General features: G+C 47.4%; 11 protein-coding genes across 15 annotated transcripts; all 11 read right to left on the minus strand.

The window, feature by feature from the left end:
• Window positions 1-14976: 14976 nt before the first annotated feature.
• Window positions 14977-16637, minus strand: HOXA1 (homeobox A1; the record flags this gene model as incomplete). Its single annotated transcript, XM_082290628.1, has 2 exons — window positions 14977-15587; window positions 16019-16637. The coding sequence occupies 2 exons, from the start codon at window positions 16635-16637 to the stop codon at window positions 15232-15234; spliced, it is 975 nt and encodes a 324-aa protein (XP_082146754.1). The 3' UTR covers window positions 14977-15231.
• Window positions 16638-21471: 4834 nt separating this feature from the next.
• HOXA2 (homeobox A2) lies at window positions 21472-23295 on the minus strand (the record flags this gene model as incomplete). Its single annotated transcript, XM_082290595.1, has 2 exons — window positions 22899-23295; window positions 21472-22226 (listed from the first exon to the last, which is right to left on the minus strand). Exons 1-2 carry the CDS (start codon window positions 23278-23280, stop codon window positions 21472-21474), a joined length of 1137 nt encoding a protein of 378 aa, XP_082146721.1. The 5' UTR covers window positions 23281-23295.
• A 4557-nt stretch (window positions 23296-27852) lies between these two features.
• HOXA3 (homeobox A3) lies at window positions 27853-42640 on the minus strand. The gene is made up of 3 exons (XM_082279224.1): window positions 42565-42640; window positions 30754-31342; window positions 27853-29280 (listed from the first exon to the last, which is right to left on the minus strand). The coding sequence occupies exons 2-3, from the start codon at window positions 31223-31225 to the stop codon at window positions 28511-28513; spliced, it is 1242 nt and encodes a 413-aa protein (XP_082135350.1). The 5' UTR covers window positions 31226-31342; window positions 42565-42640; the 3' UTR covers window positions 27853-28510.
• On the minus strand, window positions 42603-64270 carry HOXA5 (homeobox A5). Of its 4 annotated transcripts, XR_014226313.1 has the most exons (5): window positions 63519-64270; window positions 62329-62538; window positions 60446-60550; window positions 46439-46623; window positions 42603-42646 (listed from the first exon to the last, which is right to left on the minus strand). XR_014226313.1 is itself a non-coding variant. In XM_082279237.1 (4 exons), exons 1-4 carry the CDS (start codon window positions 64078-64080, stop codon window positions 59467-59469), a joined length of 948 nt encoding a protein of 315 aa, XP_082135363.1. In that variant the 5' UTR covers window positions 64081-64270; the 3' UTR covers window positions 50643-59466. The 4 variants fall into 4 exon arrangements, 2 of the variants coding, with proteins under 2 accessions (XP_082135363.1, XP_082135364.1); XM_082279237.1 differs by lacking the exons at window positions 42603-42646; window positions 46439-46623 and adding an exon at window positions 50643-59537; XR_014226314.1 differs by lacking the exons at window positions 42603-42646; window positions 46439-46623 and having other exon boundaries at window positions 62233-62538; window positions 63519-64213.
• HOXA4 (homeobox A4) lies at window positions 48094-50506 on the minus strand. The gene is made up of 2 exons (XM_082294554.1): window positions 49850-50506; window positions 48094-49304 (listed from the first exon to the last, which is right to left on the minus strand). Exons 1-2 carry the CDS (start codon window positions 50430-50432, stop codon window positions 48976-48978), a joined length of 912 nt encoding a protein of 303 aa, XP_082150680.1. The 5' UTR covers window positions 50433-50506; the 3' UTR covers window positions 48094-48975.
• Window positions 64271-64348: 78 nt separating the features above from the next.
• HOXA6 (homeobox A6) lies at window positions 64349-73594 on the minus strand. 2 transcript variants are annotated; one of them, XM_082279269.1, is made up of 3 exons: window positions 72402-73594; window positions 67774-68031; window positions 64349-66443 (listed from the first exon to the last, which is right to left on the minus strand). In XM_082279269.1, the coding sequence occupies exons 1-3, from the start codon at window positions 72592-72594 to the stop codon at window positions 66184-66186; spliced, it is 711 nt and encodes a 236-aa protein (XP_082135395.1). In that variant the 5' UTR covers window positions 72595-73594; the 3' UTR covers window positions 64349-66183. The 2 variants fall into 2 exon arrangements, with proteins under 2 accessions (XP_082135395.1, XP_082135394.1); XM_082279268.1 differs by lacking the exon at window positions 72402-73594 and having other exon boundaries at window positions 64354-66443; window positions 67774-68458.
• Window positions 73595-73664: 70 nt separating this feature from the next.
• Window positions 73665-77343, minus strand: HOXA7 (homeobox A7). The gene is made up of 2 exons (XM_082279291.1): window positions 76516-77343; window positions 73665-75480 (listed from the first exon to the last, which is right to left on the minus strand). The coding sequence occupies exons 1-2, from the start codon at window positions 76889-76891 to the stop codon at window positions 75197-75199; spliced, it is 660 nt and encodes a 219-aa protein (XP_082135417.1). The 5' UTR covers window positions 76892-77343; the 3' UTR covers window positions 73665-75196.
• Window positions 77344-83036: 5693 nt separating this feature from the next.
• HOXA9 (homeobox A9) lies at window positions 83037-86137 on the minus strand. The gene is made up of 2 exons (XM_082276899.1): window positions 85376-86137; window positions 83037-84251 (listed from the first exon to the last, which is right to left on the minus strand). Exons 1-2 carry the CDS (start codon window positions 85920-85922, stop codon window positions 84013-84015), a joined length of 786 nt encoding a protein of 261 aa, XP_082133025.1. The 5' UTR covers window positions 85923-86137; the 3' UTR covers window positions 83037-84012.
• Window positions 86138-91318: 5181 nt separating this feature from the next.
• Window positions 91319-95037, minus strand: HOXA10 (homeobox A10; the record flags this gene model as incomplete). Its single annotated transcript, XM_082290319.1, has 2 exons — window positions 91319-92802; window positions 94218-95037. 2 exons carry the CDS (start codon window positions 95035-95037, stop codon window positions 92528-92530), a joined length of 1095 nt encoding a protein of 364 aa, XP_082146445.1. The 3' UTR covers window positions 91319-92527.
• Window positions 95038-105016: 9979 nt separating this feature from the next.
• HOXA11 (homeobox A11) lies at window positions 105017-107433 on the minus strand (the record flags this gene model as incomplete). Its single annotated transcript, XM_082295030.1, has 2 exons — window positions 106745-107433; window positions 105017-105249 (listed from the first exon to the last, which is right to left on the minus strand). The coding sequence occupies exons 1-2, from the start codon at window positions 107406-107408 to the stop codon at window positions 105017-105019; spliced, it is 897 nt and encodes a 298-aa protein (XP_082151156.1). The 5' UTR covers window positions 107409-107433.
• A 14740-nt stretch (window positions 107434-122173) lies between these two features.
• HOXA13 (homeobox A13) lies at window positions 122174-123691 on the minus strand (the record flags this gene model as incomplete). The annotated part of the gene is made up of 2 exons (XM_082286212.1): window positions 122174-122418; window positions 123019-123691. 2 exons carry the CDS (start codon window positions 123689-123691, stop codon window positions 122174-122176), a joined length of 918 nt encoding a protein of 305 aa, XP_082142338.1.
• Between the last annotated feature and the right edge of the window lie 16365 nt (window positions 123692-140056).

Genomic DNA, 140056 nt, shown 5'->3' on the forward strand with positions numbered 1-140056 from the left:
GAGCAAAAATTCAGTTGCAAGTCCATCAGATCTGGCCTCTGCAGTATAATACCATAATACATGGTAACATATCTGAGTCAATACTGTTCTAAACCACATCACCTTTCTAATTTTCACATGATACGTAAGAGCATAATCAAGTCAGAAATTCTGTTGCAGTAGGGAGTACTCACTTTCTCTCACTGTCATGTGTAGTGTGGACAGGCTTACAAAAAATGCCTGTAATTGGAGCCGTGAACACCTGAACTTCAACAGAGGGCACTTGTCAAAATACTGTGAGTTCATCTCCAGATCAAATATCCTCAATGGTTCCTTTGCACAGTAAAATACCTTTGTTTAGGCATTAGAGTGCACAAGTCTTCCTAGAAGGATCTTGGTTAAGATAAGCTGATGTCCTGTCTTTTAATCTTTTAAGACCCTGACTTTGTACATTGTTATTTACTGTCAACTCCAGAATTCTGCAGTATTGCAACCTCATCCTAGTGTCTAACATTAGATGGGAGATGTGCTTTGCCTCCCTTTGCACTGTAATGCTCTTCCTGAGGACAAAAGGTGTCCTCTGTCAGTGGAGGACATCGCCAAGTTTTCTGACAAATCAGACTGACTAAAGATTTTTTTCTTTTTTTAAATTAAAGTAATAGTAATAAAGTTAATTAAAACCATTTGAATAGTGTGATAGATAAATTATCTGAGAAACCACAACATACAGAAAAGATTCAGGACCCAGAGTCTGGCAATTTCTTTAAAATTTCACGCAAGTCGAGATGACAAACAGATGGCATGGTTAGGAAAATCCAGAAGGCAAAATATAGCCCCCATGTCACTTTAATGATGCCTCTGCTTATCACAGCCTATATTTTAAATCAACTCACAAAGTATTTTTCTAAATCATAAAACTCTCTTGAGCTCTATTTTCTAAAGACAAACTGGTCTGTAAAGATGCATCAGTCAAGCAGAAGATTAATTCCTGTTGTACCAAGTTGTTGTTTTTGGCACAGAAGTCAATATTTATAAGACAGAAAGCAGCTGCAGCTCGCAAGTTAGCATAGTGCATAAATCTTTGCAGCAGGTTATAGCAAGATGATGATACTATCCACAGGTAACACGATGGAAGCACTGCCACAACAGAGCCTTCCTAATGGTGGTCATCCATTTAGCAGTGTGAGCCACGCTAATGAGGTCACACTGATTCACTTCATGTCATTTCCCCTTTGGAAGCAATCAGCACAAATATAAACCAGTAATACATTAGAAGAGGTCACCCAGCGCAGTAGCTCTGTAAAGAGTGAGCTGTTTGTATAGGACTCTGAGCCAGATCCAAGCCTGCCTGGAGCAATAGGACGTGTGGCTACTGACAACAGGGCCTGGGAAGCAGATTAACCCCCCGTCCCCATGAAAGCTGGCTGAGGTAAAGCGCTGCTCTCAGCTTTGCCTGTGGTGCAGCTCTTCATCCCCCCTCTCTCATCACCCCTCCACATCGGTGGTGGGGGTCGCAGGAAGGGCAGGGGGTTAACTCTCAATTTTCCTTCTGCTGATTGAAGCTTTTGCCTCCTGCCTGGTGATGCTGGATGGCAGCTTTGGGGCAGCACAGGGACAGGGGCACAGCACTGCCAGGAGTTGTGGCAGATGTGGTCCTACCTCCCTCGCAGGGGGACAAGAGTCTTGTCATTTGACAGACGTACTGACCTCCTTCCCCATCACTCCGCCTCTCTTGCTTGACACACTAGCAATGAGATACCACTCTCCCTTTCCTCCACAACAGAGACCTGGTGTGGTCAGCAACAGGGTCAGGGCACATTGGATAATGCCTGATCAACCAACCAGGCAAGCCCCAGCAATCCCCAGCCTTGCCTTCCATATCTTCAGCCCAACAATCATTCCCTTCCACGGCACATGATGAGCTCTGCAGTGGAGAGGCTAGTAGAGCTGATCTAATTCTTTATGTGCAAGGTTATACGGGTTCTCCATATCTCTGTCAGCCCTTTTCCCAGTGCTGAAATTGAGGATATCAGATCCCTTGTCACAGTATTATCTCTGAAACTAGAAGTGAAGGAAGTTCAGCCTATCAGTCTGCTTGGTTATTTTTCCCCCTTCTTGAGAAGGCTGCCATGCCAAAATTTTGGGTTCCTGGCACTTTTCACAGGAGTGCAGCTACTCCCTTACAAGGCAGCATGCAGTTTCAAGCCCATGGCTCTCTCTCTAGCTACTGCTGCACTAGGTCAGACATTTCCAATCTCACTTGACCAAATTATATGTGGTTGTAGGCAGACGTTTGAAGTTTAATGTTGAATAGATGCAGATTGAGCCCACATGGGAAGGAAATACAGTAGATATGTGGAACCCCATTATAACAATTTATCAGTGTACATTCTGCATGCTTTATAAATTTCACTAGCGTGATCATCTATTTCATTCCTAGAAGAGAAAAAGCTGTATTAATTTCTTGAAATAGGCAGCAGAAAGAGATTGACTTGAAATAAACAAAATAGTTGAAATTAAATTTTCTTGGCAAGATTTGCTTGTGTTGTTCGTCAAATAAATGTACGTTATGTCTTGCACTGTTACTCAGCTGTGATCCTGTAATGTGTTCCCTGCATCCTGTCAGACATATGATCCTTTGTCCCATAATAGACCCAACTATCTCACAACCAGCTGAGCTCAGGGTCATCCCAGGGTCAGGCTGGTTAAAGATGGCTGTCAGTTCTCTGCCTGACTCACAGACGAACTTTAAATCACCTTTATCTTACTTGTGCTGATGCTTTCCAGCCATCACTGTAGCAGGAGCTGTATCATCTATGTACAATGTAGGGAAATGTCTTACAGCATCCCTGAAAATTTCTCTGTGGATCTGCAATGTGCAGTGCACTCAATATAAAGAAAGTGCAGCTCGATGCATAATGTGAAATGGGAGCTACTTCAAATACCTTTATGCAAGGTAGTTAACAATATGGTTCTCATCCATCTTGCAAATGAAAACAATAATTCAGGGGGTGAAATATCACCCTTCAGATCAGAAATATAATTATTACTTAGCCTGAAATTTCCAGCAAAAAGAGTATTTGCATAGGAAGGACAGATAATCTGGGAAATGCATCACCTAATGTTTTTATTGTGATAAATACCTCTCTTCAGCTTCTGCAGCTATACAACTTCTTAATGTTTGTCACTAGTCTCCAAGGTATAGAAGAAAGACAGGCCTTAATTGTAAATTTACACATGCTTTATTACCAGTGCAATGGCATAAACACATTTAACAGGATTGTCATTCCAGTTAATTATTCTGATTCTGACATGTACCTATCTCATCTAAAATTGATAGTGTCTTTTGACCACTTAGTAGCATCACAATGTGTTTTGTCTTTCTAAGGCTAAGCATGTTAGGGGCCAGAGAATGGCAGGAGAAAAGAGTCCCTGCATATTAAGTAAACACCAACACATCAACAGCCAAACCTCCCTTTAAGAAAACTGTAAATAGCTGAACCCCGGCACATGTTCTGCATTTCTATGTCTGTTCCAGCCACAGCACACCTGCCCCAGGCAAAGACAATAATCTCCATTATGCCTAATAGTAAACAACACTGTTCCAGCCCCTCAGAAACTCTTGGCCTTGCTCATAATGTGTAGTACCCAGCACCCAAGCAGATGGTAACACTTATTAAAGATATTAAAGCAGAAGAAAAGACAGCAGAAAAGGAGGCAACTATTACAGAACACATTGTGACAAGGGAAAAAACAATTTCCATGTTTTCCCTGCAGCAGAAGTCTGAGTCTGTGAATTCCAGACTGAAGAAATTGGGGCAAGACATGAAATCAGCAAACAACAAACAAGCATCCAATGACAATAAAACACCACCCTTACCCTCAGCAGAGTTATCAATGTTCAGATCAAAGCCTCACTTTCAAACCTCACACTGAGAAGGAAACTGTACAGACTCTTTTCCTTCCCACACACCCCAGTATAAACCTGGCAGGGCACTCCAGAAAGGAGATGGAAGTACATATATCTTATAGTCACACCTGGGTGACAAGGGAAATATAAGGAGGGAGGGAAGGAGGGAGGGAAGGAGGGAGGGAGGGAGGGAGGGAGGGAGGGAGGGAAGGAAGGAAGGAAGGAAGGAAGGAAGGAAGGAAGGAAGGAAGGAAGGAAGGAAGGAAGGAAGGAAGGAAGGAAGGAAGGAAGGAAGGAAGGAAGGAAGGAAGGAAGGAAGGAAGGAAGGAAGGAAGGAAGGAAGGAAGGAAGGAAGGAAGGAAGGAAGGAAGGAAGGAAGGAAGGAATCTTCTGTGAAAAATGTCTTAAAAAAATCTTTAAGTCATTCATTTTCTATCATGATATCCACACGCCTTTTAAAGAAAAGCAAGCTTTTATGCTCCTTCAAAAGCATAAAACCATGGGTGGTGGTAGCTGAGCTAAAGAGTGCAAAAACCTGGAAGAAAAAACCTTGAGGAATTAAAAATGCATTAAAGAATAGCAATCCTGTTGATGGTCACGTAAAGTGTAACTTGAAATGCCTCTCTATGTAATATAGAATTTCACACTGCTTGGGAAAGGATGAGGTATCACCACTGAGGACTCTCCTCTCCATGTTCTGCACCTACTCCTGCCCCTACTCCTGGGCAACAGTCTCTCCTTTCAGCTACCCCACTGCTCTGTAGCCAATATTCTTGGGGACAGTGGCAGCCGTGTCCAGCAGAGCCCCTACACAGTTGTCCATCTTCCTTCCTCACACACGCTTTGCCCTTTTGACCACCTTCATCCTAACCTAGATTGTAGAAATGGAAGAACTGTGCCAAAGGCTGGAGAACGTAAGCTCATGAAGTCTGGAAAACTGGAAAGGCTTGGATCACCAGTGAAGAGATGCTGAAGAGCTTGTCTCATAGCTGTGGATAAGAACCTAGGAAACATCTAGATAAAGCTTTATTCTTAATATTCTTTTAAGTAGGAGAGTACAATGGATGCAAGGAAGAATTCATTTCCTCCATTTTCCTAAAAAGAAATTTTGCAGCTCCTCAGCTTATGAGAGCATCTAGAATTCATTTTGCTGGACAAGAAAAAGCAGTATTTTTCAGTAGTGGCATTCTGGCTAACCACACATACTCCTGCTCACAATTAAAGGGATGTTCTCACATGACAGCTCAAGGAATGTCCTTCAGATCCAGCTGACAGGATCTCTGGAGCAGAGCACAGTGCCTGCCTTTGGACAAACTCACATTAAGCAGGTAAGTCCCAAGACAGTGCTGCTGATGGACTTCGTTCCTTTCTCCCCCTTCTTTCGAGCTCAGATAGTGTTCACCTCACGAGTAGTGTGATTTCTGGGGCTACTTCCACAGCCCTTTTTCTGAGAAACTCCCCATTGAAACTACTAGGCGTTTTTATATAGCACAAATACAGCAGGAGTTAAGCTTTTGTGATTAAAGGAAATCTCTTTGATGCCTGCTGGCATTTTTTTACTCTAAATATTTTACAACAATAAAAAAAAAAAAGTGTCCTACCCTCTGAGATGTGAACAATGCATCTTAGATTATTTAATCTTCACTTAAATGTAGATTGTTTTTTCCAAAGGCTGATATCTATTCCTTGCCCTGGAGAATATTTACAGACAAACAAACCTAATTTTAAGGCTCAGGCTGGACTCCATCACTTTTAGTGCTGCTGCTCCAAACTAATATGGAATTGCACTAAACAAAATACCTGCTCTAAGAATTAAAAACATGAAATAACGTGCCTCATTCTCATGAATCCTAAAGGACGCACCCGTGCACCCTCAGATCGGTCTTCTCCTTCAACATGGACACTTCAGACATGTCAGCAGACGGGGCAGCTCTCAAAGGTGCTTCACCAAGGAAAATGGCTATTGGAATTTCCTACAGTAGTAAGAGCACCCTTCCCACCCTGAGGTTACATGCTGAGTGCAGACACCAGGGGTGCAGGTGACCCTCTACAGCTGCCTGGGGATTGCTGTCCCACGTGGCTGAACATGCGTCCTGCCCTCAAGGAAGGGGGCCAGGTTCATCTCAGCCAACACACACCTGAATGCAGTTAATATTGCTCAGCTCCTCCATTCATCTCCTGGCCAGTTTTTCGGTCTCTAAGAGGAAAGGAATTTTATGAAATGAAGATCTAAGGGCTGAAAATGTGCGTGCAAAGGAGGGGGGGTGGGGAGCGTGACAAACCTTCTAGCCCATGTGAAAGGTTTGTTTCTAGACCAAAGGGGAGGAGGCCTGATCCTGCTCCCATGCGAGATAAGCAGATATCCTGCAGGCAAGCAAAGCTGGCAACAGGCTGAAATCGTGGTGAGAGTTGAAAAGCTTGTTTTTCTATATGCACAACAAACCAGAAACGTTGACAGAAAAGTAAAAGAACATCTGCTCATGCTGATCTATGAATGCTTTTCCTGGAACCATTAACCTTCCTTCTTTGTCTGTCTCTCTTTTTTTCCTAAACTGAAAATTATCATTTTAAATATTCAAGGCTTTAATTTTTCTATTAATCAAATTAAATCTCCTTAGCTACTGTTAAAATACTCTGTGAGGTCCTTCAACCAAAGATTATCTGCCTCACAATTAGAACTCATTTTTAATACAGCAGGCGGGAAATAGAGAACCACAGCTTTAGAATCAATATAACTATAAATTACATGGCAAAGGAAACGGTAGCATCCTAGCTTGAAACAACAGATTTATTATCAAAGAGGATGGTATTTTATCGACAGAGTACATAAGTTTTATAAAGAAAGAGAGAAGGAGACACAGAGAGAGAAATCAATGTTAACATGGGCTCACCGTTGCTTTAAATGCTGCATTTGTGGTAACTAATTTTCATTTCTTATTTTAATTTGTAAAATGTCACATTGAAAAATGTTTAGTGGCTAAAAAGTCCTGTCTGGAGTATTTTCTAAGGCAAAACTCCACTGATTTTAATGAAAAAATCTGTAGAAGAAGGTCCCACTATGTATTCTCTATTTTATCCTGGTTAAGACTGGTTACTAAAGGACCTCCTCCATTCCCATGTTTTGAACAATATCATAGTTCAGGTTGCAGCTAAGATTTGTATTTAAACTTCAAAGATTAGCATTTATTTTGATTCCCCCCTGCAGGACAGGGTGACAAAATTTTTTCTTTCTGATAGAAGCAAATATTTTAAATGCATCATCTTCCCCTTCTGCAATCAGAATTCATCTGTGGCTGCTTACATACAGGATACAAAAAAACCCCCTGATCTGTGATCAGATTTCTTGCTAGATTTTCACTGCTTTCAGTGCACAGTCTGCCCTGTTGTCTTCTCAGTGAAAAGCAAAGGGGGAATTTTTGCCCATTGTTGAATATGGAGTTTGCAGTTAGGGCCTGATCTAAAGCCCAAGGTAATAGCTATGTCTTCTTTTCTTTCAGCTCCAATAAAAGTGGGAGTCACCCTGTATGGTTGACAAGGCTCAAAATACATCATGATGTTCAAAAAGGGGATTACATAGAGATTTTCTGGATTTCTAGAGTCTCTCATCTGATTTGCAATAAAACTGTCTTGTTAGAGGGTCCTCAGCAGAATTTTCAGTGGGTTTGGCTGTGCTCCTTATATACTTCACAGTATAAATGCCATTCAAACCCTGGGGTGAGAAAGATGTGATCTGAAGAGAGAAAACTTATCTTTACTGGTGGATTACCAGGCTCAATGAGGCTAATTTTTGGATTTGCAGACTTGTGCGTCTCAGGTGAGCTGAGTCTCCCTGAGCAATGAGCCACAGTAGGTTCCACTCAAAGCCAAGATATGTATCAGGTACAAGCCTCTGCTAACATTTGAATCTTTCTGCTTGTGAGCTGACTTGAAAGAAGCTTGGGTAATGCCTTTTTATGTAAATCTAAGTTCTTGGGGACATACATGTTCCTATGGATATAGAAAAACACTGCATGTTTCCTGTGCAGTGGGATCTGAGCTGTGTCATTGAAGACAGGTCTTCTCAGACCCTTTTTGCCTCACCTTCTATTTCCATGATCACTGCCTTGCCTCATAGCAGTCATGTCAGAAATACAGAAAATAAAATATACAGAGAGATGTAATGAACTGCAAAGCCCCATGGGGTCCTGCCTGTCTGCAATACCCACTTCTGTGTCTAAACATATTGTTCATGTTAATACTGTTTGCTGGTAGGAGTGTTCCTCCAAGATAACATTTTTGTGCAGTGAAATATGCATGGCTCTCAGATGGCTCAGCTCAGATGGGATCACCTTTCAGTTTCTAGACAGTGTTATTTTTTTTACCCTTCTTTTTTTCCCATCACAGCATGAAGAACACAACACTACCCCACCAATGCCTTTTGTTTTATGACACATCTGTCCACAGAACTATGCAGGGATGTTAAATCCACTGATAGTGCAGAGCAGTGCTGCAGCGATTTTATTTCTTTCAAAATAGACTAATCTGGTCCAAGTGTCTCCTTTGCTAGGTGCTAGTGGGAATATTTTACTACTATGCTAAGAAAATAAATTGTGGTTTGGATGACATTTCCACTGCAACTGATGCTTTGTACAAGGGTTATTTGAGATAATAGACCAGTTGCAAAAGTAAAGAAAAATCTTGATTTTATTGGAACAGAAGAGTTTCAATTAAAACTGTGTAGAAATTCCCACTTCTGTGACTTAGCCCCTTCCGTGACCTTCACCTTCCTATGAAGGCAGTAGGACGTTTGAACAAGCAGTTTTTCTCCAAGACTTCTCCAGTATGCCCCCACTGCTCCCAGAAGGGGTCTGTGATTTATACAGGTGTGCTTTGCACCTGAGGGCTCACTGGTGTGCAGAGGAGGAGGCCCCCTATTTCCACCACCAGCCTCATCCTCACCCCCATCTCTTTTCATTACTTAACAAAGCTGGTCTCCTGTGTTTTCTCTGCTCTTTATTGCTTGTCACCGAGGCTGAGTGACTGCTGAAGATGAGAAGGGATGAGGAGTGTGAAGCGGGAAGCTTCTGCCTTTGGTCTGAGCCTGACGGGGAATGATGAAAAACACATGGGCTATGAAAAAGTCCAGTCCAACTTTCTGTTTACCGAGCTCCCTAGAAACGTCAACATCTGTCACCAAGTTACCCCTAAGAGGGGCACCCCCTTGCTACAGGACCCCGATGGCAGGTCCCATCCCTCTTCCCCCAGCACTGGTTGAAGCGGAGGGGTGTTGACAGAGGGAAAGGAAGGTTATCCGGGATTTGGTGATGGCTGTATTAATAGACAAAGGACATCAGAAGCGATATCCCCGGCTCAGCGCTGCGGTGCCACCTCAGGCTCGGCCAGCCGGCCCGCAGCCTCCTTCCCGCAGAGACGGGGCGGGCGCCGGGGCATCTCTCGGGTTAGCCTGACTTTTGCCGTTCCCGCAGGCGAGTCCCGAGGGAGAGACCGGCTGAGCTGGGTGCGGAGGAGCGCGGCAGCCGGGTACCGCTCCCCCGCCGCCCCCGGGCCGGGCGCCGAGCAGAGCGGCCCGGCGGTCGTAGCCCGCTCTGTTGTTATTACAATTCACACAACGAATTGTCCTCGTATCAGTAATTTCTCGAAGATCAAGTACGAGTACAGCTGCAAATGAAATCGATCCCTACAAAATGCCTTAGCGAAGTGTTCAGTCAAAATAGGTATTTCCTTGGGGGGGGGGGGGGGGGTGTTTTTTGTTTTTGTTTTTTTAATTTATAATAGTCGATAGCATATAGCTATTTTTTTATTTTCCTTTTCTTTTCTTTTTTTTTTTTCCTGGCGAAGAGTTACAGCCCCGCATGGGGTAGAATTAGAAACTGCATAAGTACCTTGGCAAAGCCGAGCTTATCGGATGCAAACAAGAACCGCTGCGCAGCGCCGAGACGCCAGGCGGGCATCGAGACAGGCACCGGGGCAAACACCGGGGCAGGGCGCGCACGTACCCTGGCTCTCGACCTCTCGGACACTACCTATGACTCTGGTGAGCAAAACGCTCCATGAGTCCCCGCATATTCCTAATCCCTCCGCCTCCCGCTGGCTGCACCACATCTGAGACCGATGTGAACACAGGCACGAGAGTTTGTGACTGAGATTGGCTTCGTACCTCCCGCTGTCTCTCTTGTATCTGGGGTTACTTGGTTTTTTTTTTCTTTTTGCTACTTTTACTTACTTGAGCAGGAGAAATTTTGCAATACGCTGAGTTTGTATTTATAAACTGGGCACTCGGAAAAGTCATCAACTGGCTATCGGTTTCGTCATAGTCGAGGCTGATCATTATTCGACCACATTTTTATCAGAATCAGTAGTCCCGATTTAATTTTGTGAGATATATACTTTCAAGGAAAATAGATTGGAAAGCCAAAATAACTGTAAAAGTAATAGTTGAAACATTTTCCATGTGGAATAAAGGTTTAAAATGTGTAACTGCCCTATAAAAAGTAGCAAAGAAGCATTCTCCGGACCCATTCCTGCTCGTAATAGTGAAATGCGTAATCCGTTTGAAGTTATATGGCAAAGAGAACTCCTTGCACGACCAAAATCAACACAGTTTGCTCCCAAATGCCTAGGCACAAGAGAAGACTTCTCTTCCCCAGAGCGCCCATTGATTTCATTGGTCTTTTCCGAGCTTGAAACAGAAGTAACTGTGACCTGTAATATTTTATGACACATAAACCATAAAAGAATAATGTTAACAATGAAAGTCGGCCAAGTAGTGTGCCTGGGGGACAAGAGGAATGTTTGTCTTGGAAAAGGAGAAAGGGAAAAGGGAAAGAGAAAGAGGGAGAGAAAGAGAGAAAAAGTTAGCAAGGCAGACCGAAAGAAAAAAGATGGAAAGAGGGAAAAGAGGAAGGAAGGAAGGAAGGAAGGAAGGAAGGAAGGAAGGAAGGAAGGAAGGAAGGAAGGAAGGAAGGAAGGAAGGAAGGAAGGAAGGAAGGAAGGAAGGAAGGAAGGAAGGAAGGAAGGAAGGAAGGAAGGAAGGAAGGAAGGAAGGAAGGAAGGAAGGAAGGAAGGAAGGAAGGAAGGAAGGAAGGAAGGAAGGAAGGAAGGAAGGAAGGAAGGAAGGAAGGAAGGAAGGATTCTCAAAAAACGTTACATATCTGTTTATTCATATATTATTAATCTCATTATTTATGTAATCCTTTTTTGTGGTTACAAATTTTCTGTGATCACACAGAGCTAATTACTAAAAAAAAAAAACGAATAGGAGATCTTGCTCCTAAGCTTACGCGGAAAACATTCCTAAACTACCCTTTCCCCCCTCATAAAAAATGACAGCCCCGTGTTCCCGCCGGGCGCAGGGCCCGCCCGGGCCGCGGGCGGGAGCGGCCTCCCCGGGGCCATCCCCTGCCTGGCGCTGCCGCCCGGGCTCTCCCGCGGGCGGCCCCGAGCTCTGGCCCCGTTCGGAGCATCCCCGGGGCCTGGCCGGGGGGTCATCGCCTTCCGTGCCCAGGGTCCCCCGGCAATTCCTGGGTAGGACGGGGCATCGCTCCTGAAAGGCAGTTTGCCGGTAAAAAGCCGCTGGAGTCTATAGCCCAAACGTGAGCTGCCATTAGAGAGTTACTAATAAATCCCTATTAAGCATGCATTTATGCAATGATTATGTGAACTTTGGCCTTTGAAGAGTCCCAGCAATTAAAGGCGACGTCTATCGCGTTTTGCCCAGATTTCTACTCTTTTCCCATACAGGATGGAGAGGGGAGCACGGCTCCACCAGCGCCTCCAGCTGCCGGGTGCCTCTCCAGCCGTCCCTTTCCACCCACCATCACTGCTGAGGAGAAAGCCCCAAGCACCCCTCTCTTTGCCTCCGGACCCCCGCTTGAAAATGCCCGGTCGTTTGAGGGATGTTTTTTTTTTTTTTTTTCCCGCACTCCGGTACCTCTCGCCGGGGATACCCGCCTGAGTGTCAGATGCGGCGCGGGGGAGATGCCGAGTTTTTGCTGTCTCCACAAAACAGCGGAAAGCGGTTAAAATTTAGTAAAAATGTGCTGGGCAAAAATGAGAGGAAAGTTGCTGCTGTCGGGGAGACAGCGAGAGAGAGAGGGAGAGGGATGACTCTGTAATTGTTGCCTTTATCAAGGCTGTGAGATTAACTACTGGGATTTATTCTGAAGTGACCCATCACGGAATTCATTTCTGCTTGAACTTTCGGTGAACCTGAGATTAAAGAGGGGAGAGCAGCTAAGCAGTTTGTTGTTAGCTGCCTTTTCAACAGCCCTTTCAGACTGAGTAAATATTGATCGGTTTCAATCTGATTGCCCCAGAGGAAAACACCAAAGCATCTCAATAGCCTCCAAAAGTAAACTTTAAAGGTGAACAGCAGAAATGGCCTTAAGTATGATAGGAAGATACTAAACTCCGTTTGACATTTGAATGCTATTTGTGTTGACGGGTTTTGATGAGACGGGTTTTGGTTGTTTTTTTTTCCTCATTCTTCCCCCTGAGACGCTAGGGAGAATTTTTTTAAAAAATTCTAAAAGGTGTAAAAAAAAAAAAATCCTTACAAGCTGCAGGGTAAATTAGTGTCTTCATTGAACGCACTCTGTGGCGGGGTTTTAGCGATATTTCTGTGGTAGAAACTATAAGATAGAGATTTTCATTTCTCTTCCCCGCACCCCTGACCCCAAAGGCTGATGGTATCGAAATAGTATTAACGCTAGCAAAATGAGACAGGATCAGGAGGTTTGGAGCGTCTTTGCTTGAAATACATTATGATTGAGGGGGAAAAAAAAATATATATATATATGCGTATATACATATACATATGGATGTGTGTGTATGTGTGTGTGTATATATGTGTATATATATATATATGTATGTGTGTATATATATATATAAGCGGGGTTTCGGCTTGGAAGGAGATGGGATTCTTTGCCCTCGAATCGCTCATTGACGCACTGCCAAGAGTCTCGTCTCTCGTATTTAGGCTGTAATTTATGGCCGCTCTTTCTAACACATTAAGTCAACACCGGTGGAATCGAGTTGTAGATCCGGATTTCAGCAATGTTTAGATCCAGATTTCGATATTGAAATGCCCTCATTGGCATGTAAATGCCACTTTAACACATCCAAGACTCTGGAAGAAGGCCATCTGTTTTGCTTTGTGACTTTACACTAATAAACAAAAGGTAAAGTATATGGCAGGCGGGGAAATGAAAGAAATAGAGGCATCGGCGGGAACCTTTGGAGACAGCCGTGCTCCCTTGCAGATAGCTCGGCTCTTGATATGGCCGCCGCGCCTTGCAAATCAGGGTTTGTGTCTTTTGACACTGAAGTGAAGAAAATTTCGTTGACTCTCTGCCGATCCCGCAAAGCAAAGCCTGCGTGGGCAGCCCAGCCCCAGGAGAAGCCCGGTAGCATTCCCCGCAGCTGGGCCGGCTGAAGGAGATGTTAGGCGTGTTTGCGTTGTAATTCAAGTGGCATCAGTGCCTTGAGACACCCCCTGTCCAGCTGAGCATGCCTCTGCTCTGTCCTGCCACCCAGGTTCTCCCCACAGAGGCTCCTCTCCCTTCCCGACCTGCTGCTCACTTGACATTTTTTGGAATACTTACTATATTTACCTGCGAGAGCTTGCTGTTGTACACGGGGGAAAAAATAAGTAAATTAATAAAAAGAGGGGGAGGGATGGGGGAACGGGCTGGGATTAACGCCAAAAGCACAGTGGGACAAAATCTCCCACCTTGGCACCCCATCAAGCGCTGGGGATAGCAGCCTGGGATGGGAGAGAGAAGACGGACAAGCTTAGTGCCCAGGCTAACTAAATGTTGAGTCCTTGGAGAGGGGCCTGCAGTGTGAGGAAAGACTGGCTGAAGAGAGCTTCTGCTTTTGAAGGGTGCTCTGTTTATTTAAGTGTCAGCATCCATCCCGAGGTGAAAAGGTTAGCACTTGACCCAGGAAGTTCTCCTGTTTGTGCTTCAGAAATAGATTGGGATCATAAATTCCTCCCAGTTACAGAGAATGGAGAGAAGGGCCTTATATTTTCTAAAAATAATATTATTTTAGCATAGGAGAGGAAGAAGTTTCGTGTAAGAACTCAGATTGGGCGGCCAGAGCTCTTACCCTGACAAAACAACACAGGAGGAGTAAGGTTGTGAGACTCTCACTCCCTTTCCCCCTTGGAAAAACCCCAGTAGAAGAAAGTAAGGGAAACAAAACTGCTGAGCCCAGCCTGTGACTCAGCGCTGACGTCACGCAGAGGTAGGCAGACGAGGGCTACCTGAAAGTGGAATATATTTATTACAGACATTATAAGGACCCGTAAATCCTGCCCTGGACTCCACCACTAGTGGAATCACAGTGCCTTTCATGATTGTACAGAAAAATCAGGAGGACATTTTGCTCACACACGACAACTGATAGAACTCAGTGTACCCGCAGTACAGCAAAGCACGGTGCATCATGCAAAGGTCTGGACACCAACCACAGAAATTATACATTCATTTGGCCATTTGTCACATTCACGAGTAGTTTGAAAAGACATCGAGTCTAAAGGAAGGTTAATATGAAAATAGGAAGAGGCAAGGTCTTTTGGATGGTTGCACCCTTTAGCTGAGCATAATCCAACACAGCTTTCGGGGCAGGGGGAAAAGGAGAGGGAGCAAGCACACCGGGTAAGGTTTAAAAAACCTAGTGCAATTGAAGCCTTGTTTGTCACATTTAAAGAAATAGCGCTACTTTTTTTGAGGTATCTGCTTGAGCTTAAGACATTTACTTGATACGGTCGTCTGCTTTACCAATATAAAAATGGATCCAGTTTGGCGAATGCACTCACCCTGCTTAACCTGATAATCGAAACATCATTCTAGAAAAATCTGTAAAAAGATAAATCTCTCGGACAAAGTATTTACAAGCAACGAACTCATTGACACGAACAAAGAATACATTAAATTAAGGGGATGAAAGTCCTATAAGTCGTGTAAACACTTGCAATAGTGCATCTCTTTGTGAGGTTATGTACCCTAAATAACCTGTCTTTCACTCAGGGAAGCTCGATAGAACGTCCTTACAGTGGAGGAGGGAGACGCGTGTGCCAACACAGCTCCTCCAGCAGGAAAGGAAGAGGGGGCCCGGGAAGAAAATCCCCTGGCACCAAGGCGCCGGGACCCGGCGGAGCCGGAACCCCCGGGGCCGGGCGGCGGCGGGGGCGGCGGAGGTAGCAGGGGAGCGAGCGGCAGCTCGCCGGAACCTCTCGGCGATACCGACCGACCGAGGGACCGACACAGCGGCGGTGACGGACGCGTGCCGCGCTGGCGGGGGCGTCTCGCCGGGCGGCCGTCGGGGCGCGGCCGGTCTCAGTTGGAGGCAGCGAGAGTGTCCGAGGCGGAGGAGGCGGGTGAGGCGCTGCAGGGCGAGGAGCAGGACTTCTCCGATGACTCCTCCGCCTTCTCCTCGCAGCCCGTGGGGGTGGGGGGGGAGATGGGCAGCAGCCCCTCTTTCTCCCGTTTCTTTTGCTTCATCCGCCGGTTCTGGAACCAGATCTTCACCTGCGTCTCGTTGAGCTGGAGGGAGGCCGCGATCTCCACCCGCCTGGCCCTGGTCAGGTATTTGTTGAAATGAAACTCCTTCTCCAGCTCGGTGAGCTGCTTGGTGGTGAAGTTAGTTCTGACGGTATTGGGCTGCCCCACGAAGCCGTACTCGCCAGCCTTGCCTGCGAGGGGACATGCAGCGGTAAGTAAGTGAGCGCAAATGATTTATAGGCGATGTAATCAATATGTCCACACCGGCTAAGCGATAGGGAGCAAGAACTTCTTGGGATAAGAGGGAAACCCCGGCAGGGTGAGTGATGGAGTGCGAGGTGCTAAACCGGAGTCAGCCTCTAGTGTCAGAGGAAACTTGATAAGTGGTTTATGAATTACGAGAAATATGACCACGGAGAGGAGGAGAAGGGGGAGTCAGGAATAAGTGAGGAATAAGCGGCGCTGACTTTCAGCTCCGCGGGCAGAGAGCCGGGACTGCTCCCAGAGGTGCGGGCCGCCCTACCTGCTCAGCGCCCCGCGGGACACCGCGCCTCTTTCCCCGCACCCACGGCAGAGAGAGAGAGGAGCGGCCCCCACCCCGGCCCTCCCGCCGGCCACTGACCTGTTTTGGGTGGGTTTCTTTTCACTTTCATCCAGTCGAAGGTTTGCGCCGGCGGCGAGGTCTCGGTGGAGGGGGAACGGGAGTTTTCCCGGTGGCCAGCGTGGAGGGGAGACAGGGCATGGTTGTAGGTGCCCAGGGGCAGGCTCTGCTGCTCCTGCCCGTAAGGGGGAGGCACGTACTGAGCGGGGGCTCCCGCGTAGCCCTGGTGCGGGAGCGGGTGCTGCGCAGCGGCGGAGGAGGAGATGCTCCCCGAGTACACGGCGGGGGCACAGGGAGGGAAGCCGCCGCCCAGCTCCGCGTCCTGCCCCAGGGGGTAGGGGCCGTACGCCGGTCCGAAGCCCTGCGCGCTGTAGGTCGGGCCGCAGCCGGGGTGCGCGTAGGACACCCCAAGCCCGCCGTGATGCTGGTAGGTGGCGGGCTGGGCCGGGGTGTGGTGGTGGTGGCGGTGGGGGCTGATAGGCACCCCGCGGCCCGCCAGGAAGCGGTCCTCTCCGCTGCAGCTGCCGGCGCTGACGGCGCAGGGCTGGAAAGTTGTAATCCCGTGGTCGGGGTGGTAGGCGCGGGCGGCGCAGCCCCCCGCCTCGCCGCCAAGGACGGGGTACTCGAGGAAGGAGCTCATCCTCGCCGCGTCCCTCTGTCACGCCGCCACCGGGTCTTCAGCGTCCGGCGGGGCCGCGCCAACTTTCCCACTTCCTCCATGGGGCCGGCAGGAAAATGACACGAAGGCGCCGGCAGCGGGCAGGCACGTGGGGGGCGGCAGCCAATGGCTGCGGCGCCCGCGGGGCTTCCCCGGCTCCTGTCGCTGATACAGCGCCGCGTCGGGGGCATTTAAACGCCGAGCGCTCCGACGGCGCGGCACCGCGGGGCAGGGAGGCGGTGGCAGTGGCCCCCGGGGGGTGGAGGGGCGGGCCGGGCCGGGCTGGGCTGTACACACGCACACACACACACGCCCGCCGCCGCAGCCCCTTGGGTCTCGTCCGCCAGCTGAGAGAGGAAGGCAGGAGAGACCCGGAGGCTGCGCCCGGCCCGCGGAGCCCACCGCTGTCCCCTCCAGGGTGAGTGCTGCTGCCAGGGTGCCCCAGCATCACCCCTGCTGTCGGCGCTGTCAGGCTTGCACGGGGCACCTCTGCCGCCCACCAACCCCCGGCCGGGGCAGCAGCGGGGGGGGTGGGGGTGGGGGGGCGTGTGGGGTGGGGAGGCGACTGGATCCACAGCACGGGGCGAGGGATGCGGCGGAGAGAGGCAGGGACAGTGCTGAGAGCATCAGCCCTTGGAACGGGAACGAGAATGGGACCGTGGATGCGGCTGGGGACTTCTGTGGGGATGGGAATGGAGATAGGGACAGGAATGAAGGTAAGGGTAAGGTGGAGAATAGGCATGGGACCGAGGATATGGATGTGGATGGGATGCGGGTAAAGATGGAGACGGTAACAGTGCCAGTGCCGAGGGATCTCGCCGGTCCTGCCTCGCCGCAGTGCCAGCGCGACGCCACGCCAAGAGTTAAAGGGGTTTGTCCAGCCGCATCACCAGGCGGCCGCGGACATTAGCATGGAAATGAGGCGCTTTTGGGACTGACGGCCATTGTGCTCTCCCAGGCTCACCGGCCACCCTCTGGCCCTCATCCCTGCTCCCCCCGCACTTCCACTGGGCTCACCCTCGCCAGCCCAGGGTTGGGGTAGGGAAGGAGGAGCCGGGGGCAGGAGGACGAATGATTGGACGGGGGCCCGGGGGCTCCGCAGCCCATCTGCTGTGGTCCCGCGGCGCCGCTGCCGCCCGCCCGCCCTGGGACAGAGTGGGGGGACGGCTGTCCGGGGTGCCGCGGGTCGCAGCCCGAGGAGGCGACCCGGGACAGGGGCAGAGGAGCAGCAGGACTCGCAGGGCCCGCCGCCCCGGCCCCTTTGTCCCTGCGCTCCGCCACCCGGGTCGGCGGTGGGGAGGGGTGGCAGATGGCCAGTGGCAGAGGCGGCCCCAGGACCCTTGGGAACCGCGCTGAGCATCGACTCCAACACACCCCTCCCCAACCCCGTGGGGAGCTGGGTCAAAAAAGTGGGTCCGTGGCCAGAGAAGGAGGGATGGCGGTGAGATGTGGGTTACGACCTCATATTCGGTTTACGTATGCGGAAAAGGAAAGGGGAGGTAAAGGCCGGGCATCCGTCTGTCCCGGCGCGCCCAGCCGTCTGCCGGCAGAAAGGACGGCACCAAAAGTCTTCGAAAGAAGTTCTGCAAAACGTCAGCCTCCGAGAAAGATGGATGGAAAGTCATGTCCCCTGACACCAGCCCCAGGAGGGGCTGCCCCTTCTATTTCTGCAGGTGCCGACTCTTATGTCCCTGTGTTCTCACGCTCGGTTCTCGCTTGTTTTGAAATCCAAAAGGCTCTTCTACCCCGCCACCACTCCCTGCTCACGAATACACACACACACCCTCAAGCTCCTCCCTCCCACATGAACTACAACACTCCCTCCTAGGTGCAAAGCTCTCCTATTGCTGTTAGGTCAGCCCTTATCCCACGGCATCTGCACGGCCTCTCTACTGTCAGCCAAAACCGAAGGGCGCCTCTCTCCCCCACACTCCAATCCCGGTGCCCTCAGTATGTCTATTTGTTCTGATTTACTACAGAGGCAGGGATGGTTAAGGGCCCTCTGGAAAGGTTCCGTTTCTTAAACTGCAGGGAGGCGGAGTGGAGGACAAGAGCAACAACACCCCAGAGGCATTTATGGTATTATACTGCGCCAATTTTGGCTATGGTTACAGCTGTAAACACATTTATTTCATTCTTGTAAACCAGATAAGTACTGCATAAAGCAGAGAGAAAAGACAGGCGATTAGGACTCTTTACTAATAAAAGGGCTGACATCTTCTCAGTGCTTTTTCAGTCAGCCAAGAAAAAAAAAAAGATTAATACAAATAGATCCCTTTTACCCGTAAATTCCGATGAATCACTTTTCTTATAGTCTCCAGCATTCTGAAATCCTTTTTTCTCTGCCTTTTTGGTGCCATTGTCTCTTGTTGCATTGTCTCTCCGGCGGGGCTTTCGGTTTTTGCTGCGCGTTCTAAGCATGGGGGCAACATCATGAGAAGGGTCGGAGCAGAGGGGGAACACACACCAAACCCTCCCTCCCCCGCGGCCAGGCGAGGGGGAGCTACTGCCGCTTCCCCCCGCCCTCAGGCCATCTCGACCCCTCCGCGCCCCTCCGCGGCTTCGCTCCGCGTTTCCTGCCACGGGACTGAGGCTAAGGAGGCGATCCCGGCTGTTTAGGCTTTTCCGTGGGAGTGTGCCCCCGCTGTGGCCCCAGGGTTCAGTCGGAGCCTCGGAGGCGGCTCCTACTTGCTGAATTCCCCCATTTATTTAAATGGAGTTTACGAGAAGTTTAAACCTTGTAACACATTTCCTTTTTATTTTTCTTTTTTTTTTTCTTTTTGTTTGATGTTTCTGGATTTTGATTGGGATTTGGGGGGGTTGTTTTATTGTCTGGGGTTTCTTTTAGTTCGTTTTGCTTTGGTTTTCTTTAAGCGTTGTCAGCATCCGGAAATCTGGGCACAAAAGAAACCCCAACCCTTACATGCACATTGCGGTCCAATTTAACTCAGTGGCAGAGGAGTGAAAATGCCGGTGAGGCTGCTCGCTTTCCGCAGGGACATGGCTGGAGCAGAGGGAAGGAGAACCAAGGCCGAGGTTTCACCGCGCCCGCAGCTCAGCCAAGCTGTTGTTTTAAAAGAGCAATAAAAGTGAATTATGACTAAACGCCTTCTCACTTAATGGTTTTAGACGGGGATCCCCAGCCCCGGCAAATACGTAAGAGGATTTTTATTTGTGCATGTGTTCCTGCAATTGATCTCTTTGATGACATTCTCATTCATAGAAAGAGTTTGATTTATGACTTTCGGAAGAATTGCGTTCAGCCCTTCCAGCTATAACCCACGCATCCCAGCTCCACAACGTGTTACAGGGCTGGGAGACAACACTCCTCGCATGGACGGAGAGCAGAGCCCCGCTCACAAACCTCCACCCAAGCCCCACTCGCCTGTGTAATGTAACCACACACACTCACTCGGACCCACACGCACGCAAGGAGCCGCGAACGTACCCGCCCGGGATCCCCTGGCCCCGGAGCAGCAGAGCCCCGCTGGCATCTGTTGCTCGCTTTTAGCCCGAAGGACGGGGCTCACCCTCTGCTTTGGGGTTCGGCAACGCCGGGTGGCAGGCAATTTGGTGGAGATTTCTGAAAGCCCGTCTTTGCTGCCTCCAGCAGAAGAGTGGGGGGGGCGAGGATAATGTAACTTTAAAGTCAGAGTTTCCCCTTTTCGTTATCAGTCTCGTCTCGCAAGAAGGTTTACACAGGAAAATATCTTCGGGTCTGCCCCCGCACCGCCCCCGAAAAGTATGGAGTGGAGAGGCTGGTTCCTCCCTAAATACTTTTTCTTCCCCCTGCGTTTCTCCCACCCTTTTGATTTCACAGGCACTAACTTCTCCATTTCCTCTCCTCCTAGGGCTGATTTCTTGGATTGCTCAGCACGTGAGAAGTAACCAACCACATTCTTTGTGAGCTATGATATTTTTTAAGACACGTTTTCTGAAAAATCTTGCTGGCTGCTAAGCACTACTTTTTAGAAAAACAGGATTTTTTTTTTAAAAAAAAAGGAACAAAAAACAACAAAACAACGCCTTTTCTTTCGTTCATGTAACAGGCTGGTTTCTGCAGGAGACGCTTATCCTACTGAGTCTCTCTTATGTTCTGCCTGTAACAGAGAAAGTCCTCGTTTATGCTTTTGTTACAGCTCACCACTTCCAAGCTTTGTATCCTCACGGAGATAAGATGCCACATTTATATATTAAAAGGAACAAATCTCCATCAAACCCGTGAACGATTTTAATTTCTTTAGTCTGTTTTTCCTTCCCTTGTGAGTACCCTTACAATAAAGAAAACGAACGAGTTTTCCTCTCTAATGAATGTCCTAAATTGCCAAAAGGGCAATTGCTCGTTGTTAGAACACTGAATTTTGTTTATTGGCAAATTAATAGTGGAAGAGATGGGGAGAGATGCCCGTCATGTTATCCATCTTGAAAGCAGAGAGAAAGAGAGGAGAAAGAGAAAGAAAAAAGAGAAAGCTCCTTGTAGCAAACAAGAATTTATTCTACCAAAAATACTTATGACAACGCATCCTAATGTAATACAAAAATAAAAAGAAAGTGAAGATACATTCCTATACGATCACTTTCTTACAGACCTCATATATTGCTTTCATAGAAGGACCTAGAATGTGGCTAGGTTAAAATTGAACACAACTAAAACTTCAAAAGAAACGGCAAAATGGCATATCAGAGGGAAGTAACAAACAGAAAATACTGAAGAGGGAAAGGGAGGGGGGAAATAAAATTAATTCACTGGGGGGAAAAAAACGAAGAAGAATAAGGAGGAGAAAGCAGGACCCTTGGAGAGGATGTCTTTAATTTCTTAGTAATTCAGATGCTGCAAGTCAATTGTGGTGAGTGTGTCTGTAAAAAAGTCAAAACTGTCAGCAGAGATATCTACAGGACTGTCCAGAGATCCTGGCAAACTGGGGGAAACTGCATCTGAAAGCTGTAGGCAGGAATCTGTGGAGAAAACGTTAAAGTCCTGTAAAGAAGGGACATCTAGGGCCTCAGGACTGTCATTGTTCAGGCCAGCTGCACAGTTCTGGGCCATTGTTGAGAGGCAGTTTTGAACAGTGGGTGACTGATGTTGAAAATGTTTCAGATTTTTCTCATTGCTCGTTAAAGGCGAAACGGGGAAAGTTTGGGATTCGCCATTGTGCGCATTCTGCGCCTGCTGCTGGGAGAGGGCATTCTGCTGGAAAGCGTAGCCTTCCCGCTCCAGGAGAGCGCCGGAGACGTTGCTGAGGGCTTGCTCGAAGAGGGATTTCTCCTCCTCCTCCTCTTCCTCTTCCTCCACCGCTTTTTCGGGGTCCTCGAGGTTCTTAAATTTCCCCTCGCTGTTTTGATTCTCCTTGCACTGGGTCTGTCTCTTGTGCTTCATCCTCCTGTTCTGGAACCAGACTTTGACTTGTCTCTCAGTCAGATCCAGCAAGGCTGCAATCTCAACCCTCCTTGGTCTACAGAGATACTTGTTGAAATGAAATTCTTTCTCTAGCTCCAAAAGCTGGGTGTTGGTGTAAGCCGTCCTCAGGCGCCTAGATCCACCGCTACCGCTATCGGGGATTTCAAGGGGGTCTGTTAAAAAAGAAAGAAAAAAAAAAAAAAGAAAAACACCACCACCACACGCACCCCAAAGCATCACAGCCAGAACAGTGAAAGCAAAGACACACGGACACACACACAAAACAAAATGCACGGATTGAATTTCAGCACCCCAGCACATCGCATCCCGGGGGGGTGGAGGGAGTGCTCTCTCTGCGTGTATATGTCTATATCTATATGTCCATATACCATAAAATAGCAACTGCAACAAAATGGCCGCCTTTGGATGCAGTAAACCCATTGTGTTGCACTGCTGAGCGCCCGGTGCTGCGTGCCCCTCGGCCACCTCCGCCAAATCGCTGCCTCCAGCTCCCCAACCTCCCCACACCAGAGCAAACTTTATATTAGCCATACCGCAATTTATAATTAATGCATCAGCTGCTTAGCTGAGCGGGAGCAATCTATCACTCTTCATTACTGTCAAATATCCTAACTCTAGGACGGCGAGACAAGAGAGGTCAGCTCCAACTCAAATAAATCATCCCGCATTAGGCAAGTTTGGGGAAAGTTTGGGTTTCCATCGAGCCCCGCCAGCTCCGTCCTTCCCGCCCGCCCGCCCTCCGCCTCGTCCCCCCGCGAAGCCGGGGGGATGCGGGGAGCCAAAATAGCGGCCCGGCGGGGCTGGCGGCACGTCTTTGGACTGACCTTTGTGGCTGAGGCAGGCAGGTCCAGCGGCTGAGGCGGAGGCCGAGGCGGGCGGCAGCGCGGATCGCTTGGACGCCTTTTTCTCTTTCATCCAGGGGTACTCCGGGGGCGGCGGGGCGCCGGCGGGGCCCGGGCTGCTGCTGCGGCCGCGGGGGCTCGCCTTGGGGCGACCGCCGCCGCTGTGGCGAGGGTGGCTGCCGGGGTTCAGGCTGGGGATGGTCTGCTCGAAAGGAGGAGGAATCAGTGTCGAGTGTGAAAGCGTCGAGTTCTTGATTGATGAACTTTGAAATGTATCACCGACAGGGGGAAAAGATGTCAGGCACTCAGCAAGCGATGGCTGGCTATTGATAAAACCGATCTCTCGCTCAAATGCGAAATTCATGGCCTTCAACTGGCAGCCCCCGCGGAGAAAAAGTTCCCTCGGATTCAGGGGGCTCGGGGGGAGGGGAAGGCCCAGGAAAAAGGAGAGAGAGGAGAAAAAAATATAGCATAGAAGATCGCTGGTGGGGTGTTTTTTTTCTAATTCACTGATTACAGCCGTATGGGGACCGTGCTACTATTAAACTATTGAATTCATGGAGACAAGGTTGAAATTGGACCGAATTGGCTGTCACATGATTGCCTCTGCCCAATGACAATTTGGGCTTTAATCAAAAGAAGCCACTGTCTGTTTGATTGATCCAAAAAAGTCGGGAAGGAACGCCTCATTGGGGGCCAGAAAGGCTTTATTTACACTTTTTTTAAAAGGGGAAATGATATCTCGAGTATCTATCCCCTTGGCGTCCTAATCCGAAATGATCGGGGGTGGGGAGGAGGGTGCGTGTGCGTGGATATGTTTGTGTGAGAGGCTGCGAATGTGTGTGTGTGTGTGTGTGTGTGTGTGGCTGCTTGTCCTGCAGCCTGCTGCCTTCCTCGCATCCACCCGCACACTCTTCTCTCATTGTTTGGGACTGTCAGGAAAACGCTTTGCACCTCACAAATCATTTAAGCACCTCAATCTGACGCCTTGAGTCATTAACAAAGTAATCCATTAATCTTCAAAGTTTTGACACCGTCAGGCCCCCGCATAAGAAGTTGCACCCAGGCAGGAGTCTGAAGCACTGGGTCTTGATTTTTTCTTAGGAATAGCACTTCCTCCAAAACTAGTTTCTCCTTCCCGACTCAGCCTCAATGAGCTCCTTTGTATTTTTTGTTTGTTTATTTGTTTGGCTTTGTGTTTTTGTTCGATTTTTTTTCTTTCTTTTTTCCTTTTTTCCTCTTTTCTTCCTTTTATTTTTCTTTTCTTTTTTTTTTTTTTTCTTTTTTTTTTTTTTTTGGTGGCTATCGGGTGTACAGTACGGAGAACAATTGGTCGCCGGTGCTGAGCCATTGTTTATCAGGATCTTCCTCAGCAACCTTGCTTCGAGGGGAAGAGTCACATAGGCAGCAGCCCTGGCGCTTCATGACTTCCCTCTCCAGTTGGCTTCCCGGGATTGGACCGTAAAACATAACCCTAGGAGAACATCTCTGGGCGAGCCAAATCGCGAGGCTGCAAACGCGTCTGGCTGTTGGCTCTTAAAAAAAAGTATATATCCCGTGCATTAGCTTGCAAACGATACTCCCGTCTGCTGGCATAATTTGCTTAGTAACCGTAGTAGGCTGGGTCTGGTGAGTATTTTCGATTACCAGGAATTATATGGGCTGGTAGCGGTTTTGTTTTCTAGGGGCCAGACAGAGCGAAAATGCTGCGAGGTTATGACTTGAGAGACGGGACTCGCCTCCGATGCTTGGCTCTTGCCGCCGCTGCCTCCAGTCACCCCCGCCAGGTCGAGGCAAGTCCCGAATTTGGATGCTTTTGGCATAATTTTCCAACTATACTGAGGCGACAGGGAGAGCGATGACAATGATGGCCACAATCACCAACCCGATTAATCCTATGGTCACAGCCGCCCTAGACAGCCCGGTTGGGGCTTGCTTGCCCGCGGAGACCGGGGTGCACGGCGGGGTGGGGTGCTCCGGGGGCCGGGGGGAAGGCGCTTCCCAGCCGTTCTCTGCATCCTTCAGGAGCCAGGAACCATCGCCAGCGCGATGAGGTGCCGTCTCGCTTTATTTTCGGAGTTGCCAAAGAGGGGTCGGCAACCGTCTTCGTAATTATATTAAAAAAAAAAAAAAAAAAAAAAGACGGGGAAAAAAAAATAGAGAACAAGACCCCAAGCGCTCAGTGGATCAGTCTTCGTCCAGTCTGCAGGAAGTGCATTTTAAAAATCGGTTTTAAGTTAATGCACCCACAAGATGTAGCATATCTGCGAAGGCATTGGAGAGAGGGGGAGGGGAGGGGCCGGGAGGCTTTAAATGGGCTTTTTGGTGGTTGCTTGTTTAAATAAAATATAGAACGAGACTTGTCATTTAATCCCTCGAAAGGGATGCCTTACAAATATCGATGCTGTTGGAAAATGCAAGGGGTTTAATTTTCTTGCTTTTAGTCCAAACAAAGCTCTGGTGGTGTCTGCCCGCGATCAATCTTGGCCGCCAAAAGGTTTGACAGCTACTGGCCCTTAAGAACACATTTAAAGCTTCTTGCTCTTTCCAAGATCAAATGTGGCCGTGAAAAGAGGCAGAGCAAGAAACGCAAGTAAACAAGGAAAAAAGCTGCTTTTAAAATATTCTGGCAGAGGACTGGGCTGCTTGTGGGAAAAGTCCGGTTTTATTTTGCTTCTTGGTGCCTACGTTGGGGTCGGGCTTTTCTTTTTCTTTTCTCTGATTTCTTTTTTTTCCCCTCTGGAAAATATTGGGATTAACAGCAGGATGACAAATAATAAAGAGAGAGGTTTGGATTTTAACCAGGCTTTGTGAGTAAAACCTGTGTGGGTGTCTCTATTCTGCACATTTGTTTCTTGTGGTCAGTCTAATACAAAAACCACCTGGAACAAAATCTTTGCAGAGAGGACGCGAAATTCTTGGGAAAATCAATTACTGCTGCCTCCAGGGGGATCTTTTAATCGGACGAATCTTAAATGCAAAATTACAAATTCTTATTTGCAACCTACAGGCTCTGAAGAGAGGATTGAATACGGTTTATGGAAAGAAGGGGGGAAAATCCCCTGTATTTTTCTTTCTTCGGGGTGGGAGGGGAGTAAAACGCCAGCTTCCTTCCATTTGAACATTTTTCTAAATGTAATTCGTGGTGCTAAAGGAACCACACAGTAAGTATCGTGACTATACCGTTACCTTTTGTTGCATCTAACCTAACTGATCCGAGAGGTGGGGGGGCGGCTTGAATTTTATACGTGCGCTCCTTTGAAACGAGCATTGTCTTGCAATGTTGCAAAAATGGTTCCTTCACCTACAAAAATAATAATCAGTCGTCGGTCTGTATTGGGTAATAATCAGGTTTCAGTGAAAAATATTAGCCTACATAGCCTTTCCTTCCACGGTTACATGTCTATATATACAATAAACAGCGCGGCATAAATCTATTTGCTATCCTTTTCTTTGACTGGGCATGCTTTATCTATTTATGCAGAAAAGCTCTGTATAGATTCACGGGTGCATGACAACGTTTCAGCATCAGGCAAGGATGGTTCTGGGAACAAGGTAAAGCCCAAAGATTAATAATATTTCAGCATGAGACCAAAATGGCGACAATTTTTTTTCTGGGCTCTAAAAGATACAGATGGTGAACAGCGTGCGTTATTATCTACACAGCATAGGAATATGTCTTTATAAACGTGCAGGGGTATATTTTACCTAGTCTATTAAGGTCCGTTTTGATTTATCTTTCAAGTTTCAATCTAAAAATTACAGACATTTTGCCTGAAAGGAAGAAAAACCGGATTTTAGCGCAAGCTTGTGAGTTTCTACGTTCTACCTCGAGCCAATTCGGACCGGAGACCCCTACGGGTGCCCGTTTGGGGCCGGGACCGTCGCCCTTCTACAGTACCGTGTCCCCCCCTCCGACACAAGCACCCGCACACATATCCACACCACCCCCGCGGGAAGAAACGGAGCACAAGGCTCCCCTCCCCCACACCTTCAGGCTGCCGTGGGAGGAAAGGCGGCTCAGCAAGAATGAAACAAGCCCCAGTAAAATATAAAAAAAAATATTAATTCGGGGGGAAAACGTAGGGAAAGGAAAAGGCAAAATCCACTTCTTAAAGGAAAAGGGGAAAACGGCGCGGGGAGCGGGTGGAAGGAGCAGCGGTGCGCGCATCCACCCCCCCCCCCCACCAGCGCATTCGCGGTTCGGCCAGACCCTGCTCTGCCACCCTGCTCCCCAGTGCTGAGGGGCTCCGCAGCCCCCGCCGCCCGGCTCAGGGCGCCAGCCCAGCGCCCGGGAGGCCCCTCCGCACCCACGCGGGCCTTTATCCTGCGCTCCGGTGCCCTGCGCTTCACACACACGCTGGGACGCCCACACCCTCGGCTGTCCTCCCGGCGCTGCTCCGCGGGGAGGGGGCGATCCGCGCCCGCCGGGCACCGCGCAGCGGGTGCGGGAGGAGGCGGCCGCCGCGGGCCCTGAAACCTCCCCTGCTGGAAGAAAGGAAAAAAAAACAGAGCGAGAGAGAGAGAGGAAAAGAAAAATCTCTCTCCCTGCCTATGAAATGCTGAAAAGGCATCGCGGGGCCCTTCGGGTGGGCGAGCAGATCCTAGTGTAAGTTTATAGACGGGTTTCCTAGCTCCCCACGTCATGAAGGGCTCTTCATTCCCCTCCGCTGCGAAGAACATGTTCTTAACTCTTTATTATTCAGAATAAAAACTTTATTTTTTTTTTCCAGAACGTGAGCAGCAAGGAATGTATAACTTTCAAAACAAATCTAGCCTTTTCAGCTTCACACACTTTTTGCCTAGCTGGATGTCACAAGCATAAAATATTCAAACCGTGATCTTTTTTCCCAGATTTTATTGCATCATCATCATCATTATTATCACTATTTTTAATAAAAGGAGTTAATAGTTTCCTTTCAAATGATATTTCTAACGCGTGCCGATATGCCATCTAATATATGGCCTCCTGAATATTCAGGGTACAGATTTTTTAATATATATATAAATATGAACAAATGGGGATAAATAAAATTTTAAACACTTAGATTATTCAATGTTTGCGAAAAAAAAATATAAATAAATCTGAATGTTCACCAGCATACACACATTGAAAGACTTACACGTATCAATAATTGTCCAGGGAGTCCCTGTCCAAGCGCTTTTGATGTCTTTCTTGCTATTTAAAAGAAGTGCAATAAAAAAAATTGCTTCCCCGTGGGATCAATCATGTACGAACAAATTCACATTTAAGAATTCCTTTTATAGAAAATTTGTTCATATACCCTGTTTTGATAAAAGTGTAGAAGGTAAAGTATAAAGCCTCTGCATACTCCCAAAGTGAGACACAAGGCTACAGTTCAAGAAGATAAATATCCACTAGTGAAACTATAGAGCAATTCAAGCAACAAATATTGCTACGTCACATAAACTAGAAACCGCTTTTACGAAAGGAAACAAAACAAACCAAAACGAACAAAAGAAACGAGAAGGGAAGGGGAGGGCACATGTTGGGGAGAGGAGAGAGAAGGGAAGGGATGAGTACTTTCCAAAACTTGGGGGCTTGGTGTGTTCCTCTTAGTGACTCCTGTCTCTTACAGATGAGTGAGTTTGGGCGCTTCCTGAATTCTTCCCTGAGAAGGATGGTGAGCAGTAAGGTCTGTGTATGTTGGATGTGGATCACAAGGTCCATGGTGGTGATTGTTGGCCATTGGCCCAGCCCCGCTGTAGTCCATGTTGGCAGAGGGAGGATGAGGGAGATGAGTTAGACCAAAGATGGAAGGCCCAGAATTGGTCATGGTCTCCACGTAGTTGCCCCCTACATAGACGGGGCTTCCCTGTATATGTGGATTCCCATAACCGTTGCCTTGAAGAGGATGAGTATCATATTCAGGTGTCACAGCTGCTGTCCCCGTGTATCTCTTTTGAGGAGGTGGGCAGTTATTAAGAGGAGCAGTATACGATGCAGGGATGCCATAGGTGTTTTGATGAGGCTTGTTAAATGGTGGAGGCGACTGGGGCTCGTAGGGGACACTGTTTACTAAAGAATGCATAGAGTTTAGATATCCCCCAGCAGCTGGAGGGACAGGGCTTCTGCTTGGGGACTGTCCTCCTGAAGAGGTCATCATACCCTTGCCCTTCTGATCCTTTTTGTATTTCATTCTGCGGTTTTGAAACCAGATTTTGATCTGTCTTTCTGTGAGATTGAGCAAATTAGCCATTTCTACCCTTCGTGGCCTGCAAAGGTACCTATTGAAGTGGAACTCCTTTTCCAGTTCTACCAGCTGGGCACTTGTGTAAGCTGTACGGGCTCGCTTAGAGGAGGCTTGCCCTGGAGGGCTTTTATCACCAGCACAACTCTCACCTATGTAAATCACACAAAGAACACAATCAGCATGGCGAACCTACACATGGCAACACGAGAAAATGGCCAACAACACCAGCGCCTGGAGAGTTTGGCTCCCAAAGGCAAGATGGAGGCCCATGCGTGCAGCGAGTCCTCCCCCATGGCGCGAGCTCAGTCGCGCCAAACTACAAGACTCAGAAGATTTCCTTCACCTCATTAATGTCACTATATGACTACACGGGCTTCCCTTAAGAATGACAGCATGCAACATGTCTTGAGCTTGGTGTAGAGGAGCAAGGAGGGTTCAGGGAAACACAGTGAGGTTTACAAACTCTGAAGGTGAACTTGTGGCTCTGCTGACATAGTGGGACCAGGGTCTTCAAAAACTAGCTGTTCTCTATTGCTGTAAAGACCTAAAACCCTCTTTTCTGAAAACCCATGTATGTATATGTATACATCAGCTACAAATACCTGAAAGTTAGGTATCCACAATACAAAATTTTAACGAATAAATATAGAATTGTCAGTATAATGGTTTTTATCATATCGAATATATAGCGTAATATAAGCAGATGGTAGTGATTGGGAAGAATAATATATATAAAGAAGAACATACAGTACCTAGGCTTGCATATAAGCATGGAGATACATTTAAATGTTGCTGCTTTTTAATAAAATAAATACATCATATGGAAGGCTGTAAACAGCAGTGTTACCACAGCTTTAAAAAGCAGACTGGCAGAACACTTGCCAAAGTTTTGAACTCTATTTCCAAGGCACATTTAAGCGAAAAAGAAGTCAGAATAAGCCCAACTTCTGGGCATTGGAGCTAGCACTGGTGTTATCAGTTTGGGTTTCCTTGAGTAATAAAAGCATTGATATACACTTCCATCCCTCAAATAATGTTTTATGGCCTGAAGTTTATAGCACTCCAGAATCACTTTTGTTTACCAGGCCTGTAACTTTGCCAATCAGCTTATTAAAATAGGAAGAGGTTCTGACTGCATGCAGGGCATTGATCCTGCCTGCACATGATTATGAGCTATTTTATTCCCGTTACACTTCAGCAGAGATAGGTCACTGTCTTATTAATCTAACAGCACCATGCCAACAAAGTACTCGGGACAAGCCTCTGGCTTGAGGCCTGGGCTGCTCTGCACTGACATGATTTACTGAAGGGGGGATTACCTAGGAAATATGATAGATGCTGGAGGGCACAAGTGGTTCTGCCACTAGGAAGCAAAGTCAATTCAGACCCATTCTGCAAGGCTGGGAAAGTTTTGCATGGGGTGTTTTTTACACTGAGCTCCCCTCAGTGAATAAGCTGAGTGATGGCAAGCCCGTTCCAAAAGTTTCATGGGGTCAACTCAGAGGGTAAAAAAACCCCTATCCTCCCCTCCCTAAAGTGAAGGTGGGTAAGACAGCCCTCCTCCCCACAGGATGCATAGTCAGCCCAGAAATACCCAGGGAGAGGGGGAACACATTTCATACCTGAACTGGAACTGCTGTTTTTCTGCTTTGTGTTTTGCCGAGACTCTTTCATCCATGGGAATATCTGTTTGGACACGGTGGGTGAGTTAAGAGCTGGGCTCTTGGTGGGGTTGGCCGGGGCAGGGTTGCTGCTGGCATTTTGAGATGGTGAGGTGGAGGACGGAGGTGGAGGTTGTGACTGCTGGGCTGGAGGTGGCTGCGGTGGAGCCTGTGGGTCAGCGAGGCTGGGGGGCTGGAGAGTCTGGCTGGGGAGGGTCCTCATGCAACTCTCACTGATGTCATTGGCTTTGTGGTGGGACACAGAGCTGCCGGGGGACTGGAGGGAGCACGCGGGGCGGTGGTACTCAGTTTCCACAAGTGATGAAGATGGAGGATATTGCTGCTGACTCACATTATAAGTGAAACCATTTGCTCCTTGGTAGGGGTAGGCACCATAGATTGCAGAGCTGTCGTAGTAGGTCGCTTTTTGCATTTCGTTGTTTCCCAATATTTATTTCGCAAACTGACAGGGTCTTGACACCCTTGGAGAATAACATTGGCACCCCTCTGTCACGTGGCGCTCTTCCTCCAATGGCCTCTCCGGGCAGACCTGGGGTGTGGGGAGAGCAGAGCAGGGTGAAGAAATGGTACAAATCCATCTTACTTTCAATAGCTAAGTGACATGAAAGCCATAAAAGAAAAAGTGGTCAGCAATATTTAGCAGCATGACTTGGCCTCAGGCGTGGAGCATTTCGATATAAAAGCTGCCTGGACTTACTGGCATCTACAAATATGTGCTTTGCTGCACTGGGATAGGGGCTTTCTAGGTTTGTTTTTTTTATTATTATTTCTTTCTTCTTAAGGAACAGAGCAAGAGGGTTGATCATTTGTCACCAAGAGGCTGTTTTAATACCGGTTTCAGAGATAAGGGTGATCGAGGAATCAGTAATGCAAAGGGGCTGGGCTGTTACTTCAGTCCAACTCTAAGATCAAACCCTCTCCTTTAACCAGCGTTGTTTTATTTTTAGCCTTTCTCTCCTGGTTAAGGTTCTTCATACAACTTCAAAGAAATATATGAGATGGTTCCCGTCTACGTGTGGCAGGGGGCAGGAGCGGGGTAGAAAGGTTTCCTAGGAAGGGATATTTAAACACTCCGAACCCAAGTGATGGATTTTGGCTTGTCTGTGAAACGCTCGATAGGAAAATAAACAAAGCCGGCACCTTCTCCCCTCCGTGCCCGCACACCACCCCGAGCCGCCCAGGTCACGCACCCTGGCAGCAGCGGTTTCTGCCCGGGCGAGCCCCGCCCGCCGCCCGCAGCGGCTACCTCTCGGTCCCGGAACTCGGCTTGGGCCACCCCACGGAGCCCCCGAGCCTGCCTCCCACTCGTGAGTGGGTCTGGAGCCTCAACTGAACCCGGTGCCGCGCAAAGCCCCTTCAGCGGGACCAGCAGGGGCGGTCGTCGGTTTGGTTTTTTCAGCAGTTGTTTTCAAGACACTAACTTTTCGTGGAATCAGCCAGATCCTACCTGTTAAAACATGATGGATTGGGGGAAAAAAACACACCAGAAACCTGAAAAACCAGCGTTCATCTCCATGACCACGGCTTGAACTTTCCTTCCAACTTAGCGATAATAGGTTCTGTCTTGGAAACTGCTATGTAATTTGATGTATGAGGGTCACTTGGCTGGGGAGAGGGTGGACACAAACTCAGAGAATGCTTCTCCTGCCCGGGCGAATCCCTTCCCCCCCCCCCCCTTTTTTTTTTTTTTTTTTTTTTTTTTTTTTTTTTTTTTTTTTTTTGTCACCCATCCTCCTTTCTTTCTGGGATTCCCACTCACCCATTTAAAGTCTACTTCGTCACCTGCCTGAAAATAACCAATTAAAGAATTGCCCGTATTAATGAGAGAGGAGACCTGTGCGTAACCTCCGATCCAGGAGGTGTTTCCACACGCACTCACATTGTTCTCCGAAATTGAAGTGTGTTACTCACCGTCCCCCTACCCCCTCGCTGGCAAATAACCACGTCTTTTCAGATCAGAAGAGCCTCTTTTCTTTTACCACTTTCCTTGTACTTAAGCAGCTGGATATTTCCCCCCCAAAACATCTAACGAGGACAAATGCTTAGGGGCGAAAAGCCTTACACAACACATGCACCAAACGAGCTCATTCTACGCCTTTCAAGTTATACAAGTTCTTAGAAAACAGTATTCCCTTTGTTAGATCGTAACAAAATGAAGGTAACACACCTACAGCAGGGCGGTTACCCTGTTATTGCACTAATCAAGCTCTTGGGATGCTATTAAGCTAATAAGCCGATGGAGATCTGAGGCGCACAAACAATTTCCAGCTCCTCGCCTCTCCTTCCCTGTCCTATCGAGGCCTGGTGTGATTTTTCTCAATTCCTTTGAAAGAGAGACGATAGACACCACTACCAGAGGAGAAGGAGGAAACAATCAGCCAGGGGTGATTTCACAAAGGCGCCCGCCTTTCATGACCGCGACACCAAACATTTCACCTTCCTTCGGCTGCTGCGAAGTTTTGTAGCGCTGGCAGGACGGGCAGCGCGGAGCGAGGATTCGGGGTGGCTGCTCCCGTAGCTGCCGGCCTGCAGACAATAGGCAACTTTACTTGGAAGGCAAAATATTATTGGAGCCTCGGCCGTCTGCCAGCAAGTAAAAAAAAAAATCAGATCCCGTGTTCGGGTTCGCCGAGTTAATCACTTCCTACAAAGTTATAGAGAAGCGAGGGTAACCTGAGGAACGCCCGGTCATTGCAGGAGAAAGTGGGAATAGCGGGATTAAGAGCGATAACGATCACGATAGCGTCCTAACGGGAGAGGGGAGAGGAGGTGGGTTTACCACCCCAGCCGGTGCCTGGGATGGGAAGAGCTCTCCTCTCCCCTTCGAAGACAAAAAGACAGGTCTTACAAACATACATGGGCCCCCAATCTTTCCAATGCCTGTTTTATCGGCTCCATCTCGTTTTGTGCAGTGCACAGCTCTGCACTTTACCAACTTCTCTCCCCCCAACCCAGACAGCCCAGAGACAGCAGATGAAAGTTGCTTGGGGAGGCAAGTCCGCTTGGTTTCCCCCACTCACCACTTCAGCTCTCTCCCACCCTCTGCTTCCCTGTGCTTCCCCCCTTCCCAAGCACACCAGGTATTTGTCCTGTAACTCCCAACCGAGCCCCAAACTCTGACTCTAGGACGAAAAACCAGGCAGCCCCCCTGAAAGATTTCCTGAAAGATAAAGACAAAGTTGAGAGAAGGTGGGGGGTGGGGGGAAGAGTGGAGAGAGAGCTGCCTGAACACGAAGTGTAAGGGTATCAGTCACTGCCTGGAAGGAAGCCCCAGCTTGTGAACTCTTCTTGAACCGACATTTAAGTCTACGGTCATAAATCACTGGGACATAAACTCCGCCATTCACGACTGATAGCAGCGTATTTGTGGCCTGCTTACCTTAACTTCTGACGACTGAGGCGGAAGCCAGCATGCTCGCTCTCTCTCTCTCTCTCTTTTTTTTTTTTTTTTTTTTGCAGGCGACACAACCCAGAGAGCAGGGGCTGTCTGCCCCAGCTCGATCCCTGTGGCCGCGGGGTGGGCACCGGCTCAGCTCATCCGCACCCGGCACCCCCCGGCCGGGAGGGGCGAGTCCTGCTCCGCACAGGATGGGGTCGGTGGCTCCGGACACCCGCCTACCCCGCTCCCCTGACACTTCAGGCTGCGCACCCTACCCCGAGCCGGTCCCCGGCGTACCGGGCTCCCCCTGTGCGGGGCACGGAGAACGGGGTTGTTTCCCAGGGCTGCTCTGGGAAGGGAAGAAGAGAGAGGAAAGGAGGAGGGGGGGGGAGTTGGAGGGGGGGAAAAAGGAAAAAATAAAAAAAAAAGGAAGAAAGAAAGAAAGGCGGCCGCCTGGGGAAGCATGGGGCAGGGTGGGGGCTGGGGAGGGAGCGCAGGAGCACGGCAGTGAAGGAGTGCGGCCCCCCCGCACCCGGGCGTCACCGAAGTCCAGGAAAATTATGCTAATGAAGACAAACGGCGCTCACAAAGGGTCGCTCTCACCAGCCTCCAGGGTGCTGCTGTGGGGGGTTGAGTTTGTCCCTCTTACCGGTGAGCCTGGGGGGCAGCTGCAGAATAGCCCCTCTGCCTCTCCCCACGGCCGGGAGCCCCGCACAGCCCCGGCTGAGTCCCGGGGAGGGGAGCAAAGCCCGGAGAGCCGGGGCTGGGTCCGGAGAGCCAACCGAAGCCCACCAGGATCCCCGCTCTGGGCAATGCTTTCAGAGCCACGCTGGAAATCATTAGAGTTACTAATTATTAACTCATGCATGCGTGAGCGCACACACACACAGATGTACACACAGACACCCCCTGCCCCCCTCAAATATCCCCAGCGCCCGGGACGGGCACAGAGGCGCTCACACACACACATGTGCTGCACAGACGGGTCGGGGTGCCCGCAGCACCCCGTGGGGACGCGTGGGCGGGAGCCCCGCGTGGACGCGGGCCCGGAGCCTCTCAGTTCGCCTTCTCCTTCTTTCCGCGGCACAGCTGGGGAAGGCGCTCGCCTCTTTCCTCAGCGCCACGGGGTTTGGGGGTGGTGGTGTCCCCCCAGTTTCCTGCAACAGAAACACGGCAGCGACCGTGCAAACGAGAACTTAAACAAAGTTGCAGACCCTGCCCGTCTGGGAGACGGTAACGGGGCTGTGGGCTCCGTGCATTAAGCAGAGCCTGCGAATAAAATCTAGGTGTAAATTTGACGTTACTTCGTTAATTAAGGCATTATAAATATAACTAGTCCGTTTAAAACACGAGGGAACCCAGCGTCATCTTTAAATACAAACAAAGCGAGGGGGAAGCGAGAAATAAAAAGCACTATAAGGCTGGGGTGGCCTCTTACGCATACCAATGGTTTTTGTCATTTATGGCTATGCAAGATTTATGACTTCGTGCACCAAAGCTGTAAACAGAGCACTAAAACAGAAAACACTTGCTCCTTATGGCATAAGTGAGAAGGCACCACATGAAAGGGGAAGCGGCCAGCGTAGGAGGAGAGAAGAGGCAAAAATCCTTCGTATGCGTTTTGCTTCAAACAATCCTGTGAATGTTGCTTTGGAAGGAAAAAAAACAAAACAAAACAAAACTCTTTTTAGTCAATAATCAACCCCACACTTTCTTCTGAAACTGCTGATCTGCCATTCGCCCACTTGCCCGGCCAAATACTGAGAGGCAGCGCTGCGCCCCGACGGAGCCCCCCGGACCGGCGAGGAGGATTTGGACAGGGAGAGAAAAGATGGGGACCGCCGAAACCTGCGAACACCGTGGAGCCTGCCGGGTTTGGGGACCCCCGCCGAAAGCTGGACGAGTTTTTCCTAAGAGGGCGTTTCAACTTGGGAACCATCTCCAGCGGGATATTCTGACTAAATGTCTGTATTTAAGAACGGGGAACGGGAAGCGGGGGGAGGTTTTTTAAAAATGAAAGGATATGTAAGGACTTCAATTGTGAGAACCGAAGTGGTTCATAGGAATACTGAAGTGTTTCTTCCATTCATCTTACTGCCTGCAAAGAGTATTTCGCGAGATTTCTCCAATTAGTCCCATTTCCCCACGCCCCCTCTCTCCCCAAAGAGGTAATTTTAAACATGAGAAGATGATTATTTTTTTTTATGTCTCCTATGATGTCGGGATAAGTGTCCCAACGCACAGATCCCCGCTGCTTTTATCTGTCTTTCCCTCCCAGAGGCCGAATATTTTCTTTCTGCTCCATTCCGCGGAGAGAGATAGGGCTTAGCTCGGGGAGGGACGGGCAGTGTTTGGGGCTGATTTCTGAGTCAGAAATGACTGCCTTTTCTCCCCGAAGAGTCCCACTCTGTGGCACTCCCTCCCCTCCCTCCCCCCACCTCCCCCGAATTACTATTTTCCGAATAAAATAATGCCTGTAAAGCGCCTTGTCCTTGGATGCCCCGAAATGGAAGCAGGCAGCACCATAATTCAAGGCTGGTTCTGGGGGATCTCTTAGGGATGAAATAGCAAGGCAGGGAGTTGAGGGAGAAGTGGGACAATTCTGGAAGTGGTCCCTGTCCAAGTCGTTAGAATGTAAGAAGGGGATATCAACTGAATTAGAGAAGGACTGGACAATCGAAGCAAGCCGTGGTCAATCTAAATTTTTGTTTATATTTTCTAACACTAGAGAGGCGATGCACTCTTTGCTATTTGCTCAACAGACTGAAGTTATTTACATAACTCGCCGAAATCCCCCTCTCCTCCAGAACTCTTCTTGCTTCTTTTTACTCTAGAGCAGGACTGTATTATTTATGAGCATTTTAACTGGGTCAATATGCATCCAAACTGGGTCATAAATCAGAGGAAAGGCTGCCAAGTAATTTAGCTGCAATTAAAGCTTGGATTTTATTTTTGAGGCACGTTTTGGCCCATTTCAAAATACGGCAATGCCAGTCTTGCCTTTTAGACATACAGATGGGAGCGAAAGAGCTCTCCTTCCCTTGCTGAAGAGAGAAACACCATGTTTCAGCATGGCGAGAAGGGGAAATAAAATTTATTTGGGTCAGTTCTGCTTTGAGAGCGGCTTTAAAGAGCAGGAAAATGTGAGACCATCCCAAACATAACCCCGAAGGTCTCTGCAGAATGGCCGCGAATATCTCCAAGTGGAAATAACAATTTTTTTGGTGCTCTCACCGGAGTTTTTATCATCCGTCACTTTTCCTCTTCTTTCCCTCTCTTTCTGACCCCTTAGAAGACGAGCAATTACAAACAGCGTGTAACTGGACAGAAAATGGTTCAACAGGAATAGGCAAAAGGCATGGAGCGACCTGGAGGAAAGCGAGTCCCTGTGCTCCAACCTTTCCCAATGCCGGGGCACACCAGGGAAATAGGGTTTCATATAGCATTTTGCTCTCTTTGGATAGCGAGGTAATCTTTCATTTTTGTCATTTAAAGTACGTCCTTCATACATATCTATGCATTCATATTGATAAGTATATGCAAATACTTACATATTTATATATATGGATATATATATATATTTATGTAAGCGACGGCATGGATATGGATTTAGGACAAGTATATGCTCTCCTAGAAGATACTTTCCACTCCTCTCCTTTTTATTCTCTCTATCCAGATCCCCATTCAGAGAGACAGAATAAACCCCCACATTTTCAAGACTGATTTATTGTTAGAAGCCGTGGCTGGCTCTTGGTTCAGCTCCTTCCACCACGGAGAAATAAAAAGGAGCGCCTTGGCTCATTTGGGAAGGGGAAGCTTTGCCATAGAGCTGAGCACTCATGCAGCGCTCCTCGCACAATAAACAAAGTACCACTAAAGCATCATAAATAAAATGGCAGCACGATCGCACAGTCATCGATTTACGGAGCGGCAGCGGCCGAACAAACACCCATGAAACAACAGCCATCGCCGCACACTCGAGCACGACCCCGACCGAGGAGCACCACACACCCCCCACATCGTTTTCTCCGACTTGCTCTAATACATAAATAAATAAACACACAAACACACAGAGAAAACAATAGAATAAAATTAAGGGGGGAAATATTCAAACACGACAATAAGAGAGGCTTCCTATCTCTAGCCGGTCATAAATAATGGTAAGATGGCAATCGAGGGGCTGTAGCAGAGGCAGCTGGCCATCAACAGCAGTGTGGGATCTCTATGGAGAAAAATAAATAAAGAAGCAAACTCTCCCTGCTCAGCTCGCTGCGAGGGTAGAGTTGAATATTTACCACAGCAAATTGAAACAAAGGGGGAAGCAGCCTGGCTCCGGGTGCACACACACCCGCACGCACACACACGCACTCACTCCAGCCTCTGCTACTGACCTTTGCCTCGAACAGCAATAACTCACCACATAAATGAACAATCAACGGAAATACCTTAAAATAAAATCCATCCTTTCTAACGAAGCATTTCGTCCTCTCGACTCGACAATAACCTTTCCATAAGGAACGAAAGCTGTCAGCGAAATAGCCAGCTCTTGTGGGGACGGTGATGGGGGCAGGAGAAAAAAAAAAAAATAATAGAAAGCAGTGCTTGCTCTGAACAGAAACTGGAAAAGCGTAATCGCAGACGGAGCCAGACCGGGTCTCCACTCCAAATGCCACAATAATGCGCTGTATTATGTGCTCACGTGGTCATACGTCAACTTAAATCCTTTTATTTGAAATAGGGAATCATTGAAGGAACAGGGTTTCTTAGCGCGAGCCTTCGCTTTTTAAAGCCTTAACCCAATATGTTAAAGAAGAGTTTTAAGGGAGGGGAAAAAAAATCTAAGAGATGCAGATGACTATGGGGCGAGATTGGTCTGATTCTCTTTCCTCCCACACCAATATTTCTTTACACAAAGCCCATTGGAAGGTAAGAGGAATTCTTATAACGCTGCACTTTGATACTTAGCCTAATTAACCGGCATTTGCTCCCCGGGCCCGCCACTCCGCTCCACGTCGCATGTCCTCTGCAAGACCCGAAGAAAGCCCAAATCTTAATGCTATTATTTCCAGCCCCCTTCTAAACGGGACGATTATCAGCCTTCCCCCCACCCCCAGCTGCCTCTACTCTGCCATTGTACAGGGCTTGCTCAACTCCCACACGCTACATCAGGGCTCCTGTAGAAACTAAAAAGACCTATAATTACCTGACAAAGGCAAAAAAGAGTCTCTTCTAAGAGGCTAGTTGATTTTTGTCCTCGTAACACACTATGAAGAATACACCTTCCTTCACTGGCGTGCCTCTGAATTTTTGCAAAATCTTTTGGGACCTTGCTGTTAAACCTGTGCTTACGCATTTCCTATACAGCTAGTTTGAGTGATGCACAAAATTATAGGTTTCTAACGTTGGGGGGAAAAAAAAAGAATTGGGGAGGGGGAGCTCTTTGCCTAAGGGGAAAAAATTAAGAAAAAAAAAGGAAAAAGCAAAGTTGTATGTGGCCCCTGAGCCAGGCAGCTTTGCCTGTGTGTGAACCCATCACATCTTCCCTGTAAGATTGTTTAACTTGTGCTATTGACACAATAAGCTAAACAAACAAAAGAAACCCTTCACTCACACAACTTTTCTGGAAGGAGTCAAAGTAAATCAGATAGTTCACGCTTTTAGCGTGCTCCTGGTTCAGTTCTGCGAGTCCAGCATTGTGCATCATCATCTACACACCCTTGCCTAAATCTTTCCACCATCTCCCATGAGCTCAAAGAAGCTAACTACATATCCCCTCTTACTGTTTCACCTGCACTTCATTGAACAGAATGGAAGGAGTTTTCTTTTTAAAGGTGACTTTTAGTGTTATGGCCAAGTCTTGTTACACTCTCGCCTGGATTGTAGAAGCGGGCCACTGGAAAGTAAACCCATTAGTAACAGTGTAGAGTAGTGGCATTGCAGCAAAGTCAGCATGACGTTACAGCAGGAGAAAACTTTGCAATTTTTCATATGGAAGTGACTAAGCTAGGACCAGGGTATACATATATTATCCCTCACTAGGAACTGGAATAAAAACTACAGACTTTTTTAAAAAGAGAGGGCATTAGGCACACTCGGCATGCCCGAATCTATAACTATCAGCATGCTTGGTAACTCCACAGCTCTCATACTTATTGTAAGCCAAGGCTGATACTTGCTTGAGATGGATTCGCAGTTCTTTTAAATTTGGTGTGTTTACATCCCATAGAAGAAACACATAGAGAAGTTCTTCTGCAACAATGAAACTGAAATTAATGGGGAATGGAGCAGATGTTGAAAAAAGCAAAGCAAGTCTTTCTTGGGGCTGTTGTAAAAAGTTATCGACTGCTTTGCGTCAAAAGTAGAAAGATGGCTTTAGAAGTTACAGTCTTGAGCAAATAGAAACTACAAAAGCAATAAATCACAATCATAAGTCATCTGAAATGCCTTAACGCTAGCTGTGGCTATTGGCTTCAAACCCTGTTTCTGTGAACATCTTTATTAGTATTAATGGTCAAGTTAATCCTAAAACTACTGTTTAACAATTAACTTGGTGTTTATAGTGGGGAAACTAATTAATTCTTAAGAAAAGTAACTTCTTGACGTGTGAATACCTTTCACAGAGTGTGCTTTGGGAAGGCAGAAGGGGGAGTCTGCCTAACTTTGTGCTGTCCTGAATTGCAGCTGAAAATTATTCCCTTCCGCCGAATTTGGAGAAAGTTTTCCTTGCTCTAGTAGCGTGATCACGAGTTTTCAGATACAAATTCAAATGATCTTGCAAGTCGCAGGAGCTAAACTTTCCTCACCACCCCATTTATTGCTTTGCTCCTGCTCCTGGACACTCAACGTTGTATTTTATTACCTTGATGATTTGGAGACCCGAAAGACTGTTTCTAGTAGAAAAATGTGGAGTTTATCAGTAGGTCTGCTACTGATTTTTCTGTGCTTTATACGCATGGCTTCGAGTTGAGTTTAAATTCCAGCCTCAGTAACAACAAACAGATCTGAGTTCATAACGTGCCTTCATTAACGGAGACCCTTTGTGCCCGTTCTGGTATTAATAGCCACTCTTAGCATTAATGCTATTTAAAGTTATCTCCAGTATAATTAGATTTAGAATTTTTACTGTGCTTCAAGTTTACTTTTATGCCAGTTGGTAGGAGGTGTGCCTATCACTCCCGTGTGGAGATGAAATGGGAATCATCCGTACGATTTAAGTACTTATTTCCTCTCTACCTCGAAAGATTTGCAATCTGCTGGGACGCAGAGCTGTTTACCTACATCCGTGCGTCTGATAAAGTTGGTCTTTGATCATTTCCAAGTAGATAAAAAGAGCAGCGTTATCGACTGTGCCCTTGTGTGAGAAGTTCTGCTCAGAGTCAGCTGAGTCTGCCGGTGTTGGGTCCGTTAAGGAATCCCAAATATCTCTGCCCGCAATGTTGTGGGTACATGCCACCGGAGGAAGGTTCCTTCGCACCGTGTTTTCGCTTTCAATTTCCGAACACAAGCGTGAATAGACATTTGCAGCGCCTTTTTGTAGTTAAGATTTAAGCAGCTCATTAAGCCAACACAAAGAGCCCTTGTAGTCCTGTAATTTATGGCCGCTTTTAAAAGGTAGTAAAATACACTAATTGTACATCAACATCCAAAAAGAAGCAGGTAAATCTAGCAGGAATTTGAGCTAATTCTATGTAATCCTCCCCTCTCGACGGCCGGCATAAAAACATTGTCACTATGGAAAGCATTTCTTTTCTCCTGCCAAAGGACCAAGCGCATCAAGGACTTCAGCAACTCCGAACCACCAGACACCGACCTCCACTGAGTGCAAAGCAGGCCAGGACGGACAAATACCCGAAATTTATTCGCGAGCCATTCTGTTGTATGCACGCAGACAAAAATCAGGTTTTCTAACATCCCCACACGCACTTCTCGTTTGCAGGACTGGCTGCGGAACTCCTCGAGGAGGAGGCGAACAGACAAGCCGCGATAAGCAGCCATTCAACACCGAATTGGCTCCAACCCTCTCTCCCTCGCCTGGTGCCTTTGATTTCGGAAGGAGCTAAGAACGGACAAAGAAATTTTCTAACTCTTTCGCTCTTCAGATGACTTTGCATCCTTCCTGTCCCCAATGCCTTTATAAGGATGGCGATCACTCAGGTCCCGTACACTTCTTTGTCTGCCCAGACACGCGCATTCACCACCCATGGAAGATGAATAGAGCCAATCCAGAAAAAAAATTCCAGCTAGGTTAAATATTTATCGCAACAACAACAAAATCTCATTCCAGCAGTCTTGTTCTTCATGCAGGTACCAGGCAAATCGCATTCTTACAGCTGCCACGGGCACAAAAGCAGCGGCCGCTGCCCGGCTCTTACCTCCTCCAGCTGCGCAGGGTTGGGCTGAGGCGCTCCCAGCTTCTTCCACCGCCCTGGCCGAGCGGCTTCGTTTCGGGGCTCCCTGCAAACAAGCAACAAACAGTGCCTTACCGGGGAGTGCAGGGGGAGGTATTTTGCTCCTTCATTGGCAATACATGGTTTGCCGGGTGCGCTGGGAGAGCCCGGAGAGGGGCGGGAGGGGACGGAGAGGACTCGGGCTCCCGCGAGGAACGTGGATTCCCACCCGGGTGAAGAGCACGGGGAGCTGAGAAATAAAAGCGTGCCGTTGTTTTGGTTGGGGTTTTTTCCTTATTTTTTTTTTCCCCCGTAGACAGCTATGCCTTCTGTCTCCAAGTGTTTGGAAATATTGTCATTCCTAACTCTTGTTACATGAACGTCTGCTTTATTTTCCTCTGGGAAACCTTTGTTTAGGATCATTTAATCAAGAACAGACATTAAACACAAGTCGTGGTGTTCATCTCTGCTGAATTAAACTCGGAAAGGGTTCCAGTTTAAATGCGGGGCGTATTGTGGTTGGGCTTTTATTCAAACGGTTAGCCGGGGCCCAATCCTGCCACCGCAAGCTCAGTAAGAGACTAACAATTGACCTCAGCGAAGCGGGATCGGGCCCAAATGCTTGGGGAAAAAAAAAAAATCAACGAAAAAAAACCAACATCACTGAAAGCCATTGACAGAGGGGAAAAAATCGGGCTGCTTCTTTTCCCCTAAAATAAACACTATTGCACAGTCCAAAAAGACAATAGTCAGATTATTTGCATGCCACTTACTGAATCACTTTTACATATGAATTTGTCACACATAGTAATCTACCCCTGTATTCAGTCTTGCTAATAAAACCCATCTAATGCATCTTACAATCGTCAGTAAATGTAAATGCTAATAATTAAATAACACCGTTCTTGCTGAAGGGTGTTATCTGAGCCCTGGAAATATTAAGTCTGTCTTGGGAGAACTTTTCCAGCAGATACTTTGCTTTGGTAATTTAGTAGTTCCATAATTACACTAATAATTTTAAATTTGGTGTTGAACTCCAGTCCACATAAAATCATGCAATAATAGCCTACTAAACTGTTTATTGCTGTCTCATAAATTTCCGAGTGCTGACTGTTAAAATCTACTGGCAAACACAAAAGAAAATGTAAAGTTCGAACTGCAATCACGGAGCCCGGCGCTGCTTCCTGTAGTTATCCTAAGCTCTACCTTTCCTTCCACTCGGCTTCAGTGCAGGGGGAACCCCCTGGCATTTTAGGCTCAAAGTCATACCTTAGCTGTTTTGATCCGTAATCAATAATCATGTTACAAACAGCAATAATCATCGATCAAGCGTGCCGTGACTGGGTTGTCCCACTCGTGTTAAATATGGAGCGTGTACCTGAAAATGGTGCCAGCGACTTTCTGTTATTTATTTTGGAGCTATTAGGTCACGCTACCATATTTTACACTGCCACGGTCCTTTAAAGTATGCTGTTTCTTGAAAGAGTTGCTAAGTAGCAATAAAGCACTTTACGAAAAGTATGACTTTTTAAAAATTTGTTGTTATCCCAAACTCTAATATTCATTGCAGCACTGTAAGTTCGTACATAAATCGTTCAGACTAATGAGTCGTAGAGAAATTCGCCCATGACTTTTCCTTTGCAATGCTCACTGCCTTTCCATTGCTTTTTTGGCCCTGTATTAAGAGACGGTGATTTATTATCGCCAAGAAAATTGAACAAAGCAGGTCCTCCTGCACTGTGGCACCCAGCCTTCCACAGTGTGAATTAGAACATTATCAAGTGTGTTTGCCTCCGTAACACTTAATCACTAAAAGCCGTAATGTGACCACAAGGCAGCTAAAACAAAGATTTAACATTTCTAAATATTAAACTTGTTAAGCAAATGCTCAGCAGACAAAGCAAGCACAAACAATTAAAGTCATCAAGCTAGAAATACACACTACCTACTTACCAACACAGACCCTATTGCTTGCTTAAGAAGTTTAGAATCTTTCAAGATAAATCAGGTGGGGTTTTTTTAAAAAGGGAAAAAAAAAAAGAAGAAAGAAAGAAAGAAAGAAAGAAAGAAAGAAAGAAAGAAAGAAAGAAAGAAAGAAAGAAAGAAAGAAAGAAAGAAAGAAAGAAAGAAAGAAAGAAAGAAAGAAAGAAAGAAAGAAAGAAAGAAAGAAAGAAAGAAGAAAAACAAACTCCAGTAATAAGGAGTTGAGTTTCACTTCTGAGAGAATCACTCCTAGTGAGGACTGACGGCCACAAATCCATTCCTGACTATCTGCATTAATTATTTAATGAGTCACGTGACCCTAAAGATTAAAATTTCAATATCTCCCCCAGAACAGACGCAACACCTTTATCTGAGAGGGCAGGGATGCTCGTACTTGGGTCCCCTAATCTCTACTGCCTTTGACAGCTCCTCAGTTTCCAGGGAGAGCTCTGGGGCGTTATTAACAAGGGTTTGTCCCGTTCTGCACAGCGAGCTGGGTCAGCTTTACACCCTCCCTCCCCCGCCAGATGAATCAGTAGAACCCAGATCGTCATTGTCTGCAGCGGGGAGGGGGCTCTGTGCTCTGCTGGCAGGGGGACGGGAGAGCATCAGGGCGGCATTCCACGGGCCGTCTTCCTCGGGTGAGTGCTGCCTGTCCGCGGGCCCGGGCGGAGCCAGGAGGGCTGCCCGGGGCCGGAGGGAGGCGGCCGCGGAGCTTCCCCTGCCCACGCGGGGAGCCCCTACCCCACCGGGACCCGCGTGGGCAGGGCTTGGGCGCCCGCGCAGCACCCCGCTGGAGGGGACAGCCCTGGAGCGACACCCCGGAGTCCCACCCCGCCGCGGCCCGGCCAGGCCATGAGGCTGCGGACATGGCAAGAGCCTCCGCCTCCTCGGGGACGTGACGTGCGGGTCCCGCGGCCGCGCCGCCCGGCCGGCTCGGGCGGAGGTGCGGGAACGGCGGGCGAGCCCGGGCTGCCCGAATACCGCCCCGACGCGAGACGGGGGGGGCCGGGGAGAGCTGGAGTTTCACGGCAAGCCTGTCAGGATCTCCGCCTGTGTGAGGGCTCCCCCCACCCCTTCTCGTTTACAAACACGGGGCAAGAAGACCTGGGACTGCAAGCACCCTGGGGGGGGAAAAAAAAAAGAAAGAAAGAAAAAAGAAAAATAATAAAAAAAATTTGAAAAACCAACCAAGCAAGCAAACAAAAAAATCCTAGCATTGCGTAATCCCCCAATGCAGGATGGCCCTGGTTATTAAATACCACAAGGCGCTTGTCACAGTTCAGCTCCTCATGTAATGAAACACCAGGTATAGCAAGAGCTTGCAGGAGAAACGAGGAGGGGGATCTTGGAAGAGGAGCATTTTTCTTGGTGGGTGGGGGGGAGCTGGGTGCCGGGGTTAACCGAGTGGCGTTCCCTGCGGACAGCAAATTGACTCCGAGGTGATTTGCTCTTTCTTTGAAATATTGACACACTTCCACTTCCAGCGTTTTGGGCTGCACTCTCCTTTGTGGCCAGAGCAGATAAATTCGTGTGTGAGAGACACCGGGAGATCGAGAGAGAGGGAGGGGGGAAGAGACATTTAGGTCCAAGTGCCGGATTAAAAAGAATACTGTCTTTAAAGGTCAAGGGTTTGAAGGGTCAGTCTGCTCCTCTAAAAAAAACAATTAATGGGATAGAAAATTTGTCCTCTCGGTGAACTCCTGGTTGCCTTAGCAAAGGGAGCACAATGCGAGAATTTAAACAGGACGATGTAATTTTTGAAGTTATTGTAAAGAGGAGAGGTATGGGATGGGGAGCAGAGGGCTCCCAGCCCGGGAGCAGCATTCTGCTCCCAGCACAGGCAGAGGGGGGAAAAGACGGAAGGAGAATTTACCTTAAACGATGATAATCTGCCATGGGGTATTTTGCAGTCCGCAGTTCAATCTCCAGCAAGAGAGTGTACATTTTTTTAGCAGACAGCCAAGATGCTGTGTCTTTACACATGACCACTTTTTTTTTCCCCCAGGAAAATCCTTTGCGTCTTCACAGACTTTTCCAAGAGAATGCCTTTCAGAACCGCTGTTGAATTACAAAGAAGTATTTATTGTAGGAGGTGATTAATGATTCTCGCTAAAATTGCTATTTGCAGCGTGATTTCATTTCTCTTTACAATGGGAGCAAACCAGGTTGATACACATAGGCTGCACACTAAAGAAATCCTGCACTGCCAGTTAATACATTTCAGCTGGAATTTTGCTCAGCTGTGCTAATTTTGGCTCTAAATATGTTAAGGGATTCTCAACAATAAACCAAATGAAAAGTTACACATTTTTGGATAATAGTTACCTCACATACAGCTATATATTTTTCCATTTATAAGGCGACAACTGGGTACTCGGGATTTAGTAAACAGCAATATGTGAGCAGAAATGTGCTTTTCAGGCCTGCTCCTTGGTCAGATATGGGGACAGCAGTGTTCGCTGAGGGTATTTACAGCCGCCACCTCCCTGATGCTGAACGTGTTCTGCCAGTGGCACGTTACATTTTTCTCTGGGATGGTCCATATTCCATGGCTAGGCAACGATGCTGGTACCACCTTTGGAGCCTGGTGCTGCCTCAGCCAGGGGTGATGATGCCCCTGGTCCTGGCGGCCTCACGTGAGGACAAGCACTGATTCCAAGAATCCATCTTGTATGTATTTGGGTAAGTAAATAAATATTGGCCTTCAGGCCTTCCCTGGAAGGTTTACTAGCACTTGAGCTCCTTTCCAAGACTTTTCCTACTCAGCTCAGTGCTATACCGTGTCGTGAAAGCCCCAAGCAGGGCTCTCTGTTAGCAGCCCTGCTTTGCCTGAACTCCTTAGCTGCCTGGAAGCAGCAAGATGCACAGGCTGAGCTGGAACCAGTTGAATCCCATTTTGCCACAGTAGTTGTGACAATCTTGGTCGAATAAGCTTCATGAATTGTATACAAATTCATGTGTCTACCGAGGCTTTCCGAACACATTTCGAAATAATCTCAAAACAAAACAAAAGAAACAGAAACAGAAAAGGCAGCTTAAAAAGAAAGTTTAGATTACTGTTCTTGTATTCCCCTTAAATAGGGCTAGCCAGCTAAGAAATCATAATCGGGTGAAAATGAACGAATAAATCACGACTGGCTAAAGATTTAAAGTGTTATCACGGCATGGGAGCTTATTGGCTCCCAGAAGATGCACAGTTTCTCTTGTCAGGCAGCTGAAAACAGTTGCACGGCCATCAGTGGTGTCAGACTCATTCTAAATCGGCTAAAGAGAGCACCACTCACCTATACAATGAAGCAAGACCCTTCCTCGTCCTGCGACACAATTTTTCCCAGTCAGGCATGTAGGAGTCAGGACGTTTTTCATCACATTTAAAATAACCATTACCTTATTGACAAGATGAATCCAAGCTAAAATAATACATTAAACCGTTGTTTTCCATTCCTGATGCCAACACCAGCCAAGCACAAGGTGGATGAAAGAGCACGTAGTGGACTTGTGTTTCAAGCATTTAATTCTTTTGTACAGAATAATCTTTATTACTAGCATTTGGCACTGTTATACATTACACCAAAAATCCACAAATTGTACATGTACCCAAACTATTTAGACGGTGCCAAATATGAAGACAGCAACAGCCTTTATAGCAATATTTCTTTAAATAAATGCAATAGGGAATGTGGAGAAAAACTAATAGATCACAGCTACTGAGGGGGCTACACTTAAAACCAGTTAAGTTACCTTTGATACATAAAACATTTTCCTTTAGACAACGTAAGGGGACTTTTTCATAAGTCTTTAACCTCTTGTGGACGTGTTCGTTCTCTCCCATGTTGGTCTGTGTGTATACGTGCCTGTGCACCATCACACACACAAGCATGCACAGAGGAATCCATGAACACACCACAAAACAGCGCTATTCAAGTCAATGCCTTACACAAGCGTCTCACGAGCTCTTTGCTTTAAATGTTGGGTTTTTTTATTTTTAAAATGTTCCCTAAAACAAAAAAAGAAATATAAAAAAAAAGAAAAAAGAAAAAAGAAAAAGAGTCCGTCTTAGGTACAGAGAATTTGTCCATGACAGCATCCAGCCCTCTCTTACACGGAGGGCAAGAGAGCGTTTCCATAAATAGAAAAAAATGATGGGCATGGAACCATTATCTATATACAATGTAGACAATCGTCCGGGTTTTGGTTTAAACATGTGCCCGTTCTTGGACACGTCTCATCTTCTTTTTCTGCTCCTGTTTTGTTTTACACAGTTTGGTCCAAAAGGCCAGCCTCCACCTCGAGGCAGCTTGAAAACCCCAATAGATAGGTAAATATATATATTTTAAAAAAACCCCAAAAAACAAACAAACAAAAAAACCAACCAAAAACCAACAAAAAGACTCAAACCAAAAACCGTATTTATAGCGCGGCTGCGTTGGGTGTAGCCCCATCGAGCGGATGGGGGTGGCCCTGTGTCTGTGCTTTGGACTGCTGGCTCAGTGTGGACTGGTTTGAGGAGCGCATCTTTGTGTTAGGCAGTTTATGGTCTTTCTTCCACTTCATGCGCCTGTTCTGGAACCAGATTTTGACCTGGCGCTCGGAGAGGCAGAGGGTGTGCGCGATCTCGATGCGTCGCCTTCTGGTCAGGTAGCGGTTGAAGTGAAACTCCTTCTCCAGCTCCAGGACCTGCTGTCTGGTGTAGGCAGTGCGAGACCTCTTGGGCTCCCCTCCGTTGTAATTGGGATTGACTGAAACGTGCACACACAGGCACACAGATACACACGCGGAGGGGAAAGAAGGAGAAGGGAAGGGATGGAACATAATCATTATATAATAACTTGACACCGGGTTCACATAAGATACATAAACGGCAAGAAAAATTGTTTCACAGCCTATCGACAGTGGGGACAATCGAGGCGCAATAAAAAATGGTGATGGGCATTTGGGTTAGAAGAAAAGCTTCAAAGACACATGGCCCAGAGCCACTGCAGGGCAATTAAATTTATGGGGGCTATAATTACTGCCCTAACAGTTTGGCGTCTCGTAAATCTTTTGATAAAGGACCCCGGATACAAAAGGTTTCTCACTTTTTTCTTTTTTTTTTCTCTTTTTTTTCTCTCTCTCTTTTTTTTTTTTTTTTTCCCCTTTCTTTTTTCCTATTAGGAAAAGCGGAGGGAGAAGGAGGGGAAAAAAAAGCCACACACGCAACGACCCATCCCGGCCCCGGGAGCACCCTCCCCCCTTCCCTCCTCTGCAGGCGCATCCCCACCTCCCCCTGGCAAGGGCAACTCACCCGTGCTCACATGGATCTTCTTCATCCAGGGGTAGACCACCGGCTCCTTCCCCTTCAACCCGGGCAGACTCTTGTCGGGCAGCAGAGGACAGGCGGGCCCGGTGCCGGCCCCGGCGGCGGGGGCTGCTTCGCAGCGGCGCTGCAGGGCATGGCCTGGGAGCAGGGGCTGGGGCGGGCCGGGGTGGCCCTTGGCGGGCGGCGGCGGCGAGGCGCCCGGGGGCGGCTGCTCGGGGCCCGGGGCGGCGCTGCCGGCGCTGCTGTAGCTGTAGGGCGCCTGGGGGTAGGAGGGTGCCTGCGCGGGGTAGAGCGCCTCGGGAGGCGGCCCCGGCGGCCCCGGCGGCGCCGCGGGAGCCTGGTAGCCCGGTTCCCGGCGCTGCCGCGGGAAGTACTCGGGCAGCGCCGGGCCCGGGTGCGCGGCGTGCAGGTGCGGCGGCGGCGGCGGCGGCGGACCGTGCGGGTGCGAGTGGTGAGGGTGGTAGCTGGCGGAGCTGCCGGCGCTGCCGCTGTGCTGCGTGTATTCCTCGCAGGGAGGGAATTTGGGCTCGATGTAGTTGGAGTTTATCAAAAACGAACTCATGGTCATTAATTTGTGAAGTGCAAAAATACTAATTTTTCTCGCGTTGTCGTTTTTCTGGGCTCGGCGAGGCCCCTCCCCTTCCCCCCCCCTTCCCTCCCTTCCCTCCCTCTCCCCCTCCCGCTGCTGTCAAGTGCTGCCGCTGCCAAAGTTTGGGCCTCCAGCCCTTCCCCCCCCCCTTCCCCGCTGCACTCCCCTCCCTTCCTCTCTTCCCACCCCTGGAGCGCCTACAACACACACAAACACACACCCGCGCACACACACACCCGCACCCCCCGCCGCCCCGCCACCACCTGACCGCCAGCGCCAATTACCGCGCGGGGCCGCGGACCCCGGATCAGGAAATGGAAGAGGGACGAGCGGCCGCAGGGCAGCTCCGCGCCCGCGGACCCTCCGCGGGGACCGCGCCTCCCCCACGGGCGGCGGCTGCCTGGCGAGGGAGCGCCCCGCGTCCTCTCCTCACCAGCATCCCCGGCTCCTCCCGCTCGCCGACCCGGGCCGCGTCCAGCAGTCGCGGTGTCAAGCGAGATAAAACTAATCCGGCTTTGACAGTGTCCCACCCACCCCGCCCGCCCCAGCACTTTTTGTGTCTTCGTTCTCCCGTGGGAGAGTGTAGGAAGCGGGGCGAGGAAGCGGAGCGCAGCCCAGCTGCGTGATCCAGAGGGAGGCAGGCATTGCACAAGGCGTTGCACAATCCTTTTAAACAAGCCCATCTCCAAACGCCGGGGCTGCGCGCAGGCAGAGGGCGGCAGCGGCTGTCGGGCACAGGCCACCGGCCGCCCTCCTGGGTCTGTCCCCAGCGCCCCGCCGCTGCGGACCGCGGGCAGCCGCGAGCTCCAGGGACAGCCCTTTGCGCCTTTGAAGCTGTGCTAATTGGAGGAATAGATGCGAAAGTTAGAATGAAGGTCGCGGGGAGGCCGAGGAGAGTCATCGGGGGGCTTGCGGAGTGTGAGGCATAGAGCGAGCCTGAAAATAACGGGGAACAGAGGGGGAAGGGAGAGGGGAAGACGGACACGACGGTATCAAACACTTCCTACCGGCGATTGCAGGGCTCACTGTGAGCATCCCTCCCCGCGGAGGAGAGCTTTCTGAACTACGAATTTAAGTCCGTTGGTTCGGTATGCCTCGTCTTGGGTTTATTTCTTAATTTTCACTTCCATGAGAAAACGCTAGCGCCTTCGCAGAAGTAACTCACAAACCCTGGTGTAGGAGGGCGAGGGCACTCGGGCACTTCTAGGTTGCTAAAACTGAGACTGTTAACGGTATTTGCAGCTCAGGGGGAAACGAGGCAACCGCCCTGACCTTAGGTAATTGAAATTTGATGGTTAAACTAATTACGCTCTTATTCTAAGGGAAAAAAAAAAATGCTTATTGAACATCAGCTAGTCTGCCACATTTGGAGTAGGCGCGAACTTTTCGGATTATTTTTTTCATCTTTACAAGAAAGCATATAAACACATAGAAATATTTACCGCACCCTTAGAGAATATAATTGCTGAGTGGCTAATCTCATCTGCTGGTATGGGAAAATACTTCTAATATATCAAGCGTAAATATGATACGGTTTAGATCTTACCCTCCTAAAGATATTACATTAACTGTTACCCAGGTTTAAATTCAGATTATTGTCTTTTGCAGTTTTATAGATAATGGATACATGCAATAAAATTCTATTTGAATATATATTCTATCTAACAAGACACACATCGTATCGATTTATATTTTATCCACAGACACACAGCCATGCACATTGCATGCGGCTTGTAATATGTTAGAACATTTCCAGCACTTGGGTATACTGGGATACTTATCTAAACAATCACTCATTTCCTCCTACTATCGAATGTCTAATTTGTAAAGAGAGTTAAAACACATTTACTTACTCATTTCCAACAGCACATCTATGGAACTCTAACTGGTGTATAGATAAGTTTCTCTATTTACTCTGCGTGGAGAGGAAATGCGGTTACACACACGCGGCTACACACAGAGACAGCCGCAACTGTTCAACAGCACGCGTTTGACAGAAAAGGGGAGATTGTTTTATTTATATTCAAAACAACAACAAGGAGACAACAGCAACCTATTTCCTAAAAGAAAAAAAGGTCCCATCTATATGACTGTAAAAACCAAAAGATTGCCGAAGCAATCCACCACGATAGCATTTTCCCGGCGTAAAAAGATACATGCACACACAGAGACGCATACATACAAATACCTGCCGGCTAGCACCAGATGAATTACACTGGGGTATCGTAAATATTATCCTCGGCATAAGTCCTGAGGCACTCTGGCCGGAGCACTACAGCGGGCTGCTGTGTTCCCACGCCACAGTAAAACACAACGAAAAGTGTTGTCTCGGTTTGTAAGCTCAGCGTTATATTGGGAGAGTTGACCGGGCTCTGCTTCATATTATTTACTGTGATTAGATCTCAAAGTTTCACCGTGCCTCTTTCTACGGTGGGGCTCTGGCGCTTGATTACAGAGAGAAGGACTCAATTTTGTATACGAGTGTAAATCTGCAAGGTGACCTGAGCTACTCAGCTCAAGTCTGTTTTTTTCGTGTGGTTCTATTAGTCTGCGAAGATGTGCTGAGGCAGGACCTCCAAAAGGCCTGTTCCGTGTCTTTGTGGTTTTGTTATCATAAACAAGAACCCAGCCAAGACCACCAAGTGTTATCTTGCACACGGCCATTTCGACATTTTACTGCAAGATTTATGGCTGTAATAAACAATCTCAAACCCCTTTTTTCCCCCAGTACTTCCCTTTAACAAACTTGTACCATCACCCTAAGTTCTCAAAGAAAGAAAAGGATAGGATAAAATAGGTCAGCTCCCTTATTTTACCAGAAGGACTAAAGGCTCGATTTCACTGGAGAAGGAGATTTCAATCAATTAATAAAGAAGCGAGAGTTTCCTGGCCGAGGCTGGCCGAGAACAGGATGGGGACAGCACTGGAATTAAGTTGAGAGGGAGAGAGTAAATGCTCATGCACCAAGAAGAGGCAACTCAATACATACCGAAAGAGGGGGGAAAAGGGGATCCCTCTTTTTCTGGTGAAACAGACAAGCATTCCTGCTACCCTCCACATACGCAGCTAAAACGTAATTACCACGAAGGAGAAAAGAATAATAACAACAGCAATAATAATAATAATAGTAATAATAATAGTAATAATAGTAATAATAGTAAGTCAAGTCAACCTCTCGCCGTGCCGGGCATCCTCCACCGAGAGCGGTAGGAGGAGGAAGAATCGCACTAGCAGCCTGGCTTGACTTTGATTTGAACCATTTTGAATATATTTAGTCCCAGCTTTCCCCTCTTGAATGCGAGGCTGTCCCAAGTTTCAAAGTGACCGAAAAGTGACACCGTGTGCATTTTGTTTCTTATTAATCTTACACATTGACAGTCTTTGTTAAATAACAAGGCGTGCCCTTCACCAGGCGACATTTTCATATTTGTTAGACGCGGTGACCTGAAGTTCACCTCGGCCTTGGACTTAGTTTTTCTAAAAGGTCTATAACAGTGTCTTTTAGATAGCAGGGTGCTTTGCCCAGGTCACTAATTCTAAGAGAAAAATAAGAAAAAAATCGAGGGAAAATGTAAACGTTATGGAATGTATCGACTGTATTAATTTCTTTGTTCCTGGGAATGATACAGCCCCGAAGCTGCTCCTGCCTCCGCGGACGAGAGCGTCCTTCCCGATGGGCGCTGCCGGGGCAATGTTGGCATTTTTGCCCCAAGTTCAGCATTTGGTAAAAGCGGTGGTTTCCCTGGCACTGGGGCTCCTCTTAACAACGGGATAGTTGGCGGGATTTGCTCACTCTGTCCTGGTGCGCTTAAATAAACACACGTAAAATGTGATTTGTGCCCGGATTTTAAATGAATGGGCTTTTGAGCAGACCTTCCACGCCAGAGAGCAGCGTACTGAATGCAGAGAGTGAAAGGACAGAAAGAGTTCGTCTCAAATTATTAACTGTTCTGTTCTAGCCTGTTGCCTTTCTTTTTTTTTTTTCTTTTTTTTTTCTTTTTTTTTGGGGGGGGGGGGGACAATTTAAACAATAATTGAAAAGAGTCCATATGTATATAAGTCGCGGCTTCTACTTCTTTGAAATTATTCTCGTTGATATTTTTATTCTAAACCAGATTTAAAATATGGAATCCGGACCACTAATTGTTTTAGTGAGGAAGTAAATGGATTTCTGTCACCTACTCTTGAGTAAGCCGATTATAGTAACAGCTTTCATTCTGGGTATATCAAAGACGCATTGTTATTCTTGGAAACAATCCGCCTGCTATTCTCTAACAAAATAGATATTTGGCTACGGTTTTTAGCTTGTTATCAGGCTTCGCTCTTACACCAAATAAATAGTCTGCATGTGAAAGGTTATATACTATCTCCAGAGCGGGCAGGCTCCCTAAACGTGCAGTACCAGGGCTCGCTACAAGTGAGCAGCAGCAACAACTTGTGAACAGCGTCTACACGCCGAGCAAACACTTGCATTACACACTTCCCAGGCTTCAGCAGGTACTTTAGGCACAATATCCGATAATCACTTTGGCTAATCTGATATCTAACCTCTCGCGTACTTGTTCCCAAGATACAGCTCTCGCCTGCCATGATCCAGCTGTGTCTCTGGCGAATAATTCACGCGTACCAGTTAAACAGAGGCCGGTTTAGGCTGCTGCCTTGGGAGTGGAAAGGCAGCAATGCGTAGTTGGGGGTGAGGTGTGCTCTTTCCCGGATTTCCCTGTCGCACTGTCCCCTCCTTCACACCTTTCAGGTCTGATTATGGCTACTTGGGAATATCCTTTCCCATTTCCACCCACCCCTGAACCGCGATTATGTCCTCCAGAATGAAGTTGCTGGACCAATATTGGCTAGTTTTCCCTGCAGACACGTCTAACCAAGGAGCTGAAGCTTTCACTCAGAGGCGGCACTGGGAACAAAAAATCCCAGCAATGTGGGAATCTCTCTGCGCTAAGAAATTCCACTAAACTTTTTCTTGGAGGAGTGAAGAGGGGTGGGTGGCGAGAGGAAAAACAACGCGCCCTACTCCCAGTTTCGCTGGGAATTGTCGCCCCGGGTAATTCCAGAAGGCTGTGAGAACCCTCCAAAACACGGAGAGGCGCAGGGCGCCAGCTTCTCTGTAATATTTCCATGGGTATCGCAAGACGACTCCACCGCTCCTCATTTTAAACGAGGTCCTTCGGACCAAACATATAGCCCGTATTATCTCCGGCATGTCCTGTTTAAGCACAGTTTAGCGGTCGCTACAGAAATGAGAGCAAAAACAAAGACGCGGCTAGGATCAATACACGCGTTAATAGCTTCGCTCCTATCTTATCTGCCTGCCATTTTGCAAAGTGAGAAGGCGTAACATTAAACCTCTTAGAGCAGGTTATTATATAATAAACAAGGGTGAGGCATTTTGCTACCTGACTTTTGGAGGAGGCAACATCAGTGTCTTCTGTGGGGGTAACACGCGTGTTTACCTGCCGCGGCTGAACCCGAGATATTCAGACACAAATGTGGCTGATAATTCAAGATGAAATACAACGTGTATTACTCTTGAAAAGAGGAATTTTCTATCCTTTCCTCGGTAATTGAGGTCATTCAGCCAGTAGGGTTCACCTGGAGTCCATACTGTGATACACACGTAACTCAAAGCTATTTTATCTTTTGTGCTGATAGTCAAGATCTCGGCTATAACATTGACATCAAACTCTGTCTGGGCGAATGACTAAGAGTGGTGCAAAACGTAAACTTTTGACCCTCAACTTTTTGACCTGCAGTTGTAACGCCCTTAACCACAAAGATATACAAAAGCTATGCAGCTTCTTTTAGGAGTAAGAGACTCGCACTGTTTGTTTCAATACTTCTGCCGTTTCCCCCAGATTTCTAAGGGCGCTTTTTTCTTCTTCTTCTTCTTCTTGCTGTTGAGAAATCGGATACTTTTGCATTTTTAATTATTTTTTTTCTTTTTCTTAATCTCGCAGCTTTGTAAAATGCTGTTAGATCAGTTTGCACAGCCTTTCGGCAGCGTTGGAGGGAAGCCTGTTACTCAAAGGCGCTATATGGTTACAATTGCAGGTGAAATGCTGGGTAAGTTCTGGGCGTGAGGTTGGAAGGAATGGAGCGACGAGCGTTGGGGGAAAAGCTGCAGCTCTCTGCTGAAGGGTTTTAGTCATTTCTCCTTGATTTAAACATAAAGAAACAACTCTAATTGTTTGCGAAGCCTTGTCTAGGCAAACGAGTTGACTGTGAACTTGGTCTAAAGCGAGCTCTGCTGGTGATTCCTAGGGTGTGCAGATTTATCTTTTCTGCATTTACTTAACCTGGCAGTGAACTGCACGGGCTGCCATTTATTATCCGGAGACAGACTTCACCTCAAGCAAGGACTGTTCCACAAAATTGCAATAATTACCCAATAACCTTCATAGCAAATATTATTATTGAAAAGACATTTTTTGGGGGGAGGGGATATAGAAAAGATTCCTTTTGCATGTTATAAGGCAAAATCCATGCAAATTTTGCACACTCTCTGTGTCAGATTTGATATTGTTTGTGCGCGTAGCTACAGGAACATGTGACTGGGGTGGTCCATGAGTATTTGCCTTCCAGAGAGACATTAGTGAAGATGCTTTAATTTGAAAGGCATAATATTTTCAAAGATGACCAGACGACTGTGGGAACTGTGGTTTTCTGCTCTAGCTAGTAACCCTAACCTCAAATCGGGAAGATTTTGAGGGCAGGAAAGAGAAAGAGCTAAGGAAGCCAACGACATCTTAACCTAGTCAGGAGCTTTACTTGTGTCTGCACTAAATGCGTTAAATCTGTATTTGCGGGGAGGGAAGGGGCATTGCTCCCGTATTCAGGGTTTGAAATCGAAACCTCCTGATCCCCCCCTCATGATCAGTTCCATTCAATTTCCCATGGAGCAGATTGCAAACTCCTCTATTGTCACCCTTCCACAGATATACACTTATTAAATGTAAGAAAATGGCAGAATAATAATTCCCCTGTAATGTTCTGAAATTAGGGCGTTTGCATGGTTTAGACAAGGCTGCAGAGCTGTAATTTACGGATGACTTTCCATTGGATTGTTATACTTCTGGTTTAGAGAAAGTTATGTCTTGCAAAGTCACTGGTTCCACACATTAAGACAGCTGCGTAATCTTTAATTGGCGTTACACTTAGACAGGAGACACTACACGCAAGTATTTCTTTCAAAGGATTAGGTAAACTGTATTTCGAATTGCCGAACGCAACTTGCCATTCCTAAACTAGAAAAAACTTATTAATCCTCCGAACACATCAGAAAAATAACATGTGCAGATAAAACCTCTCGCTTGATTCCCTGTGATAATTCTCCATGACATTTTCCCTCCGAAAACAATTCGGACCTGGGACTATTTTCACAGAGTTCGGCAGCCTGGGCTCGTTTGAATTTCAAATTTCAAATTTCAAAGCGTATTAAGAAATCTTAATGCATTTCTGGGTTTGAATGGTTTCAACTGTGATGCTTAGGATAAGGCAGGGCCAGAAACATGGTGAAGTTGTCATTTCTAGCTAACTTTCTTTTGTTGTTAGTGTTTCTTGCAGTACAGGCGGGTTTATATGCTTCTGGACTTAGGGATATTTTTCTTTTCCGTAGTTCTTGAACGTCTGTACATTGTTTTGTGTGGGATATGGTCCAGAAGCCACATTCAAAAATGTGGAAAATACATGGTAGCAAATCTTTTCACTCTAGACAATGAAAAATTACAATCCAGGATTTTCCAGGATCCTAAAATATTAGTCAAACGGGTGTCTGTGCATGCTTATATATTCACCAGATAATTCAAATAGTGCAGTGTTGTTGAATATTGAGTAATCATGAGCTGTTTGTGTCTAGTATAATTCCCGTTTACAGGCAAAGGGTTTTCCTTGGAAAAGGACCCATATATAAATGAAGACCAAACTTTAAAGGGTTTTTCATGCCTTGCCTCAAACTATAAAATTTTATGGCGTATAGTATAATATAATACACGCCTATCATATATAACTTTCTGATATTCCTATTGACGAGAATGTGTCAACTAGAGTGCTATAAAATCTCCAGCTGTTTATAAGGAAATGATTTTCAAATGTGCATTTGGATATGCTCTTTTAAAGACTTGCTCATTTTTTTTAATATGAAATATAGGCAGATGTGTTTGTTTAGTGTTGATAGGAAGGATCGACAGACACAAAGGCATCAGACTATTTATCTTCCACGAGGGTTGACTTTAAATAATAAATGTTCTTAAAACTGAGCTCTTTGGGATGAACCTACCTTAGATACTACCATTTCTTTAAAGACAAATAAATTAAAAATAGGAATCAGCCAGAAATATGCAGACCTTGCAGAGGTACACAACAACCTTGCCCTCCTAAAAACACTGCACCTTTCTCCCATTTTTGCTCACAGTAGCAAAAGCAGCCTAAACCACAATATTCAAATGGCATAGCACTAGCAAAAGAAAACAAAGCCCATCTCTCACATCAAACCACCCTATTCTTTTGCAAACCCGACTTTATGACACATGAAGGAAAACAGTGCAATCTGCTGAATCAATGTTACTCCAAACCTGTGCAGAGAAAGATAGCCGCAGATGGTTTGGAGAGATAGATAGATAGATAGATAGATAGATAGATAGATAGCAATTCTCAGAATTCTACCCTAGCCCCTGACTAGTCTGTTTGCACCCCCCGAGATCACTTGCCAAAGTAACAGCTCTGAGGATAAGGATCAGGCCTTAATGTTACCCAGAGAAAGACAGAGTTCCTTTCACCCTTTCATTCAAGTCCTGGAAATTCAAAGACTGAAGTTAAATCCGGCCATAAAGTTTATTGCTGAGTAATCACACTCTAGTGAGAACAGTCCACTTAAATAAAAAGAATGTTGAAGTAAACACGCAGCTGGGGCCTACCCAACAATGGCAGCCAGCAATATAAGGCAGAAAGGGAGAGAGCAGAGCTAGGGGGATATTTACAATCTTCAATAAACCAAGCCCGTATTTCATAATTTGCAGCACTCTAATGACCTGTAGTCTCTTGTATTAATGCTACAAGTTACAGTCAATTGGTTCGCTTTAAAAGAAAAAAAAAAGGAAGTCACAGGAACATATATATGTACACACACGTACACACCCTTTGTATCCATGAATACACCAATATGAGACACATATATGCATGTGCACGACTTTACACAGACATACACACTGATTTGTACATGCAGGCACACACACATATAATTTAAATATATTTATATTTATGCAGTTACATATAGAATCAGGAAAAAGTTACAGCAACGTTATGAATGCGCATCCCCAAAACACACTACACAGCCACAGATGTACATATACACACAGCTAAAGCTTTCTGCACAACCCAATGCAGAAAATATGTATCTAAGCGGTCCAATACAGTCTGTGCCATTTTAATACTGGCTCTGATGTGCAACATATTTCACCAATCCAAAGATTATTACCGTATCATCACGCCTCCAACTCTATCATGCCTACATTAGATGCTGCCCAGATAATATCGAGCCCAATCTATTTTGTTTCCCCCTTTTTTTAATCGCCTGCAGTAACTACTCTTTGCTAAACAAAACCTCTCCAAACTTGGAGAGTCTATTGGAGCAAAGGAAGTAATTATCTTCTGTGGTAGTCAAAGTGATTAAAGCTAGGCCCCAAAATCCATCTCTGCCAAAGTCGCTTATTGTGGTTTACTTTGATTTGATCGTTAAAATAGAGAGCTAGCTGCTGCGAGTGAAGGGATGGGGGGGAGGTATTTGCAGCACAACCTGGATCATTAGTGCTTGATCCTGCCTCTCAGGCTCGGTGGGACCGTCCTGAAAACCTCCAGGCAGAGAGGAAGGGAAAGAGAAAGAGAAAGAGAAAGAAAGAGAGAGGCGAGAGGCAGCAAGAGCGAGCAGGAGCCTCGGCTTCCCCACTGTACAAATAAACTTTAAGGAACTTGTGCACAAAACTTACCTTTGACTTGCAAGGAGACATTTTTCACATAGTACTGAGAACTTGTGGTTTGGATACTTCTGTCCCTAAACCTGACAATTTGAATGGCCAGGAGGCACACGTAGCCTGCAAAAGAGTCAAATGAAGTCCAGCGTCAGTGAGATTATATGTTATGTGGTATATAATGTTGGATGTCAACTCCCCAAAACCATAAAACTTACTTTAATGGCACCACGTGACTTTTTATAGCCAGTGAGCCTATCTGTCTGTGCTATGGATGATTTTACGATCTAATTCATAGACAAAACCCTATTCATTTGGCACCCAAATGTCATATAGCCGGAACTAGGGCTTATAAAGTTTACTGTTTTATAACTTTTAAGGGAAGGCATCAATGTAACCAGTCAGTAAATGTGCAAATCTTTAGTTGCTCTTAGAAGCTCAGAAGAGTTAACCATTCAAGCTCTGATGGGGTAAGTAACATTACGTTTATAGCAAACTAATTGTAGCGAAGAAAACCAAAAATCTTTAAAGGGTGAAGAGTGGGAATGTGGCTAGAGAGGGTTACTAATAGACGCAGAGGGCTTGGACATGGTTGTCCTGAAATATACTTAATGAAACCACAAGAGAAATTCTAGAGCGATGCAAACACACCCTGGAGCTCGCAGCGTATTTTAACAAAGCACATGTTTTGGGGTTTGGGTTTTTTGTTTTGTTTTGTTTTGTTTTTTAAATTTTAACCATCAGCAAACAGCTAACAGTTGATTCAGCCACAAAGGGTGTTGATTGTGGTCCTGCGATGCAGCTTTCCACCTAGCGAGAAACAAGCAAGGAAGAACTTATGGTCAAACTTTCAATTAAAAATACTGATAGCGGACAATTGCAGCATCCACCATTTGCAACGTGCAGCAGGAGCCAGGTAAAATATTATAACAAACTCTGCACGGGCTAATTTTTTTTTTTTTTCAGAGGCAAATCAGGAAGCACAACTTCTTGCTTTGCACAAACCAGATCACAAAAACTTTACAATAGAAAGTTTATTTTTTTGTTGATTTCCAGTCAGGTTTTTTTAAAAACAAATAATAATAATAATAATAAAAAAAAAGCTGATCACAGTTTGCTCAAACAGCCAGACTTTGACTATATTTGTAACTTTGTTCACAAAAAACATACATCACAGAAGCTGCGCTTAATAAGAGCCACTTCTAAGAGTTCGTGCAAAGAGTCATATACAAAGGCACAGCAAGGACATACTGCTTGGAATCACAGTTTTCGTCACAGATTCACTATTCACTACACGTAGGACAAGTTCAGTTGATTTCATCATTTCACCTCTACAACAGCATTAATTACACAGGAATTATATAGGTAGTTTGAATAAAAATATTTTTAACAGCTTGGAGCTATACAGACATTAACACTTGACCACACATGCACAGTTAAGCAGGTTGAGTGCAACACATAACATTTGTACTAAACCGGGGGAGGGTTTCCTTTCTCTCTCTCCTTTTTTTTTTTAACTTCTTTTTTTTTTCCTTTTTGTTCTTTTTTGTTTAGTTTTGTTTTGTTTTAACAGTTACTTCAAGTAACACAGCTCGCTTCATATAAATAAGTTAAAACATCTATTATTTTTTTCAAGACAAAGCCATTCAAGACAAAGAAATGTACGATAAAAGCAGATCTACTTATACACGCGAGAGAATGGTAATAAACAGGCTCATGATTAAAAGATGAATAAGGGCGACAAGAACAGGGTTTCTTCACAGAAGTAACACAAGGAAGTTTTAGAAAGTCAACTTAGTACTGACATGAGACGACGCAGGGTCAGCTAATACTGCTCAGTACTTTTAATTGATCAAACGCTTAGGGACGGAATGCCCCTCCTGCAGCTGCCATGCTCATACTTTTCAGCTTATTATCCTTTTTCCATTTCATTCTCCTGTTTTGGAACCAGATCTTTATTTGTCTCTCTGAGAGGCAAAGAGCATGTGCTATTTCAATCCTTCTTCTGCGGGTCAGGTATCTATTGAAGTGAAATTCCTTTTCGAGCTCCAAGGTCTGATAGCGGGTGTAAGCAGTCCGAGCCCTTTTCCCTTCTGGTCCCCCTATGTTGTCTGGAAGAGAAAAGTACATGATTTAGATTCTCAGCAGCCACTCGGAGCCTTCGTGTCTCATTGCAGCTACCAGCGACCAGGACCGTTATTCTCAGTCCTGCTTGGTTTTGTTTCTGGTTTGGATAAACACTCAACAAGTTTCCCCCTTCAGCCCCTCTTAGGAAAGGCTTGGGGGAGGGGGATTTGGTAGTCTCGGTAAGTTTTCGCTTGAATTTGTGATTCGATTTTTTTTAATTGAATTTTTTTCTTTTTTTTTTTCTTTTTTCTTTTTTTTTTTTTAAACAAGGTTAATTCTCCCCCATGCCTCCCCCAGATAAGCTGATTTGGAGGATGTGTCTGCTGGTAGCTGGGTTTTCAGAGTTGAGAGAGCAAGGCTGAAGCGTGCAGCCCTTTCCCACGGCTGAGCTGGGGAGGCTCTGGGAGGCAGCGAGCCTCCGGCCGCTCTCCCAGCGGCGAGGGCAGGGCAGGTACCCGGGGCTGAAAGTTGCTTCGCTTCCCCGCTCCCCTCAAGCCCTCTCCTCCGAGTTTGGGGCGATTCGCCCTCCCCCCTCCCCCACGGCTTCCCAGCAGTGAAAACTGCCCTTCTCGCCCTTTCCTATTCTCTTTTTAATATGTCTAAGCAAAATAAATGGGGTCAGCCGCGCCGTTCCCTCTGGAAGATACCCCATCCGGAGGAGAGCCGGGAGCAGCCTCTGCTCCCGATCTCCCTTCGGCAAGGCGCCTTCTACTCCCCCCGCCGGCGCTGGGAGCCAGGCGGGAGGTGTTTTCGGGGCCGGGCGGTTTTTTTCCTTTCGGGGGGGACTCGCCCAGAGAAGGGAGCGTGCTTCCCTGCGAGCAGAGTTGTGGTGTGCGCGGAGACTGCCCGCTCTCACGCCCTCCTCTCCCCCTCTCCCCGACCTTGCTCGGCGCAGCCACCCGGTTTACATTAAATCCTCCTTTTCCTCCAGAGAAATAAAGAAAGAAGAGGGTATTTGCTTTACCATGACTTATGTGCAGTTTTCGCATCCAGGGGTAGATCTGGGGCTGTGAAGGCTGGGCTGTGCTTTGGTCGGTCGGGGCACTTGCCTGCTCGCTGCTTGCTGGAGTGTCTTCCTCAGTCCCAGACGAGGTGCCAACCCCGTCTCTGCTGATGTGCGTGTTGCTGCTGGAATTGGACGAAGTGCTGGTGGAGTTGGCGAGGGAGTTTTTCACCCCGTGGTGACTCTCGCTGACAGGCGAACCGGCCACGGCGGTGCAGGGCAGAGGGTCAGGGGGAGGCGAGTGGGAAGACGTCGCGGGCTGGTTGTACCTGGGCTCTGTCGAGGCAGAGGTGGTGTTGGCCGGGTAACTGCGGGGTCTCTCATTGGCACCAAAGTGGGTAGAAGCAGAGCGCCCGACGCTGAGGTCCATGCCATTGTAGCCGTATCCGTACCTGCCGGAGTGCATGCTGGCGGAGTCCCTGTATTGCTCGCTCACCGAGCTGTGATCTCCATAATTATGTAACTGGTAGTCCGGGCCATTTGGATAGCGACCGCAAAATGAGTTTACAAAATAAGAGCTCATTTGTTTTTTGATATGTGTGCTTGATTTGTGGCTCTTGGTCGTTTTGTGCGTCTATAGCACCCTTGCACAATTTATGATGAATTATGGAAATGACTGGGACATGTACTTGGTTCCCTCCTACGTAGGCACCCAAATATGGGGTACGGCTTCACATCACGTGCTTTTGTTGTCCAGTCGTAAATCCTGCCTGATGACCTCTAGAGGTAAACTCGTGCACTGGTGGGGGAGCTGGGAGGGCGCGGGCGGCCCGGGGCGCGCCTCCCGTGCGCGCCGCCGCTGCCGCCGCCCGCCCGTCCGCCGGCCTCCAGCGCCACCCGCTGGCGGCGCGGGGGATGGCGGCGGCTCCGCGGGGTCGGCCCGGGGTGACGGCCCCCGACGGCGGCGCGGAGCGGCGCGGAGAGGCGCGGAGGGGAGCGGGGCTCGCAGCCACCGGCACCGGCAACCGGGGGGGATCGCTCCTCCGAGCCGGCCGCCGGAGAGCCCGGTGTGCAGAGAGCGCTCCGCTTTGTGTCTGCCTTCTCCTCCGTGCGAGGCTTATTTACACCAGTTCACAAATCCTATACGAACCGTTCTCGGGTGCTGACAAGGCTTGTGTCTCTTCTACATATATATATGTATGTATATATAATTTCCCCCCACACTTATTTCCGTGCTGGACCTTTCGAGAGGCAGCCGGGTCCTGCCGATGTGAAATGGCAGATATCTATTAAAGATAAATATCGTGCAGCGTTTTTCCAACTAGGGGGTCAAATTCCAGGCGGCTTTATGGCCGCCGTTATTTTATCGCCTCTCGGAAGGAAAAAAATCCTCTAAATGCGGCGGTAGCCATTTTGCATTATATTCTCCAGATTTGGCTTTTAAAACATTTGGAGTGGTAGCCCAAATTGTGCTGCCTTCCAAACAAAAGAGCCTCGATGCGTATGCAAGTGCGTTTGTACACAGCTTCACATGCACACTCATGCACACTCAATATAATATAGAGAGGTATAACACATATATTAATCAATATTTTTGCTGCGCTTATTTTACTTTTACAGAACTCGAAGTGGAAGCATTTTATGGCAGCTATTTTTCTTCAGAGTATCAATTTATTTTTTCCAGTGCTAAGTAATGCAAATGTGAATTAAGACACCGCAGAAGCAGGAAAGAAAATCCCCGAGTTAATAAGACCTTTTCTTTAAATAAGAAAGAAAGAAATGAAAGAGAGGAAGAAAGAAAGAGAGAATGAAAGAGAGATAAAAGAAAAAAGGATCAATCTAAGCTCACGAAGCCCCAAGAAATGTAGTCCATAATTCAAAGACCCTTCAGTGTAGAGAGGAGCTCAAAAAAACCTCAGCGTAAGCTCAACGGCAACCACAGAAAATTGCCTGCTTCGAAACCTCTTCCCCTGCTTCCCCTGAAGTTTAACGCTGAGTTTTTACTTTAATACTAGTAGTGCAGATTAAGCAGTTTAGCGGCATTAAAAAAAAAAAAATCTCCCTGCAATTCATCTTCGCTTTAACTGAAAGTTTATACACAGGGATTTACACAACGATTTTTTAAAAGAATTTTTCTTCCTTTTGCCATTTAAATATCTTATACATAACTAAAACTTTTTTTCCCCCTGCAGATCATAAACTCCCAAACACAGCACAACGAGATGGCCCGCTGTAGCGGGAGCTGGCAAAAACATAAACCAAATATTTTCTAAAATCTCTTGTCTTTCTACAATACGAACATTTCTAATTCAAAAAAAGATTAAAAATAATTTGCTTATCTTTTCTCACACAACCACACCAGGGACACTCGCCCACACATAGATGCTCATCTCAAATATTTACAGTTCTGGGCCAATTCTCTAATACTTTAACCAACGCCATATATGCTTTGGGAAGGTGGTTACATACATACATGCCTGTAGCTCGAAAGCTGGGGCTTCCACATATATTAAAGTAAGTCACAGATGATTGCAAATATACATCTTTTAACCAAGCCTTTTGGGGATTAATAGACTGTGACGAACCTATAGGATTTCAGTAGCAGAAGGAACACAAGGTAAATAATAATAGCAATAGTAGTAGTAAGCGCTAAGGAAAGGCCTGGTAGCGTTTATTAAACGTGGTTCTACTCCCCTGACTTTTCCTCTGTTTCTTCGCTGCTGGGCTGTGTGGAATTTATGAATTTGTTTTCCTTTTTCCATTTCATCCGCCTGTTTTGAAACCATATTTTAATCTGGCGTTCAGTAAGGCAGAGAGCGTTTGCAATCTCAATGCGTCGTCTTCGGGTTAAGTATCTGTTAAAATGAAATTCCTTCTCTAACTCTAGCGTTTGGTATCTGGTGTAAGTTTGCCTCCCTCGTCTCCCATGTGTTCCATATACTGTACCTGTAGAAGTAAAGACAAAACGATCGCATTGGACAGGGCCCAGTGATTTCAGACCAGAAAGAGCGATTAGTATATTCTGCCTCCTTTTGCAGGCACAATCACGGAGAGTGGGGGAAGCTGCTCTGGTTTCCTGGAGGCTTTTTTTTTTTTTTTTTTTTTTTTTTTTAATTCTCCCTTTTCCTTTTCTACTGCCTGACGAGCTGTAAATGCGGACGTGCAGTGTGCTTACGGAGGCAGTGGCAGGGTAAGTGGGCTACAAAGAGGCTTTAAGGTGGACCTAGGGAAGGTGCAGGAGGTAGCACGGTGTGAGTCGCTGAGCAGAGGCTGCTCTGTGCGCTCTGGGAGCCTGTGCGCGCACACACACAGACACAGGCACACGTGTGCTATCCGGGGAGCCTCACGCATGTGTCCGTGCGTGTGTGTGTGCACGCACATGTGGCTGTGTTGACACAAACACACAGCCATTGCCATGGCTGGGACTACAGAAGGTCTCTAAGTATAACTGTAGACATCAGCTAAAGATCGTAGAAGAGCGTTTTGCCATTTGCTCCGGAATTTATTGCTCTTGAATGCAAAGCAGCATCGGAATGGTCTTGCTAAAAGTTTAATTTTCAAAAAAAGGAATGAGACCTACCCTGCAGCAAACATAAACTCGGGAGGATGGGAGAGAAGGCGAGTCATTAGCAAACACTTGAAATAAACGTTTAAATTTGGAATTATAAAAAATAAATGTCACCCCAATACAACCCTCCCACTCCACCCCCACCCTCCACTCCCCCAGCACCACTCCTGTACAGAATAGTTCAATTATGTGAAGTTCACTCCTAAGTCAGAAAAAATTCGCGATGCCATGGAAGTGCGCCCACGGCCCCAGAAACGTGCTCTCAATATCCAATACTCACAGGCTAATGAGCTGGGGGAGGGGGGCGAGGAGGAATGTACCATAAATGCATTGGATCCTCAGTACAGAGGGCATATTCCATGCATCGCTCTCTGACAATGAAGAAGCAGAGCAGAGGCTTTGGTATGGCTTTAAGAGAGTGATAAAACTGCTTTGCTCCTTTTTACTTCTTTTTTTCCCCCCTCTACTTCCTAAGGATTCCCCAGTAACTTTCACCGGTAAACCTACATACTGGGATATTGGCTACCATTCCCTGGGTGCCAACGTGCCAGGTCTAAAATAACCTGGGAAGGTTTCATGTTACATATTGCCCTGCAGGAACCGTGTTTCTCCAGCAATCTGGACTTTATCTAAGAAAAAAAAAAAAAAAAAAAAGAAACTTTTCCTTTTCCTCCCCTCCCCGCCCTTGACTGCGCCGAGATGCCTTACCAGCGCAGGAGTTCATCCGCTGCATCCAGGGGTAAACAGGGCTCGTGTACTTCCGGTCGGTGCCTTCGTCATTTATAATTTTGGCTTGGCCGCCGCTGGATTTGTACTGTTGATCGGGAGAAAAGTGCAGGTAGTCCCCGGGCCCCCTCTGTTTGCCACTGCCGGAAGGAGAGGCGCTACTAATGTCCTTGTCCGAATAAAAACAAGAGGCTCCGTACTCATAGGAAGCCCGATTGCAAGCAATGACGGTGTTGGACTGTTGGTAGAAACAAGGTGAGGTGTAAGTCTTGTCCTGCAGGCTGCTTGCCCCGTACGAAGCCGGAAAATGCCTGAGAGCATCATAGCCCGCCGGGTACAGGGGGATCTGCCCGAGGAAGGAGTCCTGGCCCCCGGGCAGGCTCCCCGGGAAAGTGGGATTCACGAAATAGGAACTCATTTGCTCTCCCCCTCTCCCGGACCGTGATTTGTTGTGTATTAGTACATCTGGCGATAACTATTAGGAGTCATCGAAGTGGTTTGTTTCTGGATGGCCGAGCGCCAAAAGCGACAGCAGAAAATAGGAGCAGCTGACGGCGGGGCGGCCAATGGGAGCGCGCGCGGCGCCCGCTCCCCCGGGGCCGCCGCCACCGCGCCGCCAACTTACCGGCAGCCCCGGCCCCGCCGCGCCGCCCCGCGCCCCCCGCACCGCGCCGCGCAGCCCGCGGGACCGGCCGCGCCCCCGCCGCGGCACCGCCCCTCCGCGGGAAAATAATCCAATAATAATAACAACAGCAACAGCGATAATTCCCGGCAGCGCGGGCGTTGGGAAAGCGACTAACGGGCACAACCCCCGGCTGCTGGAGGTGTGTGTAGGGGGGCGCCCTTAAAAGTTGGAGGCCCCACGACAAGGGAGTCGCGCAACCCCGTGGGAAGGGTGGGCGAACTGCCCCCGGCTCTCCGGCGGAGGGGAGAAGGAGGGAGGGAAGGAGGCGGCAGTGGAGGATGCTGCGGAGGGAAACTTTGGAGCGGAGGGAGCACGTGAAAGGGGGAGCGGAGCGCCGCGCAGAGTGGGGGCCGGGGGGGGGGGCGGCCTCTCTCCATTTTGCCGTCGCGATGCCGCAACCGCATCCAACAGTTTTTAAGCGATTCTAAAATGTATTTATTTATCCATTCAGTCGAAAATTGCCCCTCCACTAAGGCTTCCCTTCGGAGCTCAGGGAGCCCGCCCCGGCGCCGAACCCAGCTTTTGTGAGAGAGGCTAACGCGTCCTGCAATGGAAGAGGTCTCGTATCTTAATGAACATCCCCGTGATTAGGAGATTGTGGCGGAGGCCTTCTGGGGAGTGGGATTTTTGATTTGCACCGAGTGCCCGAGGAGGCCTCGGGAAGATCTGTATGAGCTCCCGGCGCCCCCCGGCAGCCCAGATAAAGTTCCATGTGTCTCTTCTCCCCAAGTCTACCCCCCTCCCGCCAGAGAAGAGCCGAGGGAATCAAACATTCAAATTCAAAAACGAGCCAGTAGGACTATTCCTAATTAATACAACCCCGCTAATGAGTCAGCAGAAGCCAATCGGTTTCGTTGTTGCTCCGAATAATTTGATTAAACGTGGGTGTGTGTCTTTAACAGGGGAAGAACAATACACGAAACAAACATTTCCACCTTCATTTTTCAATATGGCAGTTACCCCATAGCGGAAATATAATTCTTGGCCCAGGGCTCGGACAGTAACAGTGCTGATGAAATTTGCTGATGCGCATTTAATTCAGCCGTAACCCTGCAGTTCCTGCAGATAACAGGAGGTTGTTCATTCCAAGCTGTGTTTACTCATAATCCGTGCCCATTACAACAGATTGTATAGACTAATTTTAAACGCGCTCTGTCACCTAAAGTGACATTCGTACGAGCCCCGTTTCCTAAAGCAGCTTTCAAAGGAGAGTTTTGTTGTTGTTGGGAGACTATTTGTCTCATTTCCGGGGGCAGATTACGATACCTATAAAACAGTAGCGAGTTAAAACATCGCTCCACAATAGTTTGTATTGTTTGCAGTCTCAGCTGGACTTTCACATTCAGATGTTGATTGCCTTCGGGTTTTTTTTCAACTTCCTTAACCTCTTCAGCTCAGCTAATCCACAAACACACCTGGTAGAATTACAGCTCTCTAGCTGCATGTTTTGAGAGGTCATTTCAGAAACATGTATTTCCTGAAAAGCAGATTCCTCCGGAAAAATAAGGTTTTTTTACTCAGTGAGAATAGAGTTTAAAAAGGAGGAAACATCAGCAAGCAAGCACCCATACACAGCACGCTAAATGCGGAAAGGTTTTTAAAAGAGCATATTTTCGCCAGTTAGGTCAGACCGAAAACGCACCACGAAAAAATGAATACTAGGGACAAGCAAACCCCACCGGCCTTACTTCTAAAAAGTTATGGGCAGACGATCTTTTGTTTGAATCCATCACACAAAGACCAAAACAAAATTTAAAATAAAAATCGCTCCAGGCTTAGTTATATTTGCATTTTATAGCATCGGTTAGAGCCTAATTTTTCCTCCCTCTGTTTCTTTTTTGTTTCTTTCCCGTTTTTCAAGTTACTGTTTACGTCCAAACCAAGTTGTGAAAGCCCGGCCGCAGGCAGGAAAAATATTTCTTCGTCGATCCCATAATATGAAAAGAAATGAAATGTGCACGTTTGCCTGACCGGGTCGTGTTAGAGTAGTTACAGTGACAGCTAAACAATCTGCACTGCAATCTCTGCTTCAGTCACATTCAGGCGTCCTTTCCGCTCCTCCCCCTACCCCAGAAAACCCCGAATTACAATAATCTGCTACCCCCCAGGTCTGCTGAGGAAATGTCCTGCCTGGACACATTTCGCAGCAGTTTTCCTTCACCATTCCTGCCCCCACTCTGGAAAGCAGAAAGAAAGCCAGCCTCTGCATTTTGCCACCGAAACAAAGTCACACTTCGCGATACCTGTGTATTTCATACCCCGTTTATTTGTTTTCGTAATTCCACCCAGCACCTCCTCCACAGAACACTTCGCCTTCCTCCTCCCGCCGAAAACGCGTCCGCGACCCCAGACACTTTCGGATACAGGTGCGGGGGTAGTTACCCTCTTAAGCTTAAAAGCCTCCTTCTCCTGGTATATAAAACCACTTTCAAATCATTCTCGTGCTCGCCAGCGTCATGAAAACCAACCTTTAACTAATAGCTCCTAATCCAAACAGTTTGGGCAAGGCGGACCGTTGTTTAGACTGGCGGGGTACAGGGAGCCCGGCCGGGGGGACGCGGGCGGGTCCTCCCCCGCCGGCTCCCACCGTGGTAACTTGCAGTTGACACACACCGAGGTAGAAGCGGAGGGCAAGTGGAGTGGGCAGAGCCGGCCCTGCCGGAATATTTAGCCCGGGGGCGAGCTCCGATACTCCCGCAGAAAAAGGTAGGCAGGATTTTTTTTTTTTTTTTTTTTTTTTTTTTCCATCTTGGTCTTTTATTTAGGCTCCCCGGAGCAGCGCAGGCTGCCAGCGCTGCTCTTCCAGGGACTGCGGGTGCCGCTCCACTCCGCGCCCGCCTCCCCCATCCCGCCACGCCGTGGCAGCACTGAGCACCCGCGGCCCCGCAATAAATAATCCGGCGCTCACTGCAGCTCCAGTCCGGCGGATACCGCAATGCAATGCAAATGCAGTGCTTTATCAGCCCGGCGGCACAAGCAGAGCCGAGGCTGCCGCTTAAAGCCCTCCGAGCCGCTCCTTCGCCGTGAGGAGGCGGGAGCGGAGCCGGGCTTGGCGGCGGGGGGTGCCGGGGGCGCCGTCCCCGGGTCCCCGCTGCTCCCCGCCGGCACACACCGCGGGGCACCGGCCCGCCGGCCGCCGCTCCCCCGCCCCAGCGCCGCACCGTAACAGTCACAACAAGGAGAGAAAGGGGGGGGAAAGCTCCGTCTCCGGCGCTGAAATGGGCTAAGCCGCCGCCAAGCCCGCTCCGCGCAGCCGAGGCGCGCAAGCCGCCCACGCCGCGAACCGCCGGGAACGGACCCACGGCCGGGCAAGGGATTTATGCAGGCAGCGCTTGATCTGATAAAGAAAATCCAAGGCACATTCGCGCTTTTTCCCCCAGTCTAGAAATAACCTTCCTCCCGGACATGGCAGAGAAGCTAGGAGACATTGCGCTGTTTGTTTTTGGGGGGGGGTTTTGGTATTTTTTTAATGAAATAGTAAAAAATAAATTACATCTAAATTTCATCAACCGCAAATGAAATTTAAGTAAATGAGTTAATGATGCGAATTAATATTTTAAAATGTTTGGGGATATCACTTTTTTTCCCTCGTGCTGGGAAAAAAAATCCCCTCCACTGATGCTGTAAAACTGAATTATTAGAAAATAACCTGAACGTCACAACATACCCCTGGCTAATGCAAAAATAAATCAACTTCGTGAAAAAAGAAATATATATATACACCGCTTCCTTGCTAAATCACAGAAAACAAACATTTTATTTAGGCATATTTTTGCATGCACTGGTTAAGTCAAAATCAACTGAGCTGCAGCCATCTCTATTTTTGGCCGGTAACATTTCCATTTGGTTTAATTGCACATGTCTAATATTTAAACGTATTAAACCATTTTTCCCTGCTTACAGTAGTGTCATATACATTTCTCACCTTTTAGGTTCTGGCTCACAGGAGCCCCTGCGACTTTGACAGCTGTCGCTTTGGCTGCACAGGAGACGAATCGCCCTCCTTTTGGTGCCAGAAGAAGCAGGAAATTAGCCAGGTTGCAAGTTGAAAATCTGCCACGCCAGTGCTTTGAATCCAATATGCCACACCTTCCAGCGGGGGAACTGGAAATTGCCATCCCGGATCTGTGTTCTAGGCGGCTGCTTATGCCGAACCTCCGCACACTTTGTTCACTATTGCCTTACAAAGAACAAATGAAATGGGGATTGAAAGCCAGAGAGATCCGAAGCAGGACAGAGCTCAGCAAAAGAATGCGGCTCTATTCTCGCAAGGGAAATTATAAAAAAGTTCATGTTCACGGTTACCATCCACATGACCGACAACGACCAATGGAAAAACCGAACAACTCATAAAGTTGTATTGCAAAGTTGTAAATTTTCATAAACAACAACGGATTTATGGCCTTTTCCTCATCACTAAGAAGAGGCAGGTCTTAGAGAGGCGCCATCTTACCACAGAGGCAGCCCTGGAGTTTTTTAAAAGACCTGGACTTTGTACTAATTTTATTAAAATTACAATTAGTACATTGACCAGGAATGGAGTGTAGTAGAAAAAAGGGAACTTCAGCGCAAAAAATGCTCCAGGTCTACCTCTATTTACCCGGCCGAATAAAGGGACTTTTCGGGTTAGATTTTTTTTTTTTTTAATTAAAAAAAAAAAGGGAAATATTAGATCTCATTGACATTACGTGGTACCTGACAAAAATGAGACGTTTTCTAAAGTGGGGCAATTTTTTCCCATTTTCGTGCCACCGTGATGCCCCCTGGCCCCCAAAAGCCGCACACACAAACCACATATATATCCGATCAGATCATTTACACTTGGAAGTTTCGCATTGCACTTTCTGTTCATTACAAAATATTCTTTCACTGCATGCGATTTCGACTTGATCGCCGATCGTCTGGACTGGGGTTATGACTGCAAGAGGACACGGGAACACGGTGGAAGGAAGCTCTCCCATAAAGAAGGCTTTCCGCTTTATTAATCAACAACGCCAGGGGAAAAAAAAAATCACGAAGTCGAAATAGAGATATTGACTGATTCCTATAAATTCATCATCTGGGATTTTTTTTTTCCTTTCTGATTAACAACAAAAAAAAAGGTTTAGAGGGTCTAATTTCTTTATTTGACTGTGTAATATATTTTTTGATGCTTCCCTCGAACTGGTTCCTTAATAAAGAAACACAATTCATTGTCAACAAGCATATTTATTTTCTGTGTAACATAAAACACATTTATCGTGGGAGATAGTTGAACACAGTATCACTTCCAAAGAGAGTTCACAGACATTTTTTTTCCCACTTCCAATACTTACACGGCATATCCAAATGTTCACAACGAACACATCGAAACACATTGTAACATACAATTTGTGAATAAACTTTAGCCAAACCTTCAAGACGGATTTATACAGAGTTCTTAACAATACATCATGCTACAAACTTTCCAAATTAATTACATACTTCCGAATTTATGACATGATCTTACAAATGAGGTTCAAGACGAATATAAATGACAAAAAAATTACAATATCTGCTATGGTAGGAAAATTCATGGTATTACATAATAACACGTTCAGATAATCAGGACAAACAGTTTGTGGATTTTTTTTTTTTTTTAAGGTGGTTACATGATCATTTAAATTCACTTTTCAAAGAACACTTTCCGCTGTATTAAGTAGGATCAATGTAGAATAAGAAAACGGCCTTTAGCAGAAGCAGCCGAAGGTAGAAGCCAACGGGAGATATTAAACCGCTTTGTACAATATTGGCGTGTGTTTGCTTCCTCTCTCAGAATAGCAAAGAATCGAGAACAAAGATATATTGCAGCATATGGTTTTCATTTATAATTGCTTTGGAATAAATATATTATTTTAAATTTAAATATACTCAGACTTTTCGGTACCAAATTCTATACCAAAGCTATTGATGCGTGCTTTTCGAATTACTACACTTACATGTCTAAAAGCATTTTGCGATTCACATTAGTAATCTTGTAACATCCTTTTGACTACTAAAATACAGTATACTTTCGAAGATAGGTAGGCAGAGCAAGATATATAGGTAGGTAGTCTGGAAAATAGGTAGTACAAATAATTGCTGTAGAGTGTAGTGGTTTGTGGAACATTTTTTCCCCCTTACTTGCTGTTTTAACCTTTTGTTAGTGTAGCTATTACTTATGATACTTTTCTAACAACAATAAAAAAAAAAAAGAAAACAAAAAGAGAAGTGCAGAGCTACTTATTCAAAATTAGGTAGTTTTTCTTAATGTCAGCCTAATGCACTTTTCCCCTTACACATGATTGGGACTATTGAGTCAGGTAGTTACTTCGGAAGGTCACGGTTTACTATCTGTGCAAGCAGCAGTTCTCCCACTGAAATGTCCCCTGAAGAAGCCCACCCAGGTTTGGGTTAATGAAGAAAAAAACCAAACTGATTGTAAGATGCTCTTAGGAAATATTACCGAAAGGTTCGGCATAGGGCAGGTTTGGGGAGTATGGGAGAGTGGAGAGAAGGCTGGAAAACCAACCCAAGAAATGTTTTCATGTTTGCAAATGCTCGCTTTCAAGATGATTATTCAAGGGAACTGATTTTTTTTTTTTAATAAAAACAGTAAGTCTCTCTTTTTCTTTTTTTTTTTTTTTTTTCCTTTAAAGGGAGCTTTTCCAACTGTCATGTGCATACACTATTCTAAGAGATCACTTCCTCGAGTGGGACTTCTTAGTCCTCCTCCTCTTCGTCTTCTTCCACTTTCTCGACAGAAGCTGCTGCTGACGTGGGCTCGTTGGGAGCCGGGGTGCTGGAGCTCTCCTCCTTGTGCTCCTTCTTCCACTTCATCCTCCGGTTTTGGAACCAGATTTTGATCTGCCTCTCCGTCAGGCAGAGGGCATGGGCGATCTCTATCCTTCGCCGCCGAGTCAGATAACGATTGAAGTGGAATTCCTTCTCCAGCTCCAGGGTCTGGTAGCGGGTGTAGGTCTGGCGCCCTCGCTTCCTATCTGGACCTGAAAACAGGCACACACACGGCCATGAGTTAGACAAGAAGAGAAGTGGAAAGTTTTCTCTTTTTATTTTTCTTGTTGATGTTTTCAATGAATAAATGAATATAAAAACAAAAAAGTGGCCGAGCCAGACTGAACGATCCCCTTCTTCGACTTCCACCCGCCCCCACACTTTGCCCTAACAAAGACATTTCAACCACACGACCTGCCCTGCTCAGGCAGGGCAAAAATTAAGTTGCTCGAGACCTAGAAAAAGTGAAGAGAAAGCATTCAGGAGAGGAGGTGGGGGAGGAAATTGCTTTTGGGAGGAGGAACTTTTCCCCCAGGCGATGTATTTCCCTAAAACCTTCCAGACTTTCACGTTTCACAAGGGGAAATAAAAAGCTGGAAGGCTGGGCTGTATTTATTTTATTTTAATGTCGTGGGCTCCCCCCGCCCCCCCATCCCGCCTGGATCGTAAACAATACATAGCATTTAGCTCCAGAAGAGAGCTCTCCTTTTTCACACAGACTCTCGTCCCCCAGCCCCCCCTCCCCCCTCCGTTTTCCTGTTTAGTACATTTCTATAGATCCTTATCTCCGTGGAAAGGGCAGGGGGGGACGAGAGTGGCACGTCTCGGCAACGCGGGCTGGCAAAGTCCTCAGTATGCCGTCCCTCGGTCCTAAACGCCCCTGTCCCCTCCGCCTTCCCCAGCGAGCGGGATTTTTTTTCCCAACTTCAACAGCAGGGCAGGGGAGACGCTTACCCGTGGGGGCTCTGGGAGCCCGCAGCCAACTCTCCGCTTTTTAGTAGCAAACAGCGCAAATCAACTCAATGCTAAAATTCCATAGCAAATGGAGTTAAATAAATTTACGAGGCTAGAACCCATTAATTGGGCAATAAAAAGTTTTATGATACTCATTTACATACAATGCCACGGGCTTTCTACGCAATGGCGCCTCGGCTATAATTAAAACCATAAAGGCTGTGCTGACAGTAATCCTGGCGACACGCTTTGCCTGACTGCCACGGCTCCGAGCCCTCTCCGCTCGCCCCTACCTGAAGACCTCATCCAGGGGTATATCCGGAAATTAGGCTCAGCCTGGTTGTGCAGGTTGCTTTCCTCCGCTTTCTCACAGCTGGGTTTGGTTAGCTCATTGCAGAGGACGGGAATGTTCTGATCAAAAGAGGAACAATGCAGGTTGTAGGCATCAGAGCCCAGGCTGTATCCGGAAGAGAACGGGCTTTGATATATGGTACTGTTCACATTGTACAAGCCGGGCATGGAGGAGGCGAAGGCACCCGCGCCTGGTCCATAGCCGCTTCTCTGGGAGTTGCTTGCAAAGGAGCAAGAAGTAGGCTCCGCATTTTGGAAAAGAGAAGCCCCCGCCGTATATTTGCTAAAAAGCGCATTCACATAATACGAAGAGCTCATAATTTTGACCTGTGATTTGTTGTCCGGCAGGCTTCAGTGTCGGTTTTACGAGGTAGCGTGATATATGATAACATTACACCCCCAGATTTACACCAAACCCCATTTTCTTTTGGACTGAGCTGCCCGGAGCACGTGACCGGTCATGTGACGCCGCCCGCCAATCCCCGCCCGCCTCACAGGTGGTGCCGGCCGGGGCCCGACGGTGCCCGGCCATGGACGGGCTGGGGCCGCCGCCGCTGCCGCCGCCGCCGCTGCTGCTGCTGCTGCTGCTCCTCCTGCTCCTCCCGCCGCCGCCGCTCCCGCTGCCGCTGCTCCCGCTGCCGCTCCCGCTCCCGCTGCCGCCGCGCCCGACAGCGCCCTCCAGCCGCCCTCCAGCCGCCCTCCAGCCGCCGCCCGGGCCGGCCCCTCGGCCCCCGGGGACGCGCGCACCCCGCGTGGTCGCTGATGGACCGGGGGGCGTTGCGACAAATCAAATTTAAAAAATTTAAATATATATGTCTATGTGTGTGTATATGTATCTATATCAAGTTTAAAGGGGGTGGCTCATTCCCCCCGCGTTGTTTTCTCGTAATGGAAAGAATCAGGAGGTAACCCTGCAACAGGGTTTGCGAGGGCACCCCCCTCTGGTCCCGAGGGGTGCCGAGCCTTGGAAATCAAGGCACTCCCTAGCAGTCAGCCCCGGGGGGAAAAAAAATCACAGTCACCCTCCCCGGGGAAAGGAGAAAAAAACCCCAAACAAAACAAAAACCAACCCCCCAAACAAACAACGACATCCAACCAAACAAAAAACTCCCACCCAGCAATAGAACACACCAAAAAAAAAAAAAAACAAAACACCACCCACCAAAAATAATGTCAAAAAGAATTTTAAAAATTGGGGGTTCAACTTTCTGAACTTCTCGAGAAGAAAAAACGGAATAAACCGAAACTCCAGAGTTGAAGAAATCGCCTACAAATGGCTTCAAATTGCCGCCGCCTGTTTACTGCCCGAGTTACCTTTCCGCCCTACATACCTTGCAGTCCAGAGCGTGAGGCGGCAGCGGTACGCGCGGATGACGGGGAGAGTGGCTGCCTTTCTAAACACTGGGCTCCCCAACAATGCGAATGGCTCTCCATTGAGGATGCTGCTCCGTGCCCTTCCTTTAAACGGATCGTAAAATGAGTTTCCTTCCCTCAGACAGGGAGTCCTGGTAAAGACAGCTTTTACTGCCTGCCTGTATTGCACATCATAAACTGGAAGAAGCACAATGGAATTGCCCCGGAAATTCTCCTTTCAATTATAGTTTGGTGCCCCTTGTACAAAGACTTTCTCACCAGTTAAAATTGTTCTTGGCGATATTTCGCACGGACCCTAAACTTTATGTTTTGTAAAAGTGGAGCACCCTCTGCCCCCCTACACACCTCCAACACACACCCGCACACACACCCGCGCACCCTTTGGCACCCTTTATGCGTGGTTATTGCAGCCTCATGAATACAGGTTACTGACAGAAGCAAGTCAATTCTTGAAAGCCAGATCCCTGAGATACTGGTGCTTCAGAGCATGCAGATGTGGCGGATGCATGTAAATGTTTGCCAAGTGTTAAGTATGTGAAAACGCAGTTATTATTCGCAGGCATAAGGGAGAAGCCGCCGAAAGAGCCCCTTCGGTTATTTCTTCCAATTCACCAATATTAAACAATATCCCTGCGGTCGCAATCACGGTGTGGGAACACGCCGGCAGAAGAGGTTGCTGGAAAGGAATAGAGGCCCAAGAACTTAAACGAATGCGATGCAAACAAGACGACGACCAAGAAGATCAAAGAGGCTGGAGTAGATGACATTAGACCAATAAATTGCTCCTCTGGTGACAACATAGCAAGATGCAAGAAGAAAGAAATAGAAAATATAACCAATGACTAGACTTAAATATGAATAGTGTAGGACCGAATAGATTGTCTGGGTGGTTGTATTTCGAGCTCTCTGATTCTCTACAATTTGCACGTTTATGTATTTTTTTTCTTTCCTTATGTGTTCTTATCGCTGCCACGGTTTTTAAAAATGTATTTTGCTTTCAGCTTTTTTTTTTCCCTGCCAGCCCTTTAGATTTATCAAAAAGCCTTCACTGAATAAATGCTAGAAGGACCCCTAGACATGGATCCCCGCCACCTTGTTAACTTCCCCCACCTCTGCGAGTTAGGCATCACGCTGCTTCTGAAACACCCTCTGAAATATCTCGTTTTGTCGCTTACAAGATCAGGTTAGATTCCCGCGCCTGTAAACACGCTTTTCATTTGAATTTATTTTTTTTCCAATCGGAGAAAGGGTGAGCAGGAGCAGATTTCAAGTTTTTGGTCATGGCTATATTCTCACACGCTTTAAAAATAGTCGTCTAGGAGGGATTAATTGTAATTTTTTTTTTCCTTGTAAAGTCTGGAGTACACCTCTTTGCCGCTGAGCCTTTCCGGGAAGTAAAACGTAGTGATAAAACGGTGCTCGTAAGTTATAAGCGACCTGGGAGCACTACATGATTATGGCTTGTGTACTAAGCAGTATCTTGATGTGGTTCATACTAGAGAAGATTTTGTTGGTTTGGAATCTGTTCTCGCCGTAATTTATCCACGATTATAATGGAACGTGCTGTGCCAAGTTATTACTTAGTATGACGATGCATAAACACTTTCAAATTTCAGTGTAATTTTACTGCCCAAGGAAAAAATAATTAATCATAATAAGTTTAGCACTGCCAATGTAGGCAAACATTTGATAGGAAGGCTCTTGTTAGAAAGCAGGGAGTGGCTGTTAGTCTTTATCCCTAGAAAGAATTAAATCTTTGAATCAGTGCAGGGAAAAACTAGCTCAGTGCATTCTTTCCCTGTGCTGAATTTCGATATGAAGAGATTGGCTTTGATTTAAGGAAATGTAAGTAAGATGCAGAGAAAGTAGTTCTGTTATGGAATACTATGCAGCGATTTGTTTAGTTGTCTGGCTTAAGCTTACGAAATAAAACGTTTATACTCCAGCCCATATTTTATGCTTCCTTTCCTCCTGCATTTATTTTCCTTCCAATTACTTTTTTTCCCCGTCTCTTTTGGCAATTGGCGTCTGAAAATATTCCACAACTCCACACTAAGCCTCATTCTCAAGACGTGGAAGCCAACAAAAGCAAAGCGTCAAAAAAAAAAAAAAAAAAGAAAAAAAAGAAAAAAGAAAAGAAAGGAAAACCATTCGAGGAAACAAAATAGACGGCGAGAACAAGTTAGGAATGACTTTGAGAGACACGTCAAGTTTGCAGAGCATCAGCTTTCTCACATCTGTGTAATATAATCACAACGGGTCCCACAGAGCTGAAATTGCTTCGGACACAAGCAAGGCTTTTTATTTGTATCAAAGACAGCTGTTGAAGAATTTTAGCCGCCGGTAAATAATTTTCAAACGAGATTTTTGCGGCACTGCCGGTTCCCCGCACGGCTGTGTCTCAGCCACGCGGAGCGGACAAGGGCATTGGAAAATTCGTCGGCTAGCCCCAGATCTCCAAAGGTGAAGCTCTTTGGGCGTTCTCCTCCCGGGCTGAGCCGGGGAGACTCTGTTACATCCTGCTCGAACCCTTCAATTCCCCCTTTCTCACAATATTTCATTTCACACCAGCCTTTCGGGAAATCAGGATACCCTGTTTGCAGGCTCAGAGCTTAACCAGGGAAGAGCAAACCTTTGGGGCAAGGGAAAGAAAGAGGAGCTGGCAGTTCGGTGCCAGGGCTCCATCCGTCTCTATCACATAGTAGGAAATGTCTCGGTATTTTGAGAATAATAAATGAACAGCGTGTCCCTGGTGCAGATCAAGCTTTACTTTTGCCACGAGTGCACTGAGCGTGGCCAGGCGGTAAATGCCACCCTGACGGCGCCCGGTCGGCCGGATAAGGTGGGAAAAAACTCGAGGATAAGAGGGGTAAAAACACCCTCAAACCTATCGGCCTTTGTTAAAACCAACCCAGCGCTTCCAAGCACGGTTATGCTCCCATAAAGTCGACATTTTAGGAGCTGTCGGGGAGGCGGCCGAGCGCTTGATGGCGGAGGGCGGCCGGGCGCTGTTCCGCGGGCTCACAGCGCCACCTGCCGCCGCTCGGCCGCCACGGCCGCCCCGCCGCCGCCCGGCCCGGCCCGCCGGAGCCCGCGCCTCTGCCCGCCAGCCCACGGCAAGATAAATGTCCACCTCCCAGCCTGGATTTAAGCACGGGAAGGCCAATAAAAGGTTGTTATTTCCGCTCTCCCGCTTTATCTAAAACAGCCAGACAAAACAAATGAAAAGGCTTTTGTAGAAAATCTTAATTGTGGCTGGACAGTTGTAAACTCATTAAGAGCCGAATTCCAGACAGTTTGCAGACCCGTCATTTATTACACACTCTTAATGCTGATTCTTTGAAGTTGCCTCTGTCTGCAACAACAGAGGGCGTCCCAGCATCCCCAAATACTGGCTCAGGGATCAATTAGGGGCTTTTTGTGTGTGTGCACGCCAGAACGAGCTCCCTTTTGCTAATTAGATCTCATCAAATCTTACCTCGGATTTATTTCCTTTTTTTTTTTTTTTTTTTTTTTATTTAAGGTGAAGTCGAAAGCATTTTTTTTCCTCCCGCCGTTCTGCACATCTGTAAACTTCTTGCCGGCTCCCTAAGTTTTGTCTTTAGCCCTGCAGCGTTTTACACCCCATAAACGGTTACAGCAGTCATTTTCTTTTATTGCACTGTAGTATGGCTCTGAATTTTCCTAACAACAACGTCTGCCAAGACCATAAGAGTGTTCCGTCTTATTTTGTTTTAAGTATATATATACATATATATATGTAAGGGTACCTTCGTAAAACAAGAAGGATTTTATTGTTATTCGCCATATTTGCAAACAAGGGTCGGTGTGGTGCAGAACTGTGCTGCGATTCATGTTATGGAGGATATCCACTCTGAGCAGTAAGATGTCCGCCCAAAACAAGGGTAAATTTGAGCAAGCTCATAGACTTCGCTATTTTCTTTTGTTGCTGAGCTTGGTTTGGCTTGGGGCGGCGGGGGAGGGGTAGGCGGAATGGGAAGGGGGTGTATGGAAATCTTTCATTCCAAACAAACCATCCTTCTTTTTTTAAAAATAAATACTATTTCGTCTTCTCTGCTATAGACTGTTGCCAGCCCACCGCTTTCCTTCGGCTAAATCAGCGACTAAAATGGACACCATAAATTCTACCATAATTGTCAGTAAAATTTTATCTGTATCTATATCTATCTATAAATACATATATCATCTGAGGCGCTAGTAAAACGCAATGGGTTGTATTTTTTGCCACGGGACATTTAAAGGGGGGGGGGGAACAAAAAAAATCCCAAAAGTGAAGGCAAGGGAAGGAAAAAAGTGGATGACGTTTGAAATAACATATTTTGCATGGACAATTATCTCTAGCAGGGAATTTGAAATTAACGCCCTGGTAAGGCGAGCCTTCTCACAAGGGCTGTGGGAGCACACTTAGTGCTGGACATTTTCTGGTGGAGGCTAATTAAAAATCTCAGTTTAAATGTCGCTGTCTGAGCTGATTTACATTATTGTCCGCACTAAAGAACGTCGGACATTTTGGTTTGGTCCTAGTTCCCCCGCCCCGCCGGCGAATTTTATTAAAACGGCGTTAGCTCGGCACCGTGCCCCGCTGCCATCCAAGGGGCTTCCTCCGCACACTGCTAAGCACCAGCTTACCAAATCTTATCCGGAAGGGGGGAAGGATGCCTACCCTCAGAGAAGCTATGGCATTTAGGACCTGAATCTGTCCATTTAGGATGAACATAAGCCCAAATTTCCATCACCTGGGGACTGCGTTTATAAAACCGTGGGTTTGCCTTGGCTCGAAAATAATGCCACTCCTTGCCTCACCTCTGCAGCTGCCCTAGCCCTGCCACATCTGCTGCCGAGATTCAGTGTGCTGTGGAAGAACCTCTCCTCAATAATGCTAAAACATCACAAAATATAAAAGAATCAATATATTTTATTTTGCAAAAAGTTAAATATCATTTCAACACAACGATTTGGTCAGTAGGCCATGAGGTAACTATTTCAAAATAGACAGTGTACGTTCTGCATCAACATAACTTCCCAGATTTATTTTTTAAAATTGATACAAATTTACAATAACCAAATGTAGGTTTTTATAATGTATAATTTATTATCAATAAAATTAACCTTCATTACAATAACCATCAAATCATTCGATTAAAATTCAAACATAAACCATAGGTAGTTACCCTTTTCACATATACGTATAGCTCCGAAATCTGCTAACTGCTCACTGGTGCAAAAACAATATTTAAGCTAGTCTGTTTATTTACTTTTTTTTAATATATAGATTATATATACAACCGACGAAGACAGTACTATATATATATCAACTGTGCATACTAAAATGACTTGCTTCATATTTTGAGAACCGTAATTCCCAGACATCCCGAACGAAATTTTTCTACCTTTATTTTATTATTTTGCATTGGGATATATAATATATATATTTTACAATCAAAGGTTAACTGTCTAATTATACAGAAAAGACTTAATACACTACAGAGCTATACTCTATGCAATTTTTATAATAAACAACCTGAGTTCAAATTGAATTCTAGCTTACACCATTACATCCGGTACAGCACCCAAGCACATAAATTGAGTCACAAACATAATTACCACAATAAAACACAGTGTTCAAGTATTAGAGCAGAGATCTCTCTGCCACGCAAAGAGCAAATAAAATTAACTACGTAGACTAAACTATACAGTCCGTAAATAGTTGTGCATTATGAAAAGGTAGTTTTTTTCTTTTTTTTTCTTTCCATAAGTGAAGAAACAGGTAGATTTATACAAGCCAGTTAAACAGCCTTTTCGTGCTAATGCCCCCTTTTTCTTTCCTATTAGAAAATTAAAAGTCTTACTGTACCTCTCCTGGCAATCTGGCCTCTGTGACTATCATTGTACAATCATAATCAGAATTTGCCAAGGGAAAAAATGAGGCCTGGACCCAGACGCATTGCATGGCAGGGCTCGAGGGGATGATTTTTTTGTTTTAACTTTTTTCTTTTTTTTTTCCTTTTACTTTATGCATTTTCAATTTAACCCACGTGTCGCCATCATTCGTCCTTCGCTCGATCTTTGTTGATTTTCTTCATTTTCATCCTCCTGTTCTGAAACCAGATTTTCACTTGTCTCTCTGTTAAATTGAGGAGTCTGGCCACCTCGTATCTACGGTCCCTAGTGAGATACATATTGAACAGAAACTCCTTCTCCAGTTCCAATGTCTGATGCTTGGTGTAAGGGCATCGCTTTTTCCTGGTGGACCTCGCGTGGAGCCAGTTTGCAGCTGGATTATCTACAACGAAAACAACAGAAGTTCAGGCTGAGGGGGAGGGTGGGGTGTGGAGGGAGGGGGCTGGGAGGGAAATCCACGCAGAAACAGCCGATCAGGTGTCCCGGTATTCGTGTTTAGGACGTGGCTCTCATTTCCCCAGGCACAGAGGATCGTGAGGCACAATGGACTCCAAAATACAGACACATGGGGAGCTCACACGCAACCACACGCGGCAAAGCCCCGTTGCCCCCGCCTCCCCTCGCCTTTTTTATTGTTTGTAGCATACAGTTTTAAAATACTTTCTCCTCCTCTCTCTTCCTCTCTCTCTAGCTCCCTCCCTCCTTCCTGGCCACCCCACACCTCAGACTGCCAGCCCGGGGAGTGACCAGCCAGGTCAACATGTCATCGAAATTGTTTCCCTTTTAATTTCTACGTTCTCCTGTGTCATCCCTGGCAAGACCCAGGGAGATGGAGAAGTAGTCTACAGCCGGCATAATTAAACCCTCGCCCTCTTAGGACCCTCATTCGCACGGCGTTAATCGCGATAGTAATCCCGAGGCACTCTGCCACCAGTCTCGTAGTCCTGGGAGCATCCAGCCCGGGATTTTCCACCGAGGAGACGAAGGGGGGAGGGGAGGAACCAAGTCAACGGCGAGGTTTCTGTTCTCAGCCCAGCAGTAACCGCCCTGGCCTGAGAGCCGTCTCAAAAAAGATCAGATTCACATCCAGTGCTTTCTAGGCACCCTTCTCCCTGGCGTCTGCCCACGCCTGGGAGCGCGGCGAGGCAGGAGGATGTGAGCACGTCCTGCTGAGTTTGCTGGGGTGGCAGGAGCGGGGATAGGCGGCTATTGCATTTCTCTCTCTCTCTCTCTCCTTTTTCTTTTTTTTTTTTTAATGTTTGTTTAAGTTGCAGTTGTAGGGTGGGTTTTTGTTTTCCTTTCAGCCTGGAAAGCCAAAGCCGTACGAGATCCCGTTCGAGCCTGAGAAAGGCAGCTCTGGCTTTTGCAGATGGCAGACCCCGGCAGGCTGGCGCAGCGGCGGCGGTAGCGGCCGGTGCTCGGCCGCGTAATTAGCCCCAGCGCCTCGACACCTCCCCGCGGCCGGCGCAGAGCCCTTAAGTCCATTACCCTTGCCGTCCCACTTACTTGGATCGATCTGCGGTTTCTCTCCGTTTGCCTCACTTTCTCCATTGCTTTCAGAGAATGCGCCTTCGTGGCTTTGCTTATCCCTATCAACTGGAGGAGAACCACAAGCATAATCAGAGAGAGACAAAGTGTGAGTGTCAAACGTGGTACAGTCAGCCCTCCTGGCCGCCAGCGGTTCAGGTTTAATGCCGTAATGCCTGCTGGTAGGTAACCCGGGGAAAGACAAGGAGCCCGGCACAGGCTCAAGCCACGAACGCATGTACCTGCCGTCGGGCGGTGCCACGGGCGCCTGGTGGTGCGCGTAGGGGTGGTAGACGGCGGGGACGCCGCTGGCGCCGGCGGGGTGCGCGGGGCTCCAGGGGGGGCCGAAGACGGGCGCCTTGGGCTGGAAGCTGCAGGGGGCCAGCTCGGGGTGCTCGGCCAGCGCCGCCGGCCGCGGCGGCGGCCCCAGCGGGGCGGGGGCGTAGCGGGGCGCCGCCAGCTCGTCCCCCTCCGGCACCAGGAAGGAGTCCACGTAGTAATTGCTGAGGGTCCCGGGAGCCGACATGGCGGGCAGGCGGGCGGCGGCGGACCCGCCGCGGTTCGGGGCTGCGGGTTTCACGTAACAACTTGGTGCTGGCGGAGAAGTAGAGTCAGTAATAAGTTGAAGGCAGCGCAGGCGCCCATTGGCTGCGCCTGTCACGTGGCGGGGGAGCAGAACAATAAAGTATAAATCAGTCCGCGGGCTATTAATGGGTCAGTGTTTTCCAGCCATAATTTTTATAGCGAGGCCATATGTTTTTATGCAAAGGGATATTTGAGTTATACGGCGGGGTTTGTTTTAATTGCGGCCAACTGAGATTAAAAGATCAGATTCCGTATTACAGCCCCCCCCCTTCCCTCTTTCTCTCTCTCTCTCCCTCTCTCTTTCTCCTCTATTTTTCTCTTTTTTTTTTTTTTTCATTCAAGCGGACTATTTTATATCATAATTAATCATCCCATCAGTGGGTCGTGTTCTCCGTGAAAAAAAATCCCACCACCCTTGTGATCGGAGACCTTCACATAAAATGATACAATAACTGAAGCAATAAAAAGAGTAAAATAGTAGTTGCGGTATACTGTATTTAAATATACATTTATTATATTTCATAAGGAGTTATTGTTTCGGGAGCCACGGGGTTGTTATTAAGTCAGTAACTATGAGCGCGCTCATTTGCATCGCTGTGTTTCACAGCAGTAAAAATTTACGAGTGCTTGGAAAGGTTAAATTATACTATTGTGTTTAGTTTGGGAACCCACTGTAAATAATACCGTTCCGTTCGGCTCAGAGCTGGCAGGGGAAAGTCAAACTCAACGTATCCCCTTTCCGAAATCCCGGCGCAAAGCCGGCCCTCCCAGCCCGGCCGGAGAAGGACAGGGGCAGGCTCTGGCTCGGTATTTAGCCTGGCCCGCAAAAAGTGCACTTCACCAGCCCACCCCGCCGGGCATGGCGCGGCAGTGACCGAAACACCCTCCTCGTCCTCCCCGCCGCCTCTGCCCTTGGACCGGGGACCCCCTCGCCAGGCCGGGGAGAGGAGCCGGGGCTGGGCGGCGGGGCGGCAGCGGCCGCAGCAGAGCGGAGCGGAGCCGCCGTCCTGGCCGGGAGGGAAGGAGTGCGGGCAGAGCCGGGCAGCGGTATTTATCACCACAATTAATTCTTCAACTATGCAGGCAAGCAGCGGGGGGAAACGGGAGAAAATGCCCCGTCTCCCCTCTGCCGAAAGGCACCCTGCTTCTCCAGGCGGCTATCAAAGGGGCGTTCGCAGCCGGCCGTCCCGCATTCTGGTGAATCAAATTTATGTGCAAATATAGTTATTTATTTGCTGGCACCTCCTGTGACTGCAGGACACACTCTAGCGGCATCGGAAGCCGAGCGGAGGGTTACAATCCTCCGCAGAAGGAGGGGAGGGTGCGCGGGGGAAAGTAAGAGGCGGCCAGATCCAAGTCCAGTGTTAGGAATTAAAGTCGTGGCTGAGCGCTTGGCAAACATGCTTGCGACTCCCTGGTTTCTCCCTGGCGGACATTCACGCTGTTTATCCCCGTGGCTGGCGAAGGAGCGCGGTCACTAAGATGCAGGGGGCACAAAAAAATCTCCATGAGAGGCTCAATTTACTCGAAATACCTTATATTAAAAATAGAGCCCAGCAAATGGTAGGGACTACTGAGTAATGATTAAAATCGCGTGTAAATATTGTGCATGCGAAAATGTGGTTCTAATTAGTTTTACATCGCTATGTGGGCTGTCTCTCTCCCTCTCTCTCTCGGTCTCCTTCTCTCTTTTTCTTTTCATGTCTTCTCAACAGTTTAATCCGAAATCTTATAGAGGTCCTATTTTAACACCGCTGTCTCCCACATTCAAAATTACAAAGGCCCATAATGAAACTATTATCCCCCATTAGAGTTCGAAAATTGTGGATCAGTTGCAAGATCTCAATAAACAAGGGGCCCGTTATTTTCTAACAATTTAAAAAATGCAAATAAAGCTCTCTCGGGTTTTTTTCCCCCCATTGTATAGACGCTCCATAATAGAAAAAAATAATTGTATGTCTTTCCTGGAAAGACGGAACTCCACGTCATTTGTATTTATTATTAAGAGTCAGCTGTGGTGAAATGTGATTGTAGAACTTCCTTTTTCCATTCAGAAAAAATAATCTTAGCTGCAGGAGTCCTGGATGTTTATATTCGAATTTGGATTCTCAACTTCAGCAGCGGGTTTTATTTTTTTGGTTCCTCACCAAAACTAATAGCAAATGAATAACAATAACAATAGCGTTTAAAAGAACGTGACTGCATTTTTATTTCCCCTGTAAAATTCCGCATTTGTTCACTGCCAGCATCCAAGTGGCAGGAGAGATTGTACAGAAAGCAAGAGGTGAAATATAGCAAAAAATTAGACATTTTTCACGCGGTCACGTTGCTGATAATAACGCTGGGATATTCGACTCTTTTATCGCTGTTTTAGATCCATTTTCACCCACAATACCTTTTTCATACCAGCCACGAAGGCGATTTCGCTTCGTCAATTTACTTTGCAAATGACTTAGGGTTTTGGTGACTTACACCTTCGGGGGCAAAAGACCCCAAACAGGGCAGAAACAGACATTCACTTAAAAATGCTGTATGAAACCAGAATTCCCAGGAACGAAGCACTGCTGGAGCGATCATGTCCCAATAAAAATACTCTCTCTCCTCCATCCCAACATAACTGAATAAGCAGAGCTCCCATTCCGCTAGCTCCGACCCCCGGCTGCATCAGGAAGAATCCCGTCGGTTTTTAAGCGGGGGGGCATCTGCAAGCCCTGCTTCATTAGCCACGCACCACGGAGGCGGAGGCGCGGAGCCTACGCGGGAGCGGGGCAGGAATTCGCGGGTGTTGGCGATCTCTCCCGAACGGGAAGTTCAGGATCGCCTTTCCCCAGGGTTTCCTGCCGCTGTAGACCTCTCTCACGGAACCAGTGGTGGTACGAAGGCACGGAGGGGTTTTGGCACAGCGAAGAGAAAAAATTATTCAGACTTTAAAAGAAATCGTCCAAAATCAGGATGAGGCGATTCAACTGGGAATTAAAAGGGCAGAGGCAAAAGACGCCATAGAGGCACGCACAGACATAGGCACTGTAAATACACTCCCCGAAATGTACACAGACCCTGCAGATAGCCCGTCAGGCCTCGTGTGTAGAGGCAAACACAAGCTCTTCAATTTGACTGCAATGCAGAGCTCTGCTCCTGCCCCAGCCGGGGATGTCTGCTTTTCTAAGGATGGCTGAAATCCGCTATCCAAACTCATCTGAGCTCCTGCTGCCCAGCCCGAAGTTTCGAAAAAGTTTTTAGGTTTTACTATTATTTTTTTAAGGCAAAATTAATCATGACCGCTAAAAAATAAATATAAATAAATGAGCAACGAGTGCGTTTTCTGTCCTTTTCCCCGCCCTGCTTTCCTCCGCCAAGGGTGCCCCGTTCCGCGGCCGCGCCGGCGCTGGCTGCCGGCGGAGGGCCCGGCGGGAGCCCGCCCATTGCCCGCGGTCGCGCTGCGAACACAAAAGGCGGCGGTGGCGGCGACTGCAGCGGGCCCGGAGAGGTCGCTGTTGCCCGTTCCGCCGCCGCGGAGAGACCGCACGGCAATCGTGATCGTAACCGAGGCCTTGCGGGCCGCGGGGCAGCCGGCGCCCCGGGCTGCCCCGGGGTAGCGGGCCCGACGGCGGAGGCACGGAGCCAGCGGAGCCCTGCGCCAGGCTCCGGCAGCCCCAGCCACCCCACCAGGGGAGCCGAGAGCCGCCGGCGGGGCTGGGCACCCCCGCCGCGAGTGGGTTCACCCGGCCGCGGGCGCTGCGCTCCGGGCCCTTGTTTTTGATGACGCCTGGAGCGGGGCAGGCAGATTTGATCTCTCCCCACCCCCTCCCCCAGGCACGCTTTCAGGTCTCTTGGTTTTTAATAAATCCAGATTGAAAAATAAAACAGCCACCCACCTCCCCCCGGCCCCCCGAGCTCGACCCACGCCGAGCGGAATGCAAAAACGCACCTGACCTTGAATGCAGCCAACGAGATATATTAAAAACCCGCAAGCAGGCAGGGACTCGCTTAGGAGCTAGCTAACCTTGAAGAACTTGTCAAGCTTCCCCCCTCGGCTGCCGTGTTTATCTGAGGAATCAAAGGAGGCTCCGCTGCAGATGGGAAACAATGGCATTGGGACTTGACGCCTACAGTTCACTTCGCGCTAAGATTTCTTCGGGCAGAAAGGACCCTCGCACCAAGCATACCTGGTGATGATATCAACTGAAGTAATTAAGGCAGTTTCGTGCTGTAGAGAGAAAGGTGGAGCCCCAACAACATGAAACTACCTAAACCACAGAGCAGTTCTCAGGCGCTAATTATTACTTTCCCCATTGCCGTGGTCCTTAACGCAAGGATCCCGCTACGAAAATAAAACCAGAAACGTGACTAAAACATCCCTCTCGCCCTCCCTCCCACCCCGCCGGCGCCCCTCCGCGCCCCCCGGCCAGCCTCGGGTGGGTTAATGAAAACAAGAGTAAAATATAATAACAACCACCCACACACGCGCGCGCGGGCAGCTTTCGCCTTTCCATGCAGATGTAATCGGGGAAAAAAGGGCCGTGCACGACAATGTTACATCACGAAAAGCTAACGGCTCCCAAGAAGCCCGGGTTCAAAGTCTGTCCCCCCCCCTCCTCCCGGCATACATATACCCTTGCAAGGAAGCATTAGCTGTCCCTTTTCTTCCAGCCTTCCTTTTGCCTTCCCTTTGTGCAAGACTCTGTTAGCTAAACATGCAGCAAGGAAGAGAGGATGCGGGGGGAAAAGAAAAAAAAAAAAAGGCAGCCTGTGTGAAATAAGCTCTTCCACATGCAGCCAGGTAGGGAATAGTCTTGTCTGGAGGGGCCCGCTAGCAGGGAGGCGAGGCTGGGTTCCCCCCCTCCCCATGAGCTCACCTTTACGATTTCTTCTCGGCCCTGAGATAAAGCTAGAATTTTGTCAACGTCCTCTGGAGTTAAAGATCTCTGCACACTTGTAGGTGTTCGATTAACAAAAAAAAGAAAAAAAAAAGAAAAAAAAAAAGAAGAAATATATCTTTTCCCTACTCTCAAGAAATAGTAATTTGCTTCCTCAGTCTATGCAGTTCCTCAGTCAACTGAAACCACTCGTTCAAGACAGCAACAATCCAGATATACTAGCAAGTCATAAAACTGAACAAAAGCCGACAAACCTTAGAGCACCATCGCTATATGGCCCAGACAAATTACGACCGTCTAGGTAATATTTAAATAGATTCCTAAAGTAATTGCAGGGGGTTTAGGCAACTATTCCTGTTGTAAAAGTTCTCGAAGACATAAAGTAGAACCTGAGGATAAACAGTCACAAAAAGAGGTAAAATTAAAAGGATTCATTCCACGTTTTTTTTATTCTTCTATGAGAACATAAACATCGTCTTTTTCACGCACAGCAGCATTACAACAATATTAATTTATTCCGATTTAAGGTAAGAACTAGATATAGCTAGAACTAACATTTATAATAACGATAAAATGCATTTGCTTAAAACAGTATCGGCATTTTAATAATAATAGACATTTATTCATATCTGTATTTATAGCTTTTCCCCTTCTTTCTTTTTTTTAAACTTTTTAAATTTTTTCACCTATATGTTTGACCCTTTAATGCATGTAACTTCACAGTATAAAGGAAGGCGAACATATTCTCCCTCGCAATCTCAGACTCTGGCTCAGAAAGTCCATCTGATGTTCAGGATATATACTTTTCAGTGAAATTAGTGAGGAAAAAAGTGACTATTTTCTTCTCAAGGGGGAATTTCTGTGTGCTTGTCATGCGTTACCAATGGTAACGTTATATATAGACACAAAAGAAAATCACCAAATTCACATATTTAAGCAAAACTACATTAAGTAAATATCTACAACCAGCGAGAGGAATTCAGAGGTAAGTGTAATAATTTAGTCCATGAGTAAAACGAAATCTTTTATACCTTTAAAGAGAAGATATTTCATTTTCCTGGCCAAATTTAAAGCTGTAATATTGTCTTCTATGGTAAAGTGTAAAAAAAAAAAAAAAAAAAAAAAAGAAAAGAAAATCACTCCTAACACCCGTTCCCGAGAAACTCCTTTAAAGGATGCCTGCATTTCATTATTTTAAGTCCTGCTTTTCGAAGGAAAAAAGGGGGAGGGGGAGAAACGGCAAACAGAGAAGGGGAAAGCTTCCAATATATAGAAATATGGCAACGCTTAAATTCTTCATTGTGCAGCTACATACAGTCCAAGTTACAGCACTTATATTTTAAAAGAATGTACCTTTAGCCGAGATTGTTTACTTTTCAGAGAGACAGATGGGGGAAAACATATTTTCAGGTTCTGAAATGGTATTTTTGTGTTTCAAAGCTTAGAGGAACAAATTAGCCCCGGGAAAGGCTGAAGGAAGAGGGGAGGTTCACACACGGCATTTTGTGCTTTAGCTTGACTTTAGTCAGCCCACCCTCCAAAGTAGCTCTTAAGAGGTTAAGGACATATTGAGAGCGCCTAAAATCGTTAATCCATACAGGTGCGGATGAATACAGCCTAGGAAAATGATACTGGCTCTTTAAACCATAAAGATGTGTTTATAGGTTCATCAAGAGAAATTAAAGTTGGCTGTGAGCTCCCGAATCCTATTCTCTCTGTTCATTTTCTTCAGTTTCATTCTGCGGTTCTGAAACCAGATTTTAACTTGTCTGTCTGTGAGGTGGACTGTGCGGCTGATCTCTAGGCGACGCTCACGAGTCAGGTACATATTGAATAGAAACTCCTTTTCCAGCTCGAGAGTTTGATGCTTGGTATAGGGGCATCGTTTCTTTCTGCCACTTTTTGCCGTGAGCCAGTTTGCTGCATTTTCTCCTTTTGAATTGCCTAGTTTTGAGAAAGTAAAAAATGGACGTTACCATCGGGTAGGAGGCAAAGAGCTGTGGGGGAGAGGGTGGAAGGAGCATCTGTGCGTGTGTCTGTGTCTGTGTGTGCGGTGGGCTCACTCCGCCAGCTGCAGAGAGTTGGAATGTGGGGTATCCTTGAGAGAACCGAGAGCTTCAAAACGGTTTCCCAAAGATTTTGGGTATGTCCGGGTAAGAACTGCCACTGCTCAAAAAACCTCCGGACAGCCTCTGGCGGGGCAGCGTGCCCCAGATTGCAGTTCATCTCCGACCCTCCAAAACGAGCTCCTACCCTCTCCCTGTCGGCCATTCCGAGCCCTCTGGTACTGGTGGCAGCTGGTGAAGGGCCTGCAGTCTTATTTCCTTCCCCCCAAGCACCTGCTTCCAAAAAAACAAAGCCTCCGGATCTGGACTTTGTGAGTGTGCTACGGAGGTGGAAAACAAGGTGAGCTGGGGAGCTGGAGCCTCCCTGCCTTCACCCCTGCCTTTCCGGAGAGTTTCGCCATGGCCTTCTCTTTTCCAACCATTTTGGGGAAGAAAAAATAGAGTCATAACAATAATAAAAAAGTTTCGAGGTGATTTCTATCAGTGGAACTGGCTGGGAAAGAGGTAACACCAATCCCTTGATGGCTCAGAGTGGTTAGTGGTTTGGGGTTGGCTCTCTAATAGTTTTTCGCTGACCCTTTTTTCCCCCCCTTTTCTTTAAATATTATTTTCCAACCGGTCGCCTGAAAGGAATAACAGGACGTCTGAAATGCGGACGGAGAGAAGCTCCTGAAAAGCCTGCCGTCCGAAGAAGGGGAGTTATTTTTTGCCATGGGTGCCCGAAAGGGAAATATATAAGGAAATGTATAAATAACATCTCTGTTATCTAGTGTAGATGCTGAAGGATATTCGCTGTGCATTCATCAGTCTAATTTGATAGCAGCTCATAGATGGCACATTTCAGCGCGGCTGTTATTCCGAAAAGCATTCTGGATCGTAAAATATAACTTACCGCGTTAATAGGTTTATTTATTGGCACTGCCTATTGCTTATTTTGGATGCTTTACAAATATCTCTGTTATCTGGTAGGCACCTTCACATCACGGGGGAGAGATTGATCTTGTTTTTCTATATGTTTAAGCAGCATGCAGGCTAAAGTTGCCCATAGCAGAGGCTCTAAGGGTTTTAAACTATAGGACGGACATTAATTTTTACGGCAACCCCATGCCCGAATATTACAAAGTTCAGAAGGTCAGTCTGAGTAGCGCTTCTTGGCAGCCCCGCGGGGCAGCTGGGATCCTCCTTTCGCATCTCAATGCCGCTATGATCCTCAACGACTATTTTTTTTCTTTCTTTTTTTTTTTTCTTTCTCTTTAATCATCACTACCACCATCACCATCATCATTCGCTTACCTACAGGCTCTTTCTCGGGAGAAGCTTTGCTGCTCTCTGACGGAGCTGGAGAGAGCTCCTCTGCGGTGGAAGATGAAGCCTGAGTCTCGTCCTCCCTCTGGGAGACGCACGCCAAGGGGCTTGGGGAGCGTTCCTCATCCTCCTTCCTCCCCGCGTCCGGGACGGGAGGCAAAGATGGAGGCGTCTGGAAGCGGCCGGGGGGCTGCGGAGGGAAAGGGGCAGCCCCGGCTGGCCCCGCGCCGTAGTTCTTGGAAGTGCCATAAGCCTGGGAGAGGCGGAAGTAGCCCGGGACGGGGACCCCGCCGCCGCTGCTGGCTGGGCTGACCTCGGCATTCAGCCGGGGGAAGGGAGCGAGGTCTGTGGCGGCTGAGGTCTTGGGGCATTTCTCTGAGTCATAGAGGCAGTAGGAACTCTCCTCCTTAATGCTTGGAGCGAAGGAGCACGAGGTGGCCTGCTGGCTCTCCGGCTCTTCCATGCGACAGGACCGGGGGGGATCTAGCCACACTTCCATCCCTGACACGTAGGAGTGCGAGCTGGGGACCATGCTTTGAGAAGTACCTTCATTGCGTTTGCTCAGAACGGGGAAAAGTCCGCAGCTTTGCAGCCCGTAGGACAGATCGGACGCCTGTGGCAGGTAGATACCACTGTTGGGATAGTAGCCGCCTCCGCCTCCGCCTCCGCCTCCTGCTCCCGCCGCTTCCCCTCTGCCCGAGCTGATCAGGGAGTCTACCAAAAAAGAGTTTGCAGCCGGGCTCTCGGAGCATGACATTGTTGTGGAATAATTTGGCGAAGGGAGCAGATAGCCCTTTCTGGCTGACATTTCTTGTGCAAAACATGCTGAATATGATGAGAGATACCCCCGCACCACGGCAGGCGCCTGCAGCCAATGGAAGCCCGGGCCTCCCCAGCAACCCCTCCCCGTCTGGTTTCGTATGCACAGAGCTGCTCTCAGGTCGACCTCTGAATTTGGAAGATAGATGTATATTAATGTGTAATATGGATTTCCATACACACAGGCGCGCGCTTCGACCACATGGACGAGCGCCTGCGTCCAGGCGGGAGCCGCGCTCCCGGGAAGGGGAAGGGGAAAGGAAAGGAGCGGGCTGTGCTGGTACTGGCTCCAAGTTTTGCTCCCCTCTTATCACACGCACCGCTATAAAATAGCCCGGCGGTCCTGATGTTTATTATACCTAGGCTGAAGCAGTGTCCAGATGAAGCTTTTACTATCGCTCCTCTCTCCCCGTGGTTGGGCTTTCCGGCAGCAATGCCTGCTCACCTCCCTGTACAGCCTATGTGTCACACGAAATTAATAAAGCCACGGCTCGCCCGGTGTTTTATGCTCAGCCTTTGCTCATTTTATTTGATTGTCTCGTTTTTTTAAGAAATAAAAGACGTGTTATTGTTTATCACGGATCATTGGAAACCGTAAAGGGGCCTGGTGCCTTCCGCGTTAAACTACCGAGGAAGGGGGCTGCTTGCAGCCTAACATCACCGCCACGACGCCAGGCTGGGCTTAATTTTCCTGGAGATAAAATGCTCGCCGCTGCGCTGAGGAATCTCTTAGGGAGCAATGCCACTCTGGGAGGATTGATTGTGCGGTTGCAGCTTCTAATGCTTTAGTTAACGCTAGATTTTTCCTGAGGTCTGATTACCATTTAAAATATAAAGCCAGACATATGTCACAGAAAGAATCCAGACTCGAGCAGTTCAAATGGATCCTCGCAGGATGCTGTGCACCGTGTTTATTGATGTGTTTATATTTGGACGATCATTTTTATATCTCCCCTCCCTCCCACTCCATTTGGGTCTTTTCACTTTTTGCCTCTTCAAAAGCATCGTCTCCGTTAAGCAATGTACTAAATAATAAAAATAAGAGTAGCTAGATGAATACCCAGCTACTAGACAGTCCAGCCTAGTCAATATGTAATTGTGGTGGAGGTAGCAGACAGATAGCAGACAGGCAGGGACGCAGACAGAGAGACAGATAGACTTCGTAATGAAATGCTTAATGAGGACTTGCTTTCACTTCCATCATCTCCCGCTTATGCCATTTTGAAGTCGCCTTACTGCCTGGCCCGCGGAACTAAGGGCACTTTAGTTCAAGGCAAGCCTGAGGCTGCCCAGTTCACGCTGCCCACCCCTGAGGAGCATCACTCGCTCCTCTCCACTCACACCGCCTGGAGAAGCAGCCGTCGACCGCTTTCCGCTTCCAGCTGGCCGGGCGGGTGAGAGCGGCTGCCGACCGGGCGTCATCACTGCCCGGGACGAGAGGTGCTGCCGGGCACACGGCTGCCGTGTCCGGGAGGGCACTGGCGGCGGTGATGGGGCCGCTGCCTGCCGGGAAGGGTGGTGCCGGGGCGGGCGCGGCGCCCCGAATTCCCCGGGCCCTATCCTCGGCCTTCAAAACCCCCAGGGAGCACTTTTTCCCCCTCACCCCACGGATCTGTCAAGACCCACGTGGTCTTGTCCGGCAGTGTTTGCCTGCCACGGGGTAAAGTTTTTTTTTCCACAGAGCGACATTGCCTTGGAGAAATCCCTCCAGGAGGGCAGTGTCCCTTGCCGCGGGGCCCTCCCCAGACTCCCTCAGCGCTCCGGGAAGCACTAGGGCAGGCAGGGGAAGCTGCAACTTTGAAACACCCATAAAATCCCTGTGGAAAGGCGCCTCATTTTTTCCAACGTTGATGGGGCGAGCATCACAGTGCGATTTCTTTCTGACAGGCCCGTGGGATGCGGTGGCAGGGGCAGATCTCCCACCCTATAGAAACCCTTCGAGGTTTTTTTCCTTCCCACATTTCCTCCTGTAACATTGTATTTTCCCAACCCGACTAACTTCGGATGTGTTAATGTGCGATGGCCGAAGTCTTATCAGATTCCTATGAGGGCCATATCTTTACTAACAAAATTAATACCGCATAAGGAACCGGTTTATTGGCTGGTATGCAGGAAGGCTATTATCAATAGGCTTAGCTTCATAAATACAGATCTAAATGAAAAGAAACGTGAGCCCCAGCGCCGCCTTCCAAATACATTTCTCTACACAAGTCAGGTATAAAAATTACTCCGGGGAAGTCCGCTCTTGCGGTATGTTTATTTTGCATTTGCCAAATTAAATAGAAACGGATTGCAAATCTAAAAGCCATACGGAACCGAGGAGAAATGCTTGAAATCCTTCCAAAGCTGTTTTTAAAATAAGCAGTTCCCTTTTAAAAATTGGATTAAAGTGAAGGAAAGTACTATAAAAAGTATGCTGCAATTCTCGTCAGCCGGAATAAAATGTCTGGAAGTGCATCGAAGAGGATTCTCCTCCCTGTGCGATCTAATGCAAGGGAATCAGACAAAAGGCACAGAGGCCGGTGAGGATTTTGGGAGGTTTTCTTTAGCTTCCCTGTTTAGGTTTTGCAGCAGTGGGCTATCCCAGCCCCGTGTCAGGTCCTGCGGGAGCTGCCGTGGGGTGCTGTGTTGACCGCAGGAAACGGTGCCGGTTTGATGGTCAAGGCACCGACTCCGTCTAGATCATGAACTCAGCTCGGCGTTGCATTATCTCTGCTTTCTTTAATCGCTAACAAGGCCAAGGCAAATAGTAACCAGCATCATCAAACCCAGTGAAGTAAAACTAATAATGTTCACTTGATTCGTAACTATAAAAGATAATGGTCAATTCTGACTAAACTGAGCTAATTTGGCATGCGCTGAGTGTAGCTACTGCATTACCAGTGCTTAACAATGTGTCCCTTGGAACTTAACCCCTATTTAAAAGAAATTTTAAAGAATATTGTAGACGCCAGGGGACGAGAATTACTTTCTTTTTAATTCTACTTCTGTAAGTAAAGCTATCCGAGGGTCTATAAAACCGAGCAAATAAAATTCTGATAAATATCAAAGCCGGCGAGAAGGTGCTTTCGTGGAGAATCTAAATTCATGACGTACATAGACAATACTATCAAAATAAAATTTTATTGATCTAAGAAAAATATAATAGATGCATTAATAGCGTCGTTAAGACTTTTTATTGGTTGAACTAAAATTAAAAACAAAAAGGGAATAAATAAAAACCGACAGCTCAGCCTAAGCAAACTCTGACTGGAAATCTCAAAACGTATCGTGTTAAACCGTGATTTATCTTTTTATTATTGGCCCGTATAACCCAAAAGATCAGCGCTGTTAATCCAGAGACGCACGAGCTAATTAAAATATGCTTTTATTTGTAGACACGGGCAAGCTGCAATTTGTGAAAACGTAAACGGCCTTGCACTCTGTGCAGGAGTGCATGCGCCGCCTATCTGAGAATACAGCCGTGGACTGCATTTTATACAGCTCCAAAAATTAATGCGATCAGACTATAGTTATTTAATATTGGAACTGTCAGTTGCCTGGAACGTGTGTGTGTGCCAGACTCCTCTTTTCTTTTTTTTTTTTTTTTTTCCCTTTTTTTTCTGGATTTGCTCCAAAGAAGGCGGATTTCAGACAGGAGGTTTAGGAACTGCATCTGTGCCAAGTTAGGTGACAAATGACGGCCCCACTAATTTTATCTTTACTAGAAATTCTTTCACGCTGGTGGTGGTGCTGGGGAGGTTGGCTTGTTTTGGCGGATTATCTTGTTAAAAATTAGGCTGAGATTTAATTTTATTCCAGCCATCCAGAGGCTTGCTCTCCCAACTGTGTTTCATATTATACATGTATCGTTTTACTTATTTGGATTAGGAACATATTTTGCAAGTAATTCTGACAAGCTTCAAATTCTAGTGTGCGGCAGGACAAAATACACCCAAACCAATTCATTAGGGCTTTATTTCCTCGCCATTTTCCGGCACTGACGAAAACAAGGGGCTTTCCATTGTTCGGAGAGCCCCAAACACCGTGCAGAAGTAACAACGGTATCGGGTTATATATTTGTGGGGAAAATATTGCACACCCAAGTCTGTCTTTTAAGTGTACCCCTTCTATTGCGAGAGATGGGCCGCAAAGCTCTATTAAGCATTTGAAACTGCAGCCCTTCTCCCTTTTTGTAGCTGTTTTCCCTTTAAAGAAGATCTGGATGCATAAACAAATATCTTTTTTTGTTGTTGTTGTGGTATAGCTTGGCTCTCAGACACACACGTTGGCCAGAAGTTTCGATTTCAGAGCATTTAATGAAAAGATTGTGAGACACCCCCCCCCAAAAAAAAAAAAAAAAAAAAAAAAAAAAAAAAAAAAAAAAGACAACAAAACACAAACCCAGTGAGCTTATGAAAAAGCCTCCCAGGGGTTTGGATGTGGTATGTGAGCTGAAGTTGAGTAAACGATTAATTAAACACAGTGTAGACACTGAGCTGGCTTCCCCTCTTCCCTCCAAAACATGCAAACCCAAATAATGTGAAATAATAAACAGTTATTGTAAGAAACAAGCTTGTTTTTTTAAAATATTATCCTATGACCGCGGCCGTCAGTAAACAATTCGTAACCAGAGGGCGCTTTAACTGCTGCTGGGGTCCCTTTGATTTATTCAGCCAAGTATTGAATGGGACAGGGAAACAACAAGGGGGAAAATAAATATTTGATCAAATATGCGGAGTTAAACTTGACTGGTGTAAAATGAAATGTTGCAAAGGGACCCTCAAATCTCCCTGCTTCTCACGTGGCTTCTCGCGTCCTGGCATTGCTGAGGGGAAGTCAAAAGGGATCAACATCCCTGAGCTTTTAATGGAGCGTCTTTGATGAAATCGATAGGTTCCGATAATCATCTGAAAACTGCTCTCTGTCGACTGAGCATGTGCTTTTAACTACACTTGCAACAGTTTCCTGGAAGCACAGTTAAAAAAATACCGCAGGCAAATGGCATTATATACATAGAAGAGAAAGGACAAAATAATACTTTTCATTTTTCCGGACAGATATTTAAAACTCTGTCCTAAGAGACACGTGTATTAAAATATGTAGCCAAGCCAGTATCTCCTCCATATAATACCACCTTCCCTCCCGCCCTTCTCAAATGGAGACATAAGAAAAACATGTGAAAATTTTATGGGCATGAAAAGTAACCTGGAGTTAGGGATACTCGTAGAGAGGATAGAGTTTCAAAGCTACAATCCAGAGCAGCCCTGAGCACACGGGAATGAGTGACTATTGTTTGTTTACAGCACATGTGCAAAGAAAGAAAGAGAAAGAGAGAAAGAGAGAAAGAAAGAGAGAAAGAAAGAGAGAAAGAGAGAAAGAGAGAAAGAGAGAAAGAGAGAAAGAGAGAAAGAAAGAGAGAAAGAGAGAAAGAGAGAGAGAAAGAGAGAAAGAGAGAAAGAGAGAAAGAGAGAAAGAAAGAAAGAAAGAAAGAAAGAAAGAAAGAAAGAAAGAAAGAAAGAAAGAAAGAAAGAAAGAAAGAAAGAAAGAAAGAAAGAAAGAAAGAAAGAAAGAAAGAAAGAAGGAAAGAAGGAAAGAAGGAAAGAAAGGAAGAAAGGAAGAAAGAAAGAAAGAAAGAAAGAAAGAAAGAAAGAAAGAAAGAAAGAAAGAAGGAAAGAAGGAAAGAAGGAAAGAAGGAAAGAAGGAAAGAAGGAAAGAAGGAAAGAAGGAAAGAAGGAAAGAAGGAAAGAAGGAAAGAAGGAAAGAAGGAAAGAAGGAAAGAAAGAAAGAAAGAAAGAAAGAAAGAAAGAAAGAAAGAAAGAAAGAAAGAAAGAAAGAAAGAAAGAAAGAAAGAAAGAAAGAAAGAAAGAAAGAAAGAAAGAAAGAAAGAAAGAAAGAAAGAAAGAAAGAAAGAAAGAAAGAAAGAAAGAAAGAGAAAATCGAAATCTAAATCTGGTCTTGCATGAACACTGACTTAATACGCAATCACATGAACAGTTTTTAGCATAAGTATGTCAAAAGTTGTTTACCACAATCTGTGTCCAGCTGCAAGGAAGCAGACTACCCTTTAAAGTTACCAAACGACCCTAACTAAACTACAGTTCAAGACTAATAAGATCGTCAGAATTGTCTGTCATTTGCAGACTGTGTTGCCATAGATCTATTTGATTGAAGACACCTACTGTTCCACACATAAATGTCAAGTTTCATAATATTTCCAATGCTACATTTTTTTTACTTTTTTTTTTTTTAATAAGTGGAAGAAAGCTACAAGTTATTCTGAAAAAATATTTCCAGATAACGTGGATTTTCCACGCGGCTGGCCAAAACGAAGAGAAAATAAAAGGTCAACTGCAACTTAGAAAGTCCCTTCTATATTATTTCACATCCAAATCACCAACTTTTTGCATCCCTTCCCCTCCTTACAGTTCTTTTCCGCGGTGCTCAGCGGCCTGGGCAAGGGCCACCCCAGATCACAGGGTACCATTCCAGTCCCTGCACACTCCTCGCCGTTGTCCATGCCGGTAGACGTATAAAACACTTACCTTCACGCATTTCCTAACCCAAAGCCCAGAGGCTTTAACTCCACCGAGAAGCCCCAGCGTCTCCCCCCTCCCCCGGCATCCCGAGCGGCTTTTTGTACAGCGGAGCCCGGTAAGTGCAATAATTACCCGTGTGGCTCCAGGGATGCAAAGTGAACAAAGGCCAAGATTTTCCTTTTTTTTTTTTTTTTTTTTTCCCCTTCGCAGAGCTGCTCCCTTGCCCTGGGCGGCTTTGACATTGATCTGAAGATCGCCATCTTGTGGCAAAGCAGCCCCTAAACCTCGGCCGACGTCCGTCCGTCCGTCCGTCCGCCCGCCCGCCGGGGCCCCGCGGCAGGACGGAGGGAGGGCCGGCGGACAGACAGACGGCGGCGGCGGCGGCGGCGGAGAGCAATGGTCGCTCACCTCCCGGTGTAAAAACCTCTGGAAGAGCCTCCACTGCCTTTACAGCGATGCATTTGGTACAGGCGAGCGGACAAGTCACGGACAGTTTTTATGGCCGCAATGTCACAGCAACACAGAGGATGCGATTTTATTGGGCTAGGAAATCCAAACCCCGACCACAGAAACTCCATGTTTTTACTGTCTCTGGGATTGGCTCTGAATACCAGTTAATTTTTAACCAGGAAAGGAAGCTTTCAGGCTTAACTTTCATTGCCATTCAGCTCTCCATCCGTACCTCTATCCCTCTCTCACCGTCTGTCAGTCCATCTGCCTGTCTCCTTTTAACTGGCTTTCCCCCTTACATACTAGACTAACAAACAAACAAAGTCCCCTCTTTTCCCCCTCATTTTTCAAGATTCCCTTTGGGTAAACGTTGTCTGGCTGGGTGGCAGTGGTCAACAAAGGCCCAAGTCAGTAAGTCCTTCACCTCAAGGTTATGGGTGATGTCCAAGCAATACAGAAGTTCAAAGCCAGTAAACAATGCAAAAACAGAATGCACTTTCTTCTGCTGATTAGGGTTAGGGTCAACATTAAAGATTCAAACACTCTTCTCAAAACACATTCCTATCTCAGCTATTGTTTGGAGTTTGGGGTTTTCTCCCCCCTGCCCCCTCCAACTTTCTCCCTCCTGCCCTCCTCCCCCCGCTGTCCACCTCAGTCCGCCCCCTCCCTGCGTTGGAGATCAAGGACAATTTCAAACAGTCCATTTCCACCACACCGCCATGCGGATTTTTTCCCGAAAGACAACAGTTTTCTTAAGGCTCCTAAATTCTGGCCACATCCATCAAACGGCTTGAACCTTCCCTTTGGTGCCAGCTTATAAAATGTGTCCCAAATGCTACTGACAAACATTTCTCCTGGACACATGTTGGCGGGGAGCAAACAGCAATGGCACATCCAACCCTCGAGCATAGGACCTTGCCCCGCCGATATTGGCAGGATAAGAAGGCCTAACATGTAGCGAGCTATGAACACACTTAATTTTCCTTTTCCTGTGACCCGCTGAAACTGTGCCCAAACAAGCCCAGGACCACTTGTTAACTCCAGAGTAGAAGATTTAACGACGAAGTTCACAAAAGAAGAGTAATTCGCCCCAAATGACCGAACAAGGTCATGAGGAATTTCGGGTCCCAGAGTTACATTGGATAAAAGAACATGCAGTAACGTAACACCAGAGTAAAAATATAAAGTTTCCATTTTTTTTTTTTATTTTCCTTGTGCGCTGTTCCACTGTATACATGCAACCAAATACTTTCGCATATTAAAAGAAAACTGTATATACATATAGATGATACATACTGAAAACAGTGACGTCATATAAAGATATTGCATTTTGTGAATTGTGACAAAGAAATTACATCCATTTGGTAAAATTTATTAATCAAAAACATTCTTATCACCACTTTGTTGCACATGTAAAGAAATCCCACACCCTTTAGCCCCAAAGGAACAATTAAAAAAAAACCAAAATAAACCACCAACAAAAAAAATCAATCAGGGGGGAAAAAAAAGCATTCGAACAAAATAGGTCATGGGTTCTTTTTCTTCTTATTATTTACAAGTCTTGTAAAACACCGTTCCTGTATGAAATATACATTCAGATATTCTCAACAGCAAATTACCTCAACGATAGAACACCGTATCCTTTGTAAACTGATATAGAATTTTAAATATTTTCCTTTTTTTTCTCTTTTTTTTTTTTTTTAATTGCATTTTTTCACGCTTTGGTTCCTGCAGGGAAATATATATATTTATAGATATTTAAAATAAGTCCAAACAACTCTCCATTCTTTGCATATGTCGACTGGGCGACAAAGTAGCGCTCATGACATTTAAAGTAGACAACAACAAAATTACCATATTTACATTGTTTGGCTTCTGTTCAAACTCCTCACTAGTCACCTTTAAACGAACATGCAATAGAGTTATTTTAATGATCCAATGTTAGTGCATTGCACAACTCCAAGTTTCAATTAAGTGTTGTGTGGTATTTGCTAAACTGTCGTTCTCCACAGGTATTTCCTGAAGAAAGTTTGTGAGCCAGAAGCCAGAAGGTTAGTTTCCTTTATGGAGTTGTTTCTTTTAAAATGCTGAAATTCACACTTTTTTGCCGATTTATTTTTAGTATTTGTGTATGATTTGTCTCCAAAAAGATGGCAACGCATAGTCTGTTGTCATAAATAAAACAAGAGCTAATTAAATTTTTCTAATTTTATTTTTAGTGATTGTTTCTTTACGACATATGGCGAATTTATACCTGATCTTTTAAAGTAAATAATTAAGTCTTTCATTTAGGTCTTTTTTCCCTCGCCCCCATACCTTCCCACACCCCCAAAGGAAACTTTATTATAACCATCACTACATCCATATTACAGCTATTCGCGGTTGGCCCCGGGAAAGTGTAGACATGACATCCCCCCTTCCTTTAATTCTGTGTGTGTGTGTGTGTGTGTGTGTCTCCGTCCTTCAATTCTTATTTCAAACCCATGAGCAATGGAACACTGCCTCTAACCCAGATATTTTTCTAAGGAAGAGCAAAAGATTATTTCACAGACTTTATATTCTGCAGTGGTCCTGGTTGGGTGAGCCCGACCTGGCATTCTCCAGACAGCTGTTCCACAGCAGCACAGGGGCGAGAAAGGGCCGAGGGTGGGCGAGTCCGGGGATAGAGGAGGACCGTCCCCGCCTGTGCCTGCCGAAAGCGGTGGCAGGGTGAGCCGCAGTGCCTGGAAAGGTAAGAGGTATGAATTTTGCACTCAGAGGTGACGTGCACGTTTAGAAATGGATCCCATGTGTGTCAAAATCAAATCGATTCCAGTTGATATGTAAATATATATATATAAAATTATCATCGCAGTTCCAGAGTAGGTTTACATGTGTGTAAAACCTTAGATTCTTCTAGTCCCGTCAGATACACACCTCCTTCCTCCACGTAACCCCGTGGCTTGACCTTGTCAAGGGCGAAATCTGAATTTAATCTCATCTTGAAAAACGCTATGAGTTTTAAAGTAGCGGATTAGCTGAGTAATATTGTAATCGGTCCCTGTTAATTTTTTTTTCTTTCATTCTTCTGTTCTGAAACCATATTTTGACTTGACGGTCGGTCAGATTGAGCATTCGGGAGAGCTGGAGGCGTTTCTCTTTGTTTATGTAGACACTGAAGAAGAATTCCCTTTCTAACTCTCTAATCTGGTATTTGGTGTAAGGGCATCTCTTTTTACGGGTACGTTGTCCACCTGTGGAGCGAAAAAATGCAGAAACATTTGAGACCCGGCGGTGGCCGGCGGCGGGGGCTGAAATGGAATGGGGGGACTCTCCGGCAAAGCACGTTAACATGCAAAAGACGCGTTTTGCCCGCTCCGAGGTCGGCGTTGGTGGGTCCGGGGCTTGGCGCCAGCCCTCTGCCTCGGCGGGTGCGTGCAGCCGGGCCCGGGACCCGCCGGCACACCCCGGCTCCTGCAGCGCCGCGGCCCCGGGCAGCGTGCAGGGCGAAACCCCCGCCGAGACGCGGGGATCCGTCCTCGCTTCCTCCGCGGGGAGGGCAGCTGGAGGAAAGAGTGGTGGCGGGGGGTTCTTGCGGATTTCACGAGCCGGAGGAAAGCCTTTGTAGGCTGCTCCGCCGGGCGCCCCCACGCACGCGGAGCTGCCCAGGGAGCAGCCGTCACCTGGCTGCCTGCAGCGGGCAGCGCTGCAGCGGGCGGGGGGGCCCGCGCCCAACCCTCCCCGAGCCCGTACCCGCTTGGATCTCGCCCTCGTTCCCTGGCCTAATCCCGTCTCTACGTCCCGAGCAGAGGAAAAGCCCCTAAGCCCAAGGCTGAGGCGTCTCCTTCTCCCCCTAGCCGGCTATTTTCAAGCACGCTCTCCACCGCACCGAGGTATTCTCCTCTCGATTAGCCATTACGGTTTTAAAGTTCATTAAGCAGAATATAAAAGGTTTCAAGGTTCAGGAGCTCTTTACATTAAACGTAGTTGCTATCCCTTTAAAAACTTCCTTTTCTGGTACAGTTCATTGTCGAGGTATTTTTTCCCCCGGCCGTATACTAGCTTTGCCTTTTAAAAAGCCCACATAAAAAAATCAGACTTTGACAGATTGAATAACAATTGTAAGTAACAAACTGTTGGACAGAAGGCAACACGTAATTGCCACAGTGCCTTAGTAAAATGGCTTCCTTTAGACAAAAAGGCCAGCTTTAGGTTAATTTGCTTCTTTTAATATATTGCTACAGTTCAGGCGGCTACTTTATCTGTTAAACGCTATTCTAGTGCAATCGTTAAAACGGCGAAGGCTTTGAATTCAGCTCCTAACAAGACTTCTGGTGCAACACATGGCTTTTATAAAATCACTGGATTACATTGATATCAAAGGAGTCAGGATCTCCTTTTTTTGCCGAATTTACAGGCACAGAACTAACGTTATTATATTTTCAAGAGCTGACCACGGAACACTTTTTTTATTATTATTTTTCTTTAAAAAGCAGAAAAAAGAAAAAAGGAGCAAAAAAAAGAAAAAAAATTTTTTAGGCATCCATTGCCCGGTGGGTATTTCACGGCCAATTTCAGCACTAAACACGTGATCTCGCCTTTTATAACAAAGTTTTGTTGGGGGAAATCTAAAGGCCCTTCATAAACCTTATATGCTTATAAAACAGCATATAAAAATTTAACAGCGGCGGTGCGCTAGGTTTCAAGCTGCCTTTCCTAAAAGCGCTCCGGCGCTGCCTTTATACGTACTGGAACTGCCGGATTTCTCCTCATTGTTGCCGGAAGATGACTCGGGGCTGCTGCTGCTCTCCGGCCGCCTCCTCCTCTCCTTCTCCGCCGCCGTCGCCGCCGCCCTGCTGCAGCCGCCCTCCGAACTTGAAGTTGCCGCCGCCGCCGCCCCGGCGGCCGCGGGCGCCTTCTCGCCACTCTTGTCTACCGGGTAGTCCGCCGAGGCCAGGTTTTCCGCCGTGCCATAAGCCGTCTCGAAAAATTGGTCGAAAGCCTGGGGCAGGACCCCGTTCCTGCCCACCGTGCTATAGAAATTGGAGGAGACGTTGGTGCTGGGGTGGTAGACGTTAGCTGTGTTTTTGCCGAACATCTCGCCCATGCTAGCAGTGTTGGTGGCAGGCAGGCAGTCTCTGTGCATGATCTCCTCTGCGGAGTAGCAGTGGGGCAGATTGTTCCTGGGGTGCCATTTACTGGAGGGATCAATGGCATATTCCCTGAAGGTAACTTCTCTCACAGGTTGGACCTGGGGTAGGTTGGAGGAGTAGGAGTATGTCATAGGGCGAGAAGACGGGGTTTGGGGCAAAAAAGAAGGGAGGCTGGAAAAATCAGGACCCGAGACGTAGTAAGTACAACTTGGCAAATACATGTTAGAGGAACAAGGAACACGCTCATCAAAATCCATCATTAGGGCTACCTCGGCTTCTCCGCATTAGCTGAGCTTAACATGATTCTCTAACGCAGCTGCCCCTTTGAAGCGGATCCGTGAAGTAAGAGATGGGGAGACGTAGGCTGACGTGGAGAGCTCTCCCGGCGGCGGCAGGGAGGTGCGGTCACGTGGCCCGACGTTGACATTGACGAGCGGCGGGCCCGGGCCCCGCTCCCTTTGTGGCCGTCGCGGGGGAAAGCAACAGCTCGTCGCCAGCGCCCAGGGGCGAGCCGAGCGCAGGTTGGCCGGGGGGGAGCCCTGGGGGACACACAGCAGCCCTGCCACTGCCCCAGACTTAGCCGCCCGGTCCCTGGCACCCTCTGGCTCTGGAGCAGAGAGGCTTATCAATTCCCCTCAGGGTTAGGTGAGACCTTTCTGTTTGTTTGTGGGCTTGCTGGGGCGTTCGGCGGCTCGCTGGCAGGCTACGAGAAGGAGGGCACCGTAGAGATGGACGCACGCTTTCTTCTGGAAAGCTGCTTCCGAGGAGGAAACGCTCCTGAAGAGAAAGTCTTTTTTTTTTTCCTTTTTTTTTTTTTTTTTTTTTTTTTTTTTTTTGGTTTGGTTTGGTTTGGGCTTTCCCTCCTCCTCCCTAAAAGAGAAAAAAGCCCTCACCATTAAGGGTTTTTTCTGGAAACCTTACTAGGAAGAATGTGCCAGGGTCAAGTCTTTGCTGATTTTCATGGTGAATAGATTACATGCTTGCATTCATGTTCACTTCCGAAGCGCTTAGTGTCTTCCTTCCCTTACTTACATATTAACCTCAAATACCCCGCGCGGCTTCAGCCAAGCTTTACTGGAGGTAGTTAACAATGTCGGGTTCCCAGGACGCAGGTTTCCCTTCCTTACCCCCTCCAAATCGTCCCTTGCCGCATTCGCAACGCCAGAAAGCCAGCAAGCCCTTTAAAGTGCAGACCACGGAGCTAAAGACCGTTTGCTGATCTCTCCGCCTCAACACTGCGGCTAAATGCTTGGAAAACCAGTGGATATTTGGCTACCCCGGCTTGACAAATACTCCGAGTTTAATTGCCAGAAGCCTAGTTAAAATTATTTGACATACTGTTAACCCGTAGGAACAAACTCGCCGTACCGAGATACTTTCCTTTTAGCTTTCTGTCGTCGCTGAAGGCTGAGACCCAGGGAGACCTATTTTAAAAACCTGGTTAAACTTTTACTATTGTTGCATGAAAGGGATGATATAGAAAGCGGATTGTACAGGGCAGAGAATAAAAAGTGCTTTTCTGCCAATAAAAATGCACACCCCACCGAATGAGCAGAGCCAAAGAAAACAGAGAAATACGCCAAAGAATACAGCACCTTTTGAGGCACGGACATCCCTAAGTTCTCGGAAAAAATTTTTTTTTGCTATTCTGATGCTCGATTTCAGAAAAGAAATATTTGAATTCCGGCTGGATTTCATCAAAATAGAAAAGCAGAATGGCAAAAGGCTAATTGTGAAGTCGGTACTCTTAGGAAATTAGACGTAGTTCAAGATCCGTGCCCCCGTGGACTTGGGAGGGTAGTGAAAGGGAAACGAAAATGTTAGGGAAATAATATTTGGATTTTCCCCCCTCTTCCTCTGCAGTGCTGTGGAAGTATTTATACATCCGGAGAAAGTTCTCTAGTAAATTCTGGAGATCTTCGGTATTTAAATGTCAACATCGATTTGTTTATTTATTGCTTAGCTTATCGTAACCGACCCAATAACAAATCTAATCATGTTGTGCAGAGAGAAAATATTCTCATTATGTATTTCCCCTACATTATAGTTAACTATTGCGTTTGAATTCAAGCTGTAAATTCAATATTATCAAGTAATTACTTTGTAGTGGAGTAAACTAATTTATTAGCATTAATGTTTATATGCCTTTTTCTTATTTTACAAGGGTTACCGTTCACAAATCAAATGCTCTGGACGTATCCCTGTAATGAACTCTTTATTTTGGTTTGCTGCAAGAACTTCTTATGCTTACCGCACGTCTGTGAGCTGAACTTGAAATTAATGAATTAATCTTCCAGCTTGACGTATTTGCTAGAAAGTGGATGGAAGGAGATTGCATGTCGTCAAAATTGCTAGCAGAAGACTGCAATGTCGTTTAGGGATTGTAAAAAGGTTGGGGGGCTTTCCTTCTGTCTCCCTCTCTTTTTCTTTTCTTTTATTTTTTTTTCTTTTTTTCTCTTTTTTTTTTTTTTTTTACTTGAGGTGGGGAGGGGTGTGCAAGAGCTCTGGTTGGCTTTTTCCCTAACGCTGTAATTTTGCTCACATTTGCTTTCCTCCTAGGTGTTTTACGGGGGGTGGTCGTGGTGGTGGTGGTGGGTGGAGTGGGCTGGGGGGTCGGAAGCCCTCTTTTGGTGTCCGAACATTGGCTATTTTCCCTGTATACCCGCACCGTTCAGTTCCGTCGATGAAAAACCTCTCCCCACACCCTGCACACACGCAGACACTCCTCCCTTCGAACAAAAAGGAATGTATAAGGATTTCAGTGACTTTGAGATAACAAAGGCGCCACCATTGCCGAGCCTCGCCCCGCCTCTGTGTGATGGCAAACAAATTCTTGCACTTGTATTAGGGCTTTTAAGGCTATAATTGAACACGGCGCGTCTAGGGGAACCGAAAACAGTTCTAGACTGACCTGCGGTTTTATAGCACTTTGGCAGTCAACTTCAGCTTGTGTCAGAGCAGACATGACAGAGCTGCCCAACACTTAATCGCGGGACGCCACCTCCTCGGACTCACTGCAGCCGCCCTCTTGCATTTCAATAAATTTCAAACCTTGGGGCTAGAAATGGGGAGCAGAGCTGGCACAGGTTTGTATGGGGCTCTTTGCCGCTCCTCTCTGCAGCCGGGGCTGCGGCGCCGTGCGAGGCTCCGCCGTGCCAGAGGTCGGGGCTGCCTCTGCGAAACAAAGGGAAATTAAGGCAAGAAGGGCGAGAAGGCAACTGGAAATAGGAGTGTGTGTGCGTGGGTGTGCGTGTGTCTGGGCATATATGTGCTTGCACAGCATGCACACGTGCAGCCCCGATGCCTGCTTTTGAATCGCTCGAGCTCTCTCCCCCACCTCTCCCAACCAAGCAGCCTATTTCTTCAAGCGGGTTTGTAACGCAGGGGGACCCCAAAATGCCTCCGGGTGCCGCCTGCACAACAAGGGGGAAGGGTGATGCGGAAAACCGAGGGGGGCACAGTTCGTCTGGGAGCGAGTAGACACCCAAGGCACAGGCTGTTCTCTGCTTTATTTGCTGTTAAGTGAAACAAGAGATAATGTACGCTTAAAGTCCCGGAATGTGTGGGTAATTGCAGGCAGCCTGCTGTTAAGTTGCTGTGTTCAGCACAATTATCAATGTTGATTATTTGGTCTAATGTTGAATTGCTCTTTTAATACAGTAATTGGGACTTCCGCGTTGAGGAATGGGGAAAACCGAGCCTTCCCCTCGCTAACCTCACTGAGAACAACATAAACAAAGGCAGGCATTTCGTTTGGAGAAGCAAAATGCATTCGTTACGCCTTCCCATGTATTTCGACCGGATTAGAGAGGGTAAAACCGCTCTGAATTTGGAACCTCTGCTGCAAGACGGTTTTGCAAAGGAGAAGCGTGGCCAAGAGGTGGGGAGACTGTTACCCATAGCTAAGCTAAACAAAGGGAGGAGAAAAAGTTACATCTCTTCTTTGGAGGAATATAAACAGAACTAGGACGCCTCGATAGTCTAGCTCTTACATATACAGATGGCGTGCAAAGGAAAGTGTTTAACTCACTACTGCTTCTTCAAAAGGTCAAGTTCTATTGTATCTAAATTGTCTTTTTGTACCGGGCTTTGCTTGAAAAATATTCGAAGCCAACCATTTACCTTGCCAGGAGGGTGGGTGCCTCTAATTAACAGGAGAAACGTGTGCTAGAAGGAATTTGCGTCAAGAGGAGCTAATTAAAATATTACAGGATTGCTGGCTTCAATCTCTGCTGCTTCTCTCTCATAGGGAGGGTGGCGGGTATTAGGACTCGAGCAGGAGAAAATATCTAAGGAATTAGGACAGTGTTTTGTAAAATTGAGGGTTGATTACAGTCTACAAAGGCTTATTAGAAAAACGCAGCATTAGGGAATTTGAAATGTTGCTGCCAACGAAAAGCGCACCGTCTTCCCACCTTTACCAGTGCAAATAGGGGCACAAGGCGATAATTCGTCGCAAAATTTGCCAGGAATGCAGCTTTAGAAAAACCTGCTTATTATTTGGATTTTAAATACCTCGGGCTCAGAAATTCTCAAAAGGCGTTTCTTTTCTGTTTGCCGTTTTGTCTGCTATGGAAAGAAGCTATACATACACTTATTTTTATTTTTATTTTTTTTTTTTTTGAAACTAAATATGTTTCCATAAGATTGAAATAGAATGAGGTGCTACAATAGCTATCTAAAAATTTTAAATAATAGATTATTTTAATTATATATATATTTGTTTATGTGTATATAACGGTGAGATGGAAGCCCCGTACTGTGACAACGGACAACTACTTATTGTCCAAAACGTGAAACGGTGTGGTTGTGATTTTGCTAGGAAATTTGAGAATACATTAAATAGAACGAGAAAATGTAAACAGGATTTAAGTCAATGTAATTCTGACTTTTTTTTTTTTTTTTTAACCACATTACATTATTTTAGAGGCTTGAACACCTCAAAAGGCTGCACTCATCTGGGCTAGAATACGTTAGATTATTTTTTAATATCACTAGCAAAATCCTTTCCTTTCCTCAGTCACCCTCTGTGCCTTTTTCAGTTGCTGAAATTAAGAAGGTGGTTGGTTTTTTCCTTTCAAGCCTCCCGTCTAGTTTGAATATCAGGATTAAACGGCTACGGACCTACAGATGTATACCCGTTGTTGGCGACCAATCATGATATTTTGCATCTCTTTGCACTGATGAACATCCGAGGGCTCTCTGACTCTGGTAGCTGCAAGAAGCCGAAATATTGCGGGCTTTTTTTCAGGAGAGGAAGCTACTTCCAGATAGATAACTTCATGTTTTCGGCAGCTATTCTCTTGCTCTCTAGCAGACAAACGATTTGTTGTTCTGACAGCCTCCCGGCGCCTTCCCAACGCGCGGGGAGTCTCTCACGATGTTGTGTCTCCTCACCCGCCTGTTCCCCAGCCCTGAGCTCCCAGGTCCCGGGGCGCTGAACCCCTCTAAATTGTTTATATTTACTGCTCGGAGCCTGCCCCTGGAAGACAATGCTGGCAATAAGACGGACGTAAGAAGATCTTTTCTCAGACCAACTAGTATATCAAAATTGATTGACTGACGATGCTTCTATAAATGTCTCTTTTTCTCCCCTTGAACACCCTCGGAGGCTTTCCTGGCACATGAAAACATACACACAGTCGCTCATTTTTTTCCCCCGTCTATCCAGATACAGGTGCAAGAGGCTTCTAGCAAACTTAGTCTGCGGGAGAGGGGTGTCTAGAGCCAGCGGAGGGCTCTAAACTGCAAAAATTTCCTTCGTTATAACGCACCAGTACAGAAAAGCAGGCACTTTCCACCGACTCCCACCCAGACCCGCAAAGCACCGTGTGGTTAGCACCGTTTGTAGTAAGTAGGTACCAATCCTCTTTCGTGTCAGCGTATTTTATGAAGAATTAAGCACAGCGATTTAGGGGAACATCCCCAGTGGTCCCTTGAAAGCGAGGTGCTAGTAATCGACAGTTATCCCTGCGGACGGCCATATCCCAGGAGATGTTCCCATGCAAAGTTCACCCGCAACCGGGAGTGCCGCTTTACTCTATACACTAAAAAAAAAAAAAAAAAAAAGAAAGAAAAAGGAAAAAAAAGAAAGAAAAAGGAAAAAAAAGTCCGCCAAAACGTTCCCATGTCGACTTACATTTGAAAGTATTGCTAGAATCGATGCCTTGAACTTGACCTTAGATTTGTTAATCCAGGAAATATATTCAGTGAGAAGAAGAAGAAAAAAAATCCTATCATGTTGCCTCTGGCAAACGAGCATTTTCTGCCTACCAATTCGGGATATAAACAACACACAAGAGTTGTGAGATATATAATGTGCCCTCTAGATTAAGCCCAGAACACTACAGAAAGTGAAATGCCTCAACGCCGAGACCAGCCTGTCATAGTCAGACTGTTTCTGAGATGCTGAGGGCCACACTATGCCACAGAAATTCACGTCAAGGTAATTGACTGGGATTCTAAGCTAAATTGAATTTTATAGGATATAAGGTTCTCTCTAATGCACATTAAATTTTAACAATGATTTATAAAGGTATTCCAATTTTTTATTTAATTATTTTGCCCAACTCGCCAAGAAACACATCAGATTTTACTGTACCACTGCTAACTTTATAGGAGAGCCTTATTCACATATCGTGAACTAAAGACATTTCTTCATCAATGGTTGTTTTAGGGGGCGGGTACAGGAAGTATCGCTATACCGAGACTGTCAAATCAACGACTTCAAAGCTCCAACTTCATATTTTGATGGACTCTCAGAATTGTATTATAATTAAGGTACCTGTACTTGTGTAACATTTACAGGAAGCCATTTGTACAACACGCGTTTAAAGTACGCGCTGCACTTTAGGATGCAATCATATGCCCATGTACAGCTCAGCCAGCTGGTAAGGATCGTTTCTTGTCTCTTCTCTCATATGTAAAGCAAAGATACCCATTAAAAGAGCTCTTCCTCTAAGCCTAATATGGCTGCTCTTGCCTATGCCGGGGTGGAAGCCCGCTCACTGTCCCGTTTGTTTCCCTTTCCCGACTTTTCAACAAATGCAGATACTAATATCACATCTTCCAGAAATCGAGATGCATAAGTATGACAGATCCACACCGCAGAACCCGGGGGAATTTGGGTAAAACATCCCGAATGGGACCAGGCAATGTGGGGGGGTTACTCGTTCTTTCTCTTTCGGTTTTATTTACCCATCAAGAGTTCATACAGCACGGTATTTAGAAGTCCTCACATATTTAAATGTAAACCAGCCACTAGCTGGAGACGAAACCCATCCAAGATTGCTTTGTATTAAAAAAACCTCTTTTTTTTTTTTTTTTTTTTTTTTTTTTTTTTGCCTACCCGAAGCCATCTCGAAAGCTAAAGCCAGGCTTGAAATAACCCGATCTTCCATTACTCCTCACCCAAGCCAACTACATAGGTCGTTTTATACGATCAGGAATAAATGAAAGCAATTTGCTTAGTGCGTTCAAATCAAGGCGATTACGACGAAATTCAGATTAATTAAAACTGACAGGTTACAATGCCCGGCTGGCATTTTTCTCTCTAGATACGCACAAACAATGGCGAAAAGCAGACAGGTTAAACATCCTTCCCCGTATTTCTTCCCCACACAGCCGTCCACCCTCCTCCCTGGCACTTGAATGATTAAAATGATTTCAGAGGCAAGTACACGGGAATAAAACAACCGGGGATAAAAACCAGGAGACACTTTTCCATGCAGCCTGACCCAGCTCTGCAATACAGCACGGCGCTGCACAAAGCCAAACAACCGGCAACTCTAAGCTCTATCTGCAAGTTTGCTCTGACCCCAGCCTCTCCTGGCGCACCTTCCTGTCAAGAGCCCTCTTTGCTTCCCACCTATGCTAGAACGGAAAGTAGCATCCCTGGGAACGGTGGAGCCGGCACCCAAGCTGGGAGAAACAGTCTTAGTTTTCTCAACCGGCTCTTCGGCTCTACCAGCATCAGCTCAGGCAGCCGCCTTCCCCCAGGTCCCCGCAGGAGAAGCGGCACTTCGGCCTCACACACCGTGGGAGAAAGGGAGTGGGGTGGGTGGGTGGGCTGGAGGGGAGAGCAGGGGCCTGGGAAACTCTCCACAAAGGCTTCCCGAATGACTTTGCTCCAGTCATGCAGGGGGCTTTTTGCGAGGGTACCGGGTGGGTGTTTGCTGTTGGCTTGTTTGCTTAGTTCACCACCGAGCAGGGGGAGAGGAGAAACATTGAGCCGCTTCCAGGAAGAGCACGAAAATCTTACCCCAGCATCCAGAAGTCTCTCGCCTGTGCAAGAATATATCCCCACGGAGACTGACAGTTAGGGTCCCGCGCTGGGCTGTAGATCTCCAGATCAGTGAGGATGGATCGCATATTTTTTGGTTTCCTCTCTTACAGATTAAATATACACGGTCCACCAAATATTTCTTCTCGATTTTTCAGTGTCTTGGGTTGCTGTTGATTTGGGGGTTTATATTTTTTTTTGTTCTAGTTGGTTTTCCTTTAGATGGAGAGAAATCTAACCACTGGGGCACATTGTCCTTCCTGCCAGCTTCAGGCAAAATGCGGCGATATCACAGGCTAATGACGATTATTGCTGTTATTATTACTATTACTGTTATAGCTATTTGTTTTGTCCTCTCTCTCTCTCTTCTCCCCCGCCCTCTCTGTCTCTCCCCCTCTCTCTGTTTCTCTCCTGGTCCCTTAGGATTTCCGATGGCGATTTGCACACAAGGTGATTGCAGGAGGCTAAAATGCTGTCTAATTCCACGGATTCCCGTCGCACGAGTAGGAGAAATGAAAAAAAAAAAAAAAAAAAGAAAGAAGTCCCCGTGTTTTTGATCACGAGACACCCGGCCGTTCCTCCCCAGTACACCCCGGGTCACAGTACAGTAATGACCGTGGGTTGTGCGTTGTAGGACTTGACCTTTCCTACGTAGAAGAGGGCGCTTTACGCTAAGGGGAGGGAAGGGAGGGGAAGCGGAGGGAGGAAGAGAGATGCTCTCTTTGGGGATGTTTAATCACAGTTCAGATCTAGGAATGGGCAAAGCTTCTGCCTTGCAGTACGCCATGTTGAAGCTATTCACTGGAGAGAAAAAAAAAATTCTTTTTGGGGGTGCGGGGGCGGGAAGGAGGCCGAAGGGAAGAGGGAGGAGGATAAGACTTAATGAACGCTAGCATTTCGTACCCTCGTTCATGAATCAACTGCATTCAAGGGGGAGGGGGCCCAGGGGGCAGGGAAAGGCTCACGGCGTGGCCAGAACACCCGCGGCCGGACCCCCGCAGAAGCGGCCGGGGCGCATGGGCCCGTCCCGGCACCCACCGCCCCACATTGCCCCCGTCCCGGGCGGAAAACCACCCCCTGGTTCCCTCCCCTTCTTCTTTTTGGACTCCTTTACCGGCCGAGAGCGTGCAAGGACATCTCTTCAAATCCTCATGAAAGTGCATTGAAACGCATCTAAATGTTATGAATGGCGACAAACGGCCTTTTAGCGCCTGCCAATAGTTTTTTTTGTATTAAACGCTGTCTTGATTTTATTGCTAATGCTGCCCACGGAGAATGCTGAAATGCACCAGGAATGGGGTTTTATTTAGGCCGTAGATATTTTTTAAATAGCTTTAATTTATAGGCTAAAGGCCGAGATTCTTACCCGTTCTCTCAGAGTTATATATATATAGGTACATATACAAAGTTGTTCTAGAAGCAATGGGCGATTTTCTGAATATTTCAATATTGCGGACCACATTTTTTTCCTTTTTGCTTTAGAGGCCATTCCGGATTTTTTAGACGGGAATCTTTCTGAGCAAAAGGCAGTGGGGGAAAAAAAAAAAAAAGATATAGCTTTAGAGTTATACTTGTTCTTTTTCGGAAATATGCTCCTGTCAAGGTTTATTTCCCATAGCAAACCACCTTTGCTACTGCCAAGTGCTCTAGGCGGGGATAGATTAAATACCAGATTATTCACTGGGTGGGAAAAAGTATAACATTTGTTATACCTGTCTGTCTGCATCAAAGCCATAAGGACACTTTCTGCCCATGGGAAAACGGAGGGACTCACGACGCCAAGAATTAGGCTATTATAAACTAACATTTCCAGACATTGGGAATTATAATTAAAGTCTCTGAATCCAAGACTGAAAGTGAACTACGTGGAGATTGAAGTGAAACTGATTTTTTTTTGGTCTTTAATTATATTGTGCGTTTTACACAAGGAATGAACTGCTACTCTGATATTAGTGTCCCAATAAATACAATAAATATACAGCAATAACTTGCTCCCTCTGTCTTTCGCAGCTCTCTTCACATCTGTTAAAATATTATACCTAGCCTTTGATTCAAGGGAAGCTGAGAAAATAAAGACTGTACTATGTTTACATGAGTTTTGTTTTCTAATTTTGTGTTTGTTTTCCTTCCAAATTCTTCTTCCGGCGCATTTTCTTAACGTTTGCAAATTAAACTTCTTGCACATGTAACTCTACACAGCAATCCAGGCACAGTAAGTTGCCCTCCACCATTTTAAAATATTCTCTGTAACGCGGGGAATACAAATAATAATTCTCTCTGAATCGTGTGCAAGGACGGACGTCGTGAATTAATGTATCACGTTGCTTAATTATTTTCTTTGGTGATATATTCACTTGTAAAACGTATTAGGGATGTATTTTAGGACTCTGGCGGCAGATTGGTGAGAGGGGAATATGTAGTACAACAGCAATTTGTACTTGAAAATGTATGTGCCAACAGCTTTTGGACGGCAAATGAAGGCAATAAATAACACGAACACACACACACCTACATGCCCGCTCTCCCCCACGCTCCGAGGCCACATCTACCCGGCAAAGGGATGGAGGGATGGAGGCGCGGAGGCCTGCATGGCTGCAGCCGTGGATGGGCAGACACGCGGGACGACCGAAGCGAGGGCGGGAGTGCACGCAAGGCCCGCGGAGAGGGAATCTTCCGTGACTCGGAAAACCGCAGACACCACCGTCTTGGTGCCTTGAGTCGCCGCACGGCCGCGGAGTGCTCAGCCAGGCACCTCCGCTCCCCTCACTTCCCTCTTCACTCTGCTCTGGAGAGCAAGGCACGGAGCTCCCTGTCTTTACTCACCTGACCCAGCCACTCTCGCCGCGGGATGTTTCTCGAGAGGCGCCTCGAGCCGTGCCCGACGAGGAGGCAGCGGCTCGGCGAGGAGCGGCCTCCCCGCGGGACCGGGCGCGAATCCTCCGCCGCCGCCGCCGCACGCCCGAGGGTTTGGGAGAGACACCCCGGTGGGGTGGGGGGGCTCCGCCGCTGGCCTGGGATCCCGCGTCCCTGACGGGGACTCTCCGCTGCAGGCCCGGAAACATGACCTGCTCGTCCTGCTAAAGCCTACGAGAGCCTCGGAGCCTCGACGCTGACTTACATGGTAACAGGGGTCGGATCCAAAATGTTACCTTACTCCTGCCAGCGATCGCGAGTCAAATGCTCCCCTTTTTACCCTGTGAAATATATATGCGGCTGAGCTATTTGAACAGTAGTGGGAATTTAAATTCGCTAATCCACAGTCAGTCTTGAAATGCTTAGCAGATTTGAACGGTAGGAACGTTCAGTATGAAAACATAATCTTCAAATGCTAGCTCCGATTAAAAGTTACCTTAAAAAAAAAAAAAAAAAGTTACAGTTATACTAATGTCCGCCATGTTCTCATTGTGGGTTTCTTTCAAGACGTCCCTGAATTATATCGCTCGAGGGCATGGTCTGAAAATAGAAGGTATTCTGACTAAGGTAGGCAGGATTCAGTCCTCTGTATCACCCCCAACTCCGACCTGCAGTACATATAATTTGCCGCGTCTCATGCAATAATTACACAGGCTGCGAAATTATACAGGTTGCGAAATACAACGGAATAAACAAAATTATTCACTCGGAGCAAGAACAAGTGTAATTCACTAGTAGCCTTCTTCAGGTAATTTCTCTCCTTCGGGAGAAAGCGTCGCAGGGAGACGGTGGAAAGGAGGCTGTCCCGTGCCTATAGCCGAGGCAGACAGCCCATGGACAGCAGGTACGGCCGGTGGGAGACAGGTCCCCGGCGCCAGCTCACAGCACCAGGCCTCCGAGCAGGGTACAGGGCTTCCCGCAACTAGAACAGCTCCAGCACGGGAGTTTTCCGCCCGCTCCAGCTCCGCTGAAATTGACAGGCCGTGGGGCTACCGCAGAGGTCGTGGAGATCACCGGCTCCCCAATGGCTTCCCTTGGCTGTGGGCAGCCCAAGGCCCTGCCCGCCATGGACAGGCGGTGTTGTGCCCGTGGATCTTTGCCCGTGGTCCCTCGTACGGTACCGCAGGCCACTGGAAGGCCGGGTGCTTGTCACAGGGGGCCGACAGCCTGTCACCCCAAAGCACAACCAAACTGCGTGGTCTGGAAACCGCCTGCCAATAATGTGACACTCCCAGGCTATTTTCGCAGCAGGACGGGATTTCTCGCTCAGAAATTCCCTGACCGGCCTCCGAAGGGATGCATCCGAAATTCCCACGCTCCGCGGCCGCGGGTTTCCCGCGGCCTGAGAAACCACAGCGCTTCGGAGCCCGAGAAACCACAGCGGTTCACAGCCCCTGAGCGGCCGCACACGGCGGGAAGGCTAAAATCCCGAACGTAGGGCAAAGCCCCCGACACGAAAGCCTCCTGGAAAATAAATCCTGCTCCTGCAGGTAGTTTTCATGTCAGTTATTGCACGAATGTGTTACAGTCAGATCTGAGGGACGGAAATCGCTCTGCGCTGATCCCTGCAGAGGTGGGTCCTTTTGAATTTCAGAAATGTAAGGCTAGAAGCGCACAGCGAGCGCGGTATATGATACCCTCTAAATGTACCGTAAAGTTTCCCCGATAGCTCTAATTAGAGCTACAGACCACCGCAGGAGACAGGCGGCTAAAGCAAACTTCTCTTTGTGCCCGACCAAAGTCGCCCGCCACTCGCTATCCGGGCCGGCCGGCGGCTCCTCGCACAGCACCAGGCACCCTTCAGCCGGGCACCGGCTGAGCACCGAGTGTCCGTCACCGCCAGAGAGAGATATAGAGAGAGAGCACGAGAAGCATAACCTGCTCCGCACTCTGCCTTGCAAGCCCAGACGCATTTTACCCAAAAGTGCCCATTTCGGGCGGTGCGGCGGGCTCGGCGCGGGGCGCGGGCAGGATGCTGCGCGGGCGCGGCCAGGTGCGGACGCGACCCGGGGCTGGCCACGAGGTGGCGCTGTCGGCCCGCGGATGCTGCCGGCGCCAGGAGCTGTCAAAAGTCAAGGTCACAAATCGGCTTTTTTCCCCTCAAGGTCAAGGTTTCGGGCCTTCCCCGTCCTGTCATCGCCACGCAGCCCCCCCACCTCCCCGTCGAGGCACCGGCAGGCTGGGCAGCGTGCCCCCATCCCAGGGGTCGGCCGCCGGCCTCCATTTCCCGGCGAGGGCTGTAGCGCTGCGCTCGTATCATCCTGCTCTTCCACCCCCCGGCCCCCAGTGCGGCTGCAAAACCACTGTTTAACATTACCGAAACATTTATAGTTTAGGAACGCTGGTTATCAGGCGTGCCTGCCCGCAGATAAACACCGCCAAGAAAAATAAAACAAAATCCACCATATATACACAAGCTACATACTGAAAGACAACAGTATTACAATTATAAGACTGATACATTATATTTTTCCATGAAATGCACGTAGAAATGGAAAAAATAAAGAGTATTTCTTTCAGATTTTATTACAGTGACTATTTTATTAACAGTATTAATACTACTATACTTCTACACGTCTTGGGTTTTCATTTTTTCAGTAGAAATATATAAAAAAAAGGGTGCATAAGTACATTTTCACAGTGCGCTGATTTTTTTTTATTTACAAGATAGCTTCTTATAGTGAATAAAAACAAAATAATGTGCTGGTTGAAATAACTGATTGGATTAAAAGGTGCTGTAAAAAGAATCCCTAAACATTCTACTGCGGCCTCATAACAGACAATAAACAAGGAGAAACGACTAATTACTTATAGATCAAATATAGATTACATAAATCAAAATACTTCTGGGAAAAAAAATGTATTTCAGTTCAAAGTTCTTGGGTATTTTTTCCCAGGACATTTTTTTTTCTACTGTAAAGAAATGCCAATGTTCAAATATTAAAAATTTCTGAGGACCTAGAATATTAATTCTTGAAGATTGTTTCAGGTTTAAAATAGGCAAAGTCCTTTAAAATGTATCTATTTTATGGTCTGTAGGAGAAAAAATAAAATTAAAATCCTTAAACAAACAAAAAACCCCAGTTTAGATGACAAGAATTCATCTGTGGAAAATAAAAAATAAAACCGAAAGACATCTCCAAGCAAATATTTTCCTTTCTATCCTCACTAATTTGCGATGTTTAAATTTACTATCAAGATAGATCCTCCACAGAGCTTTCCTTCATTACTGATGTCTCTGAAATCCTTATTCAGTACCTTCGAGGTTTATTATTACTTTTTCACAACAAATGCATTGCTTAAAAACATACAGTAATTGTAATTTTTTCACTATGGTTTACCTGAGCAGTCATTCAACATACAGTTTGGATTGCAATGGAAGAAAACCAGATCATGTGTCCACATCGACCTCCTCACGTTAACCAGCTCTCGCATCGTGGCCACGAAGTCTTCTTTCAAATAGTAAGGTCGTGGAAGTATTTACAAGTTTCTCAGAAAATCGTGTCTTAATTGAAAGTGTATCTCTCCGAGCTGGGCGTGTGGGCTTTACAGTCTGTCAGTGATACTGGCTGGCTGTTTGGGATTTCAGGAGAACTGTCAGTTTTCACCATTTTGCTACAGCAATATTAAAAAAAAAAAAAAAAAGAAAAAAAAAAGGAATAAGAAAAAGAAAGAAAGGATATAATTCCAAAGATACAGATCTCTTGTTCTGAAAGAAGAGGTTCATTGTCTTTTCGCTTTTTAATTATTATTAATAATTACTTTAATCTGAACACACACACAAAAAAAGTTCTGAAACTCTTGAATTGCTGCTTCTCCATTTTTAATCCATTAACTGGTAGTCTTCAATTTGTTGATCACTTTTTTCTCTTTGACCCTTCTGTTTTGGAACCAGATTGTGACCTGTCTCTCTGATAGATTTGTAGTCGCCGATATCCTCCTCCGCTTGTCTTTGGTTATGAATTTATTTGTAGCATATTCCCTTTCGAGTTCTTTTAACTGGACCTTTGTGTAAGGAACTCTTTTCTTTCTTCCACGTCTGTACGAGTTCGCATCCGAGGGATGAGAAACGACGTCTGGAACAGAAAAACCATGCAGGGAAGTGTTAGAAAATCGCTCGAATCAGTTAGGACATCTTCAAGTGGTACAAGGGTTAGGGTGCGAGCTCACTCCTCCTGCCCCACTCTGGTTTAGCTACTAAAGCCCGGCTCAGCACTGGGGATTCCTCTTTCCTGGCCGCCGCAGACAGCTTTTAGGCAGGGAAAGGCTCACTTCTGTCAGACAGACAAATAATAACAATCCCCATGTAGCCCGGCCAGGGACTCTGGGAAGGATCGAGAGGGGCTGCAGGGATTTACCGAGCTTGCGTGCTTCATGGTCTATGGAAAATAATACCACAGACCTTCCCGCGGCCCGTTTCAGCTGTTTCCTCTCCCGGGGCCGGCGCCGGGGCCGGCCAGGCGAGGCGGGATGTGCCGTGCGCCGGCGGGGGGCAGGGGGCGGCACCGGTGCCGTTCCAGCGGCGCTGGGGCATGTGTGGACCAGGGAGGGATGGGACCGGGGAGAGCGGGCGGGATGGCGAAGGGTCGGCCCCGGGGGGTTATCCCGGATACCCGGGAGAGTCGAGCGGGGCAGGATGAAAAGAAGGGACAGGGAGAGCCATGCAGGTGTATTACCCGGGAGGGTCGATTTCCAGAGGTGAGGCGGCTGGCTCTGCTCCTTGGGGCAGTACACTTGCCCATTCCACCCGTTCGTGATGGCCCAAGGCTGGTAGCTGTCCATGGGGAGAAGGGGGTCGTGGCGCGGCTCGCCGGGGCCGCCGATGGCGGGCACCACGGGCATATCCAGATACCCGGGCACCGGCTGGTAGGGCCCGGTGGCGTAGCCCTGGTAAAAGGCGAACTCCTTGGCCCGCGACGTGAACTCCTCGCCGGAGACCGAGGTGTCCATGTACTTGTCGGCGAAGGTGGAGGCGGGCTGGGCGCAGGACTTGATGGCGTTGTGGTGGGTCATGCGACAGGGGTAGTAGCCGCTGCCGAAGTAGCCGTAGGGCAGCGCGGCGCCGGAGGAGCTCTGCACGGCGGCCGAGCAGGGGCTGCACTGCTTGACAGTGGGCTCGGCCATGCCGGCGGCGGGGGCCTCGCTGGAGGTGTAGGCGGCGGCGCTGGGGGCGGCCAGGGGCGCGGGGTGAGCCATCAGGTTGCGGCAGGGGTTGGCCGCCGCCGCCGCCGCGAAGTTGCTGCCGGCGTGAAACCCGTCCATGTTCTTATTGATCTCATCCAGGCTGTTGTCGTAGAGGAACATGACGGGCTCGATCCAGCGGGGGTGGAGGAGCACGGAGGCTGTCATAGCCCGCTCCGCATTGAGACTAGTGGCTCTTTTTTAAAAGCCCCAAAGACTGAAAAAAGAGATACTCAATCTCCGGGACTTGACCAGGGCTGACGCGCCAGCGTCGCGCCAGGCCGGTCCTCATTGGCCCGCCCGCCCCCACGTGATATGCAAAGCAGCTGATAAACATCTGAGGGAATAAAGTGGAGATAATTAAATAACGCAATCAGCGCGCGGGGCTGGGTCCCGGGCCGGGGCGCGGGTATGGGTGCGGGCACGGCGCGGTGCCGCCGCCGCGCGGGACGAGGGCGCCGGAGGGGGGCCGCCCGTCCCTCCTCCCTCCCTCTCTCCCTCCTTCCTCCCTCTGGCCCTCCCTCGCCACCGAGGCGTGAGCTTTTTGGCCCCGTTGTTGCCTCGGCGCACCCCCCGAGGTGCGGGGCTCCCCCTGGCACCCCGCCTGATTTCTCCTTGCGCCGCTTTCCTTGAGCCCTCCCCGCCCCGAGCGCCGCGGAAACCCCGGAGGCCTCCCCTCGTCTCGGGGGGAAGATGAGCCGCACCCCTTCTACCCCCTTCCTCCGCCGGTCTGAGCCACCGCCTCTCCCTGGGGAGCGCTGGCGGGGCCCCGGCCGGGTGACGCGGAGAGCCCACCGCAAGCTGAGGGAGGAGAATCGTTCCCCGGGCGCAACGCTGGGACACATAAGGCTGTCGAAACGGAGCCTCCCGGGGTCTTTTTTGGGTGTTTTCCTCCTTCCTTCCCTCCCGTCGAAAGCCCAAGACCCATCTCTCCTCTCGCCACAAAGTCTCAGAAGTCAGATAAGAGGAACAGACCTGGAAATCCCTATTTTATTTATTATTATCTTTTAGGAAGGGCTTGGGAAGCGGGAGAGTTAACTGGATATTCATCGCGATACCGCTGTGTTATTTGTTGCCGTAATAATAAAACCCTGGGCCTACGATTCGACTTGAATCTTTCTCGGCTGTAGAATATCACGTCGGCTTGCATGGTGTGTGCACGGACCCACGGCGTTTTTTGTGTGTATGCGTGTGCTGGGAAAACAAAATGGATTATCGGCTGAAAAACAATTTTTTCTGGAAGGCCGTACCACTTCGCAAGTGAATGCTAGAAAAAAAAACCCCAAACAACTCCGTTCTCTTTTCGGGAATAATTTTTCATAGGGTGAAATAATTTCAAATTTTAATCCTTAACCGGTGCGGATGCTGTTCTCCCCCAAGCTTTTCGCGCACAACCTTGAACCCAGAACCCTCCATCACTGAGCTATCAATAAACTTGACCTAAAGGAGCGTTCATCTCATCGTTAACAGCTCTCAGCCCTCACGCGTGTGCACAAAACAGCCACAAATACTCCCATCCTGAAAACTAATTTTTTTCTCCCAATTGCGTGTTGCTTTGTTTTGAGTCTGACAGCTCGGCGTATTTATTATCCTATTGTGCTTTCCATTGACGTTGTAGCATTGTTTTGCCCTCATGTCTACAAGCGCAGAGCAATCCCGGGACGTACATTGTTACCGAGCAGACTTTTCCTTGCCTAGCGCAGAGCTGCCAGCCATGAGAAATAGCTCTTTGGCGCCCAAGGATATTTTTTCAAGGTGCTTTTTCCGTGCTATGAGTTGGGATACCTGAAGTCTCTGTCACCCCCTTGCTAATTTGGCAGCATTTAGCCGCTTTTTTCTTCACTGTAGCCAGTAAAGTGTTCCCATTTTAACTTCGCACACTCTTTTCCGCATTTTTCCTCATGGCCAAAAGCAAATATTTATTCCATGCATATTTTCCCTTTTCTTTCAGGCTCCAGTTTTGAAACCTGTGGATTCCCCCGGCCAAACATTGCTTGTCTGTCTTGAATTGGGTCGGTTTGTTTCCCTCTGTTTTCTCGAGACTGCCTCTGAAAATCGCGTTGCAGGTCGAGGGAGAAGAGGGAAGGGGAGGCAGCTCTGTGGGGCAGCGCTGTTTTACATACGGGTTAGACACGGCTAGAGGCCAAGGTCAAGTTGAAAGTTGCAGTCTAACCAATGTGAGAACTGTCATTCACAGCCCGAAGATCTGTCTGATTTGTTAAAAAGCGGGTAGCCATGAGAACACTAATCTCTGCAGCTCCCTTCTACCCCCCCCCCCCACCCCCAGCCCACCCCCACTCTCCAAACTCCCCTCTCCCTCAGCCGCAGAGAGTTTCTCGCTTATCTGCCTCGCTTTTCAAGCTCCTTTCCGTAAGGAGGGAGAAGTCATGTGAAACCGTAGCTTTCAGCCCCGGCGCTTTTCAGCCCCGGAGTAGTGTGTATGTGGGGTGTCAGGGCGGGGGGCAAGGGGGACCATCCGGTCTGCTGAGTTTTGGTGGTCGTTTTTTTGTTTTGTTTACCCTCCTGGGGCTGTTCCAGCTTTGTGTGCTAAAAGAAGAAGGGAGATTAGATTAGAGACCTTACTTCTCTCCCTTCTCCGCATCTCTTACTCACTAGAGGTCTATTTAATAATTATGGAAGAAGGCCATGCTTTACACTGATCATAGGAGCAGTAACACAACAGTCCTCTTTCCCTGTTTGCCATGATGTGAGGAGGATTTCGGGAACGAGACTGTTTCCTCAATATAGGCAAAAATGACATCTGCAGGGTGCGTATGCACCATCAGAAAAATAGTGTTGTCGGACGCGGGACTCCACGCTTTGTTTTGCCTTCCTAATTTAGATGACTTTTAGTAAATTATTGACACCGAGAGAGGAGAAAAGCCTCGTCAATTATTTTTGATGCCCTCGATACCCAATTTTCAGCTATAATTTCTTCCTGCCTTAAGGGGTATCTGCCATTAAGTATTAGAAAGAAACCGTGAGGACTGAAGGCACCGGGAAGAACAGATGTTCTTCGAAAATCATGGACCTTGTAATGAACACCAGGGATAAAAATATTCCCGAGCCTACCCCCCCTTGCCTTGAACATATACCATTCCCTACCACTTGTGGAAGAGCTTTTACTTTTCACAGTGTAAGTCTTGAGATGAGCTGGATAAATTAACCAAAACTAAGGAGTTTAGTTGAAGCCACTGACTGCTTTGAACGTCTTTGGAAAACTTACTTGATGATTAAATGCTTCCATACATGCAACCGACAGACCAAACAAGGCTTCTTCCAAAATTTATTTTTGTCTTTTTCGTGTGAAATAATGTCAGAATACAGCACATACAAGCGCATGGTAGAACCATAGCATTTCCAAGAGAACCGATGCAAACTTCCGAACTGCTTTGCATTTATATAGAGTGTGAAACAACTTGGAGAGAAATGCATCTGTTGAATCGTTTCCTCTAAAACGAGTATTAATTCCTTGGGGAGCGGGATGATGAACAACCATGATCAGTAGGAGGATTTTAGAAGGTCCTGAACATTTTTGTAGGCAGGCAAATTCTAACTGATGGTAGTCACCCATCGCGGTACACGGCCATGCTCATCTCAGGTATTACAAAATGCTTAAGAGGCATTTTTTCCCCTCGTTGCATCGAGAGTGGTCAGAAGCATTTCACCCACTTCGCAGGTGTAAGCAAGAGTGGAATTTGGCCCTTACAAGTGCTTTAAAGCAGGTCACTGTGTGTGTTCCTGACGCCGCGAAGCTAAAGATAGTCTGGCCAGTGAGGACTGCAGCAATTTGGCCTTAAACATGAAAATATAAATTATTTTAAAACCTCTCTATGTGATAGGAATATGGCCGCTCATTCACTTCCAAAGACAAGATTTCACCTAAGACTTATCTTAGAGAAACCAGAAGTCCTTTCAGTTGAAAGACAAGTTTTGAAAATACAGAGTTTGTCTGCTTAGTATCTAAAAAGCCTTTTTTTTTCCCCCAGACCCGTCTTTGTGTGATAACACACATGCGCACCCTCCGCAGCCCTGCCGCGGGAATGGCCGGCTGAGGGGAACGCTGATTTCTTGTAGGTTAATCACAACCTATGAATACAGAAAAAAAAAAAAAACAAACCAACCCAAACCAAAACAACCCAACCCCAAACTGTTGCCCAAAGAAATCCACTCTTACTTCTCCATCCACTGCTTAGAACTAACTAATAAGCATGAAGGGAAAAAATCGTGTCTGATAGTTTAAAAGATATGTTTGTCACGGAGTTAAATCCCTCTAAACCGGCTAAAATATCTTAGCTGATAATGGAAGAGCTAGAGGGTGATCTTAGCCACTAATAATAACCTCCGTCTTGCAGAACTCAGGATTCTTAGAAGAAGCGGGAGTAAAGTGATAGCGGGAGCAAGAGCCTTAATCGAATTTGATTTTCACGAGCAAATTAAATTTACCTGCCAGAAGATTAATTTGGAGCAGTACTGTCACCGCTTGTTTCTTCCACAATTTCTAAAACATCAAGGATTGAGATAAACATTCCTGAGTCCGTTTTAAATACACTTTGTGTTTCAGGATATTCATGTGTTTCTAATGGAAGTAAGCAGCTTTACGAGCGGGTTTCGCAGGACATCTTAACTCTCTCCCTCCCACTGCGTGCTAAGGGGGGTGCTGTGATAATTACAAAATAAGAAGAATTTGTAACAGCAAATGCAAAAGGAGAAGAGTTCGAGAAAATTTGCGAAGGCGTCCTAAAAATCCCAGGCGCACACTAGATAAGGACCTACCAATTTCAGTCGACCCAAACATTCAAACGGCACCGCCTATGAAAAAGGTGTGCTCGAAAACAATGTCACTGATTTCACACGAAGTGTGGGACACGGTTAATGGAGCCGGGTCTCAGAAGATCGTTTCACTCAGTGTTTTTTTTGCGGTTTGGTGTTTTGTTGTGTTTTTGTGGTTTCTTTTTTTTCGTATTTCAGCTTCAGAAAACATGTTGGAGGTATTTCATGTGCTTAGAAATTAAAATGGGAATGATCCTGAAATCTGTCTCGTGGACAAGGTCTCTTTTCTGATTTGTTTTCTTTGCTTTACATTTTTTTCCGTAGTATTTTCAGGGGGAGGAGGGGTGTGCGATAGTTTTCTGTTTATATTTGGCGGGTGAAAGCAGCTGAAGCCTGGCATTAGATGTTAGTAGTCCACAGAAAATATTTTACTTTAACAACCGTGTAAATGCAGTGATGAGGAGAAGCCTTTGCCGTCTCTCTGTCAGCCGCAGGCTGCTTGAACACAGTGATAAAGCCCCCCCTTACAATTTCAATTAATTTTGCCATGCAAACTGAGACGGATTTATTTGCCATCAGGTCTGGTCTCTCGCACCAAGGGTGCCGAGAAAGTCTTATTTTTCTCTTAGCAAATTCTGATAAGTGAGGAGGCCTGGCTGGCCATGTAGTAGTTTATCTGGTCGACTTCATCTTCTAGTCGAAATGTTCTGAACGTGTAACAGCAACAGATGAAAAAATTATACTCAGATTACTCTTCCTTGGTTTTCTACGGCTTATCCTTCGATTTTCGAGATTTACCATTTTGAGGATAAATTAATTTCTCCCCTTATCTACCAGTAGGTCACGAAAGAGAAAAGGAAAGAAAAAGAAAAAGAAAAAGGAAAGGAAAAGAAAAGAAAAGAAAAGAAAAGAAAAGAAAAGAAAAGAAAAGAAAAGAAAAGAAAAGAAAAGAAAAGAAAAGAAAAGAAAAAAGAGAAAAGAAAGGTACAGTAAGCTACAATAACATATCCTCTCTATTTCTGCTGTGAGGTTGTAATAATTGCTACCACATGATCACATGGTGTATTGTTGCAGCCTGATTACAATTAAACTTATCCCTCCACCTTTTTCATTAGAGGAAGGAAAAAAAAGTTCTTCCTGAGCTTCAGGCCCGCTTTGTGCTGTTTTATTTCCCTTTGAAAAGCTGTCGGAGAGAAACCGAAGTCTCTCTTTCCTTTACACTGAGAGAGAAAGCATTTCCAAAAAGCCCTGTGCACCACAACTTTCTTGTAATAGCGTGACATTTACACATTACGTTCGACCAGGGGGCTCAGGGGCAGGAGTGGGCGCTTCTCTGCAAGAAGTTGCACAGTCTTTATTTTATTTATTTTTTCTTTTCACGCTGAGCCCAAAGTCGTATCTTCACCTAGGGAGGGAAACAATGAGGATCACAGTGTTAAAGACGACTGTGCGCAGTATCTATTAAAAAAAAAAAAAAAAGGGGGGGGGGGGAGAGAGAGAAAAAAAATGATACAGGAAACATTGGACATGTTTGCCTTTACTGGAAGACAGCTGTTTGAGTACATTCTTCAAGAGAGTTTTTGGTTCCCTTTTCAGAAGTGGTTTGAGAGATTAAAACATTGACTTGATGGAGGCAGTTTATCTCTAATGTCCGGCTCTGTCTAACAGCTCTTTTTCCTCACTTTTTCGGCCTTTTGCTCCCTTGAGAGTGTACATACCCGGGGCTGTAATCGCGGCTCTTAAGAGATGTCTTAAGAGGCATGGGAACTCACTGCACTGACGGGAGGGAAGAATGCCTCTAGCTGGAAGGTACCTGAGCCACGAGTGGAAATCTCGCCCGCGGAGAGGGGGAAAGAAACCCCCAACACCAACAACCAAAGCCAAAACACATTGGATCTTGCAAACCCCTGCAACTCTGTCAAATGTGGTGGAGAGGGGCGGGAGCGGGCGCTGGAGAAGTCCCGCGGCTGCCGTCCCATTTCCCTCTGGCTCCTCCAGCAGGCCGGGTGGTTGTAGGGCCGCCTCGGGGCTGGCCCTGCCCGCAGCCCGCGGCCCCGCAGGGAAGGCCCGTGCCGGTCTGCACACCCGCCCGGCGCTGGGCCGCGGTTCGGCGGCCGCCCAGAGGCAACACAAACACCTGTGCCGGCCAGCCGGCCGGCCTGCCGGCTCCTGCCCGTGGGCAGCCCCGCGGTCCCTCCTCGGGACCTCTTCATGACTCCTTCCACCCTCTCGGGCACGGGCGGGGCTGTTTTTTGGCTTTCTCTGCTCTGCGGGCGCATGGAGGGGCTTCTGCCGGCAGTGGGTGAGGAGGGAGGTGCGTGGCCGCCAGCGCCATGGGGAACGCGCACCCACAGGCAGCAGAGCACACCTGACACGAGTGCTGCGTCCCCTCGCCCTGGCTGGTGTGTCCGTGTGACCGCACACGTGCCTCTTGCCTTGTCACAGCCTATGCTCATCCCTCCGCTCGGAGTCCTGCTGGAGCAAGGAGGGGAGAGGGGTGTCCTCTCCCACCCCTAAGCGCAACCCACCTCTGGCTTGGCTACAGCCTCCTTCTTGCGTGGGTGTGGGACCCCGCAGGGACAGCCCTGGGGACACGTTTCACAAAAAGCAACGCACCGTCTGCACGGATCTGTGATCACTGTCGAGCAGAAAGAGGCAGCTGGATTCGGCTGAGTCCTCAGCGCTGCTTAAATGACCTTCGTCCATGTCGTGGGTGCTCCCCGTACCAACCAACCACCCCCCAGCAGAACGCTACTCGATACCGTGATGTGATCCCGCCTTCTCTGATTAGCTTTACATTTCACCAAGCACACGCATTTTTGTTAAAACTTTATTTGGTAAAATCCCAGTAAACCCGGGGTCTAGAAAATGCATTCTAGTGCCTAGAATACATTTCTCAGGTATATATAATACGTGCTGTCTTTAATGACGAGAGACATTTGCTACTCTTCATGTTAGATGGAACTAATGTCTTTCTATCCATACCGTGAACACATTTTCTAAATAGGAATTATACAGTGTTTTCCTTTAAACATAACACCAGCCAAATGCAGACTAGTCGATAACTTGCATCTCTGGGTAAGCATATTACTCCCTTTTTGCTGAATCATGAATTTCCCCAAAGCTTATTGTATTTTACGTCTTCTTTAGATAAGCAGTTACATATGTGACTCTGTTGAAGGCTAAACTCCATTCTTACAAACGCGACAGCTGACTATACTTCCATGATGTTATTTACTCTGGAATCAGCTAAAAACTGAGACTCGTGGCTCACCAGGAAAGGCGGGAGGGGATTAACCCACACACAGCGGACTCCAGTGGTTCACATCTGCCCACGCCTGGACTTAGATCTTCTCATCTGGGGTTCGGACTTCATCTGAGTGCGCCGGCTTGGAGCCCTTGAGGATGGCCGTCAGCCAGACCACCGGCACCGTCTGGCATTACCACCCTGTGCCCCCACATCCACGCGTGGGAGTGGACGTGGGGGTAAAAACTCTTCCACCCTCGCCATGGACAGAGGGACGGGGGAAGAGCGGGGATGGTTTCAGCCCAGCAGAAGCAACTGTGTTGCAGTCCTGGGAGCCCTTGGAGAGATACCCAGGGAGAAGGAGCCAGGCTGGTGCCAAGGGACTGGAGTGGAGCTGAGGGCACACGCCAAGGTTCCCACGCTCCGAAGACAATTCGCAAAGTCCCGGGAGCCAAAGTATATTTAGTCCAATAATGGCACAGAGAAAAGGGAGTGGTTTCATAGCAACCTCTCTGACATGCAAAATAATGAGCGGCTGAACAATAAAGGTTCGTCTCTGGCCAAGCATGCCCCCTGGTCTTCTAGGGCAGATACCTAAAGGAAGAAATTCCCCCGTCCCCTCGCACGCAACCCGAGGCCATTTTCCTGCAGATGTAGCTGCCCTGGTGCCAGTGAGCCAACATCCTCGCTCAGAGCCGCTTCCTTCCCATTGTGGGGAAGATACTCGCTGCCTGCCAGCAATTACCAATTGTCATGCACTTTCACAAGACCATATTTCTTCGCAATTTCTCTTGATGCGTGTGGGGATTATGTCAAACTCTCTGTCATCTCCCGGCGCGGCCCGCTGCCACACCGCCCTCCTAAAAAGAAAAAGAAGAAAATAAAAAAGAGAAAATAAGAAGCCGAACACCCCCCTCCCCCCCCCCCCCCCAAACAGCTGGGTGTAACATAAAGCTACATATCATAGGTCGTGTTGCAAAGGAAACATAAAGGCTGGTGTGCCTTTGCTCACAGAAGTATCTATATCCGCCAAACGCTGTTTCTCGCTGTTGCCAGGTCAACAAATTCTCAGCCCAGGGGCTCTCCCCCAAGAAGTCCATCACGCCGTGTGGACGTGGATCCATATCTGAAACTTGTGTGTGCAGACGTGAGAAGCTGGACAGGTTGAGCGGATCAGACCATTGGTGTAGGCTCCAGAGGAACGGGGGGACATCCCACTACCCCGGCCCGGCAGCCCACCTGCTGCTGGGGGAACACTCCACTCCAGTTCCCAAATCCGTCAGGAGGTTTTACCACAGGAGTAATGTCACTGTGAACTCATGAAGGCTTGAACAGACACGTCATCACCACTTTTTTGATGTAAGTATTTGGCAAATAAAGGAGAGGGAGCCTTCTTAATCTATTAATTTTAGTGGGATTCTAGAAGGAGGGGGGATCCGGGTCTGTGACTACTATGGGAGTCGCTAAAAGAGAGGTCAGAAGTTTATGCCGAGGTTCCTACCAAGTTTGGACAGTGCCTAGCCAATCAAGTAATCGTAATTTCATAATTACCTTTCAATCAAAATCTTATTTTCGGTAGATGGCACGACCATGGCAAGTGAAAAAAAAAAAAAAGAATCCCCCTTAGATGGAAAGGCGAAATTATGTATGCAAGTATGCCCACCAAAGAATTAAGATTAAATTGCATTTATCGGGGGGTTGTGTGTGTTGTGAATAGTACTACTTTTTTTTTTAACAATAACCACAGGATCAAAACCTTAAAAACTGTGAGCAAGAATATCCTAGCTGACATAAAAGTTGCCTGTATATAAAAAGAGAATCCCATATAACTCCACAGCGGAAATCGGTTAGCAAGTATCTTCTGCCCGTTTTCAAACATCAAATGTTCTTGCCATATGTCCGTTCTTATTTGTATACCAGCTAAGAAATCTGAAACGTATATATGCGATATTAAAACAAAACATGAAAGATTTTCTCAGAAATCTGTGAGAGGAGAATGTAGGTCTGAGGCGGGGGTTGAAGGAAGTAAAAAACCCAAGCAATACTATTGCCAAAAACTTTAATATTGAACAACACAGCTGAAGCTTTTATCACGGTACGAAATTTACAGCCTAATAATTCAAACCTGTGTGTGCATTGCAAGATGTCTCTTTGCCTGGCTGGGTATCCAAAGAGACAGTTTTGCTTCCGAGGTGAGGAATATTTCTGCAAGCCAGGGAAGTCTTTGGGAACTGCAGGTGACTGGCAACTTGAGGAAGAGAAAGGGTAGAAAATAAGGTTATGGAAGATGATGGCTTTTTAGGATCAGAAGAGATTTCTGATATCTAGTGTGGAAATAAAAGTGTGGCATCTGTAGTCACTAAAGGAACAAAACTACGAGAAGAACCTTATCTGGTGAAAGAAAAGCATATGGGCTGGAAGAAAACAGTTCGAGCATTCACAAGTTGGAGATCTCCGAGCATCCTCGTCATTTGGGCAGATGATGGGGCTTCCCACATCTCAGCTGCAACATGATTAGGTACCAGCTGAGATGCTGGAGCGATCTGAACTCCTTAGAAGAAGAGGGAAGGTGGGATAGAAGGAGAACACCCAGTTAATAAAATATTCACCCAACTTTCCGCAAAATAGAAGCAATCCTGGCACTAGGTCTCACTGTAGATTGGAAGCGCCTGTCGTGCCCAAAGAGAAGCCACCTGTTAGACAGGGACAGCCAGGGACCTCTGGTCACGGAACGATAGGTCGCTAGTGCCAGTACATGTTTTAAACTCAAGGTCAACGCCTCTCTCTCGCCTCTCCCACCTTCCCCGGATACTCCGTCCTCTCCCCGCGGTGTAAATGAAAACATGAATTTCTGCCATGGCATTGGGGAAGCCTGGAGCCGAGATCTACGTGTGGTTTACCCATCCCCCCTCCTGTCTTTCCTGCGTACTCCTGCTGAGATCTGTGACCCAGAAAGGAGCAAAAAGTGTTTCGGGTAAGCTCGGGTGTTCGCCGTCCCGTCGGAGCCGCAGGTCTCAGTGCCCCGCGTGTCCCGGCTTGTTCGGGTGGCCCCGCCGGGGGCCGGGGCAGGCTCCCGTCCCCTGCTGACGATAACCATCAGGGATTTGCGAGTGTAAACAGAGCCCCAGAGGCTGCGGGGGGTGGGTATCCTTGCTTGTGTTTCGAGCACCGCCCGTGCCAAAGGGAGCGAGGCACCGGGCGGAACAACACGGCAGGTTGTGGGGTCGCCCGGTGGGGCTGAAATCGCTCAGGGGCCGGTCTCGCCGGAGCAGAACTCGGGCGGGGCCGGACTGGCACTGGGAGCCTCCAATAGGGGCGAGCGGGGGCCGCGCCGCGGGGCGCCGCCGTGGCCACTCGGCGCTCCGGTGCGGCGGCCCGGCGGACGGCACGGCGGGGCCGCGGCAGCAGCGCTCCGCGGCGGCCCGAGGACAGGAGGGGAGAGGAGAGGAGAGGAGGGCAGCGGTGAGTCCGAGGAGCCGGGGTAAGCTCCTTCCCGCGGAGCGGAGCGGTCGGGCTGCAATAGCGAGGCTTTCCCACTAGGTGTCTGCGCAGCTAATAAGAGGAGAAAGCTCTGTGTTTTACCGGGTATCCCCCAGAGCCCGACCCTCCCGCCTCTTTCAAGTCTGCCACCCCCTTGAGAAATTAAATCCCTTTCCCCGCTACCAACCCGGGTTTTCTTTCTCCTTTTTGTTTCTTTTTTCTTTCAAGAGTGTACTGAAGTTTTGCCTAGAATAAAATACAGATTTCTCCACAAAGGAAGCTCTCTGGTCTGCAACTCATGCTATTGGAATCCTTTTATGGCCTTTGATGTGTTTAAATAACACGGTAAAACTGTGCACACACCTCGGATTGAACTTTAATCGTCCCAAGTCAAGGACATCCAGGTGGTAAATTACTTTACTTTGACATTTCTACTTTAGAACAGTATATAATCCCAGTCGCAGGTCAGAGAGACGTTTCCAGTCTTCTTATCCTTAGAAGCGCAAATATACTTTACCTACAGATATCAGAAACTCGTCTCTCCTGTTACCTTATTAAAAAAAAAAAAAAAAAAAAAAAAAAGTAAAAAACAGACCCAAAAATCAAAGCTCCTGGGATTCGAGTTCTATCAGATACCTCCAGACTTCCCACAGGACTGGGAAAATGTTCATCACTGTTAAGCACCGCTCTACCTCTCCTGGAATATGTTTGTGCATCATGTGTCATACAGGCATTTAGGGAAGTTTTATATATACATCTATTTATACGTATGTTCCCTTTCTGTGAACAGTGATGCCGTAACAGACTGCTTTAAAAAAATTACAGTAATCTGCAGATTTTCTCTTTGGTCTCGGTGTGGTGTGAAAACCCAAAATAAGTTTGGTTCATCATGACCAAAATATTCTAACAAATAATGCAAATATCTTCAAGAGAAATCCAGAACGCTAATTTTTTTCGCTGCTAGCACCTGGTTTTAAATCAGATAAATTTGGGTGAACACGTATAAAAGAGAGGAATTTGTGGGCCTTTTAATTGTCAATAAAAATTAGTGACAACTGAATTTTGCCTTGATTTTTACCAATGGATCCCTGGTCAGCCTCATCTTATGCTTGTCTTGGAAGCTGTGGAGCACAGGGACCTAAAGCCAAGCCTTTCGCATGGAGTTTTAGGTCCTGTACTCAGTCACAGGAAAGGCCTAAGCACGGGAAATCCCATCCGCCTTTGCTATTCCCTTTCATCTCCGCTTTGACCCGCTGAGACTTTACACCTACTCCTAAGAAAATTAAAATATGGTTAAATACGAGACAAATTTTAAGGGAAAACTAGCAGGAGGAAGGTGGGGTCGTGCAGTTCGTTTTGAGGGGGCTGTTTTGAAACACACGAGTCCAGCTAGGTAGCGCAGTATCATGGGGGAAGAGGTGAGATTTCGGCTCCACTCGGGAGCTGGGGCAAGTACAATTCCTCGCCAACGAAGCTTTCGCGACCTTTATAGCACAAAAACCATGAGGGTGAACGGACAGTCAGCCCTGGAGGAGCGGCAGGAGGGAACCGAAAAGAGTATCGATGCTTTCCTCCTGGGGTCTGCCCCAGCCCTTTGACGGTGGAGGTTGCCACCCTCCCCACGACTCCCCGCGGGAGGAGCGGCAGAGCGGAGGGCGCCGAGGGGTGGAGAGGGGCAAGGCTGCTGGCACAGAGATCTGGGGTCGTGCACGGACCTTGTGACACTCCTGAGACTTTATTCTGACTATTCCAGAAGTCTGAGAGCGAAAGCAGCATTTCCGCAAAATTTTTCGGGATTTCGTGAATTGTAGGAGAGGAAGCCTCTGCTCCCTGCTCCCTCCCGGCCGCTGGTTACACACAACTGTCTTCCGTGAGTGGGCTGTGCCAGGCGGCGTTATTGCCTTATGTACTGTTGCTGTTGAGTAGAGATAAATAGGAGGGAAGGAGACACGGTCGCCATAATCGCAGCTCCCCGAAAGACAAAAGACTGTTCTTTTGTTTCATTCACTTTTTTTTTTTTTTAAGTCTCCGAGATTCCCGAGTCTAATTGTTTAACTGTCCGTTCTCTCCTCTGCTTCTCGTTATGAGCTCAAGATGTTTAATGCTGGAGAAATACATCAGTTGTTTTATACCCGGACAGAGCCTTTACTTGTGAAACTCACTTCTGAAAAAAAAAAAAATCTGGAAATAATTAACTCGTACAGTTGAGAACATTATGTTGCTTTTACTGTAAACGTGTCCTTACACCTTTACAAGACGTTACAGAGGACTTACTCAACTAATTGAAACTGTTATATAGCAGCGTTATGTATTCAACATACTTGTTACATTTCATCTTTATGGACTTAAGAGTTTTATTCCTTTCACAGTGTTGTGATTTTTTTCCCCAGCAGCCACTCGTTTAATCTGCAAGAAGGAGAGATGTTCGAAAAGCTATGAAAAGAGAAGCAATTTAGTATTATTTTCTCTATAGCAGGGTAAGACAGATCACGCTGTCACGGTCAGAGTATTGAAAAAAGAGAAAGCTCGGAAAACGTAATAGCCAAACATTTCTGCCTCATCCCAACACCCCGGGAAGAAATACATATATATGTACCAGCTAGTTTCTATGCTAACTGGATCGGGTGGTGGGACCTCCTGCTTCTCCTCTCCCACTTTAGCTGCACCCTTGAGGTGGGGAAGCGGGGCAGAGCAAAGCCTGGTTGGCAGCGAGATGCGCTGATCCCACTGAACACCGGCCTGGGGTGGCGGTGGGCAACCCCGCCGGCCGACCACGAGGGTATCCCTCGCGTAGGTCTTGGGACCAGGCACTGCAGCACGGACCGTCTGCGTGTGTGTGTGTGTGTCTGTGTGTGCGTCTGTGTGTATGTCTCTGTGTGTGTGCGTGTGTGCACTCGCAAGGACCAGCGAGATATCTGCTGCGCGGGGTCCCACGCGCGATCCTTGCTCCCGTGTCTCCTGCCCATCCTTCCCGTGTCTCTGTCCCTTTCCCGGCGAAGGCGACTTGCTACGGCAGACAATTTACCCTTCATGCTAGTAACGAGGGAGCCCACAAGGAAGCGTTTTCATTGCTCCCACCAGTGTCCCGCCTTCAGGAGCTGATGGAGACTTTTGTCCAGCCCGGAATAACCAGCACTCACATAGGCCAACACAAACGCCCGATTCACGGGGCACTGGAATACGGACCAGGATGTGGGCTGCGCTCTGAGCTCGGATTTGTGCTGAAGCCACAGTCCTGCAATTATTACGTTGCGTTATTTTCAGTGCAGAGGGCAGGGACTGCTTCAGACGCATAAATTCGTCTCACGCAGAGTTCGCCCCAAAAAATTGTGTCGCGGCTGATACTTAAAGGCAGAGCCTGTCATATCAAAGAGAAGGGCAAACTGAAGAAGGGAAATCTCTGGTAGCAGAAGTTCACTTACATGAGGAAGAGATGTGCATATTATGGAACTTACGTGTACAAGCCAACACGCTTATACACCCACAGATGTGTTTGTAGATGACAGGGGCTCTGTGTGTCTTTGAAAAGATGTCTTATGAAGAAGTGTTCTCAGGAAAATGTTGAAGTTTCAACTCTACAAGCGAGCCTTTCCGCCCAGAAACCAGTCTGCATCCCTTACTTTCTCTTGGCTGCCCGAGCAAGGAACCGCCCAGGCGAGCCGGAGGTAAACCTGCATCTATAGGCTCATCCTGGACTGTAATCCCGCGTGTTACTCGACTCCGGCGACGGGCGGGACGCGGAGCCGCTCAGGTGTCGGCAGCTCCGCCGCTCCCCGCGCAGGGCCCGGCCGCAGGTGATGCGGGGACCGCGGCCGCCGAAACATGTGCGCCGCACGCATCGGCACTGTCTCCTCCTGACCAAGTGGATGTGTGATTAACGCCGACCGACGGCTGCCCCCAGCCCTGCTCCCCCTCCTATTTTCTCCTCCCTCCCACCCCCTCCTCCCAAGGTCCTCCGCTGGTTTCAATAAAAGGCAGGATCTAAGCTTTCTCTCCTTCAAATCAAAGAGGTGTTACGATTGGCGAAACGAGGGGCAGATGGGGTAATTTCAAAGATATTTCCAAGCAATATGCAGCCGAGACGCCCGGTTTCTCGGGAAGCGAATGTTGTCCAGTAAAACAATGGCAGTGAATAAATCAGTGATCGGGGTCCCTGTCGGGATCCTGGGGTGGTTTAAGCTGGGTAGGTGACTCTCCTTCCCCGATCCTGCTCCTTAGAATGTTGATAGGAGGCGCCGGCGATTTATGCCGGGGTGGCGGAGGGGGAATAGGCTGGCCAAGGCCGAGGCACCAGGGAGAGCTCTGCTTTTAGCAGAGCCGTGTGGCAAGCGAGGCTACGGGTGGCCGGAGCGCCCGTGGGCACCGCGCCAGGCCGCGTCCACGCCGCGCCCGCCAGCTCGGAGCACGGGCAGCATCGCGGGGCTCTCCCGGCCCATCGCAGCCGCGTCAGGGCTGTGCGGGCTGGGCGGGCTGTGGTCATCCGGTTGTTTTACTGTGGCCGACGCTGCTCTTTTTCTTTTTTTTTTTTTTTTTTTCTTTTTCTTTTTCTTTTTCTTTTTCTTTCTTATTTTTTTTCTTCTTTTTTTCTTTTTTTTTCTTTTTTTTTTCTTCCCCAGAAAGTTAAGAGGGTGAAAAATTAGATTTATAGGCCTCTGTGAAAATGTGGAAATTAAAACTAGTCTTTCAGGTGTAAAATGCACTCCTGAAATACAGTTTCGAGATTTATTTGCTAGTTTTTAGTTGATAAACCCCATATTACTCCAAAGGGAAAACCTCCTCCCGCTTACTGAGTGCACAAGGCAGGATTTGCACTCGCTTGGAGGAATCATGCTCTGAAAGAGGTTGTAAAGTCCTTCTGAACGCGACTTTTTTCAGCCTCGCAGCTGACTGTCCCCCTAGAACAGCATGAATTTTCTGCTGCCTTGGTTCAAGGGAAGGAATAGTTTTTACAGCCTGCACCGCGGCTGCAGCTGAAAAGTTTTTCATGAAAGACGGAGAGATTAGTGCCCCAGAGCTAGATTTTCTGCCGGAGA

Source organism: Coloeus monedula (genome assembly GCF_965178545.1).
Source record: "Coloeus monedula genome assembly, chromosome: 1".
NCBI lineage: Eukaryota > Metazoa > Chordata > Aves > Passeriformes > Corvidae > Coloeus > Coloeus monedula.

Bases quoted from the DNA above. Each gene is read 5' to 3' on its own strand.
- HOXA5 (XM_082279237.1), bottom strand. From the start codon at position 64,080: ATGAGCTCTTATTTTGTAAACTCATTTTGCGGTCGCTATCCAAATGGC. The intron at 62,539-63,518 runs GTAAAGCAAATA...TTTCTCTTCCAG, and splicing joins AAAACTGCACATAAGTCATG to ACAACATAGGGGGACCAGAA. The intron at 60,551-62,328 runs GTATGAGCATGG...ACTCTTTTGCAG, and splicing joins AAAGGATAATAAGCTGAAAA to GCTACGTGTGCCTCCTGGCC.
- HOXA6 (XM_082279269.1), bottom strand. From the start codon at position 72,594: ATGGCAATTTCCAGTTCCCCCGCTGGAAGGTGTGGCATATTGGATTCA. The intron at 68,032-72,401 runs GTGAGAAATGTA...GTTTCTACCAAC, and splicing joins TGTGAGCCAGAACCTAAAAG to AGTCCAACACCGTCATTGCT. The intron at 66,444-67,773 runs GTAAGGCATCTC...TTACTTCTACAG, and splicing joins GCGGATGAACTCCTGCGCTG to GTACAGTATATGGAACACAT.
- HOXA3 (XM_082279224.1), bottom strand. From the start codon at position 31,225: ATGCAAAAAGCGACCTACTACGACAGCTCTGCAATCTATGGTGCCTAC. The intron at 29,281-30,753 runs GTATGAAATGTG...TGATTTACATAG, and splicing joins AAACAGCAGTTCCAGTTCAG to GTGAGAGTTGTGCTGGTGAT.
- HOXA4 (XM_082294554.1), bottom strand. From the start codon at position 50,432: ATGACCATGAGTTCGTTTTTGATAAACTCCAACTACATCGAGCCCAAA. The intron at 49,305-49,849 runs GTGAGTTGCCCT...TGCACGTTTCAG, and splicing joins GAAGATCCATGTGAGCACGG to TCAATCCCAATTACAACGGA.
- HOXA9 (XM_082276899.1), bottom strand. From the start codon at position 85,922: ATGTCGGCTCCCGGGACCCTCAGCAATTACTACGTGGACTCCTTCCTG. The intron at 84,252-85,375 runs GTAAGTGGGACG...TTTTCGTTGTAG, and splicing joins GAAACCGCAGATCGATCCAA to ATAATCCAGCTGCAAACTGG.
- HOXA7 (XM_082279291.1), bottom strand. From the start codon at position 76,891: ATGAGCTCTTCGTATTATGTGAATGCGCTTTTTAGCAAATATACGGCG. The intron at 75,481-76,515 runs GTAGGGGCGAGC...GCCTGTTTTCAG, and splicing joins CCCCTGGATGAGGTCTTCAG to GTCCAGATAGGAAGCGAGGG.